This window comes from Pseudopodoces humilis, chromosome 3 (genome assembly GCF_049639895.1).
Source record: "Pseudopodoces humilis isolate 2021_Gansu_Grassland_sample_001 chromosome 3, ASM4963989v1, whole genome shotgun sequence".
Classification (NCBI taxonomy): Eukaryota; Metazoa; Chordata; class Aves; order Passeriformes; family Paridae; genus Pseudopodoces; species Pseudopodoces humilis.
The window spans coordinates 36,907,544-37,013,958 of NC_142202.1; the positions used below are offsets into that span (position 1 = coordinate 36,907,544).

The following is a 106,415-nucleotide window of genomic DNA, read 5'->3' on the forward strand; positions in this document are numbered from 1 at the left end:
GCTTCCATATTCAACTTTCATGGGAATTTGGGTACCATTGTTAGCATTCTAATTGTTAAAAGCCAGATGCAGAGTTACAACTAACACAGCAATCAACATGGGGAGAGGGGGGCTGGGGGGTGCTGAGGGGAGGGCATATTAACGTGTCTAAATTGATGTTTTGTGACTCAGTGGTAGAAATCAATATTATTTGCAGCAAGCCCCTCTGGGATGTCCAGCAAAAAGCAGTGCTTTTGTCATGCTGCCATGTGATAACTCAGTCTTAAGTTTTCTGTGGTGAGGAATTCATGATTCTCTTTACTTTGAAGACTCTGCACCTGCACAGAGGAACTCAGTGAAAAGAAAGAGTTTGTTTGTGTCTGTAACACATGCACGTATTTTCAGGGCACGGAATGCAAATGAACTGCTTTGAATTCCAGGGGACTGAGCGCATCCCCAGAAGTTCTGGGCACCACAGTGTTACCCTGTATCTGCTCATGCAGTCATTGTTTGTCCTAGAGACTAATGCATAAGGATGAGTAAAAATGAGACTGACAGAGAAAATACATCTCTTCAGCTTTGACATGGGAAAAATTCACTTTACAAGCACCTGTCCCCAGCAACAGTTTCTCACCCTGCTCCAGCCTCTCTTGTGGCTCCACCAGCTACCTGATCAATTCCCAGGGGAAAGTCTCTAGTGAAAACTCTGAAAATCCCTCTCAAGTCAGACTCTCATCAAGACTGAAATGGTAAAGTGGGAGCAAGAGAGTTTGCGCACAGGGTGAGAATTTTTTCCAGCATGCAAAGTGAGAGTGACTGAGTAGAGTAATTCTGCTTTAACCTTGCAAAGTACTTTTAATGAAAGAAAGGCTACCAGAAGAATCAGTGCAAGCAGGCTTGTACAATTGGGCTCTACTGGCACGGTGCTGACACAAGGCAAGCAGCTGCTCCAGACTAAGCCTCTCCAGGGCTCTGGCACTGCTTGGTGCTAACAGCACAGAGAGCATGTGTGCTGCAAATTCGAGTCTGTAACCACTAGTAACTCATTGAGAGGATTTAAGGTTTCAAGTAAACTACATCTGAATAAAGGTATGTGCAAGTTTATTACTGCTAAGCAGCTTTGCATTTCACTGCTGTTATACTGTGGAGAACTGTGCAGAAACAGATTTAGCAAGGCCTATTCCACAGCTGCTCTATCAACTTTTACACATTGCCAATCCTTCAGTCTTGGTCTGAGGTCTAAAAGAGCTAGAAAGACTGCATCTGGCCTTCAGTCATCTCCATGACAGAGTCTTTTAAGCAAAACCTGGTTCCATGTTTCAGCTGAAGTTGGTATTTGATCCACTGTTCACTACAAAGGATTATATTTCTCTTAGTCAGATTTGTAGTACATGATCTTCAAAGATCAACATCTTCCAAAAGCTTTCTACCTGTCTCCTAAATATGATTATTAACACAAGAAAAAAGTACCATAAATATTGTAACTTTCAGGTCCTTCTATAAATCAAATTATTGATTTTGAAAAGACTTTTGTTTGGAGCATTGCATTTTGGTTTAACTTTCTTTTTGAAAGCACTTTCAAGGAAAACCTTGGTCTCCAATTTTTATTTAATCGCAAAAAACCAACAGCAATGTTTATTCACACACCACTTGTATGTCTCTTCTTCTTTTTCATAAATAATCACATTCTTGTCATGGCAGACAGGATCTTTGCAAAGTTCTCAACACTTTCCTGAAGATGACTTTTATGTGAAGTGCTCTGGCATCACGCAGTCTACCTGAAGTTAACACGGATTTACTAGCTCATATATAAAAGAGCATTCTGGCTAACACTCATGATCCTTGCCTACATAATGTCTGGAACAAAAGGTTTAACGTTCTCCAAATTCCTTAAGTGCCACAGGTCCTTAACTCTCACCACATTCAGCATGACCCCTTGTGTATATTTCAGATACAAATCTTAGACAGAAGAAAGATTTTTCATCCACGTAGCAACAGCTATCTTTCAAGTCTCTACTTTCCCACTAAAGTAATCACCAATCCTAAACCATGCATTAATCTTCAGTAAAGACAGAGCAATTCTAACATCAACTGCCAATGTTCTAACATAAAACCATATTCCAACATAAAACTACCAGTGTAAAAAGTATCAGAAAGGTTTTTTTATGGCGATTTACTTAATTTGTATAAAGCGAAGGCAAGATATGTATCCTTGACAACAGAAAATGTAGGGACAGGGAAAAGAGATAGAGACAGATAAATACCACACTGGATTCCCATTTAATTGAGTATAATGTGAAAATTGTTAATTTCTTTTTTCAAGCTTGAGAGAGTCTTGGAAGCTTGGTATGTATTTTTAAAACCACTAAGCTGAAAATAATTAAATTGGAAGTTCTGATTTAAAAAGAAAAAAAAATAAAAATAATTATTTTTCTCTAATTAATTCATGGAACATATTTGAGGATATGATTTGAGCTATAGCTGCACAGCCCTCTTCATTGAATACATGCACAGCAATTCTGTTTCCCTGCATGTAAACAAACTTAGTTTGCTTAAACACTTCCAGTCTGCAGGGTAAGTTCCACTGAGGAAGAAAGCACTCAGACAAAATGAAGATTCATAGACTTTAAACGTCATTCTTAACCATGGAAGATTTGCATGTCCTGTAAGACATATTTTGTCTTCTTAAAGCAAGTTAGCCAACTTCGCCTCTTTTCTAAGCCAATATTAGTACTTTTTCCAACACTCCAGTCCCAAAGAAATTAAAATATTTAACCATAATTAAGTTATTTAAGGAAGTAATAATGAGTCAAGAGACTTAGGCCTACTGCTACTGTGTTTCCTCATTTTTTTTCTTTTTTGTGGAGTACAAAAGATGACATCTTAGCATGTTTTTGAACAAGTGTTTTCCTCATGCAAAGAGAACTGTGTCTGCAGACCAACCCCTATCAAATTCCTTTACTTATATTGGCAGGGCAGGGTAAAACCCCCTAAGATCTTTCCTTTGTTTAAATGCATTTCCTGCCTTCCTTACTGCTATAGACTGTGTTGTGACAGGCCTATTTATAGTCCAAAGAAAGGAAAAAGCACCACTGGAGGCAGGAAAACTAAGTTGGGAAAGAATAGAAGGAAGTGTGGCTGCCATTTAGCCAAACAATCTAGAACTAATTGAGCTCAGAGGAGCCCCAGCCCCAGTGAAGCTGCTGGGAGTGAACAGAGCACAGTCCTGCTTCCCTCTCCAGGGCCCTGCCAGGGCTGCTGTGTGTGAGAGTCATGGGCAGGACACTGCTGGAAGCAAATAATCTCAGCATCCCGATATCCTGACAAGAACTCTTTCAAAAAAAAGGAGAGTGATGCAAGTTGGATACCTATCAAATTAAGGTAAGTGCCTCCTTCTGGCATTTCTGCTTGCTGCATGCTCCACTTCTTTTCAGCTGTGGCCAGGCTGGTAAACAAAAAAAGGAATGAGCTTTGGAGAAGGAATGGCAACCAAATTTTACATAAAGGTTTAGCAGAATGTCTGATTTTTAGATAAAGAAATCTGAATTCACTTATGAATTCCTCAGAACTTTTCTTAAGCAAAAGAAGCCTTTGCCACAAATCCATCTGTGTTCCTGTTTTCCTGACTTGTGTCATGTTTATCTTATAGACTGAGATTAAGTACTAGAGAAATATTATGGTAAATGTATGCCCCAAAAGAAAATATGATGCCAACTCTGCATTGGTTTAAAAATAGAGATTTAGAGACAGACAGAGAGAGGGAGAAGTATTTGAAATACATATCTATACAAGACATGTTAATACGGAATATAGAAACATATCAAAATGTATATAATGCAAGTTTTGTGATAATTTAGTCTTATGATGTACACTTGAAGGTAAGAACTTATAAGGGCTGAATTAAAGTAGCTGAAAGTTTCTAGAGTTTTAGAATTTATTGGGACAGGTAATTTGTGTGTGTGTGTGCCTGTGTATACACAAAAATATACTACATATAGATATCAAATCAAGATATATTATTCATTGTTGCTTGCAGTGCAATATTACCTGTTGCCATTCTAAGGTCTAACTTAAACTGACAGTAGAATATGGGTGGAAATTTCTAATCTGCTTATTTTCAGATGTTATACACAATATTATACTATCATGACTGCACGTGTAAAAAGTTCCATTTTCAGATAGACCAGTGTACAGACCATATTAATTCACTGAGTTACCATCAACAAGGCAAGGTTTTAAGATAAAAAAATTAGTTTTTTTTTAAGACTGTGTTTGATTTCTTTGACTCTCAACATGTCCTTTGCACTTCTAACAAAGGAAGTGCTGTTGTGATTTGCAGGCAGCAGAATAGAAGCTGTAGAATAATAGACTCAGGTTTTCACCATGCAAATTTTATCCTCTTCAAAAGATCTATGAGAATAACCTTTGTATTGGTCTCATTTGTGTTAACACATTACCTCTAAGCATATGCTGTTCAGATTATTCATTTGTTAATCAGATGTTGTCTAGGATTAGCGGTTTATGGTAAAAAGCTGCTGGTGAGTAGAAAGGAAGTGTGATGTGTTGTTATTCTACTGTATCCCCGTAGGATGCTATTATGTTTAGAGTCTGCTATTGTGAAGATAGCGAGGCAGGATGTCATCCATGTAGGTGAAAAGCCGCGATAGGACAATTGTAAACAGCAGCAGTCAGCTGAAAGTCTGATCCAGGGAGGTGCCAAGCAGCAATTCCAATGAAGCAGATGCAAGCCAATGCTCATGGAAAGGATCAGGCCTTTGTCTGATTTCAAAGTACTCAGCATTTACAGTAACTCTCAGTTCTCCATGGTTATAAGCCTGTTCTTGTGAAGACTAAAATGGCAGTGAAACTAGATTGTACAGATATTTGCAAGAGAAAGCTCTTTAGACTGCAATTTTAGTAACTAGCATAGCATGCTTTCATGCAGGTAACATTCCTCGCTTTCAATTTCAGTAACTGATTGCCCTGCACAAAAACTAAGCAGAAACAGAAAAAGAGTGTTGTAATTTAAAAATTTAGGAAGCATTGCAATTTCTGGTATTGAATAAATACAGTCATTTCCATGAGATGTCAGTTGCACAGCGACTGCAATACAACTAAACAGGACACACTGTATCGTTCAGATTTATTCAGGTCAGCAGCACTCACTGCATTATTTTAAAGCTTGGTATCACTGCATGAATGTAACAAAACAGAAAACCTTTCCTCAGCTATGAGGAGAAGATCATATGCAAATCAGCCAGTTTACACTGTAGTTTACAAGAAAAGATCATCAAAAACATACTGATGCACTTTGACATTTGCCTTTGGAAAAAATACTGTAGATGGTACTTAAAAATTCCCTATTTAATACTCTTAATAAACACACAAATATAAAGATTTGTTTCTAAACTGCAAGAGTTCACGTGTTCATTATTTCAAAGTTTGCAAACTGAGGGTTTTGTCCTGAGGATAGAGTCATGAGTTAAAAAATACTTCACAGAAAGAGTCATTGGGCACTGGAATGGGCTGTCCAGGGAGGTGGTTGAGTCACGGTCCCTGGAGGTGTTTAAAAAAAGACATGATGAGGCACTCACTGCCATGGTTTAGCTGATAAGGTAATGATAGGTCACAGGTTGGACTCCATGACTTCAAAGGTCCTTTCCTATCAACTTACTTCTGTGATTTCTGAAGGCCTTAGAATGAAATTTGCACCCCAGCACCTTATAAAATTTTACCACCTGCTACTATCTAAGTACTTTGCAAGAGACTCTTTCTGCATAAACACATTTGAGTGTTCACAAGTACTAACAGGGGTGCAATTATTAAAGCTCCAAGCTAAAAATTAAATATGAGAATTTGATATACCAGAAGGAAGTGGAGGTTCACAAACTTCCTGCCCTGACATTATTTTACCAGGTAATTAAAGAGGTTTCGGGCTGTCAAATAAATACTTCAGTCAGCTGCCACTACTGTGTGGGGCAGTGTGGGTTTCTGTTTCCAGGAAAGCTGACTGACTTGAAGAAAAATCACATGACTTAAAAAATAATGCACTTTGGGTGACTAGTCATGCCATGCTTTCCTGCAAAGCTAGTTCAGGTTTAGTGAGATTTATTATTCCTCATGCAATTGCTCAGGTGTAAGTATCCTAATTTCTCTCTAAGCCCTTATTCCACAATACCAGACACTCTTACAAGGAAGTTTTGTGCTCCAAGACACAGTCAGGCCCACTGACATTATAGGAAAAAAAAAAAAGAGCAGATAATAACAAGTGTTTGGAACAGTCAAAGCACGATTTTTTGAGAACACATGTACAGTCTACAGTAGTCTTACTCAAAAAACAGAACTGGGGGAGAGGGAACACAAAAAGAAACCCAGTTAAAACACATTGAGAAATCAGCATTCAATATTGGACAGCATCAAAATAGTTCTACAAAGAGATGTAGCTGTTCAACACAACAGAAATGCTAGTGTTAAAAAAATAATTTCTTTGATAAAGTCTAAAACACCCAGCTCATAACTATGTGCCGAATAACATCCTGACTTGTGAAAATGTTTATGCAGGTGCTTAAATTTAAGCACATGGGTAGCCTCATTCATTTCAAGCAAAATTATTTTAACAGACTGATAAAATTTAAAGCCTGGCAGAGTCATTAGATCATCTAGTCTGAGTACAAACACGGCAAGTTAATTTCACCATTTCTCTTATCCAAAACCCAAAAGCTTTCCTGCTTACAACAGAAGAGTAAGGATGTAGTATGTTCAAGATAAAAAATCTTAAGGGGAGGATCTCAATGTTCTACATGCATGAGTAGCGACCCACAACAGTGACAATTGTTCAGGCTGACACAAATCCTTCAGCTCAAAAGGGAATTGAATGTTCAGGCTTTGTATCAACTTACTGCACCAGGGTGAAGGTCAATGTGTGTATGGAAGACAGAGTGTTTCTCCCAGTAGTCTCTGTGCTATCAGAAAAAGCCATTAACTTTACTTTGGTTGCTTTCCTATTCTTCTAGTAGACTAGAAAAGTACTGTTGCATAAGCAAGGATTTTTAAAAAAACTTCTTTAAAATCAATCTTTATGCCAAAGGGTAGCTATATTTTTTTGCCTTAAATTCTCTCAGTCACCCCAGACCATGTGCAAATTGTGCTACAAAACAAGGAGCCATTGTTCAGGAACAGATGAAACAGAGATGTATTAACCAAATAGAAAAATACATAGAGAATGAATTTGTCAAACCTCTTATTTGGTCACACCTAGGCAGTTTAAAAAGCCTTATTATCTGAACAACAGATGAGAAAAATCTGGTTTTAGTCTCAAGGGAGACTTGACCTGGGCTCTCCTTTCCAAGGATTAGTAGCAGTGGCTTTCTGCTGCATGAACACGCAGCAGCAGCAGAGTGATGTTGAGGGATATGTACAATATATGGTACAAAAAAAAAAATAAAAATAAATAAATAGGGGGAATAAGAAAGGCTTGGAGTACAAGTCCACCTTGTCAATAACCATGCAGGTATCTTCATGTCTTGGGTTACCACAAAAAATAAAGAGTTGGCTTTGAGAAGTATTTTTGTCTTTATCTTCTTCATATTTATTCTGAGTTTCAGGGCTGGTACTCTCCTTGCTACTTAGTATAATACTTTCTGGGAAGCAAAGGTGTACCCTTGGGGAAGTTTGTTCCAGCTTTTGGCAGCAGGGGGAAATGACAAACACTCTACCTTATTGCCCTGGGGTGACTAAACGAGGACACTTATGTAGACATAGATTCAGTCTTCCTCTCTTCTCTAAACTCACTGCAGCAGTTTGCTCTCATTTCTACACTGGATGTCATCTCTGAATTGTCCCTTCCCAACCCCCTGTGCAGTAATGGTTGCAGACTCATTTATCACAATGATCCCCAACAGACCCTGTGGACTCAAACAACTGCCTGTGGACTCAAACAACTGCACAGTGGAAACACAGTCCTCCTCTAAGGGCTCTTTAGTGCAGCACCACACAGCCCCAGGAAAATGAAAATGCCAGGTGGCCACCCTCCTGCCAGTACTGTAATGATGTTGTGCCACTTGGTCAAGATAGCAGAAATGCAGGGAACAGCCAGAGCAGTTGTGGTGTGACACAGAGCATTGTGTGCAGTCTGCTCTGCCATCACAGTCCAACCAAGTACCAAACAACTCTGTCAGCAGGGCTGGATGAAGGAATTTAAAGTCAAGCTAACAGGTCTGGCATTGTCTCACTAATTGATTAATGACTGTTTGCATTATAGAGCTGTGTACCAACATCTCTGTTTAGACAGCTCAGCATTCTTAGAATCCTTTGTATTCTAACACACCTTATTTTTCCAGCATAGTGTTCCAGCATAGTGTTCCATTGTTATTTTGGATCATTACTGTACCAGAATTATCTTGGAAGGCTGGAGACAAAGATAAATCTTCAAAGATGAGCTCATTACTAAAGGCAAAAGGAAAACCAAACTTGATCTCAATTGAACTATAAAATATGCTTCGTAACTTCATAAATGGGAACAGGCAAGGGAGAGAAGTGGATTAATGCTGAATTTTTCCATGCTGCTTGACATTCCTCCCAGTCATGGATAGTCTCCTCTTTCTCTCTTAAAAGAAAGAACTTTCATGCTGCCTTCATATAATGCTGTGGTTTGATACTGGAACACAGCCTACGTGGAATTCTGGACCCAGCACGTCACTCTAATATAGTCCTATTCATTCAAATATGTTCTATTAGAGGTAATTGTCTTAAGCAATAATTAAAAAGAGTAAAAACATAAAAGAGGAGGATAATGTCTTCATACCACTAAAAGAAAAGGAACTAGAACTAACAACAGAGTAAAACAAGTGTAATAAATCCAGCAGTTATATGTAGAGACCTTGGCCCCAAGGGGCTCTGTCGTACAAAATATTAAGTGTTGTGACTATAATAAGCAAATCTCCTCTCAGCTAAGGAGCATGGAAGCAATAGTCTCTCTCTTGTCTTTCCACTGAATACTTAATGCATAGTAGGAAGGCACAGATGGATGTGAATTCACTCATCTCAGAGTGAGCTGGGAGCATGAACCCTGAGACATTTGCAGCAAATTTCAGGCTGCTGGTTAACAGTCAGTCAGATAAACATGCTGTGTGTTGGACTAAGTGGAGATCCTGCCTGACAGTTCTATCAGAGCAGGCATTTGTGATCCATGCCTCCTTTTTACAGGGCATAAAAATGTTACTGCTCATAAGCAAGCAGTGCATTAATTTTTAGTATTTTGACAGAAACACTTAAAAAGTGGTCAGGGTTTTTTCTAGAGAGAAGAAGGAAATAGGCTTGGTTTTTTGCTCTTTTCTGTGTCTGTTACTAGACTCCATTGTTTCCACTCTTGTAATGTCAATGCAAATGGACTTGCAAAGTGGACACCAGTGCTCCAAGCTGTTACTAGACACTCAGTACCAGCCTGTGCTGCGTCACTGAGGAAAGACTGACTTACCAAACCAAGAACCACTGTGACATCAGTGCTGACAACATGTCTATCAAAATTAATAGAGTGAAAAAAACATTTTTCACTATTCATGTGTAGTACAAATTTGGCAGATAACATTCTCTGTTGTAAAATTTGAGTGAAAATCATTCTCAGAAATTATCTATACAAGACAAAGCTGACAGCAGTTGAACTTGCAATAGCAGAGACAAGTAAAATGCAGAAATCTAGGCACTTTTGCTAAAACATTTCAATGTTCACTGAATTGAAAACTTCTGTGCAACTATAATTTCATTTAAATTAGAAGAGAGAGAGGGTATCATGAAGAACTCAGGAAAAAACCCTAATGTCATACTCTTGGTCTCTTGTATTCATTTGCACCAAGTGTGGAAAAAACTCCATACTTACTGGAGATTTTAAATTGGTAGAGGAACTACTGATTAGCTCAAACTTACCAGATGCAGAAAAGACAACAAAAACTGAGAGCTGCTGTAAATTCAGCATTACAGCAATGCTCCATCCTTCTTCAGCACATCACTCACAATGAGGATGGCTGGAGAAACTTAAAGAACAAACCTCTTCCAAATGCACACATCTGTTTAGAAATCTTCAATCTCAACAGTATTGGAAAAAAAACCCAAACTTTGTGACAGATGTGCTTCTGAGCTACTGTATCTAAGCCTAGAATTACTCTTCAGGCTCTGTTTCTGAAATGAGCTATAAATAAAACTATTGGAATGTAATAAAACTATTCAATGTAGTTGGTGATAGACAATGAAGAGCTTTTGTTACTTTGGTTTTGGGGGTTTTTGTAATCATGGGTCTATTGTCACTGCTGCAGAAGCTGTCCTTAGTGCCTGCTATCACGGCATGGCACAATTCCACCCTCTTAGCAAGGGAGATGCCAGCATGCATTAGCATTCACAGTACAGAACAACTTACATTTCTCATTCCACCTCTGTACTTCAAGGTGAAACAAAACCAAGTAAAGGGAACTGGAAATATAGAACAGGGTTCTTACAATAATAGTAACCATTTTAGTAATTAAAATTTCTTACACATGTCTATGAATCTCCAGCCTCTCTGTGAATACTGTGGGCTTTGGAAAGGCAGGAATAAGTGTGATAAGGGTTGTCTTGTGGATGGGGATTTTTTTGTTTGAGTAGGTTTGAGGTTTTCATTCATCCTATCAGTCATTGTCATCCCCTTTCTAAATCTGAGAACAGAAGATACAGAAAAAATAAGACCATCCCAAATTTTTCATTTGTCATTTTTCATTAATCAGATTTGTAATCCCTAAAATCTAGTATCTCCCTATACTTCTTTAAAGAAAATATATCACATAAGTTAAGATACAATTACCATTAACCTGCAGCTGTGAGTGCACAGCATTTCCACAATCCAGCACACAGATTCCAAGCTGGACATCAAGAGGAGGAAAGAAGAAAAAGGAGAGGGGGTCCCACTAGTACTGTACATGAGAGAAAAGGTTGCCTTGCACATTTATCATTAAGCTTGATCCTTCTACCTCCCATCTCCACCTCCTGGATCCTCTCTCCTTTACTCTTTTAGGTCTGTGCTTCATGGTTGGATGATGTTCATCCTCAAAGGTCCCTTCAAACGGAATTATTCTATTCTATTCTATTCTATTCTATTCTATTCTATTCTATTCTATTCTATTCTATTCTATTCTATTCTATTCTATTCTATTCTATTCTATTCTGTTCTGTTCTGTTCTGTTCTGTTCTGTTCTGTTCTGTCCTGTCCTGTCCTGTCCTGTCCTGTTCCCTCTCTTATCCCTTCCATTCCAGGCATACTACTTCTGGGTTTCCCACTAAGCAGACCAAGTGCTTAGGAGAAAACTAAGAGCCATCCAAAAGCGGTGGGAAGACTGCCTAGAGGACAAGCCAGAGCCCCTCTGGAACATGGCATGGGAAGCACTGAGGGCACAGACTACTGGCAGAGTGGCTTAATTCCCAGAGAATTCAGGAGTCACTGTAACAAGTGAAAACCTTCATCAGAAGTATAGCTGGGTTGAATGTTTGCTAGGTAAAAAAAAAAAAAAAATCCCCCACTGCCTGCCATGGTGCAACTGAGCTGTCAAAAAGCAGGTCTGTATTTCATTGACTAGAACTATTGCTGTTTTTCAGCTTGAAAGAAATGTTTAATGGACCTCGACAATTTTTTACATCCATAATTTCTGGCAATAGAATTATTGGATATTTTAGTTTAATTCACAAACTCTGAATTTCAGATGGGTACAGATTCCATTTAAATTATTATTTTCTCATATACTTAAATTACTGAAGGGCACTGTTTTCCAATGAAAAGCAGCCAGCAGCCTTGACTCTAAGCATTGCTCTGAGCTCACCTTATGACTTTAATTGATGTTATAAAGAAAGGACTGATTTCAAGGGTCGTATCCAGGGATGCCCCAATTTGATAACTTATCCTCTCATCTCTTACTCTCTTAGAGGTAATGTGACTACTGGGTGCACCCTTGGGCACAGAAGGGGAGCTGCACTGGGCATTTGCAGTACTCCTGTGCCCCCTAGAGCATTACACTGAAGGACCTGGAACTGACTTAGACTGCTAGGGGTGTAATGTAGCCCATAAATGTTTAAAACTCATTCAGTGTAATGTAAGGTTGAGAGCCTTATATGCTATTTTTTCAGCAAAATTTCCTATCTGTTGTGCCCCTCATACGTCCTTTAGCTGGAAGCTCTGTGTAAGAGCTGCTGAACTATTTATAGCAGCCCCTTTAAAAGCACTTAGGTATTTATAAAGCATCCTGTCTGGTGAAGGCTTCCATGGTCTGCTTTCATTCACTTCAGCTGATAGTGAAGGCTATATAGTATCTGGGGCAGTGAGGTAGTGTTGCCCTGAGAATCAGGCCTTTCGATATTGTTTTCATAATTTCTAGCCACTTTCCCAGGAAAATAACTAGAAACATAGGTGTTTATACGTTCCATTAAAGACATGCCTTTTGATGGATGTCTCTCACAGACAATGTGGTTGGGAAAGTGGTAACCTGACTATCCAATTCCTGGTCGTGGTCAGAAACCTATAAATACTGAAAGAACAAAATAAACTTCCTTCTTCTTTCATCACACTTCGAGCTGCATCAGTGTGAATCATTTCATGTCCGACAGTGACAAGGTAGACCAGCAAACCAGACAGTTTATCTGTTAGGTTTGAGTTCCATATGTTCTAAAAGGCCAAAGTCAAATAGCAGTGCAGCCATTTAGGAAGCAAACCTAGCAACACAGACTTGCAGTTGACACTGACATCTGAGAGTCTTACATCCTGTTCCATAAATTCCAGAAGAACATGCTAACAGAAAAGAGACATTTTTAGGCAACCCACGAAACAGATGTCCATAACTGCCATATGCAGAAAATAACTCAATAGTTCAAAATTCTGCACAGACTCAAAGCACTGATTTTGAGATCAGCTCTCTGTTAGTGATCAATTTCTAAATTAAAACACCTACAGTTAATTAAACGACACATAAGCAAGACATAGCTAAATGCATCTAAAAAAACCAAAAAATAAATAAATAAGAGAAACAACAGTTTAAAAGAAGCCATGAAATAAAGCCACTCCTACAATAAGGAGAGGCTCTGGATCCATTTATTCAGCATCAATAAAAGCAAAAATCTCCTGATCTCAACCCCAACCAAAATGGACAACTGTTCCATTCTTTAGCTCCTTGGGGCTATTCTAAAAGCAATCCTACTATGTGACATTAAATATTTTATTTACATGCACACATCCCTATCACACTTCAGTGCTAACTGTACTTATTTTCTGTTGCTCCTTTTCAGTATTTCTCATGTCCCATTTCAGCGTGACTGAGAAATCCATGTTCATCTCTTAGTTTTTCTTTGAGGCATAAATCATAGAATCTTTTGAGTTGTAAGGAACCCACAAGGATCATCGTGTCCTATTCGCAAATGAATGTCCATAGAGAAAGAAATGCACCCTTTTTAATCCAGTCTTCATTTGTTTACTCAACAGAAAGAGAAGGTAGAATACTGTTGTGTTCCACAGAGTAAAGCTTTTGTCATATTTAAAATGCTGATAGAAGTAAGAACACAACACTTAATTTTTTCAGCTGCATTAACTACCTGGTCTTCTTTTCTATGTTGGTATTTCTTTTAAAAAACAGGAAAGAATAGAAAAAAAGGAAAACCTCCACAAAATTTTTAAGACCTTTATTTTTAGGAATTACACCCAAATTATTTCTCTGTTCTGTTTCATAATAACTTAAAATTGTCTGTCTAGAATGAGGACAGATATTTTTTTTCCCACATAAACCACAGTTTACAGCAGTATTTACAGAGCCATAAAAATTAGTTTATTTGTCTACTAATTTCAGAAAGTACAAAGGCTACTTTTCTTTTTAGGAAGTGTATCCAAAGTTGTTTGTGGAATACTGCCACTCAGTTATTATCATCAAATTATGTTCCTATGTGGAACATGACTACCACATACAGACAGCTATTCAGTGCAGAGTGATGACATTGTACACTGTGCTATTTCAAATGGCCCAGGTACCATCAGTATTTAATCAATTATATTAACAGTTGCTGATAAATGTAAAAGAGTGCAGTTGATATTGCATAATCAGGGAAATGGACAAAGTAATAAGAATTATATTTATGGTCAAATAGATTATTTTGGAACACATTTCAGTCATGTTTTCCTCAGTATCAACAGGGAGTAATTTTCTACATAGTTGTAAAGAAATTCAGGAGTAATTTCAAAGCTGCATGTAAAGTTCTGGTACCCTTGATCTTAGTGTGTTTTAGGGGAAATGAAATAGCATTTATCAAGGATAACTCATTTGGTCAATGGGTGGTGCCTTAAAGCCCAGTGAGTGCCTTCTCCTTTCTCTGAGCGAGGCCAGGTGTTTACAGCCGGGTCTGTCATCCATGGCCAGGCTCTGCTGGAACTTCTAACTCAGTTCTGCCAGGGCAGCTCTCGCTCCCTTTTTGAAATTGCCATTCCTCCACTGGCCTAAATTTAAATGAACTCATTCCTCATGGGCTTATTTCTCATTTTTAAATTCATAGATTTTACAACCTCCTTTTCTAAAGCCTCCTCAGAAGCTGTGCAGGCCCCTGGGTCACAGAGCCCCATGTCCTGGGACCATATCTTGGAGTCTTCCCAGACTACATGAGGAGCAGCTTGTTGAGGTGCTGCCCAGCTTGACTGTGCATCAGGACACACCTGCAGCAAACATTCCCTGCTTCCCAGGCCTTCCTCCTCCCTCTGCCTCTTGCTCAGGCCAAAAGGAGGCCAGGCCACATGCAGAGCTCAAGCCCTTTGAGCAGGAACCCCAACCCCAGGGCTCCTTGGCCCCCCAGGCTGGGACTAAAGCCTCCCCACAGCTCCCATGCACCCATGCCTGGCCGGGAGAGAGCTCCTTCAAGGCTCCTTCTCTCCATGTGGAGAGAGCTCCTTCAAGGCAGGAGTTTGTCCTCTGAAAACTTGTTTTCCCAGAGTCCCGAGGAACAGGAGAAGCTCACAAAGGCAGGCGTGGGTGATCAGCACAAGGGCTTCTTCCCTGCTCCAGGCTATGCTGGCAGCGCTGGTGGCTGCATGGTTTTGTAACCATGTGCTGGTTTATATAATATGAAGAGCTGGGTAAGGTCAAAGGAAGCAACCCTAGTTACCCTTTGTCACTGCAGACTTCAGGGATTTGCTGGCTTTCATTGGATTCTGACAAATGTGCCAGCTAGATATGCTATACTATTCTAACAATTTTTAAAGCAGGCACCTGGCTCTGAGAAATCCCTTTAATTTGTCCAAATCTCAGTTGCAGCACTATCTATGGGTGTCATTTGTATTCCAGAAAAATGCCCTATAATGCCCTTTGTAATCCAATGAGACCGTGCTGTCTTGCAGGATCTGGATTGCTTACCAAACATCAAAATAGCCTTACCACGTCCTGTAGTGAGGTATGGCAATTGCCTGTGACCTTTCAGTCATGCCAATTTGCTGTACCACCAGGGTTTCAGCACAGTGCATCCTGTACATGGGATGGGAATTTCAGAAATTCAGAAAATGATATTTTGCACCTCAACCTCGAAATACCATTGACTGTCTCAAATACTTAAATATCTTTAAATGAGTGACCAAGCTAAAGGAAATTAAGTGTAAAGTCTCAGTTGAATTTCAGTAATGTGTGACTACATATCACCCGGAAAATTCCATCAAAACCCTTTCTTGACTTCAGCATTTCTCCTTCATTTGTCCTACATCTGGGAACATGGGGATAAGGATGCATTTTTTTCGCTCTCTCTGTTTAGACTGATAGTCCTCACCTCAAAGGGTCTGTCTCAGTCTGACTATACAATATCTGGCAAACATATTATGAAACACATAATCCATGAAGTAAAAATGCCAGGTGTCAAAATTAAAATGATCTCCAGTATTAATACACGCAGCTCTAATGTCCAAACACAAAAGATAGTAATGTTCTTCTTAAGAAGAGCTAATCCCCAAAAGTGGGGTTGTTCATGTATTTTGCATGATCACTGGAGTGCCCTGGTGTTAAAGACACTAGGAACAAAACAGTATTTTAAATTTTCCTGTTCCTGTTTAAATTCCTGTGTTAAAACACAGCAAAGTCTGCAGTCAGAAAAAAACCTGAAGCGATCAACGGGGACGTGTTTAACTTTCCATTTGTGCTGCCCCTACTGTCGATTAAGGCTTATCTGCTGTTTGGTGTTAGTCATTAAAAAAAAACTACCGACAAAAAACCAGAAGTTATGGAGCACATAGCGCCGCGTTCCAGTCAAATGCTTTAGCAAAGGCTGTTATTATGAAAAGGATTTTCTAATAGGGGGAATAATGATCTTCAGATTCTAACCTCCTGGCACGGCAGTGAGATTTATCAGGAGGGGCATGTGACTAGTTAAGACACACAGCCCCAGCTTGAAGGAAACAGCTGCTCATTTCATGCTTTAGCACTTGGCAGCTGGACAAGGAAGGGTGATGTTTGTGTTGAATACCTCTGCAGAACCAAGTACAGTAAGTGATTTTCCCTGTTTTTGATTTTTTTTCCTAAACTGTCACTGTTTTCCCATTTTCATCCTAGACCTTTCATAAAAATACTTGAAAGAGTGAAGCATATTTTTGAAACTTCATTGATAAGCAGTCATTCATGCTCAGGTTGCCTGTATTTTTCTGACCTGCGATTAACAGCATTGTTTTTGGTCTTGCGGGAACAAGGCAGGTACGGTGTTCCGCCCTCATGCTAGCCAGGAAGGGAATATGGTGCTTATTTATTCAGATGATGGAGTGAGGAGGCTGTTTATGATGACTGAATTTTCCTTTCTCTGTAGAGCTAGTCAATATGTAGTGATGCAACTTGAGTATAGAGAAATGTCAGTGTTTGCCTTAAAAGCACTAGGGTAAGGAATTGACAGAGGTAATCCCTCAAAACAGTGTGATCAATCTGAAAAAAATTGCTTGTGACTGGTTACTTCCTGGGGGTTAATGCAGAGATTTTTTTGAAAGGAAAAGGTAGAAGAAATGCAGGAAGACTGAAGATGTACTGAGTAAGATATTCTTGAGCCATTCTGAATAATAATAATGCATAATTGTATTTTGAAGATCAAAATAATCCTCTCTAAAAAACAGGGAAGGAGTCTCCTAAATATCTCCAAGTTTTTAATTCAATTTTTTTTGGGGTACTTATATGTTTTGTGGTTTTGCTTCATGAATGATTGATGTCCCTGTCTGATAATTTTTGTCTCTTACAGTCTGAAGTTTTCTTTTAAAACCAGAGTGTAGGATACATAAAAAGGAACTTCTGATCAATTATTTACATAGAGATGAATCAGGTTTCTTTGGAGGAAGACTTAGGAGGAACGGGAACAGGTGAATGAGTGATGGATCTTGATGTGTGATAAGACTAAGGTGCTCTGGGGAAGGTTAAAGAGGGACAGACAGAGCAGTGGGGTCCTGTTGAGGAAGGTCTAAGAGTAAACACTGATAGGTAGCATGCAGTCTCTCCTTTAAAGGTGGGGAGAATAAGCTTTTCAAAGATTTCTCGTGTAAGAAAGTGAGGCATCATTTATCTTTGAAGACTTTTCTTTTAAACCATAGTTTATGATTTTGACAGTTATTTGGAAATTTTGTAGGAAAGTGTCGATCGGTTTCAATTGTTCACAAAACCAGAAGTCTGTGTGGCTTCCTGCCTGTTTGTGTCTCCAGGGATAGACTGCCTTTGAACGAAGAACTGAAGAACTCTCAGCACCCTGCAGCCCTCCCCCAGGGGTACTGTGGAACACCATTAACAGCGCAGGCCCCCAGGTCCTGAGGTACCTGGCACTGTGTCAGGAGCCCCTGGTGCCTGCAGTGGGCTGCAATAAGGCTGCAATGGGGCCCCTCCAGCCTGTCCACATCTCCATTCCATGTGGGGCAGGCAGCATAACTTGTTTCCTGTCACTTTTTATTTTGATCCCTGAATAAGTTTCTTTTCCTTCAGAACTGTAGGAATTCTGCTTTTTGAGTAAGATAATGCCATGGTGTTCTTGTTTCCAGACACTGTACTTTGTAATTTTAGTGAGTGCTCTCTATTAACCAAACTGTGCAGGACTGTTGAAGGACCTTGTTGTAAACCTAAGTTCAACCCCAAATCCTCCAGAAAACAGATATGAGCTCAGTCCATACCTGCTGTAACTTCTTGGTCCCTGCTTCTCCACAGCTTCTGAGCCAGCTTTGGTGCAAAAGGTTGATGCAAAGCCAAATGGCTCTGCACCAGCTGGGCTGTGAGCCAGCTGTAGGTGCCTCTCTCAGAGCTGATTGATTCTCCGGCTGCGCTGGGCATTAAGTGTAATATAAAAGAGACAAAATGATGATTACAAAGCAAACATTAGATAACCGCAGTACTGAGCTTGCCTTCAGGTTATAATGTCTGAAAACACCTTTGTAACAGTGGTAACTGAATTGTCTCAAAGAAATGTGGTGGGAGAGCTCAGTTTTGTGCCTCTTTACCATTGGTTGTAAAGGTAATTTACAATCAAGGAGAATAACTCATCACTTGGATCTGCAAAGTTTAAGATAAAAACCCCTGCTTTATTTACAGCTTCCAGCTGTCATTACTGTATCTGATTCTGAATTAAATTCAAGATTCATGACTAGACTTTTAAATTCTCTATCCACAAAATGAAGAAAACTTGATCAACATCACAAGATTCTCAAGAGTACAATTGTTTCAATCCTTATCACGAACTCATTTTGGTAAGAATATTTACTGTTAAACACAGCCAGTGTACTTTGAGAAATAAGTGCAGTCTTCAGGCTGCCTCACCTTTTGGCTTTTCTCATTAATTCAAACTGCAATATCTGTCACTGCAACACCAGTCCTGGAACACCACTGGGGCACACACTGATTTTTCACTTGAGCAGAAAACACAACCTCTGAACCACCTTTTTATATTATTTTATAATATCCTGATCTCATAAAAAGTAATGCTCAGCTTCTTGAATATACACCCCCATTATGATCATGTAAGTCAAGGCAGGTCTGCATAGGCATGAAGCACATTAATTAAATTCCAGCATTCTTTGTTTAGGGAAGTGCTCTGCCCTTGCATTTCCCCTTGATGCATCTCAAGAAAGTCCAATATATAACTGAAAGTTCATCCTGGATTTTTTTTTGTTACATTGTACAGGAGATTGGGTAACAGTGGGGATATTGCTGTCCCTGTGCAGAAGCTCAGTCATTGAGAGTGACCCTTGTCAGTGAGAGTGTTATAAAGTTCCTGTTAAATCTTTTCCTCTGAGGAAATGATCAGGGCAGCCTGGCATTCTCTGAATGGGTATATTTCTGCTCTATATCAAAACATCTAGCTGAGGAGCAACTGCAGTTGTGCTAGCCCCTCTCTCTAGTTGAAAATGCCATTGTACCAAGGAGCCACTCCCAGGATATTCCCGAATAAAGAGAGGAAACTACTTTTAAAAATACTGTAAGGGCACTTGTGTCATTTTCTTTTTTTCCTAAGCTACCTAGGCCTGGCTACAGTACATTTGTACAGGTACTCTAAACATCTTACTCTAAGTGTTTTATTTTAACATATTTATGGTATATTCACTTTTTTACTGCTGAATTTGATAAATTTGTTTTCATGTTGGCCTTTTCTTACAAGTCATAAACAGCAAGGTTTTATATCTCAGAGTTTGAATCACAAGCCTGAAACAAATTCTCAGGTCCTCTGGTTTTTGCTCTTCATTGCTTTTCTCTGTGTTTTTTCCATTCAATATGAATAGCCAGTGAAATAGTACTTTTTCAGTAATAGGTTTTCTTATTGGTGTAACATATCTAAAAACCACCTGACCACCAGAACAGAGGTGTTGTGACAGGGCTGGGGGGGGACTTTCTCTTGTAATGAATGTAAAAGATTGTCAGCTACAGGCACCAGCAATATCAACAGAAACAGATTTGGTGAGTCCAGTTCAGCTACAAAGACTAATCCTGCAAATACATAGGTATTTGCTCAGCTGATCATGAGAGATCCCATCAGAAAGCTCAGCTAACCTCTAAGTGTGTATGAGGCCAGGCTCAGCTTGTGGGTGCGTGGAAATACCCACAGGGCTGATGTTTACAGCTCAGCAGAAAATACAATTACCCCTGAGAACTACTCTGGTTGTTTTGGTGGCCATCTGCTGTCTCACTTCTCTGAACAACTGCTCCCCTTGACCACATTCAAATAAGTGAAGTGGTTTGACTCTCTCTGCAGAGTACTCTCCCACCTGTGATCTATGCATATGCTCCGATCTGGGGTTTCTTGGGCAAGGGGAGTGGGCTTCAGGATCTTGAGAACCTGCCAAGCATAATAATACATGTTAAATTAGTGAGATCTGAGCTATTCTTGTTCAGATAGCTCATATATTTAGTTCCTGCAAAGAGAAAATAACTGTATCATCTTGAATTAACACAAATTTAATATTAATGATTCTGCAGTATGTCTGCTTTGGACTACCACAAAAGTCATCCCAAGCTTAATGTACATTAGCTGATATAAATATATTGATATTACATGTTTTATATAGATACATTTCCATATACAACTCCTTCCACTCCTGTTAAAATTGCCTCTCTTTTCAACCCCTTCTATGGAAACCTGTTCCACTCAGAGCAGTGATGAGCTTGTGCAAGGGGGTCTGGAGTGCAGGTATGTGCAGGAACAGGATCTCTGAGGTGAACAAGGATTTTCCATTATTTCTGAAGTATATTATACTCCCCATGCCTGAAACAGGTTGAAGATTTTCAACATAGAAATCAGTCTTAGAGACTGGAATTTAAGTAAGTCATACATGATACGGTCAAATAGACTGAACATGGCTTGCATGGGGGGTAGTTGCATGCCTGCTAAACAAGTTGATAAGGCTGACTTTGATACATGACCAAAGGTTCATATATTCTTTGTTGTAATGCTGTTTTCTTGTTCATGTTCCTTAGAAAGATGAACATTTCTCCAGCTTAAACTCTTGTCTCAACAAGTTGAATTTCCTTAATCTGAAGTGGCATTATTACAGATACACTTCTATTCATGACCAATAATTCACTTAGGTCCACCCAATCCATAATCTTGGTGCAGGTTCGTGTGGCACACATGGTAAATTGTTTCACAGCAACACACTGTTCGAGCCCAAGAGCTTGTTTGGAAATTTCTGGTGTTGCTAGTGGGAAGTAAAAAACCCCCAGTTTATGCAAATACATAATTGATTACCAGTGGGGAAAATTACATCAGAAAAAGTTTGCTGGATTAGGGCTTGAGTCAATTCACTATCTGGATATATAGTGATTTTTGTCCTCCAAATCCGAATAGCCATGACATTCCAGCCTTATCACGCTGTTCATAAAATAGCTTCCTTAAAAGACTAATAATAATCTCTTCCACTAAAGATGTCTTGCCTGCTTTAGCTTGCTTACTCATGTTCTGCTTTGCTGAATTCATGATCACATACTTCCTGGAACAGCTGCCACCCTTCCTAAAACTCTTGGTTTCCAGGCCCTGCCCTAATGACTGTATATTTTTATCTTAAGTAGGGATTGGGGCAGGAACTTGAATTCACATTTTTTCATCTCTTCTTGAGTGAGTGCTCTTCCCCTTAAATTACACAGTCACACTCTTGCTTACTTGATTCCTGCAGACCAAAGAAATGTCATTATTTCATGCAATATGGAATTACGCTGAGGTTCTGAGGATGGTGAATCTCCTCTGCAGTCTCAGCCAAGAGAGCGTGAGATCTGCAATCCTTCATAACTTTAAGGAGTCTTCAGAGCTCTTGGAAAAGGAATTTGGGCATCATGGCTGCACCTATGTTGTGTGGGTTTGACACATTAGGTGTGACTAAAGGATACTTAACACAGACAAGGCAGAGGATTTTTGTGTGTAGGGAGCTTCTTGATGTTACTGGCTCAGACTTTAATATCAAAAGTGCAGGAAGAGGTTACAAGCTCTAGACAGTCACCTTCTGGGGTGAGGAGGTGAGAAGTGAGAGACCAGGCTGAGAAACATACCCCTGGAGTCAGGCCATAGAAGTAAAAGGGAGCCAAGATCTGGGCTCTTAATCCTTCTCTTGGATCTAGTTCTCAGCTCATATTGCAGAACTAAAATAAGAGATGTGGCTTTCAGATTACCATATCTTAAATTCGCTTCATGTCTTTGTTTCAGAATCGTCTCCTTTTTGAATACTTGAACTGATTTAATGATATTGAATTAGAAATTGGTATAAAATTTGACCTGAGCATGGTTATCTGGTATACTAGTGCTTTTAGAAATACAGTTTACTCCTGTAAGCTTGAAAAGGACTGAGCTGTTTTGAAAACCCGACTGCAACAGCAGCCACTCTTTCAATTCTAAATACTGCAGAAAGAAAAACAAGTCCCTAAGCCTCTAAATCAGCTTTTAAATCAAGATCTTCCCAACTCCTTCACCCTTTAATTTCTTCCCCTTGCTTAACCACATTTTTTCACTTGATATTAACTTTACTATATAGCCACAGGATTTTGATTTTTTTTTTTAGAATTACTGGAGTTCAGCAGATCTGTAAGGAAATCCTGACAAGGTTCTTAAATTTGATAATTATATGCTAAGAAGTAAAGAGTTTTGGGTATCCTCTATAAATTCAAAACAATCAGGTTTTTATTAATTCAAGAAGTGTCTTTCAAGTTGCTTGGGATGGTCTGAACTGGTCACTGCAAAGATGTTACACTACCAATTAACTGGCAGGGTTTTATCTACCATGCCAAAAGTACACTGGTTGCAGTATGTGATTCTCAGCTGTTACAGCTACAGCAACTGCTCTTGTCTTGTTGCTTTTCAAATAATGGTGAATCCTTTAGCATACACGAGCTTTAAGGAATTACAGTGTTGTATCTTAACATATGAGCTTTGCAAACTTAACCAAGGGTTTTGGTTAGATTTGTTTTTCTGAAGTCCTATGGCAGTAGTGTGTTCTGTGGCTGTGGAAGTGGGATATTTGTGTAGCTGCAATCCTGTGTTACATATTCTTTCATACAATAAATATATCACTGCCAAAATAATACTAGCAAAATAAATATCAAAGTTGTTTTTTTGAAGTATTACTTATTAAAGCAGGAACTGTAAGATGCTTTTCCTCTTTTTCCTTTGATATTTTGCTTTTACGCTGCTCCTTCCCCTTTTTCAAGTTGTCTTGCTGTTCTGTATATTTTTATATACAGCACATTCTTACATTACTCTTTTTTTAAAGAAGGCATTTAACTTGTTGGCTGCAAGCTGTCTTATTGTTAGGAAGGTATGTGGCTATTAATAAAACTCACTCTGGTCCAAGAGCTTGGATATAGGAATATAGGGACTGTGGTGACACTGTTCTCATATCCTGTACTCTGTAGACTTCTTGTATCATAAACAGTTTTAGAGGTTTGCTGTTTCTTCTTGTTTGTACTAACCAGTGCATGTTTCTTAGTAGATTGCTTTGTGAGGAAGCAAAGTTTAGTCAGCCCACTGATGGTTGCTTTGTTACCTCTGAAAAAAAAGTACAAAATCTAGTCAGATGCACTAAAACCAGCCAATAATCTCTTTACTGCTCTTCTCTGTTGGAGAATTAGTATTTTAAAAAAACTCTGGCCCAAGAAGCACTCTGTGCCCGTGCTTAAAATGTTCTCTTTGCATCATTTGGAAATCTGAAACTGCCATTGTTCCACCCATCTTCCCAAGGGAAACTCAGACGTAATAGCTAGAGGTGAGAAGCTGCTTACGTATTTTGTTGTCCAGCATCTGCTGACAGAATTCCCAAAAGAAAGACACTGGATCTCTCCTGACCTCCGGGCTGTGTTTTCACTCCACCAGCCTCTTGCAGGCGTGCTTGCCTGTGAGTCGTGAGGTGCTGGTGACTTCTGCAGCTGTGAAACCATAGCTGAACCCAAGCCAGGTGTCCCTGCTTCGTGTGAGTGTGCAGGAGACTGCAATCTGCACCAGCTCCAAGGGTCACACAGCGGTCTGCCTGCGCCGTGCGTGTCTGTCACCATTTCCTAGCGTGCCACCTTCATCTGCAGCCTCTCCCTAAAGAGCAGCAGCTCTCCAAGGAATGGCAGCCGCCGCCAGGGACTGAGAAGGGCTGCTGGCCATTGGCAACTGGTCCAGCCACCCTCCTGGAGTGGGGGCTATTAACAGGTCTGTGGGGAAATAGCAGCTACATGTGAACCATTTTCTACGTTCATCAAAGGGGAAACAAAGGATTATCCCATTACAAATGCACCATAACAGCCAAGCCAGCAAAAGCAGCCAAAGCTCTGTCCTGCCCTCTGTCCTTTTAACTCTGTCTTGCTCCATCTCAGACATCCAGTTTCCCATTACTTAAGTCTCTGAAAGCCTCTTCCTGCCTTTATTGTTTTGCCAGTTGCTGCCTTCAATTTACTGCACCGATAAGTACTTCCCAGGCTGTAAAATAGGTGGTCGAGACATTTCTGAAGCCAATCTAGGTTTTGGTTGTAGTCACAGGAGGAAAGGTCAGCAGCAAAACTGCTCTCACTACACAGGGAGGCCACTCCTCACACTAGGGTAGGTATGGATTGTGAATTCATGGGGAGAGATGTGAGGGAATGTAGAGGTTTACAGGACTGAAGAAGAAAAAATGAACATGCATTTAACCTTCCCTTTTCACAAGGTGAAACCCTTGGTTTTAGTAGATGTACAGTAACTGCAGCTGTTCTTCAGTTTGGGAGGGGTCAGAAACCAGAAAGAGTGAGAAATAAAATACGATCATCATTGCTGAAAATGATACCAGGTAAGTAGGAGGTGTTGAATTCTCCCTAGTGGTTATCTGCGACTGCAGATAATGATTTTGTCTTACCTTGATATAACGTAGAGGCAGAGATGTCCAATGGAAGAGGGGGAGTGTTTTAAAATTTTAGTTTTTGGGACACTTACCTATAATCTCTACTGTTTGGGTGACCAGCACAAACCTGTAGAGCTTGGTGGGCTTGAGAAGCTCTGTATGTGTCTGCAGTTCCTGTGGCATCATTACAAAGGGTGGCACAGACCATTTCAGAGTGGCTGTCTCCCAGTGTGGGGCCCAGGAAGTTCTGTTCCATGACTAGTTAGTCTACAGTGGGAAGCAACTGGAAATTATAGAATGATATGAAGTGAAAAAGCTTTTTCTAAGGGAAAAAAATTGATTTAGAAGCTATGGGTCTATTAGACAAGAACTTGATACCCAACTTTCTGAATTTTAATGCAAGTTACATGCTCTTATGACTCTTCTTTGCCTTAAAATTGATTGAAAAGTTGTGTGAAACTAAAAGCAGCGCTGTCTTCAAAAGCTGTCATAACTCTTGGAATATTTAATAGCTTGAAAGAAGTCACTACCCAGGGACTATGCTACTACTGTAAAATTCTGGCTTAGTTAAAAATAAGATATAACAAGCATTGTGGTAGATTTTCAAGTTGAACATATGAAAAAGTCTAGGTAGATAGGGATTTCTTAGTAATCTAATTAATAAATATGATTTTTCTGGCTTGTCTTGTAGGGAACATAGCTGGTTAAGGTAAACAATAATAAAATATTAAAATATTTTGTAACAGATATATGGTAATAAATATTCGGAGGGGTTGTCTTTCAGAACTGAAGGATTGATTATTTCCCCAAATGTTTTTTTAAAGTAACTAAAGGAATTGTTTTTTACTTGGGCTGGACCAGTGTCATTATAGGCATGTAACAGTGTGATCAGTTGTGAATATAAGCCGATAAGATGTATTTTAACCCTACTAAAAAAGCAGATTTCCTCTTTAAAGATGCTCTGTGCAAGTCTGTGAATGGCAAAGATGATTTCCAAGAGTTTCTCAGAAGGCTTACAGGCAGTAGGATAACTTGCAAGAGGTATTGATGGTGTCTTGCTTGGCTTCTGAAAAAAGATCAAGTTAGAGTGTGTGAAACTTGCTGCTGTTGCTGTCCTCTCCCTCGGTGCTGGAGATCTCTAATGTGTCTGAAGCCCAAAGATTCTCAGAAGAGCTGCATCCCCTGGTGTCACACATGTTAATCAAATGTCTGATATTGGTAATTTGACTTTACTGGGAATAGCAAAATCATTTTCATGACAAATCTACTGAGAAGTATGGCTGGGAGTTTTCCTTCTTTTGAAAACAAACTAAAGTCTTCCTCAGCTCTCCCTTTTAACCTGATGCATTCTGGGCAACGCTACTGCCTTGACCCACGGGAAGTGGAAGATGTCATCAGCATAGTATATGGAACAAACCACGGATGTCTGCTTAGATTTTACTGCCATTTATTAGCTGGAGTTAAAATTACAGAGGCAAATACCAACAAAGCGAATACAGGAAACAAACACAGAAGTGGATGGGACAAACCTATGGTAGATAACAAAATCCATAAAAAGCTAGTATTGCAATTGGGAATGTGACATTTGTTGTTTTTATAAATGCATTTATTCAGCTGTCCATTATTTTAGGTGAATTGTAAGGGAGAAAACCTGGGGGTGGTGGTGGTAGAGGTGTTACATTGTCTCTGAAATCATCTTGGTTATGTTTCACAGAAAGAATGCTAAACAAAATGCTATCTAAACAGCTCAAGCATTAATCAAATGACTTTCTGATTACTGAAAGGTTTTGGTCATGTGACTGTCCATTGGCATTCCTCATGATTTCTGCAGGCTTCTCTTTTATCTGCATTGTACTCCATTTCCTAATTCATGAACTTGTACAAGACACCATGGTCTTATGTGTGTGGGTCTGAACTAACAGCTGGGTAGTCCATGTGAGTGGATTCATATATCCGCTTGGTTTCTTACCTGTGGCCCTATTAATTTAACCTCTGTTCCCATAGAAGGCTAGATGTCTAGGGCTTGGAATGGCTTAGAATACCCTTCTGTGTTGATTGGGTGACTTGTAAAAGTAAATATTAAGCTTAGTGGAGTCTTCTCTCAAAATTAAGCATAACATATTTTGAGTATTTGTAACTTGAATACTTTTGTGCTAAGGCACAAGTGTGCATCCCATAGAGGCTAGACTGGATGTAAATAGCAAGGTTTTGGCAGCAGAGAGTCTGCAGCAATGCCCCCTGTGGGAGGAGGCTAGGGGCTGCCCTGTGTCAGACACAGCCACTTCCAGCTGTCTTTCCAAGGGACCCCATACAGCTGATCCTATCAGCCAAGTTCATGGCACCTCTGGAAAAACAAATATAAGAAAAGGCAGAAAATTCTGAGGAGGGGAAAACGTGGAGACAACAAGGGAATGGATAGGAGGAGGGAAGAAGAGAGGGAATAATAAGATCAGAGGACAAGGAGGTGCTCTGTGGCAGAGCAGGAACTCCCCTGAAGAGCCTCTGGCCCATTGATAAAATCATGGAAGAGCAAGTGCACCTCTGAAGGGACTGTGGCCCACAGAGAACCCATGCTGGAGCATAGGACCAGAGTGAGAAGGGAGCAGCAGTGGAAGGAAACTGCTGAGTACAGACCCAGACCTCATGCTCTGCTGGTTGTCTCACCAAAAGATTGGCTTTAGCTAGCCACCAGCAGAGTACCTGCCCTATCCTCTTCTCAAACAGACATCCCACTCTGTTGTTGTTCCCCTTTGACCAAAAAAAAATAAAGGTGAATCAAAGCAATAGGGTGCAGACAGTTGCTGTGGTTTATTGTGTAACTACGATCTGAAAGTGTGCAACAAGGTGAATGAGAACTGGGAAGTCAGATGAGTCTGAGACCCCCATATTCCATTTCCATTCCTCCCCTGCCCACAGCAAGACTTATATCTTGCATTCACAGAGCAGTGCCACAATCTCTCCCTTGTTCTGTGTCCCTGCTCCATACAACAAACGTCACTGGTAAGCCAGATGTGCCATCCTGCAGCCAGCTGCATGTGATGGCTGAGGTCATGGCTGGGCAGAAGCAGTGGCATCAGGCTGCCTGACAGCCCAGCATCTCTGCCCTGCCCTACCCAGCACAGCTCCTGCCTGTGTCAGACCCTGCTGAAACCTGACCCCCTGTGTCACTTGCTCAGAGTTTTCTAGAAATAGAGCTGTGTGTAGTGTAATAAATAAACTGGTACAGACCAGCTACAAGAAATATGGAACTGCTGGGAGAGAGTAAACTGCAGGAAGCACAAAGTAGGCAACCTAAGATCTGAACTGACTTGAGCCCAAACAGATGTCTTGATTGCACCTGTGTAGACAAAGGTGCAGTCCCAGCTGGGATTCTTAATTACACTAATACATGTGGAGACTAATAAGAGGAAAGGGTCTTACTGTGAGAGGCTCTATTATGTCCGCAGAGTAGCAGATGACCTCTGTCCTGAAGAGCTTGCCCTGGAGATGATTAAGACAGAATAGTGGAAAAAGGTGGAGCAAGGGAAGGTACCCTTCAACTTTCTCATGAGGGTCAGGATTTCTTTTCTACTTCCTGTTCTGCATACTGCTACTGATTGAATTTCCCTGTTGAGCTGCTCCCACTTAGCACTCCTCCAGCTGCCAGGTGGAAGCTGTTTAGTGCAAGCATTCACTGGTGTGTTGCGTAGGCTTGGAGAAGAGACGATGTGGAGGGAGGTGTCTGGATTATTTAACGCCCCAAGAATATCCTAATCTTGTAAAGAATACAAGTCTTTGGTGTGTGGGCCTCTGGAAGGTTTATAGGTAAACTGAGATCCATAGAGGCGCCTCTGTATCAAGGTGGGACTTTTTTGCACGTGCCTCTATTCATTGTCTTTAAGTAGAAGGAAAATAACCCACTTTTAATAAATGGGGAAAATGTCACATGTACATTTAATTTGGCCTGGCTAAAAAGCTGCTTGAATTTAATTTAGCTGAATAAATATTAGCCTGTATGTAACATTTAAACCTATTTAAAACTGATTTATTGATTTAGCTTGCACCTGTAACCAATACAATTTGCCTGAAATCCACCTGAGAGTGCCCACACGTGGATTTGTACAGGCTTGACATTTTAATACTGCTTAAACTGCTGTAGGTTATGGGTGTAGACCTCCCCTTAGTAGCCTCCAGCGTAGAAGTGAAGTCTTTTTGGTTTTACTAATGACAGTAGCCAACACTTAAATCTTGGCTTTGTGCTGCCCACATTGTTCACATGATTTGGGGCTTTTGCATAAGATCATGAGTTTGCTGGCAGGGGATCCTGTTTCTTCTAAAAACTAATGTATTGCACCTGACCGCATCTGTCTCAAGTGCTCACAGCCTACATAGTTGTTTCAAGCAGTCTATCGAGACAGTCCACAACCAACACCATCTCAAAACTTCCAAAATGTTGACAAAAAATAGAATTACACTTCCCAAAAGTCCTAAGGAATCCCCTCTGCACAAATGAACTACGTGCATGCAGCAGTCGGGGTGATGGCAGGACTTGGAGGGAACTCTGTGTTTTGTAGTTCAGTCCATAGCAAACTTCTAACCTCTGGGCACATCACTGCAGCTGTTTCTGCTTTCCCCCTAGGGAGGAAGTGCTCATCCTGTGATAGAAATATTTTATAAAATAAAGCATGACATGCCTGACACCATGCCTTGGTTCACAGGGATATTATGGCTGTTTCTATTGCCTAAATGAAGGTGAAAAAGCTGTTGGCTTTGAGTGAGTGCTAAGGTCTATGTTGATGGTATTGCTGCCATTGTAGTCTTTACCTGTTCCTGATCATCCCCTGAACTCCCTTCCCAGCATGTGGTGGGTAACCAGCAGGACTTGCAGGGGAGACTGTTATTCCAAGTGGATACCTGTGGAGGACTGTGTGCCTCTTGTGTCCTTAACAGCCCATGTTAATCACAGTAAGACCAACTGGACTAATAATTCCATTATAAGGCAAACATTTATTTATTAGTTTCATTATACTGGGGAATCATTCCCTGAAACAGCTGTATAGCAACAAGATATTTCAGTGTTACTCTGGAAAGCAGCTGGGGGAAGAGATTCTCAAAGTTATCTTTGTTTGGAAGCCCAACTGCACTTTTGGCAATCAATTTTTTAATAACAGCCACATATTTCAAACATTTTTTATATGTAGAAAAACTCTGCTGTGTTTGCATTTTATTTTTAATTTTGTGTCTTTCTCGCACTGAACCACTGACAGCATATAGTTTGTTTAATTTATGTAGATGAAATTTAGAGTTGTATTTTACTAATCCATTTCTACAGGTGCTGGTGTGTGGTTGGATACCATTGTGGCACAGTTGTAGACAATTCCTTTATTGTTTCAGTAGAACAGCAGTGCTTAATCACACAAGTAATGATGTAATGGTTGTGGGTTTTAGAGTCTGCAGTCAAGAGATGTGAAGTCAGGTTTTGGCTCAGACCCAGTCAGCCAGTTCTTCACTTGGTGGAAAAGTTTTATTCTTCTTTAAGAAGTATCATTTTAATAAATCTCTGACCTGTAGAGGTCAGATAGGTTGTTTGGGCACTGTGATGCCAGGCTCTAGGTGTGTGCTACTTAAGTAGTTGTAAAATTGAAGAAAAACAAACCTTTTGCCCAGGGCATTATTTGTTAATTTCCGTATGGCTGCCTTTATATTGCTGTCAGTGGAAGACAGAGCTGATACGCTCCTGTGCTATATTTTACAGATGATGGGAATATCAACGAAACTTAAAATCCAGATCAAATCTCTTCCATTCCTACGTTTCATGCTCACCAATTTTCTAGGCTTAGACAGAAAATGCAATAGCTTTTCCCCGTTTAATTTTTTGAAGTGTTCACTAAAATAATTTTGAAATGGCAAATTTTTTTATTTTTCTCCTCTTGAAAGAAAACCTAGGTCAGATGAATCTGGAAGAGCTAGATAGCTGGCTTTGTGAAAATTACACCTGTTGTTTAAGCACTTAGAGAAGGACTTGAGTATGGTCAAAAAGGGAAAACATGCCCAAAGTGGGATTCCAGCAAAAGTTAAGTGTACAAAGTTGTGTGTGATCTTGAAAAACATTGCACAGCTGCTGGTTAACTATGAAAGCAAACCATGCAAATGCTCTGCTTACTTTTTTTTTTTTTTTTACTTTAAATACATAAACAGTCTCGGGAAGAAAGACTAACCCTAGGATAACCATGGCTCTTGTGGCCTGACCAGCGGGCTGGGGAGCCACACACATCTCTGCATCCCCTTGTTCTCTTCACACAACTTTGGGTTTTGGTGTTAGCCCAGCTCTAGCAGGAAGGGTTGAGGCTGCCCAGAGCTGACCTTTAAGACACCACCTGCTACACAGGCTTGAAGCCAAGGACCACTGTGTACCCACCTTCCCCTTTTCCTTAAGTGCATGCTCTGTGTCCTGTTGTGTGAAAGGATTAGTTTAGTTTCCCCTCAGTTTGTTGCAAGTAGCATCTCTGTGTGACTCCTAGAAAAACAAACGTGGTCTCTCAAGAGGGGGTTCTGCACCACCAAATTCAGAGGAGAGTGCTCTCTTCCACCTAGGAGGATAGAATAGGATCTAGTGTTTGCACCTCTCTGATCAAGTTTCTTGTTGGCTGGCATTGTGTGTGCACAGCGAAGAAACTCCCTGCTCCGTGAGCTGTGCTTACATCCTCCAGGATCCTCTTGGCTTCAGGGAAAAGTGTCATGTCTAAATCCATTGCTGGATGGGACCAGAAAGAACCTGGCTGTAAGAACACATCTGAAAACAGCACTACAGAATCATTGGGTTGTTTAGGTTGGAAAAGACCGCTTTAAGATCATCAAATCCAACCATCAACAATCACTGCCAAGTCTGTCACCAAACAGTGTCCCCAAGTGCCTCATCTATAAATCTTTTACATGCCTCCTGGGATGGTGACTCAACCACTTCCCTGGGCAGCCTGTGCTTGACCACCCTTCCAGTGAAGAAGTTTGCCCTAATATCCAATCTAAATTTCTCCCCTGGTGGAACTTGAGACCATTTCCTCTTATTCTGTTGCTTGTTTCCTGGGAGAAGACCCCTGACCCCCAGCTGCTACAAGCTCCTTCCAGGCAGCTGTAGAGAGTGGTAAGGTCTGCCCTCTACCTTTTTTCAGACTAAACAATGCCAGCTCTCTCAGCTGCTCCTCATAGGACTTGCATCTTTGGCTGAATAGAATATTTTGAAGCTCTTCCAAACAAAACATTGCTGCACACTTCAAACAGGCTCAGCACTGCAGGACTCTGAGGCTGTGTCTGTAGAGAAGTGTGCAGTGCAGGACACTTCTCCAGGTGCTGGGATGCAGTGCAGTGTGCTGCTAGAGCACCCCTGACCAGTCAGAGGTGTCATAAATGGATAGGAGGTGTAGGTGGGAGCTAGCACAGGCCAGCAACGAGCAGCTTACATATGCCAAGTCTGCTTGGGAGGTTGAGGTACTTCACTGATGGAGCTGCAGGCCAATCTGGCCACGATCAGCTCAGCAGTGCAGATCTACCCGGAATGAGAAGGGATTTCTCCTCTTTCTGGGAGCTTGTGTCAGGATGTGCTGGCCCTGCCTTTTGCTGGAGAAGGAGCACCAGCAGGGCCAGCAAAGCTGCCACTGCCTGGTGTCCCTTGGGTGGCTGGACCACAGTGATATTTGCAGGGCTGCAAGCAGAGACACAGCTCAGTGTGTCGCTGTGCTCATTGTAGCACTGGCCGGTGGGAAGGGGGTCAGGGTGGCTTTGTAAGAAGGGTAAAGAATGCCAGTCCTACCAGGATGGGTTTGCAGTGCGACATCTGTGATAGGGTGGGTTTGAAAATCTTGGTATTTGTGGGTGAATTAAAGCAGGCATATAGTTCATCACTGCTTTGCATGACCAGCTTTAAAAAGTTGGTGTTACGGGCAATGACTTCCGAAAATGAATTTCCCAAATTCCTGTGTTGTTTCACTTCAAGGACTCTTGGCTTTTTTCTTTTTCTAGATAAGTTGCTGGATGCACTTGTTTGTCACATTTCAAACACTTGGTGTGATCAGGCAGTAGTGGGGCTTAGTCATGATAGATTATAAAATACTGACTTGTTCTTTGAATATGACCTGTAAAATTACTTCTGAAAACTTTTAACAGAGAATTCTGTGCATCTTCAGGTAAATGGATATTTGATATTTAAATGTATACTAGATGTATAATAAAATTTAGAAGTTTCTGTAGGTGTTCATCTCTGTGACTGCCCAGCTACTGTGGGAAAATTTATTTCATTTTAAAAAGCTGATCTTAAGGTCCTTTGAAAAATTGCCACCTAGATTAATGTTTGCTATGAAGCTCATTAAACACTTTATGTGGTCTGTGCCAATTAAAACCATTAGCACTATCACGAACCAGTAACCTCAGGGGCAAAAAATGGTTATGCTTAAAAACATAAAAGCAGGGTTATTAACAAAAAGTGACTTATCAAGTGTAAATAGAATGACTTGAACAAAATGTGCGTCATTGTACATGCAGGACCTCATTTACCATCTGTTTTCTGTTTTATGACCCTAGCTATGGATTTATTTTGTGCTAGTGGACAAACAGTTGGACAGTGCTTAGAAACACAAGCTGAAATGTAGGGAAAGCTTATGGCAATCTTTCACATGCTCTGTAACGTGGGGAAAAAGGCATTTTATCAAAAAGATGAGTTGAACTGTAAGCATTACATCCTGATAATTCTTCAAAATGTCATATAATTATGATTTCTTTTACTTTCTTCAGATATTCATTGAAGTCCAGCTAAGAATGCAACCAACAAAATAAAGTGAAAAAGCTGGGCATTTGAAGAAGCATCCTTCTACTTGGTGAAAATGTCTCTTATTTTTTGACAACGATTAAAAGACAATGGGGTCAAACACTCTTGGAAAGGCTGCAACATTAGATGAGCTTTTGAACACTTGTATTGAAATGTTTGGTATGCTCTTTCAATATTTTTTTTTTGTTGTTATTAAAATTAATCTTTTAATATCAATACTGCTGTTCTCTGGTTTAGCCAGTCTTTCTCTTGGCTAAAAACATTTCTGTTCTGTAAATTTTTCCACTTTTCAATTTGGCACAGAATCATGGAAGCCAAAATTTTAATCACATGCATACTGTATTAAATTTTCATAATACAGATGATACACAATTGTGGGTATGGTGGTTTTTAAAATGCTGGCCTTTACCAAGAGAAATGTTTAGATGAATTATTCAAGGAGTTATTTCTGGCATTGATCTTTGTCTTGAGTGGTTACACAGCTGTGGTTTTGACCAGTCATTTTTTTAAAGGTTTTCCAAATCATCATGCAATAATTGGCAAGAATATGACCTAAGGCTCATGTAATCTTTTTACTCTTATTAAAATGTGATGTTCCAGGTCAGAGGGAAAGAAGTGATGAAAAAGACCTTGATCCATAACACCATTAATCATGGCATATATCACATTGCAGTCAAGTTAGTTCATGGATGGGCTTAAGTATTTTCAAATGGGGCTTTGATTCACAAAGCTGCGTTTAGATTCCCTGGAGATGCAGGACAGATTTTAATTGGAATGAAGAACTAATTTTTTTTTGCCACGTGGAGAGAAACAAGTGTCTAAATGTGAGATTGAACAATTGATGGGTGGACAGACCTTGCTACCAGCTGCAGTGAATCCCATACATTCATTTCTGTAGGCTACCATCAAACTTGTTGCTCCAGAACTTAATTAAAGTATTAGCAGAGCCCATGCACTCATTGTCTGTTGGAAATAGTGTGTCTCTTCTTGTAACACACTCTCTTGACAAACGAAGTCCATGTGTGGCTCTTGTCTCATACATCATATCTTCTACTGTCTTCTTAAAAAGTGTCAGACAGAGAATAATCTAACATTGCAGATGCTGGGGATAGTCAGCCAGTCTGCCAGGGAATAACTCTGTGTAGTTTCAATGGCTAAACTGCCAAGACACAAGGGTCTCTCTTAGGCAGCTGGAGACGTGACCTTGGGCACAGATGTGAGGTGCTGCTTTAACATTGAATTCCTTGAAGCAGATCCACTTTTTAAAAGAATTTAACTGCTAACTTAAAGCTATAAATCTGCAATAAAATAAATATTGGAAGTAGTTGTACATAAATTATCTTCCCACCCTCTTGATGGACTAATTTTAGATTTGTCCCTTAGATTACTGGCACTGTCTTTATGTAAAGTTTAGCACAGTGCTGCCCATGCCCTATTTTTTTTAGCTGTGGCCTGTTATCTGCACTGGTTTGGACTTTTTCCTCTGTTTAAATAGCTGCATTCCAGCAAGTTACTGTTTAAGGGGCATTTTTGTGCTCTGGTGCTCTTTCCTACCTTTGTGTTAGATAACAAGCCAACATTTCCACTTTTGATCCTTTCTGTCTGTGCTTGAAGAATAAAATCTCCTCTCTTTTACGATGGGGCTAACTCATTGTTTCCCTTTTGCAGATGACAAAGGCAACCCCTGCTCCAGCCACTTGCCAAGAACCTTTCTTTTAATGCATCGGTGGTATCTGCCTTCGACAGAGCTGGCTGGCAAGCTTCTGTCCACATATCCTTTCGCAAAGTGCTGCAAATTGGCATTGCAGTGTCAAAAGCAGATGGTTTTCCTGACTGCTTGTAAAAATGTGCCAATTAAATTAGTGACAAACAAGGTTTAGGGGTGAATTTTTCTTCAACCTTAAAGGTGGAAGTTTGTGAGCTTCTTTATGCGCACATAAAGACTTTGTGGGCTTTCTCCATATGTACAAGAATACTGACTTTGCATCAGCCTTGAATAACTGCAAATATGAGGCCAAGATAACTTTTCAAGTGTATCACAGCAGGTTGACCTTTGACTGATGAATTTCCAGCCATATCTCAGCACCTATATGTCATTTATACCTCTTAATTCAGTAATCATAGCTGTTATCATGTTTAGTTAGCCAGAGCTGACAAGGAGCCTTTCAGCAGAATATTCAGAATTGTAGAATAGAGGCATTTTTGATAGGGGGGACAAAAAGGGGGAAGCCATAAGGAAATAGTCTCTCTTCCCTATGATGCTCTGAATGAAATATCAAAGGCTTAATGTGGTTATGTCTAGAAGAAAAGTTTGATACTTTTTTAAATTCAACCAGTCTAGTATCAGCCTCCAGTGAACAAAAACAGCGCTGCTGAATCAAGGCACACAAAGCTTTCTTTAGCTGACGTACTTACAGAGATGCCGATGGGGAGAACTGCAATGAATTCAGATTGAAAATCTGCTACTTCATGAGGTAAATGCACTTCTGGTCCTCTAGCATTTCAGTTTATGGTTCTGTTAATGCCATCAATGTAATTTTATTTGTTTTTTTTTACTTGGTCTCCATTCTACAATGAAGACTGAATTTCTGTGTGTTTAAAACAATTAAGTTGAGCCACCCAGCTTTTAAGACACTTAATTGCATCAAGCTAAAAAGTTGATGGAAAATTTGGGTTATGATTTATCTGGCTAATGAGTGTTATGATTTATCAGCCTCTCAGAGGGCGACAAGTTCAGTGCCACACAGAGGACAGACGCATTTTGCTTCCAAGATGTAACTTAGTGTGGGAGCAGAAAACTGTCTCTGTGCTGTGGACCTCAGTTCATGCAATCCCTTGCAATCCCTACATAGTTTATGGTGACAGGAGTGTGCTAGCAATGAAGTAGTTACTCATTGGGTGCATTCCAAACCTGGCACCAGCTGCTCCGACCTTGTTTCCATGGGAAAGCTTTCATGTGTTGGGCTGTTCTTACATAGGGACATTTCCCTGTAAAAGAGAAAGCATTAATTTTTAAGTAATCATTATTTAACTTGCTTCACACAAACAAATGTTTTTCCCTCCTTCCTCCATGGAAGTTACATGGCTGAGAAGAAAGGTGAGGGGGGTTACTGAAGTCAGGACTGACAAAGCCTTTTCCACTCCCCCTCACATAGAGGAGGGGGCTTACATGGTTTACATGTGAGCTCCTGTGGATTACATCCGCTTTACACGGTTATCGTGGTGCAGCTGCCGCTCAAATGCACATTTGCACTTTCAAGTTGTCTCTCTTGGACAGGGACTACGTGCAAGTGTCACCTGAGTGTCCTGGAAGCCTGAGTCAGGACACCGTGTGTGCCTTTTGTGGGTGTCACCTGAGACAGCACTTTAATTTTGCGTTTCAATAGAATGCCAATTTGTTGTGCTGTTGTGAGTTGAGAAAAAAAAATTTAAAAGATAAACTGGCTTTTGCCACTTCAATTACAGAAGAAAAGGCTGAGTTCACTCTGGCTAAAGAACAGTGGATCTGAAAGAAGTCCTATTAAAAAAAAATGCTTGTAAAATATATGCAGCCATTGAACATTATACCCGAGTCTCTGGGCATCTCTTGACTGCTGTCTATGGATTTCAGATACTGGATTTTGGAATTTCCTGCAGAGTTTAACTTGGATCTTGGGCTGATTCGTTTGACTGAAGAGTTTCAAGAAGTAGCCAGCCAGCTTGGATATGAGGATCACATCCATCTTATCGATATCTCCAGCATGTAAGGATGTCATGTCAAGGATGTCTTTGTGTCTGAAACAGCAGAATTCTAGTTCTGTACAAAATATAAAAATATTAAGTCCCATCTTGATTTTGAGAGAGCAAAAAAAGCACTTGCAAAATTGTCTTTAAATTTGAAGCTACTGGAAATTTGAAGTTATAGTTACACAGTAAAGATTTCTATCTGTATGTAAATTTTTCATATAAACAGGAAATAAATTATTTTTCTGACAAAGCAAGTGCCAATTAAGTGATTAGTATTACTTTTTTCTACAAGTTTTCATGCAAAATAACAAGCAATGTAGTGACTGGTATGCTGTGTAAATCTTAGATCATCTCAGGGAAGCTTTCTTGTCCTCTCATCAGTAATCTGTTAGTTTTTTGCAATATTTTCTATTATTTAACTGGAGAATTTTTAGTATTCATGTATGTTGATTACATAGTTGCATTACATCAAAATAATTACCACTACTCTTTCCTTGACAAGCTGGAATGAAAGTAACCTTCTAAACATCACCAGACATGTTTTTGCATCTCATCTGATACTGTAGATTTTCTTTTAAAATGTGGTTTATGCACAGTACTTGGCTGTCTCTGTTGTTCCATTACTTCAGGGACCTGTGGACTTACAGAGGAAAAATCAATCCTTGATGTTATTCAAGTATGTCTTTATTCTGTATCAGAATTTGTTGTGAACTGTTCTTGTATTTCCAAAGCATCCTTAATTATGGCTTCCTCTATCATGGGGAAGAATGTGTCATCTTTTTGTTGTGATAGACACCTGCTATTATTTATCACTTGGAGTAGTGCACCCAAAACTCCTATCTTCTCTTGCACTCTTGAGCAGGTCTTATTCTAAATGTTTGTCATGTGCTGGATGTCATAGACCAGAAGTCTCATGGTCCTTCTGTGATCAATTTTACACGATACATTCCAACTGTTGGCTATGCTGACACACACCCAAACAGAACTGGGACTTATTCCTATTCTCTTGCAGTCCTTCTTATGACTGGATGAGAAGAGTTACACAGAGGAAGAAGATTTCCAAGAAAGGAAAAGCCTGCCTACTGTTTGACCATCTGGAGCCCATCGAGCTAGCTGAACATCTCACTTTTCTGGAGCACAAATCTTTTAGGAGAATTTCTGTAAGAAGCCCACAACTTTGCCACTTGCAATTGGGAGCCTGTCTTTAAAGACTGTTAACATGGTTTCACATTTATGACTTTTTCCTCAACTTTTCAATGTAGTGAATCTTTGCATTCTCTCATATGATATACATAGCCACGCACTTCCTTGACCTCTCTGTTCCTGATGATTTTTGACACTGAGGGAAGTTCAGGCACAGTTGTTTCTTTTCTCAGAGGATTGTACAAAGACAAGAGGCAAAAGTGGATGAAAACTAAAGTCAAAGCTAAAACAAAACAAATTAGTAAGACAAATGCCAAAAGAAATGCTGATTTCTGCTGGCAAATATCCATATGAAAGGGTCACATGATGTTACTGTATCAGGTGGCAAATGGAAGCAGTAAGTTCTCAAGATGACAAATGAGACTTTTTTTAGTGTTTAGGAGCATGAGAGAAATCAAACTCTCAAACTAAGAAAAATGTATGAGGGTATTTTTTTGTTTCAAGGAAGGAAGGAAAAAGAGATCAATGAGGAGCTGAGACCAGTCTAAATAGAATCACTTTTGATGTTGCTTAATAATGTTCTAGTGTAGTCTAGAGTAACTTCAAATCATAGGAAAACACCCTACTGTGATCTGTGCAATGCTAACCTCAAAGAAGGAGGGAAGGACAAGAAAAAAGGCATGGGTTTCTAATTAGATTTAAGATGCATTTGAAGTCCTTTGGGGATTCCAGGAAGAAAACTCAAACCTGCAATGAATTTTCTTTTTTTTTGCTTCTCTGTTAATTCTTCAGCTTGAATTCTGCTATCACAGATGATTCTCTACAGCCAGTGAGAGCTAATTAATCTTATACTACCTGTTCTCACAAAGATACGTAATTGTAGAATATGATTGGTCTGAATTCTCTCTTTGGTTTTACCTGCTTAATAAAATGGGGGAGAAGGGAGGGGCAGTGTTAACTATAACAAAAAAAAAATATTTTGAACACTGAAATACAGTTTGTCTGCAGCTAGGAGACAAACATCTGCTGTGTTAGAGTATATACCCTTGTATGTTTTTCTAGCAGGCTGGTTTTGATCAGCTAAACCCATCGTGTCTGGCATCACTAGCAACTCCCTACACAACCTAAAATTATGCCATAAGTTACTGAAAGCCTCCCTTTAAGGGACAGCTGAAAACTGCTTTTCAAACATTTAGGGAAGTTTAATTTTTGGGATCCTGTGGAGTACCATGGCTTGAAGGTGTCAAATGTAACTACACAGAATAAAATGTGTTGTGTAAATTATAGGAAAGATGGGAGTAGCAATCACACTCATCTTGAAGGCTTCTGTATTTCCTAACACAACAACAAGTTGTAAGTTGACATTTAAGGAAAAGCCACACCAAAAAACCAGCAGAAAAGATTTTAAGGAAGAGCTGTTGTACAGCAGGGTCTGCTGACCCTGAGTCATGGTCACTTTCTAAACAAGAGAAGCTTTAAAAAGAAAAGTATCAAAGTTTCAAGTTGATTCTCCAGTTTGTCCACTGTTTTTCTCCGTTTTTCACTGTGTCTTTTCTCTTAGTTCACAGACTACCAAAGCTATGTGATCCATGGCTGCTTGGAAAACAATCCTACTTTGGAGAGATCTATTGCTCTATTTAATGGTATCTCTAAATGGGTCCAGCTCATGGTTCTCAGCAAACCAACACCCCAGCAAAGAGCAGAAGTGATCACAAAGTTTATCAATGTTGCACAGGTAAGTCTTGCAGATGAGTCTTTTTCTTCCAGTACAAAGCAGGAATATACATGGAGATTACAGTAAACAAATTAGCTGATGCTCTTTGTGTTATTTCCTCAGTGCTGTTCAACAGCACTGGAGGATATTTCTGGTTCAGGTGTGGTGCGCCTGCATTTTTTAACTAGCAGACTTAACTTTCTAATAATTTTTATTTGTTGTGTTCCAGTTGGCAACTGTCACAATTGTGTGTTTCTTCTGGAGCTAAGCTAATTAAAAAATGAAATGTTGAAACATTCTGTTATCTGCCCTGGTTTAGTGATTTCTGCTTTAGCCATGATGGGTCTTCTCCTTTAACTTGTGTGTGACATTGGGTAGCTGCTACTTGTTTTTCATTAATTTTTAATTATGCATGTTTAATCTCTCCTGCAGAAGCTCCTTCACCTCCAGAACTTCAACACACTGATGGCAGTTGTGGGAGGTCTAAGCCACAGCTCTATTTCTCGCCTGAAAGAGACTCATTCTCATCTGTCCTCAGAAGTCACAAAGGTATGATGGACTCCAGAATACAGACATATTGAGGTGAATGTCACCTCTTTTCTGTCTGATGAGCTCTGCAGTGCAGGTGTCTCACCAGCACAGTATTTGGTTCATGGCAGAGCATCCTGAAAGGCACTTGGTTGCACTCCTCCCAGTGGAGCAGGATAAGCTCACAGAGATCCCCTGGCTGATTGCCTGTGCCAGAGAGAAAATTAACACTCTCGACACCTTGACAAGAGCTGTGCTCATTTAAAACAGATTAAGGAAATGCAATGAATGCTTTCACAGGGACTTGCTTCTCTGGCTGTTTGTAGGACTGGAACGAAATGACAGAGCTGGTCTCTTCCAATGGAAACTACTGCAACTACCGCAAGGCATTTGCTGACTGTGTTGGCTTCAAAATTCCTATTTTAGGAGTCCATTTGAAAGACTTGATTGCTGTCCATGTCATTTTTCCTGATTGGATAGATGAGAACAAAGTTAACATAGTGAAAATGCAGCAGCTTTCCATCACCTTGAGTGAACTGGTTTCCCTGCAAACTGCTTCTCATCATTTAGAGCCTAATTTGGATTTAATTAACCTGCTAACCGTAAGTATTGAACACGTTTCAATTCACTGCTGTGATTCAAATGTTGAGTGTCATTAGGAATACTCATATCTATAAAGTTAAGTGCATATTGTTATCTCAGCTTTGAAAAAGAAAAGGGAAAAAAAAATCCAAAACAGAAACAAGTTCACATGAGGTGTTAAGAAAGTCAAAGAGTTTTACTACAGTTGTATGTGAGGGCTGGAAGCAGCAACAGGATTGTTATAAGTTACCTCATTTAAGAATGACAGATGGAGGGCTGTATTTATGTTAGGAGTAGTAAAATCTCAGTTCTGACTACCTAGAATGGAGGCTTATGTCTCCTCTGGAATGACTGGCTGACATGCTGGCATCAACACACAAGAGAAATTCCAGCTTGAGCATCATTCTTTTTTTGTTCCCCTGTGCTTTCCATGTGACATAGTACCCTTCCTATCCAGTAAATAAAAATGTGATGGATTTATACTGGGACTGATCAGGTACAGAGTTTTACACTAAGGAAGCTGACAAATATGAGCCTGAGCTTGGGCAAACCAAGCTGGTGTGGATATACCTATGGCTTCATTTCAGTGAGGACTGGGAAAGTTTGGGGAAATTGGAAAATGTTCTTCAGTTGTGCCCTGTGTGGAACAACCTGGGAACAAGTCATAATCCTGATTACTGGGTCAGGAAAGAGCAGGCACAGATGCTGACCCCTGCAACAATCCTTTAACTTAAATTTTGAACTATAAAGGTATTACTATCTTGTTTTGCTCTTGTAGGGACTGGGAGCTGCTTTCTTGTGACACTCTTTCCCTTCCTGGTCATTTCTTGCAAGCTTGTCTTTGAATAGGGGGAAGCGGAACCTCAGGCTTTAGGGAATTGAGCAATGAAAAAGTGAGTCCAAAAGGGTAGAAATTAGACAATGTGAAGTGAGAGATGGAAGCTGAACTGCTGCTACCACTTTCATTAGCTGTTCTGTCTTCTTGGTGGTAGCCTGTTTTCCAAAAGGAGCAGAAAGCTAAGGATTCTTTTAAGACTTTGCAGGTCTTCATATAGTCATCATTGTATCAGCCTGAGCTCACATAGCATATCTGTTTTTCAATTTTTAAAAAATATTTTCCTTGTTTTCTTTGTTTTCAGCAAAATGACAGATTCTATTTGTATTTTTGTATTTCTTTCAGTGTACACCATTTACTAGGAGAAGTAATTGAGTACATGATGAGTACTTTCTCACGATATTCTGATGCATTCATTCATAATATAACTCTGATGACTTCGTTACAGTTGAGCTAAGCTGATTGTAAAAAAATGAAGTTGCATTCTGCAATGTTGATTCCAGACCTGATCAAGGGTTATAAATAAGGTAGACAGGTGTAGGTAACCTTAAACCTTTCTGGGGTAATTCTGTCTTCACATCAGTCACAGGAAGTGAAGCTGTGGACCAAGAGCGTTTGATAGTGTGAGAGTATTGACTTAAAATGGCGACTTCTGGAAAGGGAAAAACCAACAAATTTCTACCAAAAGTTCCCAGACTGGAATTTTGATACATACCACAATATGTATATTCTCATTTTTCTTCCTGTATGTAGATTTTTTCCTTACCTGTGTATAAGAATACAATACTTTTTTTTTTATTATTTTAGTCTCTTAAATAGTAATAATGGACTTACATTGTTGATTAAATATTTCTGTCTGTCTTTTTGTTGAAAAGAAAGTTTTCAATTTCTTTTGGGTCTGGCTCCAGAGAAAGAGGAGAAGAAAAGGGTTGCAACCCAAAGCTGACAAGAACTGACAGCTAAAACCAGTTGACCTTGCTATGTGCAAATGGTCTTTTAGCAGATTTAGCCTCCCCTGCTGCCTACATCATCTTCAGTTTTCAGAGCATGAAGAATTAACCATTCCTTTTATTGCTGGGTCTTATCTCTCTAATGTCAACTGTAAAAATTTTTCCATCTTTACTTTATTTAGAGAAACTCCCCTTCAAATCTAGTAAATGTATATAAATGTATAGAATGCTTTCCAGCTGTGTGTGGATTGGCTGACCCAACCATTTGTTCCCTTCTGCTGTTTTCCCATTGAGCAGCTTCTATCTGGACAAGCTTTCAGTTGGTCTGCTGTCCTGATAAGGAATGTGTAAATCTCTTGCCTGGCCTCCCTCCCTTGCAGTGCTGCCTTTTACACAACACTTAGCAAGTGCCTGGCCTGTGCTTGCTTGTCAAGTGAATCACTGGGTACTGCTTTGCTAGTCCAACAACTTGCACAAAAAGATAAAATGGGCATTTCATGGGCATGTGGGAATGAGGCCTGTTTTTTCTCTTCCTCAGTGGTAGAGTCCTGTTTGCTCTAACAGGGAGATGATGCCTTTCGAGTGGCTTGGAAATGGTGATGTTTGGGGAGACTTTGATAAGAGCTATAAAGTGAGAACTTAGGTTAAATGTTTGGGTGAGACGTGGCTAGTAAACTTCAGGCCAATTGCTCAAGGGGCTTACAGGCATTTTAAAGTTGTTGTTTTGAGTATAGACCAAAAGGGTTCATGGGGAACAAGAGGACTCTTGGTTTCATTGGTAGCTGCTGGTCAACAGTTTGGAAAGCTGGTCCTCTCATGCCTTAAATGTCTGCACACAGAAATCTGCTTTCCCCCCATCCCCACACCCTTCCACCCCACCTCATCTTTTGGTAAGCATAAAAAGTCAGCTTCCAGCTTGCAGAATTTTAGCTTTGAACAAACAGCTGAAAGAAGCCAGCATCTTGCATGGAATTTAGCATGCCACAAACAGAGGAAAAGTTTGCTGTATGGACAGCAGGGACGCATGCCAGGTTTACTGGCACAGGAGACTGCGAAAGCTGAGGCTGATGCAATCCTGCCTTGTGCTGTGTGAGTCTGAGCTGCATGGGCAGAAGTAAATGTGTTACAGTTCAGCTTCCAGTGAGCCAGAGTACGTTACATGAAGATGGACTCGCTTCTCAGTGCATGATTGCTCCTAGTCTGTGATTATTCCTCTTTTCCTGACTTACTGGCCACACTTGCTCCACTTTGGCCAAACCTTGTACCTGTTTCTGTACTGCTCCCTGGAATCCAAAATGTGGAGCTAAGAAGTAATGAAAGAGGACCTAAACACAAGCGTTGCAGCAGAGAGGAAATCCAGCTTTAATGACAGTTTTGCCATTAGAAAACTTGTATTTGGTAAGGATGCTTAAGGAAGGACCTTGCCTGCTGTGCAGCGTATCTACACTGTTTGTTTTCTTTTCACAATGTGAAAAAAACCTCTGGGTTCGTAGTTCATCTTTTTCTGTGGATTGGAAATGGATCTCAGTTTCTCAACTAGACCACAGTGTATTTATATGAACTGTGTTAAAACTTATTTGGTGCCACCATTTTTCCCTCGCTATTTTTATGTCTCAGTATCTATTTATCTAACCTGTTCTGAGACTATATGCAAATAACTGGAAAGTCCCAGTCATTTGTACAGTCTAGTGAAGAGAATGAGAACCACCTAAACAATCAAACTGAAAGTCACCCTCCCTAACTTGTGTTCAGTGAGTTCCACTTAGAATGAAAAAAAAAAAGTCACGCATTTCTGATCACTCCCCTACCTTTCTCAATGCCCCTCCAAATTGCTCAGAAAAACAAATAGAACAGCAATAATAGTCAAATTAGAATAGAAACTGCCACTCACTGTAAAGCTTATTCCAGGAAAATTCTTATTATATTTTATTTGTCAGAGGAAAACTATTTACTGAAGTAAATAAAGTATAAAATGAATGCTTACATAACTGCACAGTCATCATGCTTGTAATTTTTGTGCTAATGTATGAAACTTCTGAACTAGACAATACCTTGTCCACTGTGTGCTTACACATTGTGCCTAATGAAGTTATATCCACTGCTTAAGATAAGTTCATGTAGTTCAGGGAGGGAGAGATACAAGCTTGCTCAATAAATACTAATACATTTCCTCTCCCAGATCCACACCCAGTTCATCTGACCTGCTGAGAAGACTGTGCTCTTCCACAGGACCCAGACAACACCTTTTGATCTACCAATTCTGCTCTTACTCCCAGTCTGACCTGATAACATCATGTGCTCCAGCTGAGTGCTGCTCATTTTATGCCACCAAGGAACCTCAGAATACAGTCACTGAGCATCTTACCACATGAACAGTATATAGTACAGCACTTGCTGGTTCCATTTTGTCTTTAGGACAGTCCCTTACTAAGCCTAAAGTGACAGCAGCATGCTGGCTGGGTGAAGGAACCCGCAGGATTCACAGCCTTTCACTGTGCCCTTAATTACAAAGCGCAAAAATCAGCAGTGTTTCAGCTAGACAAAATGAATAATGTGATCTCCAGACTTCTCTAAAACCATGTGTTTGTTTTGGTAACCTATCTTGGGAAAGGGCACAACTCGTGTCTTATGCATTGCACAAAATTGTGCCTGAAAGAGGGTGGTTCCTAGAGGTGGTTCTGCAGTAGGTGTCACTGGTCCTGCTTGCTACTTACTTGGCACTTCAGATTCTCTAAAAATAACCTTCTGTCACAGTCATTTAGGCAGTAGTAATTCTATCTGTCTGCTTGGGAACATCCTTTTAACTCAATCTTAGCTTAACTGGGGATTTGCAAGGTGGATGATAACTTCAAATCGTGTCAATTCTTCAAAGCCATTTAATGCAGGAACATGACCACAGGAAACATGAACTGCTTGTTTCATCTCATTGCAAAATGTTAGCTACAGTGTTGATTACCTTTCCCTCCATCACTCCAAAAGAGGAGGAATATACTGCAGATATTGATGGATCAGTGCAAGACCCCAGCTGTCAAAGTGAAAACAGATTCATCCCATTTCAAGCATATTTAGGTACTTCCTTTTTTCCTCAATAAATCCACTAGGGAAAAGAATGAGAACATGATAGAAAAATCTTTCACTTACCTAGAAAGAGCTGGAAGGCAATTTGCCTTTACTTGCTGAGAGGTGACCAGCAGCAGGCCCAGCTGGGCTAAACCGGGACTGCTCTCATCGGAGTACTTTTCTGCATCAGCTGCACACGGCTTTGGCACTTCTCCTCAACTCAGAGGAGCAAAACTTTGTACTTACCTTCAGTGGGAGGTATATATCAGCTTACAGACCCGTCATATCCAACCCAGTCTAAGAAACATTACTGTTTTCCATTCTTTCTTACGTATAGTTGTCCCTGGACCTCTACCACACTGAGGATGATATCTACAAGCTCTCACTGGTGCTGGAGCCAAGGAACTCCAAATCTGTATGTAATCTTTTACTGTATTTTGATATATTGCTTATTTTGTCTGCATGCAGTTGATTAAGTTTTTAAATTACAATTAATGTGTTTTATTATTAATATGTACATAAAGCTTTTTAGGGTTATACTTGTGTAGAAAACACAGGCACTATTTATAATTTTTAGTGCATACTGGGAGAAATAAATAGTGGAACATGCCAGACCTCACTGTTAATTATTTTTCAACAAAACCTCTGCAAGTCCTGGGAAACAAAGTTCTACTTTAGATATATCCTATATAAGTTTATATCAATTATTTATTGCATGACCCTTAGCTGATTTTCTGGATGCTGGTGCAGTTACATAAAACAATACTGAGTTAAAATATTTGTTTAAGGCAAGGCAAATAATTACTGTAGTATTTTAAAACTGTTTGCTTAGGTATAATTGGCTTCATCTTGGGCTCTCAAGCAATGTTTAAACAGATGAGAATAGGTATTAATCTTTACTCGGTTGTGTGCAACTAAAGATAATGCTTTCACGCATTTTTCTTTATTTTTGAAAGTTCAAGGATACAGATAAATCTCATAATTAATAGTTGAATTTCACCTCAAATATTAATCTTTCTTCTGCTGCCAAAGGCTGAGGACTCTGCTTTCTTCTGAGCATTTCTTCAGTGTGTTAACATTCTTATTACCTTTCATATCCAGCCTGTGGTGCTCTCAGGCTGAGCCCTCTCAAGTCTGACAGCAGCAGGAGCTGAGGGTGGCTGGAAATGCTTTGCAGGGGGTGAGAGCAGGATCCAGGTGTCTGAGATGATGCATTCCAGTACTTTTTAAGGTTTTGAAGCATTCTTGAAAGCAAGCAAGGAAGCAGAACCCTTTAATTTCCAAGTATAAGGCTTCTCTGGGGTTTAAAATTGTTAATCACTCTTGGAGGACCAGTTTGAGGACTGTGTGTGTGCTCCCAATGATGCATTATGATGCATTTTGAGCAATGATAAGGAAACTAATGAATGTTTCCAACATTAGAGCAGCTTGAACACTTGAAATTTCATTACTGAATCTTCAGTCCTTGTTGGATACAATTTGACCACAACAGTTGCTGTTTATTTCAGTCATTCTGGGTCCCTCATGCTCTCATTACTGCCAGCAAAGTTGAAATGTTACAGCCTTATGCTGTGGAAGGACTAATGGACCGCTACTGTAAATGAAGAAAATTACCACATTGCTGCTTTGATCTCCAGCCTGATCTTGAAGCAAGACAAAAGCAATGTAAACAATGCTGTGAACTTTAACAGTTGTGGGAGACTTCTGCATCAGGATCAATGAACAGCCAGTGACATTGAGCTATTGCAGCACCCTGATGGGCAAAAAGCTGCAGCTGAATCGACAGAAGCAGGACTATTTGAAGCTTGCTTCTCTTTGATGGAGTGCCAAAGCACACAGGCTCTGTTAGAGGGGAAAGAATCTGTAGGGCTTTTGTATGTGGAAAATTTTGTCAAAGGCAATGTGACAGAGTAGTTATGTCATTCCAGCTGCTCCTCGATTTGTTGTTATGGTGCCACTCCCATGCAGGTGCACTATGGAGGAAATGCCTCATGCTGCTGCAATCATTTCCGAGGCAAAAGTGGAGCTGATCTGTTAGCATATGAGTCTCCTCTCAATGAGGACTTGAGCAAGACTTTCCTTCTGCTAAAACTGGGAGGAGACTCTTCAGTCAGTATAGCAGGCTAAAAAACCACTGAGGAATGACCATCAGCTGTAGTATAGCACCTCCTTGTCACAGTGTCCTGCGTTTCCATACCCATTAGTGATCTTCTTGTTGGGAGTTTTTACTAATACAGCTATTATCACGAGGACAACTCTGCCTGGTACAATTATGACACTGGTGATGCACTTCAGTATTTTTTTTTGGTTTTCAGTAGAATTCATTTCAATGCCAAAATATAGAAATGTTTGCAAACATCTGAAAATGTTTTCTCGGTCTACAACACCATGGTCCCTGTGCTGGTGAAATAAATGGGAGATAGAGTCTGAATCACAAACTACATGACCAGATTCACTGTTTTGGAACATTTAATAAATTCAGCATGGTAGTCTCTGGACAACCACTTAGCCCCTTTCCTCATAGCATGCATTTCAAATACATAAAGAAAATCACAGTTGTTCATTTGAATCTATGAGTGTAATAGAAGGAACAAATATTTCCCTTTGGCTGGTGGTCAGTAGTATGAGGATTTCACTGCAACTTGTCAAATAAACATAAAAATTTAATGAGGCTTCAAATGAAATAGCCCAGAAGGAAGAGGAAGGCTCCAGTGGATTCAGTCTCTTTCTGTACTCAGACCAGCAGATGTTAAAAGCTCCCTGTGAGGTCTCAGTAGTCTAGCACTACACTGACACTTTTAGTACAGATGCTTTGAGTCAGTGCTTTTGGCAGATAGAGCTGGATGTCCAGGTTCACTGTACTTCTTATGGAAATTGAATTTTGTTGATATAGGGGTGTTTTCCTCCCAAACTTACTTGTGCATACTTGTATAGGTAAAAATCTATCAAGGCATTTATAAAAGCTGTTCTAACACTTGAAAAAGGAAAAACAATTTAATAAAGCAACTCACTAAAAAATCCTTTTTTTCTTTTCCAACCAAACACAACAAAATATGAACCTGTGACCATTTCTCATCTGGATGTCAAATCTACAATACCATTGTTACACACAATTATATGTGTAACATCTTTACATGTCTTAATTGTCTCTCTTTCAAGTCACACCAGTTGAGAGTGAAACAAATGAGACCCAGATTCTTTGCTCATCAGCTAACACAGGGGCCTTCTGAGACTGTGGACACTCTCCCTTCTGATCCATTTTTTCTGCTTGACACTGCTCCACCTGCTAGAGATCCAGTGGCAGATGCAGGGAAAGGCCTGTTTGCCTTGCAGTTTTTTCATGCTAACTAGTTATTTTTGAATTCTTACCTGAGAATGTGTTCAGGTTTGTCCTTTTTTTCCTATGTGAAGAATCTGAGCTGCATTCCAGGGCTTCTCCCAAAGCACTGTAGGTGGTGTGGAGAGAGTCAGGCTGTGAGCTCTGTGCATCCAGTGAGCTGTCAGCTACTATTTTGTCAAGACCAAGACGTTTTTAAAATAAAATAGTCTGGCTGGTGTTATCTGCAGAGCGAGTCAAAGGTTAGAGCCTTTCTACCCAAGCTGCCTAAATGAATCAAGCTCTGCATCCTGGCACATCTCAGCTGGAAACCAGTGGGATTGCTGAGCACAGTTCTGCTCCTGCTTCTGCATCCTGCTGTCTTGCTGGTGCCACACAGAGCAGGAGCATGAATTTATTCAGGTTGTGGCAGTGGCTTCTGGGCAGGGTCCCCCCCAGCAGGTCCAAACCCTACAGGCCCTCCTTCCTTCCTTCCTTCCTTCCTTCCTTCCTTCCTTCCTTCCTTCCTTCCCTCTTCCTTCAAGTCTCGTTGCTGTTGAACACTCTGGAGATGTCAGTGAGGAAAGACTGCTTGGGTTTGCTTCTGAGCTGCCTGGGGGGCAGCAGTGGAGCTGCGAGGTGCCACAGAGAGCCTGGCTGAAGCTCTTTGTGAGGACAAGCAGCCCTTTGAAACCTTGTCTGATCTTTTGCTATGCACATTTTTACCGCACGAGTACTCCAGCAAGTTTGTTGTTGTGGCTCTGACATTTTGAGCTGCTTCTAACAGGAAATTCAGCTTCTTAATTCAGATTTGAAAATCCTTGTGTTCTGGTCCATTTCTCAGCAGCCTACCTCCCCGACCACCCCCAACAAGCCAGTAGTGCCACTGGAGTGGGCATCTGGAGTGGTACCTAAGCCTGACCCCACAGTCATCAACAAGCACATACGGAAACTGGTGGATGTAAGTATTTGGAACATTACAGTGGTCTAAGAGAATGAGAGATTTGGTATTTTCATATATTTAATATGAATTAATCAATTCATATGAATTAAGTTATAATTAATTTCAAGCTTATAATGAGATTGTTATGGTTGGGGTGAATTTCAGATATGCCATAATAAATTTGAGCTGTTACTGATACGTTCTGAAATATTTATTTTATTCCTGCAATCAGCAATGGGATTAGTAAATAGGTTTCTGGGTGGAAAGGAGCAGACTTTCAGAAGCATCCAAAACCTGGCTGCTGTTTAATAGGTTTGTCTAGCAAATAAAAATTCAGAGGGCAAAGTTTCATTTTTGCAGCTCTAGCCACACAGTTCATGTCTGGTAACAGCTGAAAAGAAAGCAACTCAGAAACAAGGTCTTATACATTGATAGGTCCAAAGAACTTTTCTGGAAATGTAGTTTTCAACTTGCTGTTATTTTACTGTCCAGAGCATGTTATGTATGGTAAAGATAACATTGTCTTGGTGTCACTTTAAAAATGTGGACATGACATCACTCCAAATTATAGCTGGGATCTTCTAGCTTCAGTTTAGAAAGTGATGTGTTGTGCTAGGTAATGTAAAAAAAGCTACACACCTCCAGCTTCCTTTGGAGAGGCTGAACCTTTCTTTCTGCTTTCTACAAATTAATAAGTAATTCCATGAGGAGCTATTAAATTCTGACTTTGTCCGTGTTACAGCTGACTAATTGGGTTATGTTGATAACCTAAACAAACTCTTCAGTACTCTCACCCAGGCTTCAAATATATCTTGTAGTTTACTTTTTGTACATACCCTTTTTTAAAAAAAAGTTTCCTTTTTCTTCTAATGTGGGATGCCAGAAAAGCACATACTGTTCCTGAATTGCTTTTGTCAGTGCCATATGTGTTGATAAAAATGACTCCACATCCAAACCTCTCTTTGATAGCTTGTTAAATAGGAAGTCTGTCACAATTCCTTAATCTTTCCAGAATGTGCTGGTTGGGAGTTTATGTTTGTTTCTATAGCTGAGGGAGTTGCAGTTCCCCATTCCACAATTTTGGCTTGGTTTGGGACATATCATCTAGAGTTTGACAGGATTAAAACATGCTTTGGGGCTTTTATGGATGCAGCTTACTAAAAGGCTCACACCACTCTGTACAGCTGTTTTCACTTTGCCAATATTTGTTGTTTACTTGTTGCTTTGAGTTGTGCTTTTAGCCATTGTTTTTATCACAAAAAGTGTTGAATACTGCTTGGGTTTGTGTTTTGGTTCCTTCTTTGTGATGTTTTTTTTGAGGTCTGCCAGTCATCGGTTACAGTCACTTGGTAGAAATGGGTTTCATCAGGTTCTTGTTAAAACAAGGACAACACAGACGCCTTTCAGGGGTCTCAGTATATGAATTTAATGTCTTTATCAACAAAATTTTAATCTAATGAAGGAGTCTGAACTTCACTATGTGCCTCCCAGATAGTGATGTTGACTTTGACACTCATGTTTTTACCACCAGCATCGCCCATAGCTTTAACAGCCCTTGCACATCTGCAAACAGGAAGAGAGACTATAGGAACTCCTTAGCAGCTAAGGAGGCCACCCACCACTGCATGAGACCTTTTACATTTGATCCCATGTCTGTTTTTACTTAGAGATGGATGGATGGAGGAGAATGGTTGTTGGACACAAATTGTTCATGATTGGGTTGTCAAAATACTAGTAAACAAAACAGATTGAAACAGTACTGTGGAAGGGTAGAGGTGGCCAGCTAAAAGAGAAATGAAGCCAAAACCATCTGAAATACTCATGGAAAAGCTGCTATTGTTTTTGTTTTATTTCTTCTTTTTTTTTTCATTATTAAAAAGTATACTTAATGAAGCAGAGGGAATATGCCATCACATGGGGCAGAATTTTAGTGGCATTTCCAACAGAGATGAAAAGTAAAGCAGGAATAATTAAGTGTGAAGAGGTGTGGAGGATCATCACTAGATAAATGATGTCAAATTTTCTTTAAAAATCTGCCATTTTTCCCATGGAGTCCAATAATACACATATTGAAATACTAAGCAAAAAATAAAAGGAATAAAACATACGCAACAGAGCACGTGAATAGCTGAATAGAACATTAGGTTACATATAATTATAATGTTGACTGGTATAGATTGAGGATAGGCTAAATAAAAATACAATAATATCTTTCTTTTCCCCCCAGTCTGTCTTTAGGAACTACGATCATGACCATGATGGTTATATATCTCAGGAAGACTTTGAAAGTATAGCTGCCAACTTCCCCTTCTTGGACTCTTTCTGTGTGCTGGATAAAGACCAGTAAGCTTGGCTATCTCTTTGTGGTGTTTTGGGCTTTTTTATCTTTTCCTCAATTTAAAAATTCAGAAATTACAAATATTGGAGAAACAGCATCTCCCAAGTTTCTTGTGTCTGACAAGATTACCGAAATATGAATTCTGTTAACATTTAAATTCTTTTATTCTAGTGAGTTCCTTAAGTCCCAGGATGGAGTCCTGCTTTATCTGGTACTTTAAAAATTGTTTATGTAATAGCTTAATGACAAATTCCTACTGGGACTGAGTCAAAACCCTGGAGTACTGTGAAACTACAGGGCAGATGCTCTATCCAGGCCAGACTGATGAAACAAATAAGTTCTGTACAGTACAGGGGGAATGAGTACATGTAGCAGAGAGGGGATAACAAATATTCTAGAAGAGATATATAACATTGATTTCCTAGCCAGCTGGGCTTGATAATTCTTGTTGTCCAGAATCCCTTTGGCTGTGAAGGCTTGTGGGCAGCCAGAGGCATAACCCCTTGTTCTGTGTGAGCAGGAAGTCAACCTCCTTCCTTTAGTGGTCTGGTTTGTGCTCTCATAACTCTAACAGGTGGGATAACAAGGTTCATGCTGTAAGTTCAGTGTTGCTGTTTAAAGAAAGATAAGAACCACAAGTCTGTAAGGGTTTTTTCCTTCCAGCGCTGTTGCAGCTCTGTCAAAGGACATGCTTTGTGTGCTGCATGCTTTCTGCAGTGAGAAAACCCCAAATTTTTCAGTGCAATGAGCAGTGACAGATCTACTCTACTTTTTATTTCCCTTACAGAGATGGTCTTATAAGCAAAGAAGAAATGATGGCTTACTTTTTGAGAGCTAAATCGCAGTTTCAGTGTAAAATGGGACCAGGATTTATTCATAACTTTCAGGAAATGACCTATCTTAAACCAACTTTCTGCGAGCACTGTGCAGGGTTTGTAAGTATGATTTTAATAATAGCATATCTTAAAAACAACTTTTAGCCTTTAATGTATATCGGGTGGAACTGGCTCCATTTTATTGCTGAAGTCTCTTGGCCAAATATCTCATGGCATTCAGAAACACAAAACATTTACTCATGTTGTAGCTGTGCTATCCAGTTTTGATTTAGTGGTTTCTGAAAACTGGCATTTGTGAGAATTTCTTCTTATTATAAATATATATAAAATTACATTAGCTAAAGGATGCTAGAGACTAAACGAATGGTCTTACTTGGTTTATCTTAAGTTCTTCAATTTGGCTTGATTTCCCATGTAAACAAGCTCAAGGGAAAATAGATGTCTGGAGCAGAGGATGTAGATGAGGCAAAAGCTGTTCTTTCTCAGGAAATTGCACATGGCAACATAGATACGTTCACAATTCTCTGAATAGCTGTAACAGCCCTAATTTTCTCTCTATTGAATTAACAGATCTTCTAATTTGGTAAAGAAATCAAAAGTGCTTCCAGCTGTTCTGTGTGATAAGAATTTTTAGAATTTATTAGTTGGGGTTTTTTTTATAATTTGCTTTTTCTCTCAGCCATAACTTACCAGATGTCACTTATTAGAGTGTTCTCAACATATCTGGGGAAGGATTTGTTTTGTGGACATTTGTGTTGCTTGTAAAACTTCTCAAAGTTTTCCACTTCAAACCAAATATAGAAAGAATAAAGAATTACTGTGATATAAAAGTTACTTTAATGGACACACTTGGCTGAAATCAAATGTCCACATTTAGACAGCTAAAGCAGTAAGAGCAGAGGGCCATGTCCTCTGTTTGTGTGTGTCTCACAGAGCAGGCTGTAAACTCAGACCCTGTCCCTGCTCTCCAGAACAGATCTTCCTCTGCACTCGGCGGTAACTTCATTCCATGATCTTTTCCACTAAGCAATATCTCTTCATGGTTGAAAGTAACAACAACACTGCAAAGCTCAAAAATGTGCTTCCTTTCAGACCTGCTCTAGTCCACGCTCCCGTTTTCCACTCATTCCTTCTGCGACGTGTCGGTTTTGTTCTAATGCCTGAAGCCCCTATCACAACCCGTGGCACTGATTAATGCCATGGGGAAGAAGGAATTCCACCTATTTCCTCTAGAGCTGCAAAAGCTCTGGCGGTGACATGGTCAGTGCTGACGCAGGAGTGTGCTGGTGGATCTCGAGCTGACAGCACCAGCAGAGCCGTGGGGCAGGGACAGCCACTGGCCCGAGCCTGTCGTTCCAGGCTGCCCTGGGAAGGCGTCATTGCGTTCGTGACACTCAGTGCGTGTTTGGAAGGCTTCCACAGCAAAGCAAGGCCCAAGGACTGCCCTGAAACGTCCCCTCCTGCAGATATTTTTCTCCTGAATCAGTTTTCTAATTGGCCATTGTTAGATTTTTCACGTCTCCCCGATTACATCCAGTGCAGGAATACAAATGAGTAAGGGGTTGTACAGGAAATGGAAATAAGGTCATTTTTCCTGTCAGCTCACTGAAGTCATTGGCATTGTTCTGTGGATGAGTTGGACTGATAGGACAGGAACCAACTACAGAATCTGCTGCATATTTGTTCTGCATTTCAGTGCAACTCATCCACAGGTAGAAACCTAATTTCAAACTGATGCACTGATTCACAGTCAAAATAATGTGCACTGACCATGCAGCAGGATGAATTGACATGACAGGGCAACGCACACAGTTATTAAAACGACACAAACTTTGAAGGTCAAGCTAAGACCTAATGCCATTAAGCAGCACAAAGTTGATATTCCCATGGCAAGTCGCAGTTCCATCCCAAAGCTTGAGTTGCACCACGTGGCAGGGTAGGTGACTGGCTGTCCTGCAAAACTTTATAATCTGGATTTGAACAGATCCTCTTACCTTGGAGCTCTTCAAGCCAGCTTTGCAGCAAAGACACATTCAAAGCTTTAGGTCAGAATTCATGACATGACACTTCAGATAAGCTTTCACTGTGGTGTGTAACCACAACAGTGGTGCCAAATATGAGGAAGGTACAGAGATAAGAAGGTGAGGAGGGAGGTCTGCAGTGGGAACAGATTACAGCTTAAATAAGTGACAATCATTGTCTCTTACAGTGATGCTGTTAAAGAAAACTGGGAAAATAGGTCATTGCTGCTCTTTCAAGAGAGACTGGGATGCTCCCCTGTTGCTGCCTGAGCACAGCAACTGCGTTCACTGTGCACATATATGGCATTAGCAAGAAAAGGATAAGCCACAGGCCTTCTATGGACCCAGCTTCCACTGCTATTCTTTCTGTTCTTTTGCTCACCATTCTTCCACCTTGTCTAATCTATTTTTTGCTCTCTCCAGAACCCCATTTTTGCTTGCTATTTCTTTAGTGCAGTGTGTGGGGTGCAGATTTTTTGGGTTCTTTACCCATAATCTTTCCATTCGGTTTATTTTACCCTTTCCTTTGTATTCTGAATGATGTTCATCTCTTCCTTTTGAACCTTTCTTTAATGACTGTATTCACCCCTGCTCTCTGTGCATGGATACTTACAAATCTGGTGAGGAGCCACGTGCAGTTTCAGCTGCCTGGATGTGCTCACCCTCCCTGGTGAATCAGTTCAGGAAAAATAAACACCAGAGTCCCCAGTTTTTTTACTTTTATGCTAGTTAGAAAAACTGCCCCTTCCTCTCACTGCCTCTCAAGAATGGCAATGCTTGTTTTCATAATGCCATGGCTGTAGATACAGTCCTTCTAAGTACACAGAAAACAATTTGCTAGGGAGTTTCCCTGTTTCCAAGCAATCCTGCTCATGTGGCAGTGAAAGCTTCCCAAAAGTGGGACCACACACACTGGCCCTTGGATGTTTAGCATTTGGTAGTTGAAAGTGTATGTCAACAAGAACAGCTTCTGAGGGAAGGCAAAGATGAAATTTAGTGGCTTTTCTGCCTATTTCATTCTTCATCTATTTGGGTTTTTTTTTAAGTTGGAAAAGGCAGCTACACAAATCAGATTGCTATGGCTAGGTGCGCTGGGAACCAGTATGAGAACCAAGAACCTAGTTTTTCTCTCTAGTGGTGTTTTCTTCTGCTGTGTTTTAACATTATGGGTCAGTGATGGATCTGGAGAATGGATGTACACAGGAAATTCTCCTGCAGATAACATTAAGGGAGCCCAGAAGCAAAATGTGTTCTGGTGTTTTCACTAAGTTTGATATGATAGCACATTTTAACCCATTCCTGGAAGCAAATGTCATCTGTATCTCTCCTTCTCTGGTTGTCCCATTACTATGAGTAAGTAGAAGTAAGGGAGAAGCCACACAAGTCTTATCACAATTAGAGGGGGAGGTCTGCCTGACAGGAAGGGTGTTAAGAGCAGTTGTATCCTGTTTGTGCTTTGGCAGCCATTGGTACTTCCTCATTGTGACCTTGTTTTCCTTCCAGCTTTCTTTTCTGGTTCCTTGACGTTCTTTTGTCTTTCTTTGCAGCTCTGGGGTATAATCAAACAAGGCTACAAATGCAAAGGTAAATAAACTTTACAAGGAGTTTTTTCAAGCTATGGGTGGCGGGTTTTAGGACAAGTCAGTCAACCATACCTGTAACTAAAATGGCCTATGTTCAAACACATCTTGCATCTACGTTTGGTTTTGTCCATGAGTAGTGACTGCTGGTACACTGTGAAGTTTCATGGCATTAAAGAAAATACCACCCAGTAGGAATGCACAGATTCCCTGAGATAAAGGCCCAAAGCAGTCCCTAACTCGACGAACTGTCCCTTTCTACCAATAAAGACCTTGTAAACTGGAAAACCAAGTGTTCTTATCCTAACACTGAGACATCCTGAAATACATCCCCTGAGACTCGGGTCAGGAAAGTCTGCTGGCAACAGTTTGTCATGTACATCCACGTGCCTGTAGTGAAGCCTACTTGCAATTTAATAGTGTCTGAGCTAGAAATAGAGAAATATTTAATTCCCAGACTGCCCACCAGATCTCATTGCAAGATATTCTTCAGACATTCAACTTATAAAAAACCTTAGAGCTCTTACATCCCTCTCCTTTGCCTTATAAAATAGTTCATTTCTTATGCAGTACTTGCACCATGTTAAGCAGGTCAGACCAAAAAGGGCATTGTAGTGGTCCTCATTGGCTTTAAAATCCTGGACCTACTTCTTTCTCAAACAGCCCAACCCTGGCTGTAGGGCACTGTTGATTTTCATAGCTGTAGCTGCATCTCATTTATTCAAAGGGTAACATCACACTTGTACTCTTTTCTCTTTGTCTAACACAGACTCCAAGGAGAAGGATAAAGAATTCACAGTAATTTTTTTTTAAATACACCATACTCCCATCTCTCTCCAGCCACAAATCTGTCTTCCTCAGAGTAGGATGGGGGAAATGTCCATGGTTAAATCAACATACGTAATTCAGATATTCCTGATTACTACCATCTTAGAAGCTTTGAAAGATCTGGTTACAGTCTATAGTTTTACTGGTAGGATGAGGAAAAGAATATAAAGTTTTGTCACACCAACCTGTAAACTCAATCTGAGATCTGAAAGTTGAGCTTCTGTCCTGCATCACTGCCTGTAGCAGTGGCCCAGTGTAGACTGAGCAAGAGTGGTTCTGTAAAGTCAAAGTTACAGGCAATGAAGCATGAAAGTAAGAGAGCAGAGCTGCTCACTCAGATCCTGCAGTGGTGAACAAGTGTGAGGGTGCCTGCCTTCTGCTGCAGCAGCTGCCAGCTGCTCTGTGTTCCAGCATCACTGCAGTGTGACACCCATTAGGGATGAACTCTGCCTTTGAGCACACAGCTGTCATCCTCTGTTTGAACCTCTGACGAGGGAGGGAGGGAGTTCCTCCTTTCAGGCCTGCTGCTTACCCCAGCTCTGTGAGTAATGAGATAAAGACTAGACTGCGTGGTCTGCAAGTGATAGAAGAAGCCCAGCAGTTCAAGAGAGATCTTTAGCGTATCTGAGGGGGAGTGCTACCTTTGAGGCAGAGAAAACCAGAGCTGGGCATGTACTGCTGCATTAGTCATATGAACAAGGTGTTGGCAGAAACCAGAACTCTCACCCAGTGCCAGCGCTGCTGCCCTAAGCAGAGTGGTTCTTACAGCAGAGTCATAAATGCAGCACCTTGACAATGCCCACTTAGAACAAAATGTTGGGCTATGGAGCAAAATCAAGGAGATGTGAGTTTTTGAACAATGGAAAAGGATACAGAGAAGAGAGAGATTATGTTTCGGGCACATCCTCCACCCTTCAGCCCTTTTTTGCAGATAAGATCCATACTCCAGCCACATTTTAGATAAACGTACCTAGTGATGATGTATCCATTGATTGATTTGAATCCCAGCAGAGGCTTGGAGTGCAGGTGCTCAGAAAGTCTTGCCTGGGTGGATGATACACTTCCACAGAGCTCATTCATGTGCTAATGTTGCTTACTGAGTTACTTAGACTAGTTTTAACCTGCAGTAGTCTACACCAAGGAATTCCTGCAGTCCTTCCAGATGCTCAGGGTATGGATGCTCTAGCGTCTTGTAACCAAACCTATTTACTATAATGGGCCCTGCTGGGTCAAATAAAAGCCAGCCAAATAAATAACCACCCCTCTTAGGGGAACTCATGCAGTAGAGCAGAAGTTTTATGTATGGCATACACAGGATCATATCATTCCACATCTCTGCCTTGAGACTATTTTACAATTAAAATATCATCTTCCCTCTTCTGCTGCCATTTTTCTATTAATGGCTGTCATGGAAATGGTCCATTCTTTTGTAATGCCCTTCACACCAAATGATCCATTTCTGTAGTGCCCTTCGCACCTGTCAAACTTTTTGTTCCTTCAAAGTCCTTTCTTGGTATATCTGCCTGCTGATAGCCCCGAGGGATTACCAGATAGTTGTGGCATTCCATTTGATGACTTGACAATTTCTTTCTTTACAGATTGCGGTGCCAACTGTCACAAGCAATGCAGAGACCTGCTTGTGCTGGCATGCAGGAAATTTTCCAGAGGAACTTCAGTAGGCAGCAACCATGGGTCTCTGCCTAGCAGTCCATCTCTGCCTCCAGGTGCGAGCAGTTTTCCTCCTGTTTTAAACGTTTTCTGGAATCCTCTCTAATGGCCAGTGTCTTCACTGCCATTTTTATTTTTTCCTATCAACACAGAGCAGTACCTGTTCTTTTCACTGCACTACGGCTTGTGTTCAGTCCTCAGATTACAACATCCTTTTCTCCAGTGATGGCCTTAGTGCCCTGTCTAAGGCTCACTCTCCTTACTGGCACCCCTATCCCAGCTGAAAAGAAATGAAATTGTACTTCTCCTTTTTTGTCACTTAAGAGCAAGGAGACATAGGGCACAATTCCAGCACTGCCTTACCCCCTGAGCATGCAGATGGCGAGACAATAAAATCTGTGCACACAGTGTCAGAAACAGTTTCCAAGCAGCATATGGATATTGATAATTATAGCACTGCTTCATACAAGGGGTTACCTCTCCACCCTCCCCAAGGCTTGTTACCTTTTTGTAAAGACTTTGAAGAAGAATACTTAAACAAAACAATCCCACTCTCTTTTTCAGCCCAAGATGAAGTATTTGAATTTCCCAGTGTTGCTGCAGAACACCAGGACCTTGATGGCAGAGCTATCACCCTTGTCACTGGCTCTTCACGGAAAATCTCTGTGCGGCTGCAGCGGGTGACCACCAGCCAAGCAACGCAGACAGAGCCACTCTGGCATGAGCCAGGCTGGAATGATTCAGGTTCCCATACTTTCCCCAAAATGAAGTCCAAGTTCCACGGAAAAGCTGGGAAGAACAAAGGGTTTGCAAAGTGGGAGAATGAAAAGCCCAGCACGCAGGCTGATGTAGGTCTAGAAGCTGAGGCTCCACAAGATACAGAGGATCACAATGGAATAGAAACCCTCCCAGAAAGACAAGAATCTGAGGTGAGTTCCAGAGGAAGACAAGACAGTTTAAAATCCGCTACAGTCTGAAGTCTCATAAGGTTATTTGATGGATTTCGGGATGCTTTTTCATTCAAATTTGTCATTGCTTCTTGCATGAGAGTTGCTTTCATAAGAATGCTAAATCATCCAGAGATCCCTGTTTTCTACACTGCAGTACATGTTTGCTGTTACTCTTTTTGACACTCTTTACTCTTTTTTTTGACACTGCTGTTACTTTTGACACTCTAACTGGCAGTTTGGGTTTTGGTGTCAGTATGTTCCTTTTAGGAGGTGGGTACTTTTCATTTCGAAAACCATTAAAACAGCCTGGTGGATATCTAGTCCCCTTCTGTGCTGTTGTGCCCCAGCCCAGTTCAGGGCTCCATGATAGACTCACAACAATTACCATTCTGACAAATACAGGAGTACAGGCCAGGGCAGGGAATTGATCTGATGTCTGGTCCATAAAGTTTATACTTCCAAAGCCTCATGCTTTTATTGACCATCTTTGCCAGCACGTAAATGCTTATTTTCTTCTGCTTACAGGATAGCTGATTGCTCACCCTGAAGCATGGAAAACTAAAGATGACAACTACAGCAAGTGTTGATAAACTGTCACAGACCACATTTGGCCGTAAGGAGTGTTCCCATACCTCATCCTTTTAAACTCACCCATTTCCCTGTTTTCTTAGCTGAAAGGTGTTATAAGGCACTATTTATTTTCTCACGAGTAAGCCATTGGATGAACATTGCACAGCCACAGCAGAACGGATCTCTGCGCTCAGTGTTTTCTTTTGTATGACTTCTGTGGAAACTTCCTCTACATGCCAGTGAGGATATATTTGGCCTTCTTTAAATGCACTGCATCATTTCGATACATCTGCCAGCAACAACAATGGTGAGGACAGAAGCCAAGCATCCAAGTTTGTTCAATAGCACTCCTTCCCCGAGGCTTGTAATGATCATTTAAGGAAAGAAGTAGATGTGCATTTTGATTAAATCTCAGACAAAAATCTCTCACAAAGTCCTCTATACTGAAATTCTTTGCTCACCTTGGGGTTTGAATTTTGGCCATGTTTACATTGCTACACTGAAAGTGATACCAGTTTCCAAACTGGGGATCCTTCAAACAAACAGCAGCTGGCTGAGACTGAAGGAATTCCAAGACACTAGGTGTTTGTCTGGTTACACCACAATGGAGAAGGGTCATCTTTGCCAGCACTGATTATGGTAACATTAGCATGCAATAAACACTTTAGTTTTACGTGTGTGTGTTTGTGTCTGTGTATGTAAGTGGATGTGATACTTTTCTCTGGTTAGAAAGCTGCATGTGTTAAGACTGCATGTTCTGAAGAGCAATCTCCAAATCAGCAGTTTGCTAAGGTAAGGTCTAGCACCTGAATCTGTAATGGTTCTGGCATTTCCCAGAACCACTGAGTTATTGAAAGAGGACAGCACTCATCTGGAAAAAAAAGAGAAAAACAAAACACCACAAAGCTCAAACCTGAAAGATTGGCACATATGTTATTTTTCTTATCCCATCTCCCCACAACAACAAAGGTGTGTGTATATAGCACACACTCTGACCTAAAGGCACCCAATTACAAGACATCCTACAAAATTCAGGTTATTGCACCCTTCAACATGTTATAAGCCCTCAAGATGAGAGTAATTTCATCTACTTCCCTAACACAAAACTGACAGCTGCAGTGCTCTGTGGTAATTTGTCTGTAAATGGCACTGGGACTACATGATGCCTGCCCAGGTTTGCATCTTGCATCCTGCAGGTTTGTTTTCCAACATAACCAGTAGCAATAGTAAATCTGTGGAGACAAAGTATTTAAAAAAAAAAAATTATTTCTTCACTGTTGTAAACTCAAAAGAAATAAACACTGCACAAGCATTGGTTTCCAAACTTGAAAGAGGGCCAGAAGCATGCTTCACTCCTATACTGCTGCAGGCAAAGACAGGCCTTAGCAAAAACATGGTCTTTATTTCCTGTGGTGGGTCAGCTGACAGGTCACAGCCAGCTGACCGCACAGCCACTGCTACAGCACATGGCTTGCTCACAATGAAAATGATGTGGTGGAGAATTTGAATAGAGAAATTTGGTTATGATCCAGGCTGCTGATGGATCTGTTGAGATAAGCCCCTTAATGCTCTATAAATGAAATGTTCATGAGCAACTTCATAAGCTTTTAGTCTGTAGACCTCAGGTCATTTCTTGCAGGCTTTTAAAAGTTATTTGTAGCTCTTGACTTACTCATCTCATCAGTAAATCTCTTGCAAGCCTGGTAGCTTCAGTTATATGCTTACCTCAGCAGCAGTTGCAGATCAAGGATCGTCTGCAGGCTCACACTGCTGATCCTGGTAAGCAAAATATTGCAGCCTCCAAGGAAAATCACAAAATCAGTAAGGCTGGCTCTAAGATGATCATACCCTACCTTTGACCAATCACCTTGTCAGCTAAACCATGGCACTAAATGCCACATCCAGCTGTTTCTTGAACACGTCCAAGGATGGTGACTCCACCACCTCCCTGGGAAGTACATTCCAATGCTTAATGACCCTGCCCATGAAGAAATTCTTTCTGAAATTCTTTCTGAAATTCTTCCTGAGATTGAGAAGGAATAGGTGAAAATTCCAAGCACCTGCTACAGCTGGAAACCCTTTGCTTCAGGCATTTAAGGAAGGGGAACACAGAGTGTTTTGTAAGTGTTCGTGGCCATTGAAAACAAGAAAAACAGTGGGTAGAAATGCAGTCATTTTTCTCACATACACACCCCTCACAGCCCAAAAAGGAATAGATGTATCATAGACAATGTAATAATATATTAAAAAAGCATTCACAGGCTGTTTACAGAATGTGGATCTCCTAGTTCCACAACAAGAATTTGAGTAGGGAGAGCTGACAGGGCTTGAACAAACATTTTAAGAAGTTAATATGAGCTGATTCTTTTTTCCTGTGGGGAGGCCTGAATATGAAATTTAGAAAATATTTTTTTCCTCTTATTTCAAGCGGACATATTTTTCTGAACATGGGAAAGACTTTTCTTCACAAAAACAATTTTATTTCCTCAATCTAGGCAAAGGAACAAAGAGTTTCTTGTTCACTCTCTCTCTAACTTAACCAAATGCAGAAAGCATCAGCCATCAGAGCTCCTGCCTGAGCTATGTGTCTTTGCTGGTCTTGGTGAAATCCTGCCTGCTAGAAGTACAGCAATTCCAGGAGAGTGTCCAGGAGAAACTGTGTCATAATGACAAGAATGCTGGATTAATGAAGTAGCTAAAGTCAGATACAATCCCAAATGATGCTGGATACTTCCACTCCATCCATTCTCTCCTGTCTCAGGATCTTCTAAAAAACATGGGTGGAGACTGAGGGATTGTTTAAAAAACAAACTCCCCAAAACACCACACGTGGACAGAAGGAAGATTATGTCAACCATTATTTACAGCTTGGTCTGCAAATGCCAAAGAATACAAGCAATAAGAGTAGGTGAAAAATGCAAGTGTTTGGATAGACCCTGATAGATTTTTTGTCTGTTTGAGCCAAACCCACTAGGACTTTCTGTGCTTGTGTAAAACCTCTGCAAAGCCTCATGTTGCACATAAGGGAGCTTCAGCTTTGCTTCCAACTTTATGGAGTAGCCTGAAATTCTTCTCAAGGGGTATGGGGAACATCTGGCTCCCTAGAGAAGTGCAAAGTCAGGTTTGAACCACAACACTCTCCTCTGCTCTAAACGTCCCCAGTCTTGCCCTCCTCTGCCCCCCACCCCCAGTCCTACTCACATTTTAGGCTTTAAAAGAAAAACTCAGCTTTACAAAGAGACATCTTCCTAGACAAAAGCTATCTTCTCAGAGGCACCTTCCTCAGGCAAGTGAAGTCTTGGGCAGGGAAAATATGCTTGCTGACCAGAACTAGTCTGAAGCGTGGATTTTTCCCCAGCTGGGAAAGGTGAACCATTTTCCTTTCCATAACAGCAGACGAGCTGAGCTGCAGAGCCAGGTTAGGGGCAGCCGTTGCCTGAAGTTTTACATTTTTCCAAAATTAAACAGCCTGTTACCTCTTTGGACTGCTGCTCAAGGACTCCTCTATGGAAGTCAAAGTGTAAGCATGCCCTATGCACCCCCCAAGGTCTTCCTCCGGGGAAGCCCAGAAGCCTTTGGCTGAGATAGCATGAGCAGCCACAGGAGGATATTTGCAGCCTTGGACACTATTTCTAGAAGCTTTAGACATCTGTATGGGAAATACAGATTTTACATGAAAGAAAGCTGCATGTGAAGGATCCTAGACAGAGGCTGGGAAAAAACCAACAAAACAAAGCAAACACCACCAAAAACAGAGAACAAATAACAAGACAGACAAAGAGTACGTGCAGGAAGAAGCACACTAAGAGACCTCTTTCTCTATGTGACACCAAGAATGGAAGGGGATCTCAGTGGAGACCAAAAGCAGGGAGAGAGAGAAGAAAGGAGGGAAGGAAGGACTGAATGCAAATTTTGTGGAGACAGGAGGCAGGAGAAACAAGGGTTTGTTTCCGGTTTGTTTGTTTTGTGACTGTTACAGCACAAAGAAAATCTAATCAAGGTTTTCTTCATTCAGCATCAGCCTGCTAACTGATGAACATCCATACAGCACAAAAAAATAGTTACAAGTACTTCTCAAGAAAGACTTGACAAAAGAGCTGGGTCACCCAGGGTCATTGCAGAAATGGATGCAACCCTGGAAAAAGTTTTTGAGTTATCAGCACTAATCTGGATTTTCAAAATAAACATTGCAGCCAACAGGCTAAACTCACTGGAAAATCTGTGTGCTGAACTTTAAAGTGCTGTTTACAGCTGCTGACAATCTGGTCCTAGGAGACAGAAAAGCCATTAGCAAAAGGCTACCGCTGGGGCAGTATGAAATTTAGCCAAAAAGTCTGCTTTTTCCATGAGTGGAGCTAATGCCGGAAAGTTTAAAGAGGCCTTATCACCTTCATCTCTGCTTCATGTGTGAAAACGAGTTATGACCTTCCACCTGCCCACATCATAGGCAGACTCCCTCTTTCTTTGGTTTTACAATAGTGTTTTTCTACATTTTGTACTTGTTTTTCTCCCCTCTGTTGTGGGAAAGACCCACGTGGACAAGAGGGGAAATTACTGGACAATAAAGGGGAAACAATGACACTGAGAGCAGTCAGAGCTGTAAAAAGCACAAAGTAAACACAAAGGAAAAATATTTTTTCCCTTCTACCCTTGTTTGTCAAGCCATTAGAGGTGTGACTTATTCTTGGCCAAAGAGGGGAGAAGGCAATGTTTACAGCTGGTAATAGCAGTTGCTTTTTCAGATTGTGTCCCCTTGAAAAGTTGTAGCCTGAAGTAAGCAAGCACACGAGTACGCCGAGAGTCTACACAGGGGATCCACCTTGGTGTACTGCTCTCCAGTCACAACACTGCTGTGACTCTAACCTAAGGGCTGCCTACGAGGCTGAGAAATCAAACTTGGAGTTCAGCATGAGCCTGTTTGTTTGGGACTGCTAAATTACGCTCAACACCTTAAAAATGCATTGATACATCTGTACCATTCCTGTTGTCCAGGGAAATCAGAAGTTCAGAGAGAGCAGAATCACAAGCCTGACAGTCAACAACACCTGGACTCTCCACTGCAGTCTAAATATAGCAGCACTAAGACTAAACTATGTGCAATAAAAAGGTATTTGAGGGCTTTTGTTTTCAGGTCTTCATTAAACTAACAGAGAGCTAAATTAACTAACTTTTAGTACCACAATAATTGACACAAGTCTTTTGGACACTCAAGTCATCAGATCCTAGTGAGAATCCTTATACCCCACTGCATTCTTCACACCTCAGCAGTTTAATTTTAATTTCCTAGGTGCATAACCTGCTACAGGGAATACTACACCACAGGACTTTTCAAGCTCCAACCACCTCTCATAACTATCTACTGTCGTGAATCTTTCTTCCCTTCTCCTCAGTCCTATCTTAGATGCTTAACTGGTAAGCCTCTAGGTTCTAATTGAGCCTGAGATAGGTTGAGGCACTTGCCACTTTCCTCAATTCATATGCAAATAAGTTTCATGGAGACGAACAGCCAAAGCCTTAAGGCAGGTTACCCACATGCTCTGGCTGACAAACTCAATCCGTAGCTTGAGGAGCCCCTCTGGGGCCATCAACCATCGTGGCACATCACCATGGAGCTGCACACTTCAGGATTTTGGCTGCTGAAGCAGAGGAATCACATCAAGCAAGAGATTGCCAGCCAGCTAAAGAGGAAACAACTCAGGGAACAGCTACAAGCCAAAAAGGCTCTCTGGGGTGAGTGATGTATGCTGCAAGCTCAGTTTGACCCACTTTCCCTTGCTGTGGTACTCCCTTACACAGAGTAAGAAATAAATTAATAAATTTTATCTCTTCCTCAGACCTGCAAGGAAAACCCAACTATGAGTACAGTGCATATGGATCATGGTATTCCAAGTCACACAGTAATGCACCTGATGTGGGGAGCAAGTGTGCCCCCCTCTCCCCACAGTTATGTTACTGCACAGTGACAATGCTTGAGAGACAGTGATCCTAACAGAGAGAACGGAAAGGCAGTGCAAGTGAAGCCTTTAGGAAACAAAAGCTGCTAGAGAAAAAAAGGCAGATGGAAAAAACAGAACAAGATGCCTACAGCTTGTGGGATAAGAGTGGCAAGAACAGGAAGGCCAAGAGGAAGAACACTGTTCCCCTTGCTTGCTTACTTAATTGCCTTCTTAATCTGCTGGAGTTCTGCTTTTGATCATGATGCACAATGAAAGCAACCATGTACATCCAATCCACCACAGTCTAATAACATCCACAATCTATCTCTCCTCTCCCAGCTTCTATTTAAGAGATTCCTCCCAGTGCAGCAGTGCAGGAACCATGTTTAGAAAACAGTAAATATCAGAGCAGCATACAGAGAATAACAAAGCAGAGGCTGTTTGCTTTCATTAATCAAAGCTGTTCTCTCCACATATACAAAGCTTGTTTTCTCTGGGGAACAAAGTCGTCACAGCACACTAGGAGGAAACAATAGAGTAAGGAAAAACAACAACAGCTGGCAGAAGCAAAGTGTTTTCTTTCCTGTTGGAAGAGTAAAGCCTCCTGTTTTTGCCTTCTGATTTTTTTTTAACTTTCCCCCTCAAACAGCAACTGGGACCTGGCTTACCCTAAGTCCTGGAAGAGGGAGGAGGAGAAGCAACATATTTTGATGAGAAATAGCTGTCTGGGAGGAGGAAGGGGAAGCTCCTACTCCACCCCAGCATCAATTCACCATGTCACCATGTGCAAAGGCGAGACTCTTCACTGCAGCAAGAGCTATGGACTTGCAGAGGAACTGGCAGCTCTAGCACAGAAAGCAATCTCTGAAGGTGCTGATATAACTCCAGCAAGGGCTCTCTGAAGAGCCTCCGGAGTTCCCTCTTGCTAGGACCAAGTTTACAGCACTCTTAATGCACTGACAGAAAACACCATCCTCTGCAGTGAGAAGTGTGAAGAAAAGCAGAAGCTGTCAGCTTGAAGAGATTATATTCCCAGCAAAGGGCTCTTTTAATTTGTCAATCTCTTTACATTTGCTAATCCAGGACTGACCCCACTGTTGGAACCCTAATTCTTAAAAAAAAAACCCCACTAATTATTTTTGCATGAATGCAGCTGGTCACCAGCTAATGCTCATGACAAGGTATTACCTTCCCACATGGGAGACACCTTCTCTGGAGAATGCTGCTGTAAGAAGACATCAATAAGCCTTTGTGAAGCTGCATCATTCAGTTTTAAATAGATCTCTATCAGTGATCATCATAGACCCGGATTCAATTCAGAATGCTTTTCCCTCATCAGACTTGCTAAATTTGTTTGAAACATTCAAGGAGAAAAGCCATTAAGTCAGATTCCCAAGCGCCTTTCTCAGGGACCTTTGCTTCCAAACCCGTGAATCACTAGCAGCATCTAGTGGCCACAATAAATCAGATTTTCAGGTTGACTGTGGCATGAAATACAGGCGTATCAGTTCTAAACTGTTTTTTACCTTATTTACATGATTACCTTGAATTACAGCAACATCAGCATTACAGAGATTCTCTCAGATACTTATGCTATTATTGTAAGCCTAGGAACTCGTCCTGCCTGCATCAGTCTGGATTCATCCCCAAGGACAAAACAGACTGTCATCATCACAGCCTCTGCTGCAGTGAGAGCATGGTAGTAAGAATCAACATTTCCACAAGGCTGGGGAGCATCAGGAAGTTCCCAGAAGCAGCAAACCAAGTTCACATGGCGTGCAGGAACATAACCCAGGAAACACATGCTCACGCAGCCTAAGAATAACTGCACAGCAAGAGTACTATGAGCTGCTACACTAAGTCAGAGCGTATGGTACAGCTGGGACAACTGTAAAATAAAAAACAGAATAAAATAAAAAAAGGGATGAAGAAAACAGAAATCCCCATGAATTCCCAGCTACTGTAGCAACTGCTTTTTACTGTTGAGGAAAAGAAACTAAAGCAAACAGAACATACAGATACTTTTATTGCTCACCTTTTATACAACAGCACACCTTCAGCCAGTTTCTTTCACAGCTTTTTGACAATGTTTATGTACACAAAAAACCCAGCAAGAAGCATTATGTGGCTTTCAGTAAAGAAAAAAACCCAAACATTAGAACACCAAACTCAGCCAGGTTTTGTTTTCTGCAGCAATAATAAAAGGGCTTCCCCCAGGCAGGAACTAATCTTCCCAGGCCGTAGTGCATTTCTTTAAAAAGACAACCCCCAAAACAAATTGCCCTAGATCTGCTGAGCCAGTGGTATTAATTTGAAAATAAAATAAACTTCAGTTTTTCGTTTCTTCTAGCTGATTTCAAGTAAAAATTAGGTTTGGAGGAGGAGCAACTTGTTTTGGATGGATGCAGGTCAGTTTGAATTGCTACACCTAACTACAGGCCTACACACACTATCTGTTCACAATTTAGCTTAGTTTGAAATGAATCTTTGCAGATTTTGGCGGCAGTCAGTCTTCAGAGTTGAGCGGGTGGGAAAACACTGTTTAGCGGGAGATAAGGCTACTGAACATGGCATCCACAGAAGAGCTCAGATAACAAAAACCCCGTTTGTCAGAGGAGACCCCTGTGAGCGCACACACGCGCTGTAACGTCACCGTGACTGAAACGAGAAGTCAGCAAGCTGAAAAGCAACACTTCCAGGTTTAGAACATGTACCCCAACAATGATTTGGGGGGGAAATGCAGAATTTCTACTGAGTACTGTAACAGACAAATTTGAGTGGTCTTTGTATTTCTCCAAATCAAAATAGAAGGCAAACACAGCAGGCACATTTAGAACAAAAGTGTTTTGAGCAGAGGGAACCAGTCCAACATCCAAAAAGCATGGCTATTAGTTGATGTTTAGGGTGCAGGGGGTAGTGACAATGTCTTTCATTAAGACAGTAGAGGTGGGTGAGGAGGAGAGGTCTACACAAAGTTGTGCTTTGCTCTATGCAAAACATCCCACCCAAAGAGATTCCACCTGCTGTGTACAAACCTGTACTAATTCAAGCAGCATTTAAGTCAGGCCTCTGAAACCAGGTTTCTATTATGTGAGCTCTGCTGAAGTGTAAATTTTTAGCAGCCTCAGCTGGTGAAGTGTCTTCCTTGTCCAAAGCCAGACTGATTATACTGATAACCTCCATGCTGGAAGTGCTGCTCAAACTGCCCTCCTTGATTAAAGTTCTGCCCACCTCTGCCCCCCCAGCCGCCTCCTTGACCTCCTCGGCCACCGCGACCGCCACGGCCACCCCTCCCTCCTCCACGCCCACCCCCTCGGTCACTGTGGGACCCACCATCTTGGTATCTGTTGTCTTGCTGGTAGCCACCGCCACCACCCCCTTGGTAGCCACTTCCAGAATAAGAAGACGACTGGTAGCCACCATAGCCTCCTCCTTGGTAGCCACCACCACCATGGTAGCCACCTGTTTGAAAACCTGCATCTCTGTAGTTGCTCTCCCTGTAGCTGCCATCCTGGTAGCCACCACTTCCGCCATCTGTCCAGCCTCCTTGAAGCTTGTTTCCTCTTCCTCCTCCTCTGCCGCCATGATCATAACCACCGCGTCCTCCTCGTCCCCCTCGATCATGGCCTCCTTGTTCATGACCTCCTCGCCCTCCGTATGATGAGTCATAGCCTCCTCTTCCTCCTCGGTCGTGACCCCCATGGTCATAACCTCCCCGCCCTCCATAGGAAGAGTCGTAGCCACCTCTTCCTCCTCTGCCACCGCCTTGCTGCGAGCCACCCTCTGGTCTTTTCTGCCACGGTGGCATCTCAGGAGGTGGAGGTTCAATTTCATTGGGCCTTCCTCCTCTGTCAGGCACTCTGCCCATTAGCACCTGCAAAGGGAAAGGGAAAACTGCCATAGGAGTTGTGTCGCCTCACACCAGGGTCACATTTACTGAGACACACCACAGATAGCACCCACTCCAAGGTTTTTACATCCAGAGGCAAATTTTGTGTGTTTGAATGTGACAGACCTCTGACTCCAGATAATAAAAGTTAAACAGGCATTATCTAGTACTTGAAGCACTGCTAACAAAACAAGTCAGGAGACCTGTGCTGTTTGTTCAAACAGCAGGCACACCACTTTCTTTCCCTTAACTCTTTATTAATGCAGACTGCTAAACTCAGATAAGCACAAGTACAATGCGACAGAGTCTCTCTCATAAACAGTGCTCTGAGTTGCTGCAGAAGCCACTGACTTAGTAAATAAAGGACAAAAGATTTCATTTTTTAGTGAAGATATGCAGAAACTTAATGACAGGTCAGAGACAGCACTGATCAGAGAGAAGCAAGTCTCTAGAGGTCTTTAGTTGTCTAAGGATGGTGTGACCATAAAAATTTAGCAAGGCAAAATGGGACAGAACATCTGTACTGCTTGAAGTATATATATATAAAACAATATAACAAAGGAACTTCAAAAGAAGTAGACTACTTTGCTATTTCATGCTACTGTCTTGGAAAACATTTACTATTGATAATGGAGATAAATTAAAAGATTATGCATCAGCAGCACGGCAGTACTGCATTCCTGCTAAAACACACAGTACAGTCTGATAAGACTCAATCTCTCTAACTACTTAATTTCTTACACACCAACAACACTAAAAAGGTGCAGAAATTATTTGAGCTGGATGGGCTGTGGCCAAATCAGCACACCACTATTCTCTCCTAAATTAATTAGAACTTTACCTGAGGTACAGTTGATACTCAGAAGGTAGAAGAGCATGCACCTATCCCCACAATTCTAAAGCACCAAGTATGCTGCTGTACATAGCTACTGAGCTGCAAGTTCAGCACGTACTTTTGTGAGCCTATTACTCTTGTAAAATCATAATTTTTAAAACAAGACCAATTGTTTAGTCTAAGTCATGTTTCTACTATGTCTACTATGTATTATTAGAATTATACATTATTATACACTTGACTATAATCTATTTGTGTAGCCAGGCCAATCTAATTTGTGGGATCCTTGCCTTGTGATCTTGGTACATTCTATTTACACAGACCAGAAGCAAAGTTACTATGTAGGTGTTACACAGACATGGTGACAGAATCAGGTAGGAGCAGGGTAATGGCTTCAGTAATTCTGGTAAAACAGAGCAGGCCTACTCCCACTGAAAATAATCCAAGCATTTTTGACTGCCCCAAAGAAGGGGCATTGTGAACCTCAACAGCTGAAATTACACTATCCATAATCCACTGATGCATTATCTGGAACATATAAACACCAAATTTCTTATCCTTTATTTCCAAATTCCACTTACAATCCTGAAAAAAATTAGGATTTATTACTACATTCAGGTTACTTAAATATTCCTAAAAGAAAAAGCCATTTGTCACCAAAGGTACCTTATTGATGGCACATGCAGTCTTCTCTCGGATGGACCCACTGCTTGTTCTCATAATCTTTGACAGATCTTGCCGAGCTGCCAAGAGATTTGCAATTGATATAGTGCACTTAGTAGATAAGAGGGCACGTTTTGGCTGGTAGACTTTAGCCAGTTTTTCTGTTTGACTCTGTTGGAGCAAAGAAAAATAAAACCCAGTCAATTAAAGCAATGGGACATCTCATCAAAAGAATCAAATCAGCACTGAATAACAAGGCATTACTGCAAACAGAAAAAAAAAATCAAAAGAAAAAAGAAAAATCAGTGAGAATCACTTTATAACTGAGGATTACTTCAATAAACTTAGCATTTGTCACATTATTTTCTTAAGTAAATAGGAAACACAATTTTGACTGAAATGCTAAGACAACAAAGATCTGACAATTTTAACACTATATACATGCAGACTGTATTACTTCCAGGCAGTCAAACACAGAATAGAAGTGTGCCATATAGTTAATAGAAATTACTGCTAGAATCCAGAAGATACTGAAAGCAAAACACATCTGTGTTTAGCCTCCAGACCTTCTTCTGTGCCTTCACTCTGATCTGCACCCATTCCAGCTGGGCCAGCATCACCCCATCTCCAACACTTATCAGCAGAAAAAGGTCTTCTTAACTCTTTTCACTCTTCATTCCAGTCAGCTTCTTCACAAAGACAAGGCACCGAGAGGGACTGGCAGAGCTAGAAATGAGATCCCATGCTCAACTTTGCCTTGTACACAATGTCTCTTCCTCTACTGCCTTTCAGCATTAACCATTCTGGCTTTTTTGAACACCTCAAATGTTTTCCAGCTGAGACACAGGAGAAATCTGTGCTACTATACATGAGTTACTACGCAAGTTACATCTCTCTGCAGCTATCAACAGAATATAGTGTGTGATGCAGTTAGGATAAACCAGATTGCCATCTGAATGCAGATGACAGCAGTGGAGACAGGCATATCAGGTTTTCCAACATATCTTAACAGTGCAAAAACTTAGGACCACATTCTAAAATCCTAAAATTTTATTTTCCATCCAAAGAAAACCGGAATATGACACTGGCTAAAGGTAGGAGAAGCAAAAAGTATTTACCAGAGTGTTTTTCCCTGGTAAGTTTGACTCAACTCTGAGCACAGTATTTTGGTCTTGTGATGCTGTTTTAAGTGAAACTTGAAATTTTAACTTCAAAAAATCCATAATAATAGGAAATAAACCCTGCAAGGGTTTTTTTCCCTGTTGTTTCCACTATCTGGAGAAGTGGCTATTTAGTCATACTTCTGTATTTGATACTTTTCAAATAAAAAAAACCCAAACTTATCATCTTCTTAAAAGCTACTTTTAAAGCAAACTGCATTTTATGTCTGGAATACTACAGCAACATTCCCCAAATTTGTACTGTTATGTTTCTAAAAAAATATTTGCATTCTTATAGCTATAAATGCATATATACAATTTGTGGGTTCTATGAAGATATTTTGTGTGGCTAGTCAAGTTCAAAAATATCTGAGAATTCCTAGAAAAATAAAACAAAACCACATGGATAAAGATGTCAAAGCTGTAACACAATTAGAAATCCCTGTTTTTTAAACATAATTCACATTTTTACTCATTTTTATTAACTATTAAAATATTTAAACAGTCAGCTTGTTCTTTAGTCATCTACTAGAAAGCCTGAAGAATACAAGGTTTAATAGAGAGTGCATCAGTAGAAGCCCGACTCAGATGATGAAACAGAAAATGGGACAGGTCACAGTTTATTATTAAAGTATAGTTGCTTTTAGAAAAAAAAAGCACTCAATGATTCTATGTGCCACTCAGTAATAACTCAGTCTCAAACACTGTCAGCAGCATACTTAAGACCATGTTAGCAGATCTGGTTTAGTCCTGGAAAATAAATTACATGTACTATTTTTTTAAATCCTTTAATTTCTTTCTGACACATAGGAAATACAGAAACCCTAATTATTCCTAAAAGCAGATTATGTATCATGTACTCAAGGGAGAACAGATCTCATGTCACAGCCACTTGCACGGTTCAAAGACAAAAGAAGCACATAAAGCATTACCCTGTCTATGAGGTAAGAACAAGTAGTGCCTTAGCAGCTTTTCTCATGTGCATCTGTGGAGTTGTGATTGCAGACACACTTTGAGTTAAGGAAATCTGATCGCTGTGGACGGCACAAAGATAAGGGATGGTCAACAGGAAGATGTTTTTCTACCATCACACAAGACACAGCACTTAATGGTTGGCATTATGGTACTCTGAACATGATTGGATCAGTAATCTCTACTTTTTCCAGTGGCTTTGGTATGTAGTTACACACAGTTTGACTTCTCATTTTACAGTCTGATTTAACATCCAACAAATCAGTTTTAAGTAAAATACTTTTAATCACCTTTCATTGTCATAAATTTTTTTATAAACTCAAAACAAAACCAGACAACTCCTGCAGTTATTTTTGGCTCATGAAGGACAATACAATGATGCAGTTTTCCAGAAATACTTATTATAAAGGTTACCATCAACCAGGACTTCACAGCAAGTTGTCTGTACCTTAGCTCTATCTGACCAGCCAAAGGATTGCACAGTAACATCCAAACGTTTGACTAACAGTTTTCTTCGGACTTCGTATTCGTTGACTATGGCTTGATTAATTGCTTCAATTTTTTCCTGAAACAAAAATGTGCAACATAAACTATAGATTAAAGTGTTTCTACTTAATAAACTATGTGGATGGAAGAGAGTATGACACAAAGACACTATGCAGGGCTTAAGACTGCAATTATCTACCTTGTCAAATAGACTCACAGCCAAGCTGTGCCTGCTGACGTTATTTTCCTGAAGCTTCCAAGGCTCATGTTCAGCCTTCTACAATTTCTAACAGCATAAAAACTGCACAGATTGCTGAGGCATTTCTCAACATCCACCAGGACAGAGAAGCAAAGGTGAGAAGATACTACAGGTAACAAGCTGAAGCAAGGGCATATATAACTCCTAAGAAACAGGACATCCCCGTACCCTCTTAAAAAGTAGTAAGCTTAAGGACAAAGATAGAGCAAAGATGAAGGACTAAAAGTACATACAGTACTCTAAGACAATCTTGATTAAAGCACAGTCTGTCTACAGGCAAAACAACAACGTGTCCTATATGAAAAACTAGTCATGAGAAACACCTGGTAGCAGACAGTGGTTTAGTTAGAGCAGCAGGTGAGATATGCACCATTAGGAAAATAATACTTCTATTTAAAGAGGCCTGGCTGGAGGGAGGGCAGCAGGGTCCACTTCCAGTCTCAACAATACAAGCACTGAAGGAAGCAGACTGCTGGAAGATGATGTGTTTCAGCCTTAAGCAAGAGAGACAAGAGAGACCTGAAGTCTTGAAGCAGCTGCCATAGCACTGAGCTTGGTGCAGCAGCAGTGATTAACCCAGGCACCATGCTCCTAGTACAGCAGGAGACAAACCCCAGCTGGAGAAGATCACAGCCCCAAAGCCTGGGTGTACAATGTCTCCCTGCAGCTCCTACCTGCATACTCACTGCCTCTTGGAGAGGCAAGGAAGGAAGCAGACTACTCCAAATGAGGAAAAGAAGGGGCCATTATGACCAGACCCACAGTTTAGCTAAAAAGAAGCAGCCATGACACCATCTCAGCAGGACCAGGTCACACAGACAGTGCTGGCAAAGGGCAGGAGAGGAAGGTTTAAGCTACTGCAAAACATACTGGTCAGCACCATCACCAATCATATCATCAATAGATCTCTCATTCTGAAAAGTTTAGCCTGCACCTGGACCTAGAGATTCATGTAAGATCTTACCAGTTGCTGTACCTTTATTGCACCAACATATATATTATACTGCAAGAAATTATCTTCTTGTCTTCAGAGAAAAATAATTTTTCAGCATTCAGAATCAAGAGCAATACTTTGTATACTTAAAAAAGGGAAATGGGCTCTAATACCTGCAACTACTCACCCAGTGAGCTGGTCCCAGTTGTTTCTTCAATAAAGGTTTTCCAACATGATTAGGCGGAACTTTTGCTAGAGTTTCCTTCAGCTGTTAGGAGACATATAAAAATATTAGCCTTGGATAAAAAAATTATTTTTTCAAGATTCAAATTAAAAGACAGGACTACTGGACAGTCAAAGGCATGACACAGCAACCTCTAATATCAAGTTATTTTCTCTGGAATAGAGAGCCAAGCACACTTCTTTTGGAAAGCAACTGTTTTTAGATTTCTGGTAGTCTCAGCTATAATTATTTAAAAATTAAGAGAAGGGACTGTAGAATAGATCTACAATTAAAGACACCATGAGGTACTGCTACTCTTGAAGCCAGAAGGATTACTCTACATATCATCTATTTAATCCAGAAAATACCCCACATTTGTATCAAAGAGCTTATATTAAGACTATGTGAAATATAACATGACCCAAAGAAGGATCCTTCTCTACAATCAAAAGGAGAACAATCTTAATATGAAGTTTTAAATCTAACTTGCATTTTAGGAGTTTGGGTACAACTTAAATTGATCCCATCTAAAAATTTCTTAGGACTTCAAGGGGGAAGAAATGGAGTAGCAGTGACAAAAACTTCCAAAATATTTTGGAAAAAAAAAAAATACCAACTTGTTCATTCCAGCATGTGATCTAACATATTCAGTAACCTGGTTTTCCAATAGTACTGAGCCAAATTAATTTAAGATTTTAAACATAAGTGCTTTCAAAGAGCAGAGGCAGTTCATTCAAGTATCAGCAGTTCCTTTTGTTAATGATCTACCACATTAAAAAAGAGAGTCAACTACACAAAGATCCTACTTCAAACTGTAGTACATATGTGTGAAGAAAAAGTTAGCTTGATTTTCACACATTAAATCAGAATATTAACATTCTAAGACTTTTTAAAAACAAGAACACTGATATCTTTTCATTTACAAAGTGAAATAAGTTTTTCAGTTATTAGTCAGCTTTACATTCTCATTCTCAAATACTGCTAACATGTGAAGTATTCAAACTGTAAACACTAGTTATATACAATTTCTGCTAAAACTGTAGGTTAGAAATTCCTGATTGCATTTCATTATGCTGTAAAGATGGTTAAGGAGGAGGCAGGCTTATAGAGTCATTGAGAGAATATTCATTTAACCTTACTAGACAGTGTAAAAGAGAAGTATGTTAGGATAACAACAGAATTTCCAGATTAAAGATTTTAATCTACTTCATATTCTGTATTTTTAGAGACTCTTTCAACAGCAAAGCTTCCTAGCATTGTCCATTATTATGAATATTTTCTACCTTTTATATAAAATAGAAGCACAGCATTTCTTATGTGTCTGTGTAATGCCCATAGTGATTCCAAAACCAGAAAACAAACTGCTTCCATTCTACACTTTGGACTTCTGAGGGAAAACCATCCTCCTCCTCCTCCTCTTAGAAAGGTCAAACCAAACTGATACCTTGCATAGAAACAAAACACTATTCTCAATTTCTTGGTAAAATGCAACTAAAAGGTCTGTCAAACTCAGAAAATGTTTTGGGGAGCTCTGTAATCACAGAATATTCTGCATTAGAAGGGACCCATATCTGATCTTTAAAGTTAACAAGGGTTGTCTTCTGCTGTTCTGCTCTCCCCTATCTCACAAATTCAGTCACTAAATGTGACTTAAAAGCTTTCTGTCCCCGACCCTTGGTCTGTGCACTGGACATTCCATTCCATTTAATTCCTCTGATTTATAGAAGTTATTCAAAAGTAAATTTATTTTTTAAAAAGATCACAACAGCATGGAGAACACACAAAGGAAAGAATAAAAATAAATGTAATCACAAGAATTGATGAAGTCTTACGGTAAAGGTGTTAAGTTTTACTTTAGTTACACCACCTTTTAACAAAAATGTCTGTAAATATTAGGTTCCCATACAAATTTGTTTAGGTGTATTTCCTGAAAAACATTTCTCTTTAACATTCTTCCTGAGGCCCAAGCTGAGCATTTTCTATGTCTTCTGCAGCAAGTGATGGCATTAAAACCAAGAGCAGTCACCCTGGATGGTGATGACAGCAGCAGTCCCTGACCTCATGCCCTGGCATGGAAAAAGCCTTTAAAATAATTTTCAAAATTCTGACTCTTTGCACATGCAGTAAAAACACATTAACTGTCCTTCACAATTCAAACACTGGAGTTCCACAAGAGACAAATCTCGCTCAGGTAGCAGAACTATTTTCCATCAAAACAGTAACATCATAAATATTCCTATTTTTCTTCCTTTGGATCTTACCTTTTTTTCGATTCCACTGAAGAACTGGAACATCGTTATATTGGCGGGAGGCTTGGACATGCCTAAAGCAATACAGATGCCTTTTAATTCCTGAAAGACTTCACTGCCACCTCCTTCCTGGGCTTTTTTAGGAGGGGCATTCACACACAGCATTCTGGCAGCTTCCAGTTCTGAGATGAGGTATGCTGGGGTAAGAAAAATCAGATTTGACCATCAGATATAGCAGAGTTACTTTGGAGCCAGTGAAAGCTCAAGTGCTTACAACCAACAAACATGCAAATGGACTGTTTTAGACAGAGTGAGGGATAGAAATTTTGTATCTACAGAACACTCATATTAACAATTATGAGTTCAGTGCTAGAAACACAACAAATAGAGGACAGGTTTAGTACAACCAATTAAAGCAAGGAAAAAAATCTTATGATTCCAGCAGGTTTTAATCCTACAGTTCAACAGAGGACAGCTCTTTTCCTTCAGGTTTTGCCCAGCAAAGGCAGGAAACTAGAACATGGAAACAAGCAGGATGAGGGACTGGGATGTGCATTTTAGGGTAGACAAGCAAGCACTTCTTGACACTCTAGGAAACAAGCAAGGAAACATGAAGAGAGAAGTGAAATGTTGGATGAATCTCATCCACTTCCCCACACAAAATGTAGAGTGGAAGAATAATCCCACTGAGAAATACTACTGAGAATTCATGTTTACAATAAGTTCCGAAAGGAAAGCTGTAACTGATGAAATAGAAGCTAGAATAGCTGAAGTTTTCTTCAATATCAGAACTGTAAGAACCTATCATTACATTGTAACTCCTTTATGAAACATGAAGAGAAAAATCAAAATCACTATTTCTGAACAAAGTATATGCCCAGAATTTCAGCATCAGGTGTCACTTACAGTGATATAAATTTACAACGATATAAACAGCCTTTGTTTGCAGGTGTCACAACTTTAAGGTTTGAATTTTTTAAATGCACAAGTTTAACAGCACTTTTCTCATTAACCATAGTGAGTGGCCATAGCAATAATGTACAAAAACGCTTTGAAAAATAAGGGAAACTGATACTGCAGACACACTTGTGAGCAGGGAAGCAAACCCACAGCTATACAAAAGAAGCTTATTATGTATAAAACTGGGACAGATAAAAAGATTAAGAAAAGAACACAGCATTTTAATGATATCTAGAATTCCTTCTAGATCTCTAGAATATCTTCTACTAAAGATACAGAATACCTTATAAATAAAAAAAAAAATCTTAGAATACGTAAAGCAGAGATGCATCCTTTGTAAGTTCTTTCAGCAGCACTTTATACAGGTTTTTCTTACACTGAATTTTCAATTATTTACACTCTTTTCAGGCCTACTGAAAAGGAAACTAGCATGAGAATTTTGTTCCAAAAATTTAAATCGCATTTAAGCTATCTTCAACCTCCTCTGACAACAACATGAATTTTAAAAGTCTATCATTAAGACAAATGTTCTTTAGATGGTGATTGTTTTTTGCACACCTCTTCTGAACCAGCCTGAAACTCTTGTACTTTTTGTTTTTGCGGATGCCAGTACCTAACATTGTATCTGAGTGACACTGCACATTAAGTCAATCAATCCTAACCATTTGGGTTTATTTTGTGCTTTCCTCTCTCAGCAATACTGCTGCATCTTCCAAGTGACATAAACTGTGCTGCATTTCATTAAAATGTCAAATACCCTGGCATTCATTACAGAGTGTTATCCTATTTCTCCCGAAAAAAAACCCTAGTTTTATGGCTCACATACAACAGGATACCTAAAAAGTTCACTTAACGCAGCTAAAGTAAGCTATGCAACTATAGTGGTACACAAAAAAAGGAGTTTGGCACTACTGCAATTTCACATTTGACACTAAACACAGTATTCCTGCCAGATGGGATACCAGAGCTCCTGAACACAGCCTTATATGACCAAAACGTACATCCCAAAGGACCTCTGGGATAAACTGTGTGTCATGGACAAGCCAAATTTATTGAATGGCTTGGCCTATAGAAAACAAGCTGAAGGGGAGATTGAGCTACAAACCCAAAAAAAATTCAGATTAAGTCTAATCATCTTTCTCCTACTGTTGAAATACAGGAACCTATTCTGTAATTAATTTCTTGTATCTCAGATGAAGGCAGAACTAAATTTCTGTTTTGAAAATTTAAAGAATCAGCAGCAACTGAGGAAGCAAATAAAACATTAACTCTTCTTGAATTTAAAATGAGATTAAAATTAGTACTACAGTTTCTAACTTTGAGACTTGTATTTTTTTATTACAATGTGACGTAATATCACACACCTTTAACAAATTTAAGTACTATTTCTTCTCCTCTAAGATTTCATAAGCAGAAAAAAAAAACAATTTAGCTATTGAGATCTGATGGATGGAAAAGCAATCACCATGCTAATGTTAATTTCCTTTCAGTCAGCAGAAAGCAACAGTGAAGCTGTTTACTAAGGATAATGATCAAAAGAACTGGGAGTTGGGATAAAACATTCTCTCATAACAATTCCGACTGCCGTCAGTGTATGAAAACACAAGTTTTGTTGCACCTTGCAAGTCATCACAGCATTTTAGAGGGAGCCTCTAAAATTATGATGCATCTGATGTTAGTAGTCATTTTTACAACCATGCTAAATAGAGTTCAGTGGTTAAATTCTGGCACAAGTGTTCAAATAATTCCCTCTTTGTTGCACCTTTTGAGAAGTAATAGGACAGACTTTCTGCTCATGAATGTGAAACAGGTTAATACTCAGAATATTTTTCATCTTATACTCACTCCATATTGACTGTTAAAGCCAGAAATATTATACTCTGACACTGTAAATTACAGAAAAAATAATGCATATTTTTAGGTAACTACCTTTGTGGTAAACAAACCAGTATCTCATTAAGTGTAAGAAACAGTACTGTGAATCTTACAGAAGGCCAGATTTGCTTGAAAGCACCCTTTTAACTTACTAAGCAGCAAGAGACAGTTCTTTTGATTATGAAGGCGTTTTGTCACATCTCCTGATGTTAATGACGCATATGGACAGTTCATTTCAGACAGCAACCCACTCATTTCAAGTTGAAATTCTTCTGCTTCATTTGGACCTTAGAAAGAAAAGAATAATCATTCATTCACTGCTAATATCTATGGGACTATGATTAGAATGAATTAGCTATTTAAAAAAATAAATCTTTTGCTTGAGTTGCATTTAATATTAAGACCTGTTTCTAATGGAGGCCAAGTGAATTTCTTGGGTTCCTCCAAGACACAGCACAACCTATTTGGAACCATGATATGCTTCCTTAGTATAAAATTATGTTTCACTGACAGCTTTTCCAAGCTACAACAGGCACTGGAAACTTCTGCAATGAAAGGGGATATCAAAAACATCATAAATTTTACAGGAGTTATTTTAAATATCAATTATCTCTTCCCATTACAAATGTATCAGATGGTTATGACAAAATCATGAATAATAAATATGGCTTATGAGTTCTCACATTTTCTATTACTTCTCCCTGTAAACTCACATTTGTCAACTGATTTTATTTCATAATTTCATTTTTAAAAATAATTAAGTCACGTAAACCAAACCTTTGACTGATATTTCTGTCAAAATTTACTGAAACTAATCAGAATTTGCTAGGTAAAAAAAACACAGTGATGAGAAGTAACATCTTTTATCTTCTGGAAAGAGACTTCGACCCCAAATGTCTGCTATTCCCAAACTCAAGACATACAAAATGAAGATAGGACCTGACAGCACTCCAGCTAACACGTTTCTATCACATGTTTAAAGAATTTGAAATAGGTGCTGGAAGACTTCTGGATTGTATTTTTAAACAAAACATAGAATAGGAACCTTATACTACTAAAAGGGATGAGAATGTACTGTTACAGAGAAAGAATGTGAAATACACTCAAAGAAGGAACAGGTCAGAAACAGAGAGAAAGGGAAGTAACAGATGCTGAGGCAAAAGGCAGCAACCTTTGGCCAATGAGCAAATACAAAGCTAAGCTCATAAAGGCATTATGAGTTAACGTATTAGATATTCAGGAATATGAGTTATCATACCAATTTAACAATTTAAGCTGTAGAATGTAATGACAGGAAAATAACTTTTTCTTTGAAAGCTAAGGTTTGCTTCCTCCACCAAAATGAAAAACAAAAAACCATTTTCAAGCTCCTTCTCAGAGCATTTCATGAAGAGAGAAAAATTCATAGCAAGCACAAAGTTAAGGGAACCAACAGTGAAAAGAAAATATGGTTACTGTAGTCATAAGAATGTTACCTTGAACACTAGTACTACTGACATAAAAATTACAAACAGAAGCATGGAAATAAAAGTATTTTCACAATCTAATAAATACCGCACTAGCATTAGAGTTTCCCTAAATTCATCTAAGAACTTTAAAAGAAAAAGCTTTTGAAGGAAAACATTTTCAGGAAAATGTTTGATTGCCACTATTATTTCAACCTCTACTGGTTGCTCATTAGGCAAATTTGAGGTGGAAAATATCCAAAATCTGGCAGTGTGCAGTCAACACTCCCTGGTACAACAGACACTGCCAGCCCTAATCTCTGTGGCATGCAAGAACACACAGTAAGTGCATGCTTGTGCTGGAGTTATGACTACTTACTGTTGGTTGCCTGCACGTTTTCCTCTAGTTTACAGAACAGCCGTAACTCAGATACCAACCAAGCACAGAGTTTGGTGAATTCAGGGGAACTGGCTCCATGAGAGACTGCCTGAGCCAGCGCTCCGTCGTCTAACAATGGACCTTTGTAACTGAGAAGTAAAACAAAAGCACAGTTTATTAATGTTTGCTGTGACCAATGTACTTTGATAGATTTATTTTATGCTGTATACATATTGAGAGCTACAACCACAATACATCTGCAGTGCTGATCTCCTGGAGTGGTGATTCCTGGACTAAACTGCAGCAAGCACCACACTGAAAACATCGGTGTAAACACAGAATTTGTGTGTACATTAACTTACCATCAGAGACTGTGCCACAAAATATCATCAAAGATTTCCTCCTCAAGAATGTTACCATGTACAGTGGCAACTTCTCTGCCTCCATCTGAAGATGTTACTGACAATAGACCTATCCAGGGCAACTGCAGTCTCAAAGAATCCTTCCTGAGCTCTACATACTGCTTTACGGTATGTTGGATAATTACTGCTTAACAAGTGCACCTTTTCTGTCACTTCTTATCACGCATGAAAGAGTTGCCTTACAAAACAAAGCCTTTGATAGAAACATTACAAAAGTGATATGCATAATAATATCCTCTCTTGAAAAAGCAACTTCTCTAAACATACACAAGAAAAACTAATGGAATTGGTTCTTTGCATAAGCAAAATAAGCCAAAAATCAGACCTAGAGTAAAGAAAGCATGAGTTTATTGATCAGATCCTTGAAAACATAGTTTTGAGGTCATTTGTGTACTGATCATCTCTCAGGGGGAGAATGAAGAGTAGAGAGAAGGCTGCCTTATTAACCAGGTAGAAGCACATGTGAGAGTTTACTTGAGTATTTTAGAAAAAAAGGTATAATATTATTTTGATATACTACCCCCAAAAGAGAAAGACATCCAAGAATGCTCATAACCAACAGAACTCTCTCTTGGAAACTTCTGGGTAAAATCACCCACTATACCACAACAATCCAATGAGTCCAGGCAAGTCTCTTGGCAAACCTCAGGAATAAAAGAAAACATCTCAAACTGAAATGTAATTCTCCTCACTCTGCTCCTGTGCTTAATACCACACACAAAGGATTTGGCACTCACTGTAGTGGCCTGTTACTTCAGCCAAGTAAAATGAAGAAGCCACACTCAAAAATAACTTTTACCTCACAGAGCAGCTTGATTTGTGACACAGTTAATCTGCTGGCAGCTGGTGGGAAGCTGTAATCTCATGTATTACAACCCTACTGCATGACCACAGTAGGCTGGACTCTTCAAGAGGCTAATTAGAGCAAGTTCCAGCCCCATCCCACAGACATTTCAGGCCTACATGTGTAGGTCTGGGAACATCTGGGACTCAGAACAGAAGCATCCAGTTATAGATCAAAGTAGAAAGGAAGCAATGGCAAGCCTTTTGCTTTGGCAGGATTGGGATTTAAATCCCTGCTCAGATGTTCTAGAGGCACCTTTACTAGAACTTTTTCTTTAAAAAGGTAGCATCTTGAGTGTGTTATTTCTTATAATTATGACTTCAGCTACACATCAATCTAGCCAATAATCCGACATGCAGATTCCTAACTGCAAGCAGCTTTTTCCTTCTGTTTCTGCCAATAGCACATGTTCCAGAGCTATGTTCTTTTGGTAACACTGTGCTATCCCATATGTTTGCTTTTTCACCAGTTCAACAAACCGATTTACAAGACAAGAGGCCACCATCTGAACACCTTGAGCACAATAACAAAAAGAAAGAGCTCACTAACATGTAATGCTGTAAGAAAAAAACTCATGTGATACATTAGAAATATCTTCAGTATCCGATGAGAAAAAGTAAGTTGAACCATGAAGACCACGAAGCTACTGCCAAAGCATAAAGCCTCAAACACCCCAGTCTTTCCAGACACCAAGAATCAGAAGTCCTTTAGACACATGCAGTAATTTTCCCAGTTGTTACCAATATTGCTGAGGTCTCATGTCTTTCATCCTCCAAATTTTCTTTTTTTTCACTGTTGCAAATTTTGCTTCATATAACTTATTTGTTCATCTGCTTTCACTGTTTGCTTTACTTATTTATGTCAAAAATCAACAACGCCTTCTCTCTATAATTGCACAAATCACAGCTCCTTCAAGCCACTAGTATCCCTTTAAACATATGACAGAGAAAATAAGCCAGTCACAGTATTTTCATTGTGGCAGAGCTGCCTTTTCACATTTCAGCCAGAGAAATACCTGCCAAAACAGAAGCCTACTTGTCAAGCTTTGCAACTATCATCACTAACTTAGCCTGGAAATACAATCTTTGTTGGAGCATAATGACTCTAGCCACAAAGTGATTTATGGGAATAGGGCCAATGTGAGTAAATACAGCTGTTTGCATAGAACCAGCAGCAGAAGTGAAATTGTAGCTGCCTGATCTCTGAACTCTTAACAGTTTACAGGCATGTGAGCTTACAGACGGATGTGTCCTCCATGCTCTCCCTCTCCTACTTATGCAACCTTTACTGACTCCGACAAAGTAACAGGTTTACACAGCAAAAGTCTCCTGTGCTAGATTACACTTTAAAAATGTAAAAAGGAAAGACACTTGCTCGTTTGCAACTATTTTTACTTCCCCACTCTCCCCGCCCCCCCCCCCCCACTAAATATGAAGTCCGAAAGCTTTTTCTTGTCTGACGTATCTCTTTATCCCCTCCCACCCTCAGCTAGGTTCTGCTGAGTGCAGAACTGAGGAGCAACGAACCAGATGACATACAAGAACCAAGGCGACTAGCTCGCAGGGAGAAGCAACACGCTCGCCAAGGCCGTGCAGCTAAAAACCTGTCCATTTGCCTCGGGGCATCGTCGCCAGCCCCGCTCTGGGGGTGGCTCTGACGAAAAGGGACCATTCCAGGCGCTGCCGGAGCCGCGGCCCTGCGGAGCGACAGCGGCCCCGCCTGCGCGGGGCGGACAGCGGCGTTGTGTCCCATGTGGGGCCGCCCTCTGCTCCCGGCCCACACCGGGAGCGCCCCGCACCCCCAGCCCCGGACACCTACCCCAGGTCCTCCAGCGACTCCAGCACATCGTTCTCCAGGAGCTCGAACTCCATCCTGCGGCGGAGTACGAGGGGTGGACCTGCGCGACAGCGGGACTCAGCGCCACCAGTACTCGCACTCCCACCGCCCGCCATTCCCCCCATTTCCAGCCCATCCCGGCCTCGAGAGGGGGACTCAACTCTCACCCCCCGCCCTGCCGTGAGGGAGAGCCCCCGGCGCCGCAGACCCTCTCTCCGCGCTGCCCATGCCCGCCCTCCTCCTCCAGCCCGGCGGCACCACGCACCGCGCTCGCAGCTGCGCCGCCGACTGCCGGGTTGGCATCTCAGGGCGGGGAGCGCGGCGCCGCAGGCCCCCAGCCGCACTCTTCACCCGGCTTCTTTAGGACCGCACACCCCGGTGCCTGACCGGCGCCGCCTCCGTCCGCTGCGATCTCCGCCTATCCGCCGATCGAAGTGCCGTTGCTAAACCGGGACATGGGTGCGAGGCCGGACAACGGGCCGGTTTTGTGGGAGAAGAGCCCGGGACGAGCCAAGGATCTCACTTTTGTGTTCAGGCGCCGGAACGGGCAGACCCGGAAGAAGGACTCCTCCCTCCCAGCCACGCAGCCCGCGCAGGAATGTGCTGCGGCGAGCGGCGTCGCGGCAACGGGAGGGGGAGGGGGGAGGACGGGGCGGCGGAAGGGTCAAACTGCGCCAGGGAGCGAGAGTGCGTCCCCACCCTGCAGGACCCCGCGCCACGGCCGGGACCACAAATCCCGGCACGCCTTGCGCGCGTCAGGGCTTTTTGCGGCGGGGCGCACGGCGCCGAATAAAATTAATAAAATTAATAAAATTAATAAAATTAATAAAATTAATAAAATTAATAAATGGAAACCTTTTTGGTACAATTACCAAATTAAATCCACGGGTCTCGTTTTTCCCTCTGCTCCGTGGCCCGGCGGCGCGGGCTGCAGCGGTCGAGACGCGGCATTCGGGGATGCTGAAGGCAGCGCTGGGCGGGCTGAGCCTGCCTGACTCTGTGCTGGCCGGGAAACTCCTGGAGGCGAAGCTCTGGCAGCTTTTTTAAAAATTATTTTAAATTCAGGGGGGAGGGGTGTAACAGCCTTCTCTTATTCTAGTTGCTCAGGTGCCAGCATGTTCGGAGGGAATGCCTGGGCACAGATCCATCCTCAGGAAAAAAGCTGAGTTCCGGGGCCCAAGGGGATAATTCTGCTCGCTCTGTGCAGCTCTGTTAGGCAGCACTGCCCGGCAGTCCCACAGAAAGCAGTGCTAGAAAAGAGTCACGGATAAAAGGATGTGTTGGGATGGCTATGCCACGCTAGGGAAAGCCAAAACCACTCGTGCCAAAAATTATGCCAGCTGGTGCTGCAGGAGGGGAGTCCTGTACTTCATGAAACTGCCCTTGGCAGACACAGAGGAAAAGCTGCAATCGAAATATGAATGATCTTGCAGCCTCAAGATAGGCATGTAATAAATGGAATTGATTCGTGCTAACTAAATTGTAACTATTTTGAAAGTAATTATTAGAAGCAATCAAGAGAATCAGTGTTACAAGGCAGATGTAGCCCTTTACAGATGTTACATGTTAAAACTGAGGTACACAATGTAGTTTGGAAGATAAGCGATGTCCCAAGATGAAATCGACATTGAGATGGGCAAAGTTGGAACGACTTTAGGCATAGGGCCTGAAAATTATTAAATGTAAGAATAATTAGTGGACCTACATAATACAACGCTTAGTACACACATGCAAACCTGTGAGGCCATCCAGAGGACCACAAGGATGAGTGTAAACCTTCGTCAAAAGACCACCAAAAGAAGACTGGAGACCCCCTAACAACAAGTGAAGTGTGTGCCGTGAAGAATAGCGATGTAAAATTAAAGAATCGGAAATAGGAGGAGGCTTACGGGAAACATTAATGAATATGTATAAGCATACAGTATATAAATTTAGTTTGAATTGTTTTGCTTTGTATGTGAGGCAGGGTGGGAAGCCCTCTCCGTGCCCCGGCCGGTTTTGTTTATGCTTTAATTATTCTTAATTACGGCAAATTACATACATAAATTGTATTTTTTTGCTAAATTTTATTCTTTTACTAAATTGTATTCTTTTACACCAAATTACTGTTAAATTCACTAAATTGTATTAATTTTTAATTAAACTGCTGTTAACTCAATAGACCTATTGTCAAACTTCTAATTTCATTTGTATTTGGTAGGAGGATAAGGAAACAGTACCTTAAAGGGCTAGAAAGAATACTTCACTAGCAGACAGCTCAGTCACCAGTTCTACTGCTACAAGACATGCCAATCTACACATTTAGGCAAAAATTACCTCATAAAGACTAAAATCTTGATGTCAGAGGAATAATACAGGCATTCTGCTTTGTGTATTTGCTTCTAGTTGTATAGTGGTTAGTACAGTGTAGCCACAGCCCGCCTCAATTTTTTTAAAAATAAAGATAAAGACTTCTGGCAATCTGCCTTATCACTGCTGGGCTGTGAGAATTACTGAATTTTCCTTTAGGCCATTCATTTTTGATTCAAAGCATCTCAGGTGTTGTGCTTGGGAGCCTTGCCTGGGCAGATAGTCTAAACTGGAGATCTGGGGGATTAGGATTTTCCTCACAAATTCAACACTGCTGCAGAAAGCTTGTGAGCTTTTGCTTGTTTGATTGAAAACTGTTTGGGTTTTGGTTTGTTGTTTTGCTTTTGGTGTTTTTTTTTTTTATTTTTACGTAATGGTTGGGTTCACCTTGCTTGCAGAGGTGGAAGTGTACCAAGCTGGACAGTAGGTCCACAGTCTGACCCTGCTCAGTTGCTGCTGCTGCTTGTAGTCATGATAATGTTTAGCCCTTATTTCTGAAACTTTTTTCTTTCCCTAAATATAGGGTTTTAAAGCATTCACAGGAGCAAGCAGTACACAAAACAATTCATTTTGTCACATGGACACTGTTCCTATGTCTGCTCCTGAATCTCCACATGTTGAAAAGCGAGGATTTTGTGCTAATTTCATGAGGACATTTGCTGTCATCTACATTTACTGCTCAGATAAGCATGTGCACAGAAGGGTCCTATTCATCTTGGCACTGAGCTGGTAACATCTGCCTTCTGAAACAAATAAATGTATTTCTTTCTTGGGTTCAGTTGTGCCAATACTGCCTGGTAGGGACAATTTGGAAGGCATCTTCTCCAGTCTCTATCACTCAGCTCCCTATCTGCTTTAATATCCTTTCTGTGCTGTGAGAACCAGCAGTTCCATGAAAAACATAAGGATCTTGTGGCTGGGGAGGAGAACTGTTGGAGGTGTGATGCTCACCTGGAGCAGGCAGCCACAATTTTCTCCTGGGGAAAGGGACAAAGCTTTGCTTTGCCACTGTGTCTTACCAGTCATGATTTTTTCTTTTTCTACCAACATAGGGTTTTTCACCACACAAATTTTGGAGGCATGGGAGGTGTGAATGGCCACTGTGCAGCATCCTGCTCCCCCAAGAAGAAATTAATTTTGAGACTGGGCAGTTTCTGTTTTGAGTATAAGTGCTTCTTGAACAAAATAATACCATCCTGAGCAGTCTGCTGTTGCACAGTAACATCCAGAGCTCTGCAGACGTGTTACTTCTGGAAGCAGCAGCCACTTGGGCTTTTGGCTCAGGGAAGGGCTGTAACTGGGGTAGATTTCCCTGGGCTACACAAGGTTCTGCAGATTTGTCAACCTGCAGAACTGAGCTCAACTCTCCTTGGGTCTGTTCTCTCCCTGGGGTAGGTTTGTTACAGCTACTTCCCTCTCAGCCCTGACTCACAGACAGCTGTAGGGCTGTGAGTGCAATGCGGCCCTCAGGCAGCTTGACTGCAACATTCTGGCTGGAGCCATACGTGACTCCCTACACTGTGTCACCACTGCAAACGCCATGTAATACTGATTTCTCCAATGGGAAGATGCAAACCAACCAAGATTGCTGCTGTCCTCTTCATGGGACCCCTGTAAACCCCTCCTGGCCCCTTCAGCCCTGGGGGAATGGGGATGTGTGTGGTGGATATTGGTCAGGTGCTCCTAGGCTGTTACATACAACTGGGAAGTTGGCAGCCCATGCATGGCCTGAGGCTCTGCAGCCCAAATATATTTATTTTGAGAGGTGTGAGGTGCTCCACTGCTTAGATGCCAGCTGTCATTAAACAAAGATAATTGGTTTCCTGTGTACTTGCCTTTGTGATTGATTGCTTTTGGTGCTTGAGATGCTTGGGAGCTCTGACTGAACAGAAGCAGAATTCTTCCTGTGCATATTCTCTCACAGCTAATAAAGTAGGGCTGTAGTCCCTTCCTTCAGCTTTAACCAAAAGAACCTGTCACCAGTGTGAAGGAGGCTTGTTGAACTTGCCCAGGTCACTGAAAACACACCCTGACAGTTTAAACCTCACTTCCATAGGAAAGCTAGCCAAAGACAACAACTTTAAGTAAGGCTTTATTTCATTACAAATTACCTTCACAGGGTTTACACCACCCTACCTCAGGTCTTGCTGTTGGCTCTGTGGTTGTCAAAAATCCTATGACAGAGGCATGAAATATGAAATCTGTACTTGCAGAACAGCATAAAACACACGAGTGTTACCAGGTGCAGAGTGGTAAAGTGCTGCTAAGCACTTTTGTATTAAAATCGATTTTTTTTACTAATTTCTCTGAGGATGCTGCATCTGGATGCAACAGAATCCAGCCACTGTGCTGTAGCTACAAGCCCACTGTCTGCCAGATATACAGCTGGATTTGCCAGGTATGAAGGAATGTCAGTTCTGGCTCAAAGCATGTTCTGGTTTGCCAAATGGCCTGTTGTGGTATTAAATGAAACCAGATACCATGAAAGATCAAGAGCAGGACCATGACAAATGACATTCCCTACTATTCCAAGCTTCTGACTACTTTCAGCTCTCTGGACTTTCTTCAATCCTTACTGCTGTGCCATCAGTTTCTGCCTGAGAGGATTAGAGACGAGAGGGTACCAGGGCCAGCTGACAGGGGGACTGCCCAAGGCCAGTTATTAAGTGGATCCAAAGTCTGTGGGTGCCCGTTTGTGGGTGCCAGCAAACTGAGTGGGCCTTGAGGTCTTGCCATGATCAGGTATCCGCACCTGGAGGGAACAAGGATCCAGGGATTGCTACTGGATAAATGAGCATCTGTCCTGTTACTAAGGAGGCCCACGCTATATGTCTCCTCTGTATGTTCCACTGCAGATCTTCATTCCAGAGAGGGGAAAAGGATTATAGTATTGGTCCTGTTTCCATTTACAGAAGTGCTGTTTTCTGGTTTTATATGTATTTATCTGTGTGGCTGGCCATGTGCACACACACAGATGTGTTTGTACTGGAACTGTACTGGGAGTACACACACAGCTTGATGCTGCCTGGACCTGGTGAGACAAAGATGCAGGCAGCTTCACTTCTGTTGGGCTACCAGGTTTATAAACTCCAACCAACACTTCTACTGCAGGCAGGAGGTAATTTCTGCTAAAGAACACAGTTAAAATGCAGCCTTTGTGTGGCAAGTAATTTTTTCACTAGCTGTACAGATCATGTTCCTGAGTATTTTCTGGAGCAGCTGGATCTCTGCTGCTGTGATGCTCTGATTATGATTAAAGCACTTCTATGCAAGCCATCCCTTCTAGGCAGGCTGTTTGAATCCATCCCTGGATTTCACCTCTGTTAGCCAAAGGATGTCAGTGCTATCATAATTAGTTTACCAGTCAGCCTCTGCAGTAGCATTTAAGGAAGGAAGGAGAAAGAGAAACTAAGTCTATAACAACAAGCTAAGAGCTCACAATTCAGTACTTAAGATTATACTGATGGGTGTGACTGTGTAAAGTTTGTGTGGTGAAAATAATTTCTAAAATGTTCTTCCCTGAGCAGCAGCAACAAACTAGTTTGTGGGTTTTTATCATACATGAAGCAGGATGAACAATCTACACACTGTAAAGCGATTTCTCACACATTATTTTTGAGAATAATCAACAGCTATGTGAGAAATGAACTTGTAAAAATTCGTAGAAATCTAAATAAATGTATATAACAATAATGATATAAAATATAAAGTACAGTATGACACACAAGCCCTTCCCAGATCTAGCCACGAATTCCCACTCAAAGGATAACGATCCTAGCCGGCGCCCATCAACAAAAGAATAGACAGGACGCGGCCCATCAAGCTGACAGGAAAAAAAAAACTCCTCAAACTGACAAGGACAGGCTCGGTGACCATCAACGGGGAAGAATAGGCAGGACACGAAACATCAAGCCAAAACGGAGAGGCACCGACGAGATATTCATCACCGGACCCGAACACCTCGCCTTGCGGGCTACCGTTGGGGGAAGCCATCAAGTAAACAAAAGGAAAAATCCAGCCGAAATATCCATCGGCTCCAACCCGGATCCAGCCATCCCATCCGGATGGCCTGGACCACAAGAGCCACTCAGAATTTCTTTACATATGAGGAGACTCGGTCCGGACGTCCATTCGACTCTATTCTCCAATGCCAGGAAATCAATTCATACGACAATCAAGGACTGTTGATGAATGGTGCCTGCCTGGAATTTGGCCTCAAGGCTAAAAATCCCTATAAAAACCCCGGACAGTTTACCCTCCTTCGTGGATTTGGGAACACCTATACCTTTAGGTATAGATCCCTGTCCACCCAGCGCTGCGCTGTTTGTTTTATTGTGGTTTTCCCTCATTGTTTATTTTTTTTATAAAAATTGTTTTATAATAAATTGTTTTTATTTAACCCAAATCTGCCTTTGCATTTATAACAGATTGGTGCCGTGACTCGGATCGGAGAAACTGCGGGGAATCTCGCTGCCCGGGACGGGTACCCCCGCTGATTTTGGCGGCCTGGTGAGTGAAGAACCCCCGTAGTTCGTTCCGATATCCGAACCAAATTTAGGCGGAGGTAAAAACCACAATAAAAAGGATAAATCCGGATCGGAGAGCTCGGAAGGCACGGAGCCTTCGGGAGCCGCGGCTTACTTTGCTCGTAAAACGTTCTAGTGCGCACAAGGGACACCCACGCAGGAAAATAGCTGTAAGTACTGCTGGTTGAGCGGGCGATCGGGCGAGTGTGTGAGACGTGATCTGATCACGAAGCGAGTGCGGACTTCAAGGTCGCGTTTCCATCCTCCCGCGAGGGAATTGGCCGGCCGCGAAGGAAGCGATACAGAGTGAAAGTTTTTTTTTTTTTTTCCCTCGACACACACTCGTAAAACCTGAGACCAAAGGGTGTCTCGGGAACTGATCGCAAGGTACTAAGAGGGGAAGGGACGTCTTGTCGAGCTCGAGGCTGGTAAACCCTCTTAGTAACGGACCCAGGGAGAGGTCCAGGGAAGAATCAAAAGTTCCGATTACAGGAGACCTCAGCTCAGCTCGCTGAAAGGTGAGTATCGGCAAATTTTGATTCCTAAGTACACAACGCAGAAACTGATATCGACTCACGGAGAAGTCGAAGAAAGGTAAGAATATATTTGCGAAGTATAGGGCAGAAAAAGAGTAAGCTTCAGGAAGAAGCACAGGAAAAGATTCCTCCGATCAGGGGGAGGGAATCACCAGACATCCCACTGGGAAATTCCCTTGGGGTGGATGCTAAAACACTAGGAAGATTGTCCCCAGAAGAAGGGGAAATCAAAGGAGAAATTAAATACATTATTGTATGGAGGGTTTGGGGAGGACAGGAGTTGAGAAGTCTCCTCACTTGGCCAGTGTTAGGCACATTTGAAAAAATGGACGTGTAACAAGTTGTTCTCCTATGTGGAGAACAAAGTCCCCTCAGATCCTGAGGAGAGGGAATACGCTAAGCTCTGGGTAAATGTCAGAGTAGGGCTATTCCCAATAAAGCAAAAAGAAAAACGTGAGTCGAAAACTGAGTCCTGGGAACCCCTCGATCACTTACCACCCCCGTATCGAGGACCAGCGGGACCTTCCTCTGCAGATCAAGTAATGCCCACAGCACCCTTGGGCCCCCGAGACCAACCCACTGAGATACGTGTGTCTCAAGCGGGAGACTCGGGGCCAGCAGCAATGCCGGCAGCCCTTCCCCTTTCCCCGCCTGTAAACACCGTAACCACAGCAACCTCCTCGGAGGTTTTTCCTGCACAAGGCTGGGGAACACCCTATCCGTCCCTGCCGGCCCAGCCGCCACAACCGGGACCCTCCCATACAACGGAGGGGGCTCCTCCCTTCAACCGGGTGATGGCAGAATTCCCACCATTAATAACAGGGAGGCAACACACAATCACCAATTCCCCTCCCGCAAGTAGAACCCGTTTAAGAGCGAGAATGATAGATAATGAATGGGGAGAGAGTGAAGAGGGGCACCGGTTGTTCCCTCTTAGGGAAGTACCGACGGCCCCTGGAGTGATCAGTTTTGTGAATGTCCCCCTTAACTCTGGAAATGTAAGAACATTTAAAAAAGAGATGGGGCGGTTGTTAGATGACCCTCTCGGAGTGGCTGAGAGGTTAGATGAATTTTTAAGGAGTAGCATTTATACCTTTGACAATCTTATGGCAATCCTGAGATCACTGTTTAATCCGGAGGAAAGAGAAATGATTAAACAAGCCGGGATCAGAGACTGGGACAGACGCAATCCACAGGGGATGCCAGGTAACCAGAAATGGCCTAGCGCAAGCCCGAGCTGGAATGCACAGACAGAGGAAAGCAGATAGAACATGATGGATTTAAGGAGCATGATTGTACAAGGTATAAGAGAAGCGGTCCCTAGGGGCCAGAATATTAGCAAAGTTTTTAGAGAGTGTCAAGAAAAAAAAAAAAAAGAACCACCCACTGAATGGATCGAGAGGTTACGGCGAAGTTTACAGATTTATTCTGGGACTGACCCGAACTCTCCTATGGGGGAGGTTCTGTTAAAAACACAATTTGTTGCTAAATCTTGGGAAGATATTAGGAGGAAATTAGAAAAGATTGAGGGGTGGCAAGATAAAAGTCTTCAAGAGCTCCTAAGGGAAGCTCAAAAAGTATACATGAGAAGAGAAGATGAGAAGCAGAAATCGCAAGCTAGAATTTTAGTAACAGCGGTAAAAGAAGTCCAGAAACAAGAACAGATGCAGGGTAAGTTTAAATCACTACCCGGAAAAGGGTCGAGATTCTCACCGGGCAGCCCGGCCCCACGGAGAGAGCCCCCGGAATGCTACTACTGTAAAAAGGTAGGACACGTTCAGCAGAATTATAAACAAAGAATAAAAGATGAGAAAATTTTTCAAGAGGATTAAGAGTGTCAGGGGCTCTTTAATTTGGGGACCAGAACATCCAAGAAGCCTTGATAAAATTAAAAGTGGGCCCCTAACGACAAGAAGTAAGTTTTCTTGTAGATACTGGGGCAGAGAAAAGTACCCTGCAGAAATTGCCATACGGATGTGTGGCTAGCAGAGAAAAAGTTTTTGTAATCGGTGCAAAGGGAGACCCCTTTGAAGTACCTATAACAAAAGATGTGGAAATAGAATCTAAAAAATAAAAATTCCCTTAGGAATTTTGTTATTAGAAGAAGAAGCAGATTACAATTTACTGGGAAGGGACATGATTGTTGCTTTAAGAATTAATATCTTGATTAAAAATTCAGAAATTAGTGGTGAAAATATTTAAGTTTGACTCCTAAAAATGAAGAGAAAATAAACCCTGAAAGTATAGCAATTCAAAGAGAGAAGGGAGTTGAATCAAATAATTGATGACCTCCTTAAACGAGGTACTTTAGAGCCTTGCATGTCTCAACACAACACCCCCATCCTGGCTGTAAAAAAAAAAAAAAAAAAAAAATAAGAAAAAAAAAAAAAAAAAAAAAAGAGACGGATGATAGCGTCCGATTAGTCCAGGACCTAACGAGCGGTAAACGCTAGGACCCGGACTAGATTTCCCGGTGGTGGCCAACCCCTATACTTTACTAAATAGACTCACACCAGAAGATGTGTGGGTATAGTGTGATTAATTTGAAAGATGCTTTTTAGACTTGCCCTCTGGATGAAAGGAGTAGAGATTATTTTGCATTTCAGTGGGAGGACCCAGATACAAACCGTAAGCAACAGCTAAGGTGGACGGTCCTCCCCCAGGAGTTTGTAGAGTCTCCGAACCTTTTCGGACAAGCTTTAAAACAAATGTTAACCCAATTTGCTCTTGAGGACAGGACAAAGCTTTCACAGTATGTAGATGACTTGCTAATAGCTGGACCGACTGAAGAGAGCGTGAAGAAAAGCACGATTGCCTTGTTAAACTTTCTAAGAAAGAAAAGTTTGAAAGTATCAAAATCCAAGCTGCAATTCACAGAGCCTGAAATAAAAAAATAAAATACCTCAGACATTGGATATCTCAAGGAAAAAATTAGACCCGGAGAGGGTAGCAGACATCCTTGCATTGCCTGCACCAAAAACAAAAAAGCAAATTAGACAAATTCTAAGGCTCTTGGGATATTGCAGGCAGTGGATTGAGGGTTTCAGTGAAAAAGTGAAGTTTTTGTATGAAAGATTAAAACACTGACAGGCTGAAGTGAACTGAACAGGATGAGTCTAATTTCCAGAAATTAAAAACTGTTCTTATGAACTGCCCCGGTACTAACTCTACCAGATACGAATAAAGAATTCCAGTTGTTTGTGAATGTGAGTAAACAAACAACACAGGGAGTCCTGACTCAGGAGATGGGCAGACAAAAGAAAGCCTATAGGCTTCAAAAGATCTTAGATCCCAATCAGTCGGGGTTAGCCTACGTGTTTACAAGCAATTGTAACAGTGGCTCTGTTAATAAGAGAAGCAAGGAAAATAACTTTTCCTCCCCTGGTAGTTTACACTCCCCACGATGTGAAAAACATATTGCAGCAAAAAGCAGAGAAGTGGCTGACTGATTCCAGGCTTCTAAAATATGAAGCCATCTTAATCAGCTCACCCAGTTTAGAATTGAAAACCACTGCACAAAAAATCCTGCTCAATTTCTATTCAGAAAAATTAGTACATGATTGTTCTAAAATCGTAGAGCTGCAGACCAGATAAGTTACATCAACGCAAACTGTGATTGTTTTCCATTTATACATTTTAAATGTGCTTGTTGTAAACAAATTTGAGTAACCCACTGTTGGGGAGAGTACAAACCTAAAAGACTGTGTACCAATTGTCTGACTAAAGAACAGGAGCTGACTAGCCGTCTCTTAATACTTGCCACCAGGGCGGGATTGTTGGAACTCGACTCTCCTGAGTGGTTCCTACTTTTTCAAAAGGGGATAAGAGGGAAACTAGACTCCAAGGCAGAGGCTTTGGAAATTGAGTGCCGAAAGACAGTAAAAGTACCGTGCAGGACAAACACAATTAAGTCGTCTCGGTGGGCTGCTTTCAAGAGAAGGTACGCCATTAGGACTACAAGGGCCCCTGAAGAATATCCTTGCTGCCGAGAAGATGGTAATCCCCGCCGTATATTTCTATACGGCGAAGGGCAAGGCAGAGGGGTACACCGGGGGGGGAACCTGGCTGTCCTGAGTCTAGCCCGTGTGCTTAGCCGAGAGAATGATCCCCGAAGTACCTCCGGGGGAGCGTCTCCTGGGGAAAGTGTGAGCAGTGTCAAACTGCCACAGATACCAGACGAATAGTTAACTACTGTCCTCCGGAACGTTGTTTGTCTAACAGCACTCAGTATAATCTTTGTGAATTAAAGGGGAAGGTCTAGTGTTACCACTCAGAGGCAAGGCTTAAGAACGGGCAGTCTAAAACTCCTATGAAAAGAAAGACTGAAAATTCCCATTTCAGGTATAAGAGAGAAGTGGAAATGATTTCCCCAATTCCAATCTGCAGTCAATGTAACAAAACTGTCTAGATAGGGGGGAAAAGACAATCCACCTTTTTGACATATTATGCGGTTAACCCTTTATGTTACAATAAAGCGAATTTGAAAATGTGTACCATGGGAGGGAAAGTATATTGGGAAAGTAGAAATTTAAAACATGAAAAAAAGGTTTTTTTTATAATGAACCGATAATCCTTGATTTGTTAAAAAGTAGTAATGACCGGGTATGTTTGCAATTCAACCAAGTATTCTGCTTCTCCAGGGATGAGGAAGGGGTGGACCCTGAAAACAAAATATAAAACAACTAACCCTAGAGTTAAAGAGGCGAGAAGCAGAAGCTCAGAAAAAGAAACTAGAACAGGAGAAGCTTAACTCTCTTAGTGAACATTATGAGCAATTAGAGAAACAATACAGCAATTGGGGGTTGCCAAACCCCAACCAGAATCTTTTCATAGATCTAATGCAAGAAATAGCCACAGAATTAGGTCTATCTAACTGTTAGATCTGTGGCAGTTTAAAATCAGCTGAAAGATAGCCTTGGAAGGGAGAGGAACTAACCCCAGAGTAACTTCTAAAAATGAGAAGGCTCTAAAATATCAAAAACAAAACAAAGACCAGAGAGAAAAGAATTCACTGATTTAGTAGGCTATACCCCGTGTGTAAAGCACACTCACGGTGAATTCGGAAAGCAAAACAAAAACCTGGCAACCTGAACCACCCGCGAGCTATTAGAGTCGCTCCCGGGGGAATAACTGTGAATAGATGGAAATAATTGAACTTTACTGGTACAAAAACTCTGGGGCCAATCCCTTCCATGAGCTAATAGGATTGAAGGAATATTGAGATGATCCGGCAAAGTTGAACAAAGGTTGGGAAGCTCCTAATAGTATATATTGGATATGTGGAAAAAGGCATACAGCGAGCTACCCAGAAAATGGAAAGGATCCTGCACACTTGGAATAATTCGGCCCTTTTTCTTTACTCTACCTAAAACAGAGAGTAAATCATTGAGCCCCTCTCTTTGAGACATTAAACAGACAAAGGAGGGAATTAAAACGGAAACTACCAATAGCGGGAGGCAACCAGAAGTAGAACGAGGAAGAATGACCTGCCAAAAGGATCATTCAATATTACGGGCCCGCTACTTAGGCAAATGATGGCAGCTGGGGGTACAGAACCCCCATTTATCTCCTCAACAGACTTATCAGATTACAAGCGGTAGTAGAGATAGTTTCTAACCACACTTCAGAAGCCCTAGAACTCCTAGCCAAACAACATTCACAAATGAGAGCTTTTGTGTACCAAAACAGACTAGCTCTCGATTATTTGCTAGCCGAGAAGGGAGGAGTGTGTGGCAGATACAACGAATCCGAGTGTTATATGGAAATAGACGATTACGGAGAAACAATAAAAAGATTGGCTGCTGAAATTAAAAAAGTAGCTCATGTGCCAGTCCAAAAATGGAATTCAATCCTACAAGCCTCCTGGTGGGACCAGATATTCGGGCAAGGGGCTTGGTGGAAGAAGCTAGTATTTTTCATCACTTGTTCAGTTGCCGGAATCATTTTCCTTCCCTGCTTAATTCCTTGCTTCATCAGACTAATTCACTCTGTTGTGCAAGGAATGCAGATTGCCACACTTCCAATTGATCCTGAGAAAGCGCAAGGGAGACCTACTCCTCTCTCTAAACTAATGAAATTAGAAGAGGAAAAAGAAAACGAAAATGTGATTAAAGCCTTAAAGAATTTTTAAAAAATAAATATAACCTGGCACAAGCATATAGTGAGAATTCGTTAACAGACTGGGAAGAAGATGAATGTGAGTAAAAAAAAAAAAAAAAAAAAAAAAAAAAAAATTATAGTCCTCCCCTGCAAAATTGGATGAAATAACACGAATTTTTAATGTAATGGATTATTAGGCGGGGGACTGTGAGAAATGAACTTGTAAAAATTCGTAGAAATCTAAATAAATGTATATAACAATAATGATATAAAATATAAAGTACAGTATGACACACAAGCCCTTCCCAGATCTAGCCACGAATTCCCACTCAAAGGATAACGATCCTAGCCGGCGCCCATCAACAAAAGAATAGACAGGACGCGGCCCATCAAGCTGACAGGAAAAAAAAAACTCCTCAAACTGACAAGGACAGGCTCGGTGACCATCAACGGGGAAGAATAGGCAGGACACGAAACATCAAGCCAAAACGGAGAGGCACCGACGAGATATTCATCACCGGACCCGAACACCTCGCCTTGCGGGCTACCGTTGGGGGAAGCCATCAAGTAAACAAAAGGAAAAATCCAGCCGAAATATCCATCGGCTCCAACCCGGATCCAGCCATCCCATCCGGATGGCCTGGACCACAAGAGCCACTCAGAATTTCTTTACATATGAGGAGACTCGGTCCGGACGTCCATTCGACTCTATTCTCCAATGCCAGGAAATCAATTCATACGACAATCAAGGACTGTTGATGAATGGTGCCTGCCTGGAATTTGGCCTCAAGGCTAAAAATCCCTATAAAAACCCCGGACAGTTTACCCTCCTTCGTGGATTTGGGAACACCTATACCTTTAGGTATAGATCCCTGTCCACCCAGCGCTGCGCTGTTTGTTTTATTGTGGTTTTCCCTCATTGTTTATTTTTTTTATAAAAATTGTTTTATAATAAATTGTTTTTATTTAACCCAAATCTGCCTTTGCATTTATAACAGCTATGATAAATCTATGGGGGAAAAAAAAAGCACAGGCTGTCTTTATTCTTTTACATGCCTGGCAGCTGCTGTCAGGACGTTTCTGTTGGTGAAACACAGCACCACTTCCCTTGAGATGAAATACTTGTGACAAGAGTTAACAAGCCACTTCTGTGAACACATGACAAAGAAGTTTTCAGGAATAACTAAATAGGGTAGCTAAGTTTAAAAACAGCTGCAAGATTCCAAATTAAGTATAGAGACAAGAGCTTCAAAAAACCTTTTCCCCTACTTTAAGCAGCTCTTCCAAGGGATACAGTAAGGATCATAAAGTCCCTAAGAATCAAGAAGCTTCAGAATCCAGCACCCTCTCTTGCCACTATTAATACCTTGTAGTAGTCTGCACTTTTAAAATCCTCTTTAGAGAATAATTTTTAAACAAACAACACTCAGGAATCAGTATAAGTTCATAAAAGTTTAATGTTTGTTTTTAAAATAACACTATTTAATCAAGAGAAGGGAATCCACACATACAAAGTCTTCTTGGATGCTGGCAAAAGAGCTTAAATTTGAGAGGTACCCATGACCAGCAGATTTAACCAGTAAGAATATAGAGAGAGCCTCATGGATTAATCACATTAATAGCAACAAAAAGAATGTGCCCTCATACCAAAGACAGGAGCAAAAGATATCGTTCCAGTCATGCAAATCTGTACTCACCTTCTCAGAACAGGTTTCCAGAAGTCTGGCATTTTCTTAGCTCCTGTGGAAAGTAAACAAGAGAGGCAAAGCCAAAGACTTGTTACAGTAAACTACATTCATCCTAAAATCCCACTTGCTGGAGCATCTGGTGGGTTTGACTGTTACAATCCCAAATCTTAGCCCCTTTTAATTGTTTCCCTCCCTTCTGCATGAAAACCTTTCAATAGCCAAACAGCTAGCCAGGAAGAAATTTGTCAAGCTGTTAGACTGGAATGTTAACGGACAATGACTCAAACAATCGGCCACTTGCAAAAGCAGCCGGTGCTTTCCTGACAGTGTGCACCAGCCCAGGTGCAAAGGGGGCTACAGCTGGAGTTTGAGCCAGGTAAGGGAGAAGGCTGATAAAAACACCCTTTGGAACTGGGGCAGCTGGGGAGGCATCGGGGCATTCACGCATAGGCCTGAAGGTGTTTATCCCTCCCATAGGGCATACCTGGCTAAACTACACGGTCATGAGAGGCAGCTGTCATGTCTTAGAAGGTGTCATAAACCATAAAGATCCCCAAAGTGCCCTCAAATTACTCAAATTTCTGAGGCCTTTCACCTATCCTCTTTTTTGTTTTCTTTTTCATTTTCTTACATGTTATTTTTCTGCTTCTGTATCGTTATATTTCTACAGATAATAATCAAACCAGCTACATACCTCCTATCCTTTGCAACCAAACTGTTCTGAAATAAACCTGGCATATATATATATATATAAACACTGGTCATTTAGTGTCATTTCACTCTAATCCACCCCAAGGGATGTATTATTAACAAGAACCTCAGTTACTTCAGGGATGGGTTGTAACACAAGTGTAATGCAAAATGAATCAACACACTGTGAATGCAGCCAGTTCACCAGGAGAAGGGATTTGTAAGAAGTAGGATAACTAAAAGCCATATATTTGATATGAATTTGATATTTGAATTTGATGCTTTAGTCCAGGATGCTAACCATGTAAAGCATAAGGTTTCATCTTACAAACCCAAAATAAACCTTCAACCTGTAAGCTTTTCTTGCATTCTGAAGCACAAATTCAGCTCTTGAAGAAGTAATTACACATAATTTACTATCTTGGATGATCTCTCTTCTGTAGACATTGTAGCAGCTTGAGGCAGGTTGTCTATGACTCTATCTTGTATCAAATGCCAGACAGATCAAATGTGAATGATGAAGGACTACAGCAATGCAAATATGGGAATTTTTTTTCACCCAGCCAAACTGAATCCATTGCATGACTTCATTGCACTGAATACATAAAATAGAAAGAAGTGTGAATTATTTTTGTAACCCTAGCTTGGACATGACAGAGATAACACTGATTTTGAACCATTCTCTCACCTTGGTAAAGCAATATAACATGTGAGACTAACTAGTAGAAGACATGAAATTTGAACACTACCTGGAAAACACCATATTAAATGGGTTTAATTGCATAAAGCCTTCAGTTCTTAAGAGAAAATGCAGTGACTGATATTCCTTAGCTAATGGACTTTTTATTTTTTTCCCCATTAATCAAGCATGTCTAAATACCCATCTTGCAGGTGCCTAGCTACAAGACTCATCTAATTATTGGCATTTATGTTTAATTCCTGTTTTTTTAATCTCTGAAAGGATATGAATAGAGCTTAATGTGAGATCTGATATGAAGACTATCCCTATTCATTTCTTTGCCAGAGAGCTATTACAGGGCTTATACATCCATCACAGCTACCCTGGCTCCTAAAGTGTTATTTTGTTTCTACAGTCATCTAAAGTTTGTAAGCAAATTAAACAGGGTGGTAACACAAATGGCTTGTAGTATTTCAGTGCTACTCAGGTTCTGGCTGAAACTCCCACACAAAAGCAGTTTCTTGAAGAAAAACTGTATTTGATTAAGAATTGAAAACATTATCCTGTGTGCTCTACTGTCTGTAAAATTAAGACTCTTCAGTCAGGCTGCTGGGAAAGGGAATACTGTTTGCCTTGAGGCAGCTCTGATGCAGGTTTTATTTCCTGTAGGTGTTCAACTGTTCTCCACCACCTGCCCAACCAACTCTAATGGCTCTGCTCTCTGCATCCCCAGTTGATGGACAGCTTCACGGGAATTGTAACAGCAGCTTGACTCATTTTGTCAGTGCCTAGAACTGCTAACATTCAGTAATCAACCTTCTCATCACAAGCAAAATGACAGCCCAAGAAGAGGTGGAGGTGGGATCAGGAAACAAAAGCCAGAAACTAATTCAAACTGTGGAGCCTTGGATATCTGCTCTAAGGCAGAATGTAACAGCTGCGTTACCCTGCTCAAGTTGGTTACAAACATGAATACATCCATATTGTCTGGAAACAGCTGACAGAAAGAATAGTCTAGCAATCATAACTTGCATCTCTCTCTTCATGCCAGACAGAAGCAGAGGAGTCAAGTAAAATAAATTTTATGGCTGCTTTAAACTCCCACACTGCTGGCATGTTTGCACATTAACCATGCAGCAGGCACAAAAGGACCGAATTCTCTCTCACAGAATGATTTTGCTCCCTTTAACCCTTTTTGTAATGTTCTGAGAGAATAATAAACCAACAGAATATTACATCAGGTGCCACATGAAAACCTGTCTTTGGTGATTCTCTTGCCCTCTGCACTAAAGAAATACAGTTTTGTCATGCTTTGGGATGCACTTGTTTGATGGATGGTTGTGGAGTTTTTTTTTAAAAACTTCTGCTATCATCATTTACTTTCACAGGTATTTCTAAAAACTGTCTGGGATTTACCAGGATAAAAAAATAATTGACCTTTGGCCACATTTCCTACTGTTTCCATGAGAAAATTTAAGTTCTTTGTGAAGCTTCTCTTAGATAAGAATTAGGCATTTATTTTCACCCTTGGCAAAAATTAAGGAATATTAAAACCACAAAAATTGGAAAAGACTTCTAAGATAATTGAGTCCAATCATTAACCCAGCACCATTGTGTTCACCACTGACCCATGTCCTCAAGTGCCAATCCACGTGTCTTTTGAATACTTCTAGGGATGATGATTCTGGAAAATCTGTGCCAAACAGCAGAGATCTTATATCTTAATCTACTACTTACACTTTTTACCACTAGGGCACAAATGCATTTGGAAAAAAGTTACTAACAGAATGATGGTCGCTACATTTCTTCCCTGATCACATGCTGTTTAAAATTCTAAAACAAACAAAAAATCCCCCCAAAAGCCTATATACTGCTTAGTTAAAACTTAGTCAAGGACAAGATTCCAGCAAGCTAGAAGCAAGGTTTACCTACCCAGCAGACTACCCCAGGAAAAATGACTGTATTTTGCCTAAAACATTTGCAAGTTTCTTCTCCTTTCCAAATGTACATTCAAAGACACTGGAAGAACTAAGAAAAACCCACCTGGCCTTAAAACAGATTAATAGGATGACCACAGCTTTTCTACGTCTCTTCTCCCACTGCTTCTTAATCAAGCTTGGTTTTGCAACAAACTTCATCCAGGAGAAAGGATATGCCAGCCTCCATCATGACAAACTTAAAGGTTACAGCATAAATGAAGACTTAAGAGTTAACCCATTGTTCTTTGAATTTACTAGGTATTTGTGCCTGGTTCGAAGTAGTGTAAAGATAGAAATATTTAAACTATGTTTGTTTCCTTCCTATCAAAAGCTTTCTGAAAACCAAGAAAAAGGTAACTTCTTATGCTTATGCAGTTTTTAGAGAACTACGTCAGGAAGGAGAGGTAATGTATTGCACCATTCAAACAGACAAGTAAATCCCCATTAACTCACCCCTCCTCCTGAGGATCTGGAAGAGTCCAAGGCCAGCCTAGAAATTAGGTTTCCCAGTCAGTGCACTATGCTACAGCTCTGCCAGCACAGGGAACGAGTACAGTGGATAAATCATTTACTGCAAGCCTCTGGAAACCACAGGAAAAAAAATAAAGGAAAAAAAAAAGAAAAAAAAGAAAAAATACATAAATAAAAATACATGCCATTTAATGAAATTACAGTGTTAATGCCTCTTTTATGCCAGTCTGCCTAGATGCCATCACTTACACCACCCATTATGTCTTTGTCCATTCCAGAGGTCCAAGGATTACTGTTTACTCCTTCCCCAAAGGAGACCAAGTTAATCTTTGTTCCAGGAGTAAAGAGCCCTACCTCCCCTCAGGGATAGAATAAAGGGCATAAAGAGAAGTAGTATTTAGACCACAGGAAAGTTCAGATTCTGGAAAGCTTTAGACATATATGGGGTAACAATTCCCAGTTTCTCTCCTGCAAAGTTCTTGCTTGCCCTTGGTGCTCTCCATTCATGCCCAGCACTGACCAGGACCACTATCTGTAGAAGCAACTGTAGAGCACAAAAGAAGGATAACAGAATTATATTGTCCTTTCCCAAAAAATATTTTTTTAATTAAGTTCCACACAGATAACACAGCATTGAATAAGGTTGTCTTAAGAAGACTGTCCAGATTACTTCATTTGTCATTGTATGCACTGAGACCTTCATGAAAACCAATCTGCAAAAAGAAACAAACCAGAAAGCACGTGTGTGTTCCACAATAGCACCATCTAAAGTGCAGAAGTCTAGAAAAATTCAGCCTTCCCTTTAATATTTCCCTTCCCTGCACTTATATCTCTCAACACAAGGTAGGTAAGGAAA

At 40.8% G+C, this 106,415-nt stretch overlaps 2 protein-coding genes across 8 annotated transcripts; one reads left to right on the forward strand and one right to left on the reverse strand.

The window, feature by feature from the left end:
- The first annotated feature begins 3,190 nt into the window (after positions 1-3,190).
- RASGRP3 (RAS guanyl releasing protein 3) lies at positions 3,191-61,818 on the forward strand. 6 transcript variants are annotated; one of them, XM_088053572.1, is made up of 17 exons: positions 3,191-3,360; positions 33,554-33,746; positions 35,256-35,356; positions 35,997-36,061; positions 37,198-37,329; positions 38,326-38,473; positions 40,018-40,191; positions 40,603-40,719; positions 41,025-41,300; positions 46,463-46,540; positions 50,286-50,402; positions 52,612-52,727; positions 53,510-53,657; positions 57,127-57,163; positions 59,586-59,711; positions 60,220-60,584; positions 61,131-61,818. In XM_088053572.1, the coding sequence occupies exons 2-17, from the start codon at positions 33,677-33,679 to the stop codon at positions 61,137-61,139; spliced, it is 2,079 nt and encodes a 692-aa protein (XP_087909698.1). In that variant the 5' UTR covers positions 3,191-3,360; positions 33,554-33,676; the 3' UTR covers positions 61,140-61,818. The 6 variants fall into 6 exon arrangements, with proteins under 6 accessions (XP_087909698.1, XP_087909702.1, XP_087909697.1 ...); XM_088053576.1 differs by lacking the exon at positions 3,191-3,360 and adding an exon at positions 16,364-16,486 and having other exon boundaries at positions 50,289-50,402; XM_088053571.1 differs by lacking the exon at positions 3,191-3,360 and adding an exon at positions 16,366-16,486.
- A 7,301-nt stretch (positions 61,819-69,119) lies between these two features.
- TSLIG3A (tRNA splicing ligase complex subunit 3A) lies at positions 69,120-87,094 on the reverse strand. 2 transcript variants are annotated; one of them, XM_014256000.2, is made up of 9 exons: positions 86,808-87,094; positions 86,525-86,603; positions 83,441-83,589; positions 81,769-81,903; positions 78,794-78,978; positions 76,497-76,577; positions 75,079-75,195; positions 72,502-72,669; positions 69,120-70,985 (listed from the first exon to the last, which is right to left on the reverse strand). In XM_014256000.2, the coding sequence occupies exons 2-9, from the start codon at positions 86,575-86,577 to the stop codon at positions 70,236-70,238; spliced, it is 1,638 nt and encodes a 545-aa protein (XP_014111475.1). In that variant the 5' UTR covers positions 86,578-86,603; positions 86,808-87,094; the 3' UTR covers positions 69,120-70,235. The 2 variants fall into 2 exon arrangements, with proteins under 2 accessions (XP_014111475.1, XP_087909852.1); XM_088053726.1 differs by lacking the exon at positions 86,808-87,094 and adding an exon at positions 86,710-86,728.
- Between the last annotated feature and the right edge of the window lie 19,321 nt (positions 87,095-106,415).

Bases quoted from the DNA above. Each gene is read 5' to 3' on its own strand.
- TSLIG3A (XM_014256000.2), bottom strand. From the start codon at position 86,577: ATGGAGTTCGAGCTCCTGGAGAACGATGTGCTGGAGTCGCTGGAGGAC. The intron at 78,979-81,768 runs GTAAGTTAAAAG...TTCTTACCCCAG, and splicing joins GAACTGTCTCTTGCTGCTTA to CATACCTCATCTCAGAACTG. The intron at 72,670-75,078 runs GTACAGACAACT...TTGCTCCAACAG, and splicing joins GCTGGTCAGATAGAGCTAAG to AGTCAAACAGAAAAACTGGC.
- RASGRP3 (XM_088053572.1), top strand. From the start codon at position 33,677: ATGGGGTCAAACACTCTTGGAAAGGCTGCAACATTAGATGAGCTTTTG. The intron at 33,747-35,255 runs GTATGCTCTTTC...TCCCTTTTGCAG, and splicing joins CACTTGTATTGAAATGTTTG to ATGACAAAGGCAACCCCTGC. The intron at 36,062-37,197 runs GTAAATGCACTT...TATGGATTTCAG, and splicing joins AAAATCTGCTACTTCATGAG to ATACTGGATTTTGGAATTTC.